At 37.6% G+C, this 125,080-nt stretch overlaps 5 protein-coding genes across 8 annotated transcripts; 3 read left to right on the top strand and 2 right to left on the bottom strand.

Moving 5' to 3' along the window:
• Positions 1 to 3,422: 3,422 nt before the first annotated feature.
• Positions 3,423 to 7,113, bottom strand: LOC125280204 (C2 calcium-dependent domain-containing protein 4C). The gene is made up of 2 exons (XM_048210562.1): positions 6,842 to 7,113; positions 3,423 to 4,903 (listed from the first exon to the last, which is right to left on the bottom strand). The coding sequence occupies exon 2, from the start codon at positions 4,887 to 4,889 to the stop codon at positions 3,723 to 3,725; it is 1,167 nt and encodes a 388-aa protein (XP_048066519.1). The 5' UTR covers positions 4,890 to 4,903; positions 6,842 to 7,113; the 3' UTR covers positions 3,423 to 3,722.
• A 4,055-nt stretch (positions 7,114 to 11,168) lies between these two features.
• Positions 11,169 to 47,929, top strand: LOC125279485 (glycerol-3-phosphate acyltransferase 4-like). 4 transcript variants are annotated; one of them, XM_048209216.1, is made up of 13 exons: positions 11,169 to 11,187; positions 14,270 to 14,705; positions 21,171 to 21,243; positions 24,105 to 24,435; positions 28,318 to 28,392; positions 28,586 to 28,675; positions 31,852 to 31,945; positions 32,020 to 32,135; positions 32,298 to 32,353; positions 33,083 to 33,168; positions 41,128 to 41,256; positions 43,753 to 43,832; positions 47,358 to 47,929. In XM_048209216.1, exons 2-13 carry the CDS (start codon positions 14,538 to 14,540, stop codon positions 47,464 to 47,466), a joined length of 1,407 nt encoding a protein of 468 aa, XP_048065173.1. In that variant the 5' UTR covers positions 11,169 to 11,187; positions 14,270 to 14,537; the 3' UTR covers positions 47,467 to 47,929. The 4 variants fall into 4 exon arrangements, with proteins under 4 accessions (XP_048065173.1, XP_048065170.1, XP_048065171.1 ...); XM_048209213.1 differs by lacking the exon at positions 11,169 to 11,187 and adding an exon at positions 11,629 to 11,787; XM_048209214.1 differs by lacking the exon at positions 11,169 to 11,187 and adding an exon at positions 11,804 to 12,001.
• Positions 47,930 to 56,391: 8,462 nt separating this feature from the next.
• Positions 56,392 to 93,442, top strand: inpp5l (inositol polyphosphate-5-phosphatase L). The gene is given in 17 exon segments (XM_048209217.1): positions 56,392 to 56,857; positions 74,502 to 74,543; positions 76,274 to 76,374; positions 76,704 to 76,791; positions 81,064 to 81,127; positions 82,550 to 82,653; positions 83,426 to 83,478; positions 83,787 to 83,824; positions 83,827 to 83,905; positions 84,199 to 84,283; positions 84,372 to 84,467; positions 85,941 to 86,015; positions 86,117 to 86,190; positions 87,449 to 87,560; positions 87,780 to 87,848; positions 87,964 to 88,023; positions 91,478 to 93,442. Coding segments are annotated over 16 exon segments (1,182 nt in total). The 5' UTR covers positions 56,392 to 56,797; the 3' UTR covers positions 88,006 to 88,023; positions 91,478 to 93,442.
• Positions 93,443 to 95,591: 2,149 nt separating this feature from the next.
• nkx6.3 (NK6 homeobox 3) lies at positions 95,592 to 98,827 on the bottom strand. Its single transcript, XM_048210306.1, has 3 exons — positions 98,410 to 98,827; positions 97,342 to 97,511; positions 95,592 to 97,071 (listed from the first exon to the last, which is right to left on the bottom strand). Exons 1-3 carry the CDS (start codon positions 98,825 to 98,827, stop codon positions 96,841 to 96,843), a joined length of 819 nt encoding a protein of 272 aa, XP_048066263.1. The 3' UTR covers positions 95,592 to 96,840.
• A 76-nt stretch (positions 98,828 to 98,903) lies between these two features.
• On the top strand, positions 98,904 to 109,745 carry LOC125280008 (G2/M phase-specific E3 ubiquitin-protein ligase-like). The gene is made up of 12 exons (XM_048210305.1): positions 98,904 to 99,042; positions 105,320 to 105,468; positions 105,560 to 106,057; positions 106,158 to 106,274; positions 106,381 to 106,503; positions 106,618 to 106,856; positions 107,042 to 107,185; positions 107,993 to 108,207; positions 108,357 to 108,624; positions 108,714 to 108,874; positions 109,103 to 109,341; positions 109,441 to 109,745. The coding sequence occupies exons 2-12, from the start codon at positions 105,465 to 105,467 to the stop codon at positions 109,704 to 109,706; spliced, it is 2,274 nt and encodes a 757-aa protein (XP_048066262.1). The 5' UTR covers positions 98,904 to 99,042; positions 105,320 to 105,464; the 3' UTR covers positions 109,707 to 109,745.
• The last annotated feature ends 15,335 nt before the right edge of the window (positions 109,746 to 125,080 follow it).

Here is a 125,080-nt window from a genome sequence, read left to right on the forward strand (position 1 = left end):
TACATGTACACAATAAGAGCATTGTATCAAATGATTAATTTAAATGTTAGTACATAGTAGTTAAAGGTCCAGTGTGTAATATTTAGGAGGATCTATTGAGGGAAAGGTAACATAATATAATATACATAACTATGTTTTCAGTGGTGTATAAAGACCTTACATAATAAACCATTATGTTTTTATTACCTTAGAATGAGCCATTTCTATCTCCATAGGAGTCCATACACCGCAGGTCCCCTTACATGGAAGTCGAAATTTTGCACCACCATGTTTCTACAGTAGCCCTAAATGGACAAACTGCTCTACAGAGCTTGTTTGATTGACTGGTTACTTTCTTCTGTCTCAGACAACAACATCTTTGTCCGAAAGGGAGGGGTGGACTAAGCCGTTGGTTGCAGTTTGCAACCTAGCTGCTAGATGCCATTAAAATGTATACACTGAAGCTTTAACAACAAAGTCCCACTTTATATAATGTTCACTGTGTAAATTTTAGCAGCATCTATAGCGCTGAGGTTGCCATTTTAAATTGTAAATATTTTTAAATTTTGCCTTTGGGATTTTACATTATTTCTGTACTTTTATTGATCTTTCTCTCTTTTTCTCTTTAATCCACATCCAGAGATATTTGACTATTATAATATGTTTATTTAAAAGTTTCATCAATGTCAGACACTGACTCACAACACAATAAAAACAACACAAGCTTCACAATGCTTAATTCTCAGTGATCAGCACATCTTTGGCTAAATATTTTGATTCTGATACATCAGTACTTTAATTTGAGAAAGTAAGATCTTATAAAATTTGATTACTGGCAAACACACAACAAACATGTAATTACTTAGCATGGTAAAAACAAAGATTGAGGCCCTAAGGGCACATGGTTTCCTCCCATTGCATATTTATGGAGCCCTATAAAGGGACATCAGATACCCCCTTTCCACCAGGACGAACCGGGTGCTAGTTCAGAGCTAGTGCTAGTGCCAGTTCGGAGTTGGTTCAACTGACGAGCCTTCTAAGAACCAGTTTTTCTTTCCACAGGCTAGAGAGCCACCACAGAGCCAGGTCTTGCGTCACTGTATACGTCTCATATTTCACAGCAAAGCTAGCGCCGCAGTGCCAAACACAAACACACCAAGCTTGTTCGAGATGCATCGGATTCTCGCATAGCGATCGGCGCATGACATCAAAGCTCCGCGAGAACGATCCAAAAGCACAAGGAGTCGTATGCTCTACAAACGCTCCCGCGGATCCGCGGCACCCGCCGAATCGGTCCGCACTGCTCCGATGCATCTCGAACAAGCCTCCTATCAACAATCGCGGATGCTCATAGCTTTGCGAACCTACATCGGCATCCAAACACGACTCGCCGTAATTACAATCGAGCTGCTATTAGCTCGATTAGCTGCAATTTCAAAAATGGCGGTCACAAGTTTCTTGTTGGTCACGGTAACCCCGCCCCCAGCCCCTGACGCAAGCGGTTCTTACTTCTAGCCCAGCAACGTTTTGGTGCTACTTACGAACCACTTTTCCTGGTTCGGAGCTGGTGCTTTGTGTGTCGAAAGACAAAGAACTGATTTGAAACTAGGCTCTGGCTCCGAACCAGCACTCAAACTGCCTTGGTGGAAAAGGGGTAAGAGGGTCACCGTGATTTTGCCAAGTAAGACATCTTTGTTGATCGTGGAACAACATTCCAATCAACCAATCAGATTTGAGGGACAAGTTTACCATTTATGTCAAGTTTAGGCTTGCAACCAGGGTTAGGTGCTTCTACATCAATGTTATTCACCTCTCTTTCCCCTCTGATTTTAGGGATAAGTTATGGGTAGGATTAGGTTTAGGGGTAGGAATAGGGTTAAGACTAAATTTTCAGACTGGAATATGTTGAAAATATGTTGATCCAGGAACATGTCTTACTTGGCAAAATCACGGTGACCGAAACCAGATATAGTCTTATTAGTAGGAGATATGAGGGTCTGTGGCTCTAGCATTGGAAAAAGTGTAACGACTAACTTGGATCATATGCCTTTTAAACCAATCACATTACAGTGTTGACACCATTGAATGTCATTCAGAATGGTACGATCAGTCAATCACTGTTTGCGGAGACCATAGAAATGAATAAGAAATGCTGTTAACTGAATCATACCTGTTGCGCAATTGTCTGTGACTTTTCTTATAAAACAGCATTTTTTTGGTGTGAACTCAATCCAAAACGACTGTTTAAGAGAAAACATGTTGAAGATTGGTAAGCCATTTTCACAAAAAAACAGTTTGTTTAGTGTAGTAAAGCCTCTCCTCCATTGACATCCATTAAAAAAAAGGCCTCTGGTCTCCTTCCCTGCATACCGCAGCATTAACAGGTGTTACACTTTTTTTGCTACTCTTGTAGGCTTGCCTTCAAGTGGCTTTGGGGATATGGTGATGGAAGGAAAAAATCTGTTTCAATGCTTTTGCGTTGTCTTGCAGAACGAGAGGGTAACGCCTAAGTCCCTTTCAAGGAAAGTCTGTTCACTCGGTGGCCATATTTGCAACGCCTCCGGGCAGCTATTTCGGGCATCCAAGACCAAGTCCTATCTATTTGAATGGGGGAATCCTGAAATCTCAAAAACTGCTTGGAGAACTCGCAATTAAATAACGTATTTCAAACCAGCAACAAAATCTGACATGAACTGTCCCATAAAAGTTGTTTCTTATGCTCAAATAAGCGTTAAAAAAGTGTATTTTTCAGGCTAGACGAGCCAATGCGAATGTGCAGTCCTAAGCGTGAGTCTCAGGTTTTTATGGGAACCGGAGCTTCTAACGGCAGCTGCAGTGACGCAATGACTTCATCAATCAGCGACTGGCTCTTTTACTTAGAAGGCCGGGACGTATTCCGCCATATTGTGCGTTGCAGTTTTTCCCATTCATAACAAGGAGTGAACAGTCTTTCTATATCTATAGTCTTTGGTAACGCAAACACTTTGTGAGTGAATGCAAAGTTTCTTGGGGAAATGCAAAACATTTGCAAGAGAACGCAAAAATGTTGACATATAATTTTTGCCCCTATCTCATATTTTATTTCATCACCATGTCCCTTTAGGGGTTCCATACATATTCCTTTCTATCACCATGTCCTTATAAGCCTGGAACACACCAAGCCCTACGGTCGGCCGTCGGGCGGTTTTTGTTCGTCGGCCGACTAAGTTTTCTCAGTGTGTTCTGTCGGCTGAAGTTGGTCCTTGTCTGCTTTTTTTCGTCCGATTCGTCATGTTAAATCAGCGTCGGAGCTTGTCGGTCAGTCGGGCCATCTGATCATTCTGATTGGCTGTTCAGCTACTGCCACCTGCTGGTACGGAAAGGCATTTCTTCTCACGCAGGTGCAGAACGGACATGCTACTTGGCCGTCGGCTGTCGAGCGTTGGTTTGGTGTGTCAGGGCAACTTTGGACCCAGTCGCTGCCGACTTGAGCCAACCCCGCAGTCTGCTTTCTTCGCCACTAGTTCGTCGGCGTCGGCTTGGTGTGTTTCGGGTTTTAGGGGCTTCACGCTGAACAACCATTTTTACCAAATCAGTTTTTTAAACATGTTTGCGATGTCAATAAACCAGATCATTTTTGATCATGATGTCAGCACAGCATAGAATCCTTCATGGCTCGAAAGCACTAATTCTTGCTAATTTAGAACTAGGGCTCTATTATAGCCACTACAAATCTGGAGCATGTTTCCTTGTGTGTTTGTGTCTCACAGTGGCAGTAGCTGACAGAGAGGTTTGATGACAATTCCCAGCGCCACCCCTCTCCCCAGTCCTGACGCCTTATCCAGAACCTTCAGTCTGAGGGCCAGATCTCCCAGACTGCCCTGCTGCTCCTCTGGCTCCTGGAAGAAGAAGTCTTCATTGAACACAGGGTTACGGCAGTTCCTGATGATGGCACTGTGTTGCCTCTGCAGCTTGCCTGGGGTGAGGCTCAGGGTCAAGCTGCAGGTCAGAGGTCGAGGGTCACCAGGATCTCTCAAGCCTTCCACAGAGACTACACGGATTCGAATTGTCGTAGAGCACCTGGCTGCACTGGACCTGAAAGCAGATATGCGCACACGGCCTCTCTGAGGAAGAGGAAGCACATGCTCCTGATGGAAGCGTTCCTGGCAGTGCAGCATGTCCAGTGGGAACTGGATGGGCGGGGCTAGTTTGGTGCAACGGGACATTTGAATAACTTTAGCTCGGGGATACACTTTTGACTTTTTGTCTGGAGTGGAGTGAAATTTATTTTTTTCATATTTAGAGGCACAAATATCTTGCTGAACTGGATCTTCAGAGAATGACTGTTCACTGGTGAAATCCTCTCTTCTAATTGGTGGAGGAGTGGAATAAGGGGAGGAGTCAGCAGAGGGAGTGTCACTGTCTGTGCTGGCCATATTCAGAACTGCTCTACAGGAAAATTTGGGTGTTTTGATGGTCATTCGCTCCAGTGTGTAACCGGTAAGTGCTGAATGGAACAAAGACTCTTTGCGACGTGTGTTCGGACTCTCGAATAAACCAGACTCGTAGCATTTCAGTGAATATGGGATGGGCTTGAGTTTGTTCAAGGCTGCTGTAGATTTGTTTAGACTCGCTCTCAGTGACTGGGCAGTACCATGTCTTGACAATGATGTTTTTGCTGAACTGATGAAAACTTTTTTTTCTTCATTCAGACATTGGACGATTTTTTCTGTGTCTGCCATGAGGCAGCGCTTGGTCAGCTTGGGCGGCAGAAAAAATTCAGGAATTTTATCAGGTGTGAGGACGTTGCTATGCAGTTTATTGAAGATGCTGGTCTTGGCTGAAATCTCCTCTTTATTTTTGCTGATAAGGTGATTAATCTGCATTGGTAGGCTTTCTGCTCCCGCCTGTACTTTCTGAAGGATCCACATTGTGATGGATAATGCTGAACAACAACAAAGAAAGTTTTAGAAAGTTAATGCACGTTAAATACTATTTTAAGCAATTGTCAGACATAAGCCGCGTTTCCACAGCAGGAACTTTCCCCAGGAACTAGTGACTGCAGGGACCAGGGTCTAAATGAAGGTCTGGGTAAAAATTTCCCCCTCAGAAAGTACCTGCTCGCTAGGTAGTACTTTTCCAATGTTCCGGAACTTTCGAAGGTGGGACATGGGCGCTGAACATGCTGATTGGTTGAGTTTACACAGCATTTTGATCCAGCTGGACTTAATCTTCACGGTACTTTAGATCGCAATGGAAACAAGTGCCCTTCAAGGGTGCAAAAATGCCATTTGGAATTTGCCCAAAGACAGCTGGGGGGAAAAAGTTCCTGGGACAAATTGTTCCGGGTAATTTCGGTGGAAAATCAGCTATAAGTTGTGACCCAAATACTGCACTATACACTATACACTTATACTATGCACTATGTTCTCTACTATCTAGTGTATGAAGTTTAAAAGGTTATTTTGTCATCCAGCATCCACTTAAGCTGCAACTGTTGAGTGGATGAAGTGTCCACCATTCCACACTTTGTTTAATTGGGTTAAATAAGTGTATAATCCAGGTATTTGAAGTGCACCTTTTCTTGTTGGAATTTTCATTTTTAAAATAGTGCATAAAAACATGAATAAAGATGTACCTATGATAAAAAAAATATGAATACAAAATATTGTCATGACATTCTACACCAACATGACCTTTTCTATAATCCTCATTTGAACAAATATCTTTCATCTTGTGCAAATTATTATAACCAGCTTAATTTATAACTTTTTTTTGCATTTTCCTTCCTTTAGAAAGACCAGATCATTATATTGCGTTTAACAAGAAGTATAATACATATTATTTTTACTGAATGGTGCCAATTCTTTTTGATCGTTGGAATAATATTAAAGCAAACTAAGCGTTATTTGAATAATATATTTTCACTAATATATCCATCAACTGATAAGTGAACAACAATCTTCAACTAGACACTTTAATGAAATAATGTTCATCACATAATTTAAAGAAACAAAAGTAATACAATTCTTATTATATAATATAATCATAATTTACTGTTGCAGTTCCCCCAAACTCACAGTCAATATAAAATCTTGAATTGCAGTGACAGTTATTGTCTGTTATTCTCACATTTTATAAACTTTTAACCAACAACGTATAACAATAAAATAAAATACAATAAAATATTAATAGTAGAAGTACAAATATAAACCTGTTACAGTACTTATTAATCTACACTACCATTCAAAGTTGTTTATTTGTTTGTTTGTTTTTAAATGAAAGACATTTATGTTACTACTTCAAATAAATGCTGTTGAATTTATATTCATTAAAGGATCCTGAAAAAATGTATCATGGTTTCCACAAAAAATATTAAAACATACAACACTGATAATAATCAGAAATGTTTATTGAGCAGCAAATCAGCATATTAAAATGATTTCTGAAGGATCATGTGACACTGAAGACTGGAGTAATGATGCTGAAAATTCAGCTTTGCATCACAGGAATAAATTACATTTTTAAATATATTTAAATAGAAAACAGTTATTTCAAACTGTAATAATATTTGAGCCTTGGTGAGCATAAGAGACTTTAAAAAAATAAAATAAAAATACCTACCCCAAACTTTTGGACATTAATGTTATTAATAATATATAATTGTTAATTGTTAATTCATATTTGTTCATAATACAGTCATGTTAATTTAACTGTGTATTACAAGTACATATTAAGAAATACATATCGACCTTCCTTAATAAAAGCTGTGAAAGTATTGTTCATTGGTAGTTTATGATGTCTAATGCATTAATTAATGTTAACAAATTATAGTGAACTGTTTCCAAATTGTGAACTATATTGTGATGATTTCTGTCCTTACCTGTTTGGATGATCTGTAGTGGAGTTGCTCTTCTGTGGTGAATGTGTAAGTTTAGTGTTCAGTTTGGTCTGTTCATCATTTCTTTTAATGCACAGTGGCCAATCATTTTCTGTCCTATAGGCTGCCTCTCTCTCCTCTGTGTGTAGCCTGATACAAATGGTTTCCTTTTGATATAAAATCCTCACAACTGGTTTCAGACAAGCTCTCACAGCCACTAACCTATACCAAAACAGTTATATCACAGAGAGCCACACTGTTCTCAGATCAGATGGATGTGGATATATATTTTTTTATTTTTCTCACATTTAAAGGTCAACAGTGACATCATTTGTGTCACTTCAAAGATTAACCTTTCCTTAGAAAACAGTCTGGTCAGGCTGTGTTCTCCGGTTTCGCCTTCATGTAGAGGTCAGAAGTCCCGCTTCCCAGCTGATCTGAGACTAGTTTCCTGATTAAAGGTTGACGTCAGGATTTGGGTGGGTGATTTATCCACAAAATTTGCTCTCTTGTATGTCAGTCTGTCTGTAACAATCAAAGTTTTAAAGGAAATTAATACCTTTATTTAGCAAGGACACATGAAAATTTCCTGAAAAAGAAATGTATCTCAGATTCCACAAAAACTTTAAACAGCAAAACTGTTTTCAACATTGATAATAATAAGAAATGTTTCTTGAGCACCAAACCAGCATTTCAGAATGATTTCTGAAGGATCATGTGACACTGAAGACTGGAGTAATGATGCTGAAAATTCAACTTTGCCATCACAGGAATACATTATATTTTAAGTTATATTAAAATTGAAAAAGGTTATTTTAGATTGTAATAATATTTCACAATATCACAGTTTTTACTGTATTTTTTAATCAAATAAATGCAGCAATGGTGAGCATCAGATATTTTTTTAAAAAACATTAAAAAATGAATGGTAGTTCATTTTGAGCAGAACAAAGTTCTGTCATGAAACTCTAGATGGCGCAGGCTGGTCCTTAAAGGGTTAGTTCAGCCAAAAATGAAAATTCTGTCATCAATTACTCACCCTCATGTCCTTCCATACCTGTAACACTGTCATTCATATTCAGAACAGATTTCATCAAAAAGATCTTTATTTGTGTTCAGAAGATGAACAAACATCTTAAGGGTTTGGAATGACACAAGTGTGAGTAATTAATGACAGAATTTTCATTTTTGGGTGAACTATCCCTTTAAATCAATCTGCTTTGCAATCACATCATTCTTTATAAGGCACAGCTGATTGGTTCCTGCTGTATCAGTAGCCAATGAGTTTGCTGCTTAACCTTCAAATAGTTGGTCATCGTCTGCTGTAGCAGTTGCAGTCAGTGTTTGCCAAGTCTGCGGTTTTCCCGCGGAATTGGGCTACTTTTCCACTGTTGCCGCTAGTTGCTTTTCATGTCCGCAGGTTGAATCGACCCAAAATAAAGCAACATTTAGTCACTGGAATACGAATTTTATCAGGGAGCCTCGCCAAAAAAGTGAATGTTACCCCCCGTAATGCGATTTTTACCGTGGGACCCCCCTGAAATGCGATTGGGCTAGTTTTGAGGTGCAATTGGGTGGGTTTTGTTGTGAAAACTGAACAACCCTGGTTTCAATGTACTTTCAGAAACCCCAGGGGTGCGGGAAGACATTTTAGGTTGGGGGTGCTGTGTGGTTTTTTTTTTTGGTTGGGAATATTCCTTAATCGAAAGCTCAGCCAAATAGCTGAGCATAGCTGTACAGGGTTGGGTTTTATTTCTCATCTCCATGAATATATCTAGTAGTAAAGCTAATGCAAGAGCTAGAAATCAATTATTCCTTTGCTAATACTTCCTTGTCATCGTGGAGAGCACAGTTCAGTTCAACGACATACGTCACAGGAGCGCAAGTGCTTGTGGAAAGGAGAGAAAGCCGGCGGCCACGCTTTCCACACGTTTTTAGATGTGACTTGTGAACAGCCCCTAAAACACGTCAAACACTAGCAATAGTTTGCCTAGTCAAACACGAACACTAGTTTAAACAGCAGACACACCGGGGCATTTGACTTTTATCACATCATCATTGCTTGCAATCGTAATGCAATGGTCCGGTCTATGGGACATAGATTAAGCCTTTATAAGCGTTATTAAGCTTTTCTGTCATATACAATACAAGATCCTGCACAGCGACAAGAAATAAAAATGAGCACAAAAAGCCTGCCTACCTTACACAACACCGAAAGTGGACTTGCGCTGAGGAGTAGAATTCTTTCTATGCACACTGCAACGGTCACAAAATGATGTCACACTCTGCATGTATGTTTTAAAAAACATAATTTAACATAACTCGTTTTAATAGCCCAGTTTAAGTGTTTATTACAAATAAATTACTACATGCTGAAAATTAATAAATGTAAATGAACAGAAATTTGCATTGCATTTACAATCCTGTGAAAACTGCAGCACCCCCACTTCCCACTCCCCTGAGAAACCCTCCTTCTTCCCCAGCTCCACCTGTATAGAGTTGCTATGGGTAATTCATGTATGCTATATTGTACAGCAGAAGCATGTCTTACTTGCTCACAGCAGCGTGTTGTGTATGTATTGGCAGTAGCAAATCCCGTACTTGCTCAGCAGCAGCAGCATAGCAGATCTATTCCTCCAGAGCTGGCACCAGCACACACGAAGGCGACCGTTTTAAGGTGACCCTTAATGGCAACGCATCATGCAGCCACACTATGACAGGTGTGTATTGCGTTTATTTTGTTTTTCCTTTATTATTCAAAATATTCACAAACTTGTTAACTATATCATGAATTCTATGATATCAACAAAACACTGAGCGCATCTGTCTCTGGCTCAGCACCAGCAGCGCGAAAGCATGCTTGAATTTAGCAGTGATGACCAAACATATCAACACTGTCAAATCCATTACCATGCCAAGCACTCCAAAAGTTGTCATGACAGAAATTATGTTTATAATTAGTGTTTTTCACTGATTCATATATGGCACATTTGTTTACATACCTCACACATATGTATATTGATTATCGCATGCATAATTGTAATTCATTAAGAGGTTGTTTTGTTTCTACTCTGATCATTGTGAAACTGGTTATGATTTCACAATAAACTACTGAAAACATCAAGTCAATATAGCATATATATAACATATCAGTTTCACACAACAATTTGAGTATTAATTTTTTTATTGATGAGTTGAAAAATTTCAGTGAATTGTGGATTATACCAAAGGTATTATGGTATTTAACATCATTATGGCTTTTTAGGGCAATTACAATGGCAATTGTACTCCAATTGATATTATCATCGAATACAGTCCTGCAGCACCACCTGGTGGATTCTTAGTGTTCTTATGCTTTTTGATCTGTTTTTGTTAATAGGCCTGCTGCACTGTAGTGTTTTTTTTTTTTTGCTTTTTAAAGATATTTAGACATTTAAAGGGTTAGTTCACCCAAAAATGAAAATTCTGTCATTTATTACTCACCCTCATGCCATTCCACACCCGCAAGACCTTCGTTAAACTTTGGAACACAAATTAAGATATTTTTGTTGAAATCCGATGGCTCAGTGAGGCCTCCATAGCCAGCAATGACACTTCCTCTCTCAAGATCCATTGATGTACTAAAAACACATCTAAATCAGTTCATGTGAGTACAGTGGTTCAATATTAATATTATAAAGCGATGAGAATATTTTTGGTGCACCAAAAAAACAAAATAACGACTTATATAGTGATGGCCGATTTCAAAACACTGCTTCAGGAAGCTTCGGAGCGTTATGAATCAGCGTGTCGAATCAGTGGTTCGAAGCACCAAAGTCACGTGATTTCAGCAGTTTGGCGGTTTGACATGCGATCCGAATCATGATTTGACACAGAAGAATCATAACACTTCGAAGCTTCCTGATGCAGTGTTTTGAAATCAGCCATCACTAAATAAGTCGTTATTTATTTTTTATTTATTTTATTTTTGCGCATCAAAAATATTCTCGTCTCTTTATAATATTAATATTGAACCACTGTACTCACATGAACTGATTTAAATATGTTTTTAGTACCTTTATGGATCTTGAGAGAGGAAATGTCATTGCTGGCTATAGGCCTCACTGAGCCATTGAATTTCAATTAAAATATCTCAATTTGTGTTCCGAAGATGAACGAAGGTCTTACGGGTGTGGAATAAATTTCATTATTTTCATTTTTTGGGTGAACTAACCCTTTAAGATTCAAAAGTTGTTTTTGAGAAACGGGGTCACTAGAGGGCACTTTTAACTCGGGCTACCCTAGAAATAGTAAATGATAGAGGCAAATCTCTGGTAGGGGATAGAAGCTCGAAATTTGCCTGTAAATTGGTAAGAAACGAATACATAATAATTATTCTATTTAATTTCTTCAATGTCTATTTTACACGAAATACTACTGGAATTTCTCAGTTTTATTGTTAAAATGAATTATTTTCCAACCTGTAGCGGAAGCAGCAGAGAGAGCGTGATCACATACAACCTATTACATTTATCAGCGCTTCTCAGGATTAACCAATCATATTTGTTTGTGATTACTAGCTAGATGTTTTGAAAACAATTTAACGACTTCTAGGGAGAATTTAAATGACATAGACCAATCCTTGGAATTATATGGTAAAAGTAATGATTAGATTTAAAGTACAAACTTCTCCAATGAGACAAAAAACGTCCTGGAATTTGAATGCGACTCAATGGGCGATTGAGTGTTTTGAGCCTCGATGCGCCCCCTGGTGGACGGATTCCGTCATGTAAATCCGTTACTCCCTTACTGGTGTGGTCACAGTCACAGACACGCGTCAGTTTGTACGTCACTCACGACATGCGGATCTTCGGTTTTGCATCCTTTCCGTGACAGTTCTGCCGGTGTCGGGTGAGCACGATAAGGACGCGCCTTCAGCTTGAGAACGAAGCTGCTCCATAAAGCGCCGAGTAAGTGTTTCTATAGATAACAGAACACGTGATGCGTGGATGAGCGGCGTGTCTGTGTAAAATGATAGGTAAAAAATCATCCGATCCGCTGCTCTGTCTGTTCATCAACCAACTAGCCGAAAGCTTTAGCTGGCAAAGATTACCTACTCATAAAGTCATCTAGTGGATTAAGTATTTTAATTTTTTAACAGCGACACAACAGATAACCTGAGGCGTAAGTACTTGAGTAATTGTACTTCATTGCTACTTAAATATATTGGATAACACTAGTCGAGAACTATTGAAACTGATTAGTTGTATTCTACATTTCTAAGAATCTTTTAAGTCGTTAAAATGTGATTTAAACATCAAATTGATATTTTAGGTTTATAATATTGATAGTTTCTTATGTCATATTTAGCTGACATGTCAAATAATTTCCCTATGAATTTTATTTGAGTTTTATGTAAAACAGCCAATGAAATGAATTTTAATAAAAATATGTCATTCACACATCTCTTTTAACCTAAAGCAATGCACAAAAAATAATTGCATGCCTTTTCTTTTCATGACTTCTGTGAAAATCTTCATTGTATCTAGATTTTCTTCAGTCAGTTTCAGACAGTATTATTTAGCCTATATACTATTATAGTGTTCATTTTATTTATTAGTATACTATTTAGAAGTAGCTTTTATATTTTTCTATTTTAATTTTAGTTTTAATTTTGCTAAGTGCTTTTGTTGTTATATAGTTTTAATTAATTTTATTAAGTCATTTAAATAATTTATTTCAGTCAACATTTCTAAGTTTTGTTCAAGTTTTAAGCAGCAGTTCTAATTTTGTTTAAGTTTTTAATCTGATATTTCCTCTATCTATAAATTTAATTAAATATTTTATTTCAGCTTTGTTTCAGTTACCAAAAAAAAAAAAAAAAGTTTGAGCTACATTTACACGACAACGGTGTACTAAAAGCGGAAAAGTTTTTGCTTTGCGTTTTTCACATACAGATGACAACTTTTGTCAAAACGATCCTATTCAAAGATAATTTACTCACCCCCATGTCATCCAAGATGTTCATGTCTTTCTTTCTTCAGTCAAAAATAAATTAAGGTTTTTGATGAAAATATTCCAGGATTTTTCTTCATATAGTGGACTTCAATGGAGCCCAAATGGTTGAAGGTCAAAACTACAGTTTCAATGCAGCTTCAAAACGTTCTACACGATCCCAGACGAGAAATAAGGGTCTTATCTAGAGAAACTATCGCTCATTTTCAAAAAAAAAAAAAAAATTAAAAAAATGATATAAGTTTTAAGAATAAATGCTCATCTTGAACTAGCTCTCTTCTTCTCTATTTGAATTCCAGCAGTGTAGACACTGCTAAGTTTGAACTAATTGTTATATACTTGCACTAGCATATTGTATATGACAATTTAGTTCAAACTTTGACCTCTGGAGGGCAGTAATACACTTAGCAGTGTCTACACTGCCGGAATTCTAATAGAGAAGAAGAAGAGAGCTAGTTCAAGATGAGCATTTATTGTTAAAACGTATAAAATTAAAAAAACTTTTTTTTTTAGAAAATGAGCGATGTTTTCTCTAGATAAGACCCTTATTTCTCGTCTGGGATAGCTGTAAACTGTAATTTTGACCTTCAACCATTTGGTGCCCATTGAAGTCCACTATAAGGAGAAAAATCCTGGAATGATTTCATCAAAAACCTTAATTTCTTTTCGACTGAAGAAAGAAAGACATGAACATCTTGGATGACATGGGGGTGAGTAAATTATCAGGAAATTTTAATTTGAAAGTGAACTAATCCTTTCAACTAAAAACAACTAAAAACGATATATTTTGCTGCCAGGCCAGTAGTTGGTGATGTCACTTTGTAAAGAAACACTATAGACTGAACACGTGCACATGACGTCACCGTTTTCAAAAATTTGCATTTTTGGTAGTTTACAAGAAGACAATAATGGTATCGTTTAAAAAAAAAAAAAGTACTTTGAAACCAGTTTTTAGGCCCCCAAAATGCTGTAGTTGTGTAAATCAACGGCCAAAACACTTCCAAAACGTTTTCCATTTTTAGTTGAAAATGGTGTCGTGTAAACAGCCCCTTAGCTAACAATAACAAAACTGGTTTCAGATTATTTGTATATATTTGTCAGGATAATTTAACCTGTTAGAGTAAAATTTTGACATTAGTCTTCTCTTCTCTTCTCTTCTCTTCTCTTCTCTTCTCTTCTCTTCTCTTCTCTTCTCTTCTCTGTTATGTACGTGTGTCTCCCACCACTTTACTCGTGGGAGCTCTACGAGCTCAAATATCTCCTTGTTCAAGATCCCAGTGTAGCTCATGCTGAATGCAGGATACTTTGTTTGACTTTGTGATCAACCTGTTGCGTGTACTTTGGTGGGTGCAGTTGCTATCTGTTTGATTTGAATAAAGCCGTACTTGAGTGAACTGTAATCCTTTACCTGTACCTGTATGTGTTTCTTCATTTCAGAGCTCTGAGGCGAGAGCTGTCATGTTCTGTGAGTCTCCAAGGATCTGAAGTTGGAATGTTGCCAATTAAAAGTGAAGTAAATCGCCTCTGGGCAGTGCCACACACAGAATGATGTGTTTGCTTCATTCAGTTGTACACAAATGGAAATGAAAGACTTTATAACGTCACCAGTCTTCTTTACGGACTCCTTCCACATCATGCTCTGGAGACTTAGTACTTGAGAAAGTTGCCTTCTTATTTTTCTTCCTGAAAGAAAACCACTTAAAAAATGGGCCCTTTTATTTCGCCTTTCAATAATCTGCTATGCATGTTGTTGGGCATCTCTTTCACTGTGTGGGTCACACTGCTTTTGGTCTTCATCATCGTTCCTGCCATTTTTGGTCTGTCCTTTGGCATACGTGGACTCTACATGAAGATGTTGCTCAAGGTGTTTAAGGTGAGTTGGAAGATCATTTTGTTCCATTTCAAGATGGTTAAGAAAATTGTTCTTCAGACTGATTTGTTTGTGGGCTTTTTGTTTACCGGATACTATAGAGTTGATAGTAAAGTTGGGGTGAGAGAGATGAATAAACAATCATTCTATCAAATAAAATCAGTTTGTTTTAAAAACTATAAATGAATTTAGGCATCTCAACATTATAATGTACAATAGGAAAAATGTATATTCATTTGTGATATTTGCTGAGGATTACATATGACAGTGTTTATTTGAATTTTTAAATATTAACTTGCGTCTAATAACTGATATGATATATCCATTCAAGTACCATGTTATTTCTATGGTAGTCTTAAAGGATTAGTTCACTTTCAAATGAAAATTACCCCAAGCTTTACTCACCCTCAATCCATCCTAGATGTATATGACTTTCTTCTTTCTGATGAACACATCACAGAAATATTAATAAATATGCTTTATAATGGCAGTAAGCGTTACCAAACGAGTATGAGCTGAAGAAAGTGTCTCAATCCACATCCATCCATCATAAACATACTCCACATAGCTTCGGGGGATTAATAAAGGCCTTCTGAAGCGAAGCAATGCATTTGTGGAAAAAAAAAAAAATAAAAAAATCCATATATAGCCAGGCCGCCTTCCGTATTCAAGTTACGAACAAAGTGTAAACTGGCGTCGCGTCAGTTATACTTTTTTCATAACTTGAATAGGGAAGGCGTAGGATGTGGCGTAAGCTTTTTGAACTACTAGAGTTTTACCCTTTCTTCGTAAGTAGAATTTGGAAGGTCTGGCGGAAGCTAGATATTTCACTTGCTATATATGGATTTTTTTAATTTTTTATTTACACAAATGCATCGTTTCTCTTCAGAAGGCCTTTATTAACCCCCCAGAGCCGTTTGAAATATGTTTATGATGGATGGATGTGGATGGAGACACTTTCTTCAGCTCATACTCGTTTGGTAATGCTTACTGCCATTATAAAGCTTGGATTCGTCAGGATATTTATTAATATTTATGCAACTGTGTTCATCAGAAAGAAGAAAGTCATATACACCTAGGATGGCTTGATGGTGAGTAAAGCTTGGGCTAATTTTCATTTGAAAGTGAACTAATACTTTAGGAGTGGTTACTAAAAAGGGGGGTTAGCAGATTGTTGTGCAAAAGAAACCTTTTCAGGGTGACACAAGACCCCACTGCGAAATTATCCCACTTATAATGCGGCTGCTTTCCACATAAGTAAATAATTGAACACAAAATATTAATTTGACATATTTTATTATCTCAAGATGACTCGCCGTACCCGTCTGTTATCAGTTGTAGAGGTTGTTGTCATGCAAAAACAGACCAAAAGTTGAGTATTGCGGAGAACTGTGTAAAAAAAAAAAAAATGAATAATGCATGGTTCTGCACCTAGCATGACCATTTTTTGAAAGGACTGCCAGTGCCATGTAAATGTAAGCTGACGATGCATGAAACTACCAAAACAACTTGTCTACACTAGACGTGAGCGGCGGGACGCAACAAAAGCAAAAAGAATCCATTATAATTAGTGATGCTGTCTACACTAGATGAATCCCCGACAGTAAACTGTTGCACTGTTCTATTTCTGACATATTTTAAAGGTGCCCTCGAATGAAAAATTGAATTTATCTTGGCATAGTCAAATAACAAGAGTTCAGTACATGGAAATGACATACAGTGAGTCTCAAACTCCATTGTTTCCTCCTTCTTATATAAATCTCATTTGTTTAAAAGACCTCCGAAGAACAGGCGAATCTCAACATAACACCGACTGTTACGTAACAGTCGGGGTGTACGCCCCCAATATTTGCATATGCCAGCCCATGTTCCCAACATTATGAAAGGCATTAGAGAAGGGCAGCCAGTATTAACGTCTGGATGTGTACAGCCAAATCATCAGACTAGGTAAGCAAGCAAGAACAATAGCGAAAAATGGCAGATGGAGCAATAATAACTGACATGATCATTGATATCATGATATTTTTAGTGATATTTGTAAATTGTCTTTCTAAATGTTTCGTTAGCATGTTGCTAATGTACTGTTAAATGTGGTTAGTTACCATTGTTTCTTACTGTATTCACGGAGACAAGAGAGCTGTCGCTATTTTCATTTTTAAACACTTGCAGTCTGTATAATTCATAAACACAACTTCATTCTTTATAAAACTCTCCAACAGTGTAGCATTAGCCGTTAGCCACGGAGCACAGCCTCAAATTCATTCAGAATCAAATGTAAACAATATAACAGTACAATACTCACATAATCCGACGCATGCATGACGAACACTTTGTAAAGATCCATTTGAGGGTTATATTAGCTGTGTAAGCTTTGTTTATGCACTGTTCAAGGCAAGCGCAAGCTCCGTGTGCGTGGAGCACGAGAATTAAAGGGCCAGTAGCCCTGAATCGGCTCATTTATAATGATGCCCCAAAATAGGCAGTTAAAAAATCTATGGGGTATTTTGAGCTGAAACTTCACAGACACATTCAGGGGACACCTTAGACTTACATCTTTTTAAAAAAAAGTTCTAGGGCACCTTTAACACTCTAACACAAAGGACAAATGGATTTGCAACATTCGCTTTGTCACGTCTAGTGTAGACACAGTGAAAAAACAGAAAATATGACGAGGCATATCTTGCCCTCAGACTACACAGTGTTGTGTGCCTCAAAATATTAGCTTTTTATCTAAATATTAGTTCTGACAGTATGAAGCCGAACAAGTTATGATGCCACTTATAGAATTCACATCACAAACACAAAAAATTGTTTTCTCAAAAATATGAAGCTGTTTTCAACATTGATAATAATCAGAAATGAGCAGCACATCAGCGTATTAGAATGATCATGTGACACTGAAGGCTGGAGTAATGATGCTGAAAATTCAGCTTTGCCATCAGAGGAATATATTAAAAATATTTAAATTATATGTTTAAACATATTCAAATAGAAAAAAAAGTTAATACATTTAAATATTTCACAATATTACTGTGTTCAATGTATTTTTAATAAATGCAGTGGTGAGATTGAAAATATTTTTCTCGACAAAAGGGGGCCTGACAGAAAACGTTTGGGAACCACAGCTGTGAGGTTTATCCAATAATTTAATTATGCTACTACTATGATACATATCCAAAAAACTATGGTACTAGCATGATACCTTTTGATACTCTTTCATTTATGGAGTGCACTTGGTAGTGAAAACATTTTAATTGTGCTTCCAGATCACATTGACATGTTTTGCATATTCATAGTCTTATTCTGTTGTGGCCATCTGATGTAGATGGAGTTGGGAGTTTTTATTTTATCGCCATTTTTTATCGTTTCTGTGCAAGTAAGAGGCCATATACAAGAAATGAGATCTGGATGATGAGGACATGTTGCTCAAGTGCACATCTGGTTAATGTTTCTAAAAAATGTCTGATTTGTTTTCTTCTGCTTACTCTTTTTTCCCCCCCTAAATTATAATCATAAAAAAAGAGAGTTTAGAGGCAGGCGTTGAGGGGGAGTGAAGAGCTGAGGGGCTGCTCCACTCCAGCTGTGATTGATTTAATTCAACATTACATCACATCCGTCTGAAGCTCTTATGTAACTGGTCGTGCAGTCTCACTGCGTGTGGCTTTTTCTTGTCTGACACTGTGGCTCTCCTGCAAACTAGTGACATCCTACAGTCCTACAATAAGCAGGTTCATTGAAGCAGAGAATGCTTGAAATGAAGTCAAATTTCATGTTGTTTGTGTATTAAACAACATTCAGTTATTAAAAGACAGTGATTACATGTCAGTGATGCAACTTGGCCAACCTAGCAATGGTAAAGTCCTACATAGATACTATTTCTGAACATCAGAAAAAACTAATGATAAGAATGAAATGTAAGTTAAAGGCTAAAAAGTTATACTCCTGGCTGGCTGTGTGTGTATCACCTACAGCTCTGCAGGACCTGAAGGATCCCACCTTTGGAAACAAACATCTAAACAGTTTAAAGGGATAGTTCACCCAAAAATGAAAATTTGATGTTTATCTGCTTACCCCCAGGGCATCCAAGATGTAGGTGACTTTGTTTCTTCAGTAGAACACAAATGATGATTTTTAACTTCAACCGTTGCGGTCTGTCAGCCGAATAATGGGAGTGAATGGGAACTTGGATCAATAAGAGTTGAAAAACCTTGCATAGACAAATCCAAATTAAACCCTGCGGCTCGTGATGACACATTGATGTCCTAAGACACTAAACGATTGGTTTGTGCGAGAAACCGAACAGTATTTATATAATTTTTTACCTCTAAAACACCACTATGTCCAACTGCGTTCAGCACTCGCTTAGTGAGGTCTGATTGCGCTCTGACAAGGGCAGTGATGTCTAGCACTCATTAAAGTATATGCGCGAGACATCACCAGAGATTGTATATGGGGAGATAAGAGGGTCTGTATCTCTTACCATTGGAGAAAGCGTAACGGCTAACTTAATCACGTGTGGCACCTCTCAGCCTATCGTGTAATGGCAGTGACGTCTTGGACGTCTAGTCTGCCTTCTCTTAAAAAAATAAATTTTTATCAAGCTAAAATCTACATATAGTTCCCAACGAAGGTATTGTTTAGTGTAAAACATGCTGAAGATTAGCAAACAGGCTGTGGATTAATTAAATGATTAGCTATTTCTCCACAAAAGCTGTTTAATCAGCAAAGTGAAGCCTCTCGTCCATTGACTTCCATTCAAAAAACAGCCTCCGGTCTCATTCCCTGCGTACCGCGAGGGGCGGAGCGTTAGCTTTAGCCGTTACGTTTTTTTGGCTAAAGGTTGCAGGCTTGCCTTCCAGTGACTTTGACATTACTGCCGTTGTCAGAGCGCAATCAGACCTCACTAAGCGAGTGCTGAACGCAGTTGGACATAGTGGTGTTTTAGAGGTAAAAAATTATATAAATACTGTTCGGTTTCTCGCACAAACCAATCGTTTAGTGTCTTAGGACATCAATGTGTCATCACGAGCCGCAGGGTTTAATTTGGATTTGTCTATGCAAGGTTTTTCGACTCTTATTGATCCAAGTTCCCATTCACTCCCATTATTTGACTGACAGACGGCAACGGTTGGAGTTAAAAATCATAATTTGTGTTCTACTGAAGAAACAAAGTCACCTACATCTTGGATGCGCTGGGGGTAAGCAGATAAACATCACGTTTTCATTTTTGGGTGAACTATCCCTTTAACAGAGCTGCACATTTAGGAGCCATTTACACAATGCAGTTTTGATCTAAAAACAGAAAACTTTGTATGGGTTTTTGCCGTTCATTTACATGACAACAGTGTTTTGGGGACCTGAAAATGCAAACATTTAAAAACCGGTTTCAAGTGCAAGTTTTTGAAAACAGTACCGTTATTGTCTCTGTGTAAACTACAAAAATGTGAAAATGTTGATGTCATGCGAATGCGTATTATGTGCTCAGTCTATAGGTGTGTAGTGTTTCTTTACAAAGTGACATCACCAACTACTGGTATTGTATACATAAAGCGTTTTTAGTCATTTTTGCGAATCTATGAAAATGGCGTTGTTTTGACAACATTGTCGTCTGTATGCGGAAAATTCAAAGGAAAAACTTTTCAGTTTTTACTACATCGTAGTGTAAACTTAGCCTTTGGATTGCAAAGTTTTACTATCCCATGAGCACCAGGAACAACATTATGACAATTGTAATGTCTATATTCTGTCCTTAATGCCAAAGTGCTCAATCTTATTACAGAGAATCCCTGGTTTAAAATAAGACAAATTAATAGGTTAACATTGAGGCATTGAAGTTAAAGAAAAACCTGTGGTAAATTTCGAAAGATATCAATACCAGCCCTTCAGTGTTTTCTGATTCTCAGTGCAGTAAGTCAGTTGTGTGCATTGAGTTCTCCACATGCCTGAATTAACAAACTGACATTATTCCTCCTCCTACAGCTTTCCAATAAAGTGCTTCTTGTTCCTTGGGGGAACATTCAGTTTGTGTGTGTGTGTGTGTGTGTTTGTGCTGTAGTCCACCTCGATGTGATTTCAGATCATGAAGTTTTATTTTAAGAACCATTATGATATAATCCACAGAGGAAATATAACTGATTTATTTTGTGATAATGACTGGCTGACTGTACATTATCTGCTGTATTACATACATATTTTCCCCCATGATTTAATTTTTCATGCATGATCAAAGAATTTAATATGAATATAAATATTTTAAATAATATAATCATCCGATCCGCTGCTCTGTCTGTTCATCAACCAACTTGCTGAAAGCTTTAGCTTATAACATTTAAATATAGTATAAGCTAAAGTTTAGATCACTCCTAATTATTTGCTAATTAAGATAATTCTTAACTAAATTTGTAAATACAATAGTGTGTTGCAGTGATAACATTAAATTGAGTTTGGTTTTCTTTCTTTGTTTTCCAGTGGGCCACAGTGAGGATGGAAAGAGGAGCCAAGGAGAAAAACCATCTTCTGTACAAGCCTTACAGTCTTAATAGTAAGTACTGCAGTGGTTGTGTAAACACTGAGCACTGTTACACCTATGGGAAAATTAGCTGTTACTCCTGCTGTGTGCTCATCTGCTTGTTAATCTGAGTGACATTGCTTGTTTTGGTGTGTCCCCAGTGCTCGGTTGATCTCACAGGACTTGTGACAACCGTTGTTGTTTTTGTCAGTTGACCTATCCACAGAAAGATTAGGCCGTTTGGCGTTCACACATTTATGTCCCATTCACCTCCATTCAAGCTCCATTGCTTGTGGTGTTGCAGGTTATTGTAGTATATAGGGATGTCAAACGATTAATCACGATTAATTGCATAAAAAATAAAAGTTTGAGTTTGCCTAATATATGTGGGTGTAGTGTGTAATTGATATGTATATATAAATACAAACACATTCATATTTATATGAGAAATATTTACAAGTATATGTATTTATGTATATTTTTATATAATTTATATTATATATAAATAAAAATATTTTGTACATAAATAAAATATTTCTCTTAAATATATGCATTAATTTGTCTGTATTTATATATACATATTAATTACACAGTACTCACACATATATTATTGCAAACTCAAACTTTTATTTTATATGCGATTAATCACGATTAATTGTTTGACAGCCCTAGTAGTATATATGGTAGCACTTTATTATGGGGAACAGTTCTCACTTTTAACTAGCTGCTTATTAACTTACTGTTTATTAGTAAAAAAGTCATAGTTAACAGTGAATATGCAGTATAGATTTCTCGATTTTAATCGATTCTCATTTCTACGAACCGATATCGATTCTTAAATCCCAAGAATCGATTAGTCTAGTCTGTTTTCAGTTGATGAACGAACAGAACATGTAGCACGCCTCCCATCCAATAAATCGCAATAATCTTTGTGCTTTGTTACTTTTGATATGAAGCAACGTCTCAGATTTCAAATGATGTCGATCTTATTATGAGATTCAAAAAATAAATGCCGTTTTGGCGCTGTTTATTTTGACGCGACAGATCGCTTTAGCGCCTCAATTAAATAGAAGCGGCAGAACGGAGCGCATGTGAACATCCTCTCCTCCGCTTTAATACCAGTTACAGCACGAAATAAACATGAATAAACATCTGAAGGTATGTTAAAATATACAGTACAACCTACTGAAATCCGTATCATGTCTCGTGTAATAGCTCAATCAGTGTTTCAACCTCGGAAAGACGTCAATAAAATAGATTGTAAACAATGTCACACAACGTCACATTTACCTCAGATAAACATATTCAGTGACTGTAAACTCATTAGTGAGCTAGAAAAGTGAACTCTAGAGAGCAGCATTCTGATAAATATAGCTGTGCACCGTTACATATTCATTATAATGTTCTTCAATATTTAATGCATGTTTGAATAAATCAGTTATGACAGCCACGATTTAAATGTTTATATTTAAAAAAACCGAATTGGAGTAGAAATATGATTATGTAATTCTAAACGGTATTTATTATAAAAAGAAAACATAATTGAGTGTAATTTAAATGTTCGTATATAATTTAATTTTAACCTTCAATATTATTATAGTAGTACCAACTGACTTACATGTAGTTTACAGCATTAGTTGAGAGATTTTTTTCCTCTAGAAAATTTGCCATGTACTGTAACTGATATACTACATCCAAAATAATCAATATCGAATCGAAATCGTGATTGAATCGAATCTCAAGCATGTGAATAGAAATTGAATCAAATCGTGAAAACTGTGTCAATACCCAGCCCTAATATATATATACACTACCATTCAAAAGTTTGGACACATTACTATTTTTAATGTTTTCGAAAGAAGTCTCTTCTACTCATCAAGCCTGCATTTATTTGATCAAAAATACAGAAATAAATGATAATATTGTAAAATATTATTACAATTTAAAATAATCGTTTTCTATTATAATATACTTTAAAATATAATTTATGCCTGTGATGCAAAGCTGAATTTTCAGCATCATTATATCCAGTCTTCAGTGTCACATGACCCTTCAGATATCATTCTAATATGCTGATCATTACAAATGTTGTGATACTTTTTTCAGGATTCTTTGATGAATAAAAAGTTCAAAAAGAGCAGCATTTATTTAAATTAAATCTTTTGTAACAATATATACTACTGTTCAAAAGTTTGGGGTCAGTATTTTTTTCTTTCTTTCTTTTTTTTTGGAAGAAATTAATACTTTTTTTCAGCAAGGATGTGTTAAAAGTGATAGTAAAGATTTATATTGTTAGAAAATATTTCTATTTTGAATAAATGCTGTTCTTTTTGACTATTTATTCATCAAAGAATCCTGAAAAAAGTATCAGTTTCCAAAGAATATTAAGCAACACAACCGTTTCAAACTTTGATAATAACTGAGTATCAAATCAGCATATTAGAATGATTTCTGAAGGATTATTTGACACAAAAGACTGGAGTAATGGCTGATGAAAATTTAGCTTTGCATTACAGAAAAAAATTATGTTTTAAAGTATATTAAAATAGAAAACCATTATTTTAAATTGTAATATTTCACAATATTACTGTTTTTTTTCTGTATTTTTGATCAAATAAATGCAGGCTTGATGAGCATAAGAGACTTCTTTCAAAAACATTAAAAATAGTAATGTCTCCAAACTTTTGAATGGTAGTGTATATATATTTTGTTTTTTTTTTATTTTTCATTTAGTTACGCCCTAACGTGTGACATGCTGTTATATAATTTCCCTTCTTTCTTGGAGAGTTGTTAATTCAGTTGCAAATTATAATATAAAAAATATAATTTATTTTATTTCCTAGATTTTGCTCTTCACAAAGACACTGTATGTTTGCATTATCATTTTATCTCAGGCATTATTGCTAAAGAGCCTACGTCACTGGAAGAGGAGCTCAAAGAGATTCGGCGAAACGGCAGCAGTCGAGAGTTGGATGGTTCCGCCTCCACCTCCACAGGCCCCTCCCCTTCTTCAGAGTTTGAAATGTCAGACACCTTCTACTTTTGCCGCCGTGGCATTGAAAGCATCGTAGATGATGAGGTTACCAAATGTTTCTCGGCAGAGGAGCTTGAGTCGTGGAACTTGTTGACCAGGAGCAACTATAACTTCCAGCACATTAGCACCAGACTGACAGTGCTGTGGGGTCTTGGCGTTATCATCCGTTATGGGTTCCTGCTGCCCCTCAGGTGAGGAAGAATGAAAATGGTGTTTGAAATTAAACGTCAGTGATATTAAAATTCTGGCTGATGCTAATCACCCATAAATGTCTGATTTTAAAATTCTATACTGTTTTGTCTAAATAAATTAAAACTAAAATCAGTTGTTTCAAATGCTACATGCGAATTTTAATTTACAGTTAAAAAATGAATATTCACTTTGAGGCTTGCCAAAGATTACATTTAACAATGTTATGAAATAACATTTAGTGAGTGTTAGACAGTAATCTAACCTTAAAATATGTATTGAGCATCACAATTACAGTAAATGTCCATTGTTGTCAGGCATATATCCAATATCAACTGATACCAAAAAATAATGGTTGTGATACCAAATTATTGTGCATCCCTAGTAAAATAAACCCTTATTTATGGCATAAGCGAATGTGAAGATTAGAGAGAAGTATGTTAAAATTAAAAAGAAGCTAAGAGGCTAATGCTAACAACAAACAAGTACTAAAATGCTTGAGGTACTTTGGTATTGCCGTGTTTTTTTTTGACATTTACCATGCTAATTTTATATCTTTTTGGACTTGTACCATGGTAGTGCCTTGGTTACCTTTAAAGTACCTTGGCCTGGAAAGTAATACCATGGTATGCAACACATTATTAAGGTATTGCCACAGTATGTTTACACAGTATGAATACAAAAAATATTCAAATTAGAAACTGCTGCTTCATGAAGAATGGAGCAGAGGGCACTGCTGTTACTCTCATTTACATGTCTGTGATAAATCTGTCATAGCTAGCAAAGATACATGTACATTGTTGGGTACATTTTGAGGGCCACTGTATGTCATATAACAAGAAAAAAGTTTTCTGCAGCATTTGTAACCTTTCAATGGCTTTGTATAGTGCAGTCAGAATAAATATTAAATATTAGTTTTGGTTGGCTGATGTTATAATTTGACATCGTTCTAACTGGTCCATTCGGAGACACTTGCTCTGCTCTGGCACACAAGTCTGAATTTAGTGTCTTAAAATACAGGCTAATTCTGCCACCCCTCAGGGCCATATGGAGCTTCTGTAGGATTAATGTCAGTCAGGGCAATGGCCTTAACCCACATTCCTTAATAGAAACACTTTACCATCCCATGTGCACATTTGAGATGAGGAAGAGTGCCTGATATCTGAGCACTGTTTAATCAGATGTGCTCACCCGGGTATTGTGTGATTAACTGAACAGAAGCATCCATTGGGTTCGAGTTATGGTGCAGTGGGTAGTGCATGTGCTTCTGGAGTTGAGATCATGTGGCTGATGTAGGTTTGAATTTCACCTGTGACATATTCCAGTAGGGATGGATATCATTTGAATTTTATCGATTCTGATTCTGCTTATCGATTCCAATTCTTATATGTTTTAAGGTAAAAACATTTAGTCAAACATTTATATCATATATCATAATACATTTATAACATATTTATTGTGTCTTTTGGCAAAATGTTTTGTTGTAGCTGTATGTAAAAAAAAAAAAAAAAAAAAAAAAAATGTAATAAAAAGTAAAATACCACAACATAGTTTACTTTTTATGCATAAAATATAGATTAATCCTTATTAAAGTTACAAAAGTTATTCATTCAAGATCAGTGAGTGATTTTCTTTTTCTTTTGTTCTTTAATTAAAGGGTTAGTTCACCCAAAAATGATTAAGATATTTTAGATTTAGTCCGAGAGCTTTCTGTCCCTCCATTGAAAATGTATGTACGGTATACTGTCCATTACCAGAAAGGTAATAAAAACATCATCAAAGTAGTCCATGTGACATCAGTGGGTTAGTTAGAATTTGTTGAAGCATCGAAAATACATTTTGATTTATTCAAAAATAACAAAAACTACAACTTTATTCAGCATTGCATTCTCTTCCGGGTCTGTTGTCAATCCGCGTTCACGACTCCGCAGTGACGCTGCTGACGTAAGACACTGCTGACGTGTTATCTGGTGCGCCCGAGCTTCGTTTACAGTCTGAGGGAGACGCACGCTGTAAACAAAACAACCTTCGTAAACATGTCTAAGGATTTCGACACAGAGGAAGACTTGCATTTTTTTGCTCAGCCATATTTATTTGAACCCGAATACACGGACGAAGAACTAAAAGCGATGGAAGAAGCTCCTACACAGCAGCAACCGCTGTCACAAGCAGCGTCACTGCGGAGTCGTGAATGCAGATTGACAACAGACCCGGAAGAGAAGACAATGCTGAATAAAGTCGTAGTTTTTGTTATTTTTGGACCAAAATGTATTTTCGATGCTTCAAAAAATTATAACTAACCCACTGATGTCACATGGACTACTTTGATGATGTTTTTATTACCTTTCTGGACATGGACAGTATACCGTACATAACGTTAATGACCAACTGCAGTAGGATTATTAGGCTGCTGTCACTTTAAGATGGATCCAATATGTCTTCTTGTGCTTGAACACACAAATACACAAAAATGTGTCTAAATATACTCGTAAACACAGTCTGTTTTGTCTTAAGTGACCGTAAATGCATGAGTATCAGTATATTGGATCCAGTGTGAGGTCTTAAAGTGACAGCAGCCTAATAATCCTGCTGCAAAACCGACTGTTTACAAGGATATTTTATATTTTTGTGTGTATTTTTACGTTCAAGCGCAAGAAGACACGTACGAGAACTCCATTCAGTATCGCACGCTATATGAAAGACTTTGGATGTGTGCACAAAAAAAAACAGCAGTGACTTCTCTTTTGCGTCTTCTTGAGCTTGAAAATGGTTTGAAATCACATTAAAATGCACGCACAGGAATCGATAAGCGGAATCGAATTTTTATTTATTACAAGTATCCGATTCCTGACCTTAAAGGATTAGTCCACTTTCAAATAAAATTTTCCTGATAATTTACTCACCCCCATGTCATCCAAGATGTTCATGTCTTTCTTTCGTTAGTCGAAAAGAAATTAAGGTTTTTGATGAAACATTCCAGGATTATTCTCCTTATAGTGGACTTCAATGGCCTCCAAATGGTTGAAGGTCAAAATTACAGTTTCAGTGAAGCTTCACAGGGCTTTAAACAATACCAGATGAGGAATAGGGGTCTTACCTAGCGATTCAACTTACAGAACGAACGTGGCGCCAGTTTAGTTTTTTTCCGTAAGTAGTATAGGGAAGGTGTAGGACATACAGCGTAAGCTTTTTGAAGAATACTGAAAGCGGAAGCACATGCAAGGCGATCATCTGTTTATATAAAGCATATACAATTAATTTTTTTTCAAAAATGACCGATCGTTTCACTAGATAAGACCCTTATTCCTCGTCTGGTATCGTTTAAAGCCCTTTGAAGCTGCACTGAAACTGTAATTTTGACCTTCAACCGTTTGGGCTCCATTGAAGTCCACTATATAGAGAAAAATCCTGGAATGTTTTCATCAAAAACCTTAATTTCTTTTCGACTGAAGAAAGAAAGACATGAACAACTTAGATGACATGGGGGTGAGTAAATTATCAGGAAAATTTTATTTGAAAGTGGTTTTCGATTCCAAACCTAATATTCGAGTGATTCTCTTTCATGCCATTTATTCTTTGTATCTCCAATGAAAATCAAATGGCAGAAAGTAAAAACTTGATTTCAATATTAAAAGTGCACACAGTAATTTGTTGCGAATTAAACAGGTTCTACACATAAAAAAAAAAGAAAAATTAATTAAAATGATAAAATATTAAAGTGATGTACACTGATGATGAAGACTCCAGTCTTAGAGAGAAAAATGTTTCATTCTACATGAAGCGTGTCAATCAAAACTTAGGGTTTAAAGGGTGCATTTTGTAAAAATGTTCCGATGTCCGAGCTGAAATGTCTTTTTTTTTTTCTTTTTTTTTTGGTTTATCAGGCTAACATTAGCAATCACAGGAGTAAGCCTATTGGTTGTCTTCACCACCATTATTGGTTTTCTGCCCAATGGGAGGTAAGAAACTTGATTGAATAAATAATAATAAAAAAAAAAACATTTGTTGTGCTGTCTTGTACTAGTGCTGGACCAACATATCTGTGAGACCAATAAATTGTCTGATATTTGGATATTTTGAAGTTGGTAGCAAGTTTATATTCTATATTGTGATTTGATATGTATGTTAACATGTCCCTGTGTGTGTTTGCAGGGTGAAAAATTTTCTCAGTGAGAATGTGCACCTGATGTGTTACCGTATCTGTGTGAGAGCGCTGACTGCTATCATCACATATCATCACAGGTAAAACGCCACAGATGTGTGGAAAAACATACGCATACTTCCTGGAAATCTCCAACCATCTGGAGCCTTGGCATTATGGATCAATGTGCAATCTGACAGTCACATGTTTGCAATCACACACAATCCTGTACAATCAAACAAACATGAACAATGACACTCTCACATCAGACACTGATATTCAAACAAACACGCACATGTAATCCCACAATCACACAAACACTCACATACATGCTCAAAATTAGACCATAATAGTCAAACAAACACTCGCATGCATGGTTAAAATCACATACATGCTCACAATCACTCTCACAATCAAACACATACGCGCTCACAATCAATCTCGCACCGTTGGGCCAAACCATTCTGATTGCTTAAAGGTGCTCTCGAATGAAAAATTGAATTTACCTCAGCATAGTTAAATAACAAGAGTTCAGTATATGGAAAAGACATACAGTGAGTCTCAAACTCCATTGTTTCCTCCTTCTTATATAAATCTAATTTGTTTAAAAGACCTCCGAAGAACAGGCGAATCTCAACATAACACTGACTGTTACGTATCAGTCGGGGTGTACGCCCCAATATTTGCATATGCCAGCCCATGTTCCCAACATTATGAAAGGCATTAGACAAGGGCAGCCAGTATTAACGTCTGGATGTGCACAGCTGAATCATCAGACTAGGTAAACAAGCAAGAACAATAGCGAAAAATGGCAGATGGAGCAATAATAACTGACATGATCCATGATAACATGATATTTTTAGTGATATTTGTAAATTGTCTTTCTAAATGTTTTGTTAGCATGTTGCTAATGTACTGTTAAATGTGGTTAAAGTTACCATCGTTTCTTACTGTATTCACAGAGACAAGAGCCGTCACTATTTTCATTTTTAAACACTTGCAGTCTGTATAATTCATAAACACAACTTCATTCTTTATAAATCTCTCCAACAGTGTAGCATTAGCCGTTAGCCACGGAGCACAGCCTCAAATTCATTCAGAATCAAATGTAAACAATATAACAGTATACAATACTCATATAATCCAATGCATGCATGCCGAACACTTTGTAAAGATCCATTTGAGGGTTATATTAGCTGTGTAAACTTTGTTTAGCCACTGTTCAAGGCAAGCGCGAGCTCCGTGGGCGGAGAGCACGAGATTTAAAGGGGCCGCACAGCATAAATCGGCTCATATTTAAATGGATAGTTCACCCAAAAATGAAAATTTGATGTTTATCTGCTTACCCCCAGAGCATCCAAGATGTAGGTGTCTTTGTTTCTTCAGTAGAACACAAATGATGATTTTTAACTCCAACCGCTGCCGTCTGTCAGTGGTATAATGCAAGTCAGCGGGAACTTGGACTATAAGAGTAAATAAAACACGACAGACAAATCCAAATTAAAACACGAAACGATCGGTTTGTGCGAGAAACCGAACAGTATTTATATTCAGTAGACAGTATCATCACTGCCGTTGTCAGAGCGCGATCAGACCTCACGAATCGAGTGATGAATGCCGTTGGACATAGTGGTGTATTAGAGGTAAAAAATGATATAAATACTGTTTGGTTTCTCGCACAAACCGATCGTTTTGTGTCTTAAGACATCAATGTGTCGTCACGAGCCGCAGGGTTTAATTTGGATTTGTCTGTCGTGTTTTATTTACTCTTATAGTCCAAGTTCCCGCTGACTTGCATTATACCACTGACAGACGGCAGCGGTTGGAGTTAAAAATCATCAATTGTGTTCTACTGAAGAAACAAAGACACCTACAGCTTGAATGCGCTGGGGGTAAGCAGATAAACATCAAATTTTCATTTTTGGGTGAACTATCCCTTTAATGATGCCCCAAAATAGGCAGTTAAAAAAATTAATAAAAAAAAAATCTATGGGGTATTTTGAGCTTAAACTTCACAGACACATTCAGGGGACACCTTAGACTTATATTACATCTTGTAAAAAAACGTTCGATGGCACCTTTAACCATTCCATTCCGTGCCAACCCTGTCCTAGCCTGTATGAATATGGTTTCATTTTCCACTGTGGGGCTGATAACAGAACTCTCTGGAATGTACCGTAATACAAATGCGTCAGTCATCGCCTTGGTAACGCAAGAGTTTACAGATGTGTGATATGTAAATAGCAACTGCATTAAGGAGGATGATCAGATATTTCTTTTAATTTTATTATTAACTTGTTTAATTCACTGTAGTAGTGCACTTGGCCAGCTACAGAGAAACTGGTAGCCAGGCAACAGACAAGTTACCAATCCTGCGTGGTGGCGTCACTACACGCACTCTATCAGCACGGTTGAATTCCGGGCCGAGAACGGTTTGTAATCGTGCCGTACTGAACCAAGCTAAAATGTAAATAGAGTTCACAATCACACACATACACACCGTCGGGTTGCTCACAATCAAAAACCCTTGCACACACTGTCACAATCACACACAATCAGGTGGTCACTATCACGCTCACAGTCACTTCTTCACAGTCAGACACTAAAAATCAATCACATACATACTCTCTCTTAACCAGGCACTCACAATCACACAATCGAACTTGGGTTCGGACCAGGCAATCGTACCAAGTATGAAAGCACCCTAAATCACATGCTCACAGTTCTCTCTGATGCTCTTCAAACCTGTCTGACTATCCTCCTTGGGACACAAAAAGAAGAATGTTCTTAGTCACTCTTCTCCATGCAATTACAGTAAATCACAACTGGTTCTTGAGAATGTTAACTCTTCTAGCGTGTTCTGTATAGATGGTACAGACATGTTTAGATTTTTATGTTATCTGACACACAAACAGAGTGGGGTTAGAGTTCATGACACCGGAATGTAACAGAGTTAACGGGGCTTTGTGTCTTAGTTACAGGTCAGGTAAACTGGATTCATCTTCTCCAGTACTCTCTTTGTCATTATCTCAGCTGAGCCTGTCATTCCTATGTCTCCTAAATGCGATAATGCGTATTTCAGGTCACTGACCTCCTGCGCATTCTCTTTCTCTCTGTAAAATGTGATAAGAATAAAGAGTATTCTTTCTATCAGGTCCTCTCCTATGACCAGTCAAACTGGTTCCTGTAGCAGGGACGACAGTGCTCTCCATGTTTTTCCTGTAACTATTTACACTCTCTGCTCACAATCTCCTCTCTGTGTCTTTCTCTGGAACAGTGAAAATAAACCCAAGAATGGAGGCATCTGTGTTGCCAACCATACGTCACCCATTGATGTCATTATACTGGCCAGTGACGGATGTTATGCAATGGTAAGTGTGTGTATTTGTGTGTATTTGTGATAGAAGGTCAGAAGGTAAATTGTGTCTGTGTGTGTATGTTAAAGGTGGGCCAGATCCATGGTGGGCTGATGGGGATCATTCAGAGATCTATGGTGAAAGCTTGTCCACACATTTGGTTTGAGCGCTTAGAAGTCAAAGACCGCCATCTAGTGGCTAAAAGGTAACAAAACATCAACACTTGTCTGGGTTCTTTGGCTTTTGAACAAAAGTGCTGGATTCTTCTAAAAAAAATGGAAAAAACATTATTATCTCACTGGATCTTGTTATTTTATAACACCCTCACTTATCATTGTTATTGTTGTTATAAATTAAATGATTTCAGGTTGAGTGATCATGTAAAAGACAAAAGCAAACTGCCTATCCTCATATTCCCTGAAGGTAAGCTGAACTCATTCTCAGAAATGATTATTGATATGAAAGGGAAACTAGGGAAGAATAGTACTTTTTTTCCTATGTACACTACCATTCAAAACTTTGGGGTTTTTAAGATTTTAATGTAAAATATTATTGCAATTCAGAATAGCTGTTTTCTTTCTGAATATATTTTAAAATGTAATTTATTCCTGTGATGTCAAAGCTGAATTTTCAGCATCATTACTCCAGTCTTCAGTGTCACATGATCCTTTAGAAATCATTCTAATATGATGATTTGCTGCTCAAGAAATATTTCTTATTATTATTAATGTTGAAAACCATTTCAATTGATGATCAATTTTTTTTAACTTACTACGCCCAAACTTTTGAACGGTAGTATATATAATGTTAAATTCAAAGGCATTATAACTTGACAGCAGGAAACAAATACTGGACATCCAAACATCCAAATCTCAAAATCAGTGTTTGTTGAATTTTTCTCACAAAATCAGCTGATCACTCTTGATTTTTTTCAGGCAGAGAATAAGAATGTGATGGAAAAACAGTGTTACTTGTTTGTGATTGAAGGCATTTAGTGCATTACAATTGCCCTGTTACATTTTCTCTTCTAATGAGTGTTATGCGTTATACGTAAGCTTATAGTGACTACCAATGAACAGGTGTTATGATCTGGTTGTTATATTAATATGTTAATATTCTGTTTCATGGGTTCATCATATTATTTGTGTCCAGGTACCTGCATTAATAACACATCAGTAATGATGTTCAAGAAAGGAAGCTTTGAAATTGGCTCGACTGTCTACCCCGTCGCCATAAAGGTCAGAAAATTTCACTTCCCTAATGAAGATACCGAGTTAGGGATGTAAACACCCAAAAATGAAAATTCTGTCATCATTTACTCATCCTTATGTTGTTCCAAACTTATATGAGTTTCTTTCTTCTGCTGAACACAAAAGAAGATTTTTTTGAAGAATGTTGAACATTCTTCAAAAAATCTTCTTTTGTGTTCAACAGAAGAAAGAAATTCATTCAGGTTAGGTACAACATAAGGATGAGTAAATGATGATGGAATTTTGGGTGAACTATTCCTTTAAGCATTAAACTTTGGTGTATAATCCTGTATCGTTTGTGCAGGGTTTGTCCTGCATTGAAAATATTTTGGCGGCCACCAAAATGAGATTTTTTTGATCATTTAATGTGATGATATCTGCTGTTCATTTTGAAAATGCTTTGTAAAGAGTGTCAAAGGTTTCTATTTACAACATGTTTTTGCAGCATTGAGCTTTGTTATCCAATCACAGACATATCTGTTGAGTGTGTGAATGCAATGGCCAATAAGAAGTTAGTTATAATCCACACAACACTGCTTATTTTTTGTTCAGTGTGAGTTCTGCATGCTCTTGAATTCTTTCATTATAACCAACAAATTATAAACACAATGTCAATAAGAGATACATTGCACAGCATAGAGAGCTTCATTGATTATAACGTGAGTTTTCGCAAGAGTGCAGCTTTGTGTACCTCAGTTGTAATTGACCGCTTCTGTGATTATATTGCTTGCGATCTTTGCTCGCTTTCTGTATAAAATATATATATGTCATGCTGCTAACTACACATTGCAAAGTTTTTGTATTGGCAACCATATTTATTTGAACTGAAAAATTATCACTCATTTTGGTATCACTTTACAATAAGGTTTCATTAGTTAACATTAGTTAACTACTTTAGTTAACATAAACTAAGAATGAACAATACGTCTACAGCATTTATTAATCTGAGTTAATGCTAATTTCATTATTTACTGATACATTATTAAAATGAAAAGTTGTATTTGTTAACATTAGTTAATGCACTGTGAACTAACATGAACAAACAATGCATTTTATTAACTAACATTAACAGATTAATAAAGATAACAAAAATATTGCTCATTGTTACTAAATTTTAGTTAAAAGTTATCAAATGATACCTTATTGTAAAGTGTTGAATTTTTGGCAGCGGCAGTCGAGCTGCGTAAATTTCACAAGTTTGTGTCAAACCTGATGATCATGTTTGAGAATGAACTAAAGAACATCTTGTGGAAATGTGACCTTTTGAATAAAGAAGTTCCATGATTCATGTTACTAATTTGCTTATCAAATCTATGACCTAGAAATACTGCATAATCTTATTTCTGCTCAAAATCTTAAAAAGAAGAAATATTCAATATTTTTAAAGTTTTTTTTTTTTTCTTTATTTTTTTTTTCTTTCACTGATCATTTACATACAGTATGCAAATGTGCCCATTCACATTCCTTTTACATTTAAAACATACTGGACATATTTATTATTCCAAACTTAAAGACTGTTTTCAATTATCAGTAATGTTCTACAGAAATGCATGAACTGGCCAGAATGAATACTTCATTTGTGTTTTTAATGCTGCAGCTGGTAGACTGTATGATTTCAATCTTGTTTTGAGCTGTAAAGCTGCTTTCAGAGTTTCTTCCTTGTTTACATCCTCTTACTTTATCGGCTTTTATGGTAAGAAAAAGGATGAAAAGCAGATGATTAGGGATGTTGATGTCCTAATCAGTATTTGTTAGTAATATCTTTCCTGAAAACAAGATAATTTTCTTGAGAAGAAAAACTGTGTAAGATATTAAGTACATTTGAAATATGCTGCATACTTTTTATTTACAATATATTGTTTAGTTTTTTCTTATCTCATTGGCAGATTTTGTTGTTTTAGGCATAAACATCACTTTATTTTCCTTTTTAAAATTCCCTGTAGCCAACCAATATTGCATGGTGCTAGCCACAGCAAGGGTGTGAGTTTTTTCATATATATATATATATATATATATATATATATATAAACAACCAAAAACAATTCACAATGAATGAAAACAAAAGTGTTATTGTGTACAGTTTGTTTTTAAAAAATGCATTTTATCTAGTTTTAAGAATGTTTACTGAAAAACAACAACAAAAGAACATTAAAGGTGCTAAAGAGAATGTTTTGTTTTATACATTTTTGCAAAATATTACTTGAAACTGTCTTTACTAACTGATAAAAGACTATTTATTAGGTGCACTGAAAGGAATAATATTAATATACATCATCTGTGCACGAGGTAGGGCCTTAAAAACATCAGCCAATCTGTAATAGAAGTTCTTGTATCGAAGGAAGGAAGAGGACAGGGATCGGCTTTGGGCTGCTGACAGTCTTTATTCTCACCAGAGAAAAATATCAAACACATAAACAAAAAGACGGTGCAACGCACACTCAATAATTCCACATCCAAGGACGGGCTTCACTCCACGAAACGAGCACAGCTCACTCAGTCCGACTGTCAGCAGTCCCTCTCTCTCTCACACGCTCCTGCTTCTCCTGGCGTTTTATCCTGTCTCCACGCCAATTACTGGAACGAGAAACAGGTGTTCGTGATTTACATTCAACCCGTTCAATCACCGCACATCCCCAGACACTCCCTCCTGTTGCAGACCCCGCTAAACCACGCCCCCCTCGCCACATACCCCCACCGCCCGACTCAGGCCGGGGAGCCGTCCGGCCTGCAGCCCCCCCCCCCCCCCCATTTCTGGAGAGGAAGTCGGCCACAGCCATCTGAACACCCGGCCTGTGGATCACTTTGAATTTAAAAGGCTGTAAAGCAAGATACCAACGAGTGATCCGCGCGTTGGTGTCTTTCATGCGGTGGAGCCACTGCAGAGGGGCATGGTCCGAACAGAGGGTGAATTCCCGCCCCAGGAGATAATAGCGGAGGGTGAGGACGGCCCACCTGATGGCTAAACACTCTTTCTCCACGGTGCTGTACTTAGCCTCTCTCTTAGAGAGCTTGCGGCTAATGTACAGCACCGGCCGCTCCTCACCCTCTATCTCCTGGGACAGGACCGCACCCAGCCCTCTGTCCGACGCGTCTGTCTGCAACAAAAAGGGGAGAGAGTCAGGGGAATGAAGTAACGGCCCGCCACATAAAGCAGCCTTCACCTGGGTGAAGGCCTGCTGGCACAGCTCCGTCCACTGGACCGTATCTGGTGCATCCTTTTTAGTCAGATCAGTCAACGGGCTGGTGAGGTCCGAATAATTAGGAACAAACCTTCTGTAATATCCCGCCAGCCCGAGGAACTGTCTTACCTCCTTTTTGGTCTTGGGACGCGGACAGGTTGCAACCGCTGCTGTCTTATCAATTTGGGGACGCACCTGTCCATATCCCAAGTGGAAGCCCAGATACCTTACTTCCACGTGCCCAATTGCGCACTTCTTCGGGTTGGCCGTGAGCCCAGCCCCTCTCAGCGATCTCAGGACAGCCCTCAAATGCTGCATATGCCGCTGCCAATCATTACTAAAAATAATAATGTCATCCAGATAGGCAGCCGCATACGCAGCATGGGGCCGTAAGATCTTGTCCATGAGTCGCTGAAAGGTCGCCGGTGCCCCGAACAGCCCGAACGGAAGGGTCACGAATTGGTGTAATCCAAACGGCGTCGTGAAAGCGGTCTTTTCTTTGGATAATGGAGACAAGGGGATCTGCCAATACCCTTTTGTTAAGTCCAGTGTCGAATAAAAGCGAGCTGTACCGAGCCGGTCAAGCAATTCGTCCACACGCGGCATTGGATACGCGTCGAATTTCGACACTGCATTCACCTTGCGATAATCCACACAGAACCGCACTGAGCCGTCTGTTTTGGGGACCAAAACTATCGGGCTCGCCCAGTTACTGCTGGATTCCTCTATTACCCCCATTTCAAGCATTGCCTCTAATTCTGCCTGAACTACTTTTTTTTTGTGTTCAGGTAACCTATACGGCCGGCTGCGAATCACCACGCCCGGCTCTGTCTCGATGTGGTGCTGAATGAGGTCAGTACGGCCCGGTAGGGGAGAGAACACGTCGGCAAATTCAGCCTGCAATTTGGAAACATCAGTGAGCTGTGAGGGCGAAAGGTGATCTCCCCCCGGGGCCAGAGCGAGGGATTGTTTTTTTACATTCGCCTCTGGCCCGAGATCATCCTCCCCGCTAATCACCGTCGCCAGCATCACTGATTCCGCCTCACTCCACTTTTTCAGGAGTTGAGGTGATAAATTTGACGTGCCCCTCTCCTATCGGACCGTATTACTTCATAATCGAGATCACCAACTCGCCGTGTGACCTCAAATGGTCCTTGCCACTTCGCCAGTAATTTTGAGCTTGATGTGGGGAGTAATACGAGCACTTTCTCTCCCGGTGCAAATTTACGCAGATTAGTTCCCCTGTTATACAACCGGCACTGTCTGTCCTGGGCTTGTAACAAATTCTCCATAGATAGCCGCCCCAAAGTGTGGAGTTTTGTTCTCAAGTCCAGCACATACTGAATTTCATTTTTCGATTGAGACGGTCCGTCCTCCCAAGACTCTCTTAGGACATCCAACACCCGCGGGGGTGGCGCCCAAAGAGAAGCTCAAAGGGGGAAAACCCCGTGGAGGCTTGCGGGACCTCTCGCACAGCGAACAACAGGGGTTCCAACCATTTATCCCAATTTTTGGCGTCTTCTTGAACGAACTTACGAATCATGGATTTAAGCGTGCGATTAAAACGTTCGACCAGCCCGTCCGTTTGTGGGTGAAAGACGCTGGTTCGAATCGATTTAATGCCCAACAATTCGTACAGTTCGCGTAGCGTACGTGACATAAACGCCGTGCCTTGATCAGTGAGGATTTCTTTCGGAATCCCCACTCGGGAGATTAAACTGAAGAGGGCGTCCGCAACACTCTTAGCGGAAATGTTGCGGAGAGCCACTGCTTCTGGATATCGTGTTGCATAATCCACAATGACCAATGCAAAACGATGCCCTCTCGCTGATCGCTCTAATGGCCCGATGAGGTCCATGCCAATTCGTTCGAAGGGGACCTGCATTAATGGAAGGGGGCGCAAAGGCGCTTTTGGAGTGGCCGGAGGATTTACCAGCTGACATTCACGACAAGACGGGCACCACCTGCGCACGTTCTCGTGAATGCCCGGCCAAAAGAATCGGGTCCTGAGGCGATTTAGTGTCGCTGTTTGTCCTAGGTGTCCAGCCATTGGGTTAGAGTGAGCCGCATGGAAAAGCATTTCCCTGCGGCTCTTTGGTACTAACAACTGGGTTGTATCTTCTTTTGATTGAGTGTCTTGGGTCACTCGATACAACCTATCTTTAATAATCGCAAAATAGGGATAAGTTAGTGGTCGTCCAGGCTGGAGAGGCTGACCGTCAATCGTACTGACCCTCTCAAACGCATTTTTCAGCGTGTCATCGTGAGACTGCTCCAGGGGAAAATCATCACGGTCCGAGAGAATCAGTCTCCCGATCCCGCTCTGTTCCCCTGAGGCAGTCACCACTGGTCCCCGGTCAGTCTCCCCCGCCTGCACTCGCACTTCCCTTCCCCGCGTACATTTACTCCAAGAGGCACCCGAGCATAAATGTCCCAATAATTTATTAAATGCGGGCCAATTCGTCCCCAAAATTATCGGGTGCCGGAGGTGCGGATTAACTGCCACCTCCACACTATGCTTTTGACCCCTAAATAGAATCCCGACTGACACCAACGGATAACTCGCGATATCCCCGTGCACACACCGTACCTTAACCACGCGGCCTGTATCCAATGCCCCGGATGAAATCAGGCTTTGATGCACGGAGGTTTGGTTACAACCCGAGTCCACCAAAGCCTGATATGTACCCCCCTTGATACTCACTGGTATCTGGTACTGACCAGCTTGACCGGGGGCGACCTGCAGATCGTCCGGGACCCGGATCAATGTCCCCACCTCCATCACTGGACACCGGTCTATGAAATGATCCGGGTCCCCGCAACGCCAACAGGCCGGCCCAGACCTGCCCGCCGCTCCAGTGGTGGAGAACGGGCCGAATGATTGGCGTGGAGAGAGGGGAGAAGCAGGCGCGGGGTCCAGCCCGGCGGTGGCCAGTCCCGCCCCCCTGGGCGGGCCTCTCGGCGCCACGAACGGCCGATGATCCGTTCCACCCCGCCCCCGGGGCGGAACACGAGGCGGGCCGGGCGGACGGGACCTAGGTAGAGGTACAGGTCTGGAGAGAGAGAGGGGAGGAAGAGAGGGAGAGAGAGAGACAGATGGCAGGGGTTCGCCGACCCCTGGGCACGCACCAGGTGGTCCTCCGCCAATTGGATGGCCGAATCCAGCGACGTGGGCCGGTGGCACTGGACCCACTCGGCGGTCTTCTTCGGGAGCCGAGTGGTGAACTGTTCCAGCACCACACGATCGATCATCTGCTCCACGTCGCCTCCGTCGGCCATCAGCCATTTGCGGCACGAGTCCCGGAGCTGTTGGGCCAACACGAAGGGCCGGCCCGCCTCCCCCAGCTCCAGAGACCGGAAACGCTGACGATGCTGCTCGGGGGAGCGGCCGACCCGCTGTAGGATGGCCCTCTTGAGGTCGTTGAAGACCAGGAGGTTCTGGATGGGCAGCTGCTGTGCTGCCACCTGCGACTCGCCCGAAAGCAGCGGGACGAGCCGCATGGGCCACTGGTCCCGGGGCCAACCTGACACCTCAGCCGACTTCTCAAACAGGTCCAGGAAGGCCTCCGGGTCGTCTTGCGGGCCCATCTTCTGTAGTGGCAGCTGGAAGGATCCAGCAGCTGCCACGCTGGTCTCCGCGGGAACCTCCCGGTCTATCCAGCTCCGGAACCTCTCGCGGTCCTCCTGTTGGCCCTGTACGATCGCCTCGAAGCGGCGCTCCTGATCGTTCCTGAGATCTAGCAGGGCCCGATGTTGTTCTTGATGAAGGGCCGCGAGGGATGAGATGATGTCCGCAAACGGCGTTCCCGCGGCGGAGGTTGCCTGCATGGCGGCGGCTTCCGTCTTCCTTCCCGGGTTTCGGCACCAGTGTAATAGAAGTTCTTGTATCGAAGGAAGGAAGAGGACAGGGATCGGCTTTGGGCTGCTGACAGTCTTTATTCTCACCAGAGAAAAATATCAAACACATAAACAAAAAGACGGTGCAACGCACACTCAATAATTCCACATCCAAGGACGGGCTTCACTCCACGAAACGAGCACAGCTCACTCAGTCCGACTGTCAGCAGTCCCTCTCTCTCTCACACGCTCCTGCTTCTCCTGGCGTTTTATCCTGTCTCCACGCCAATTACTGGAACGAGAAACAGGTGTTCGTGATTTACATTCAACCCGTTCAATCACCGCACATCCCCAGACACTCCCTCCTGTTGCAGACCCCGCTAAACCACGCCCCCCTCGCCACACAATCGTTTACGCAATCATCGCGTAAACGATTGGCCATCTGGCTTTTCAATCACTGCCATGACGTTCCTTGTGAGAGACGTTCGCGGATTGGCCCTCTGGCTTGTCAATCACTGCCATGACGTTCCTTGTGAGAGACGAGCGCGGCTGCGCGCTCCAGTAACTTTCCACACTCCACAGGCGCCGCATGCAATGTTTTTGTCAGGAGACAAGAATAACAACTGCAGATTATGAGTTACCTGCGGTGAGTCCGACATAATGAATCCACTAACACGACACAGCGAATGCCGGTGGTAAACACTCGTGTTCCAATACTCGTGCACGAGTTTTGGGAGGCGTTCCCTCGAATTGAGCTGTGAAGGAGGGGGGTTGTTCTTACGCATGCGCTCATTTCAAAAACTCACTAACAGTCTTTGGTTTCTCAGTCGACGGAAAGATCCTCTTTAGCACCTTTAAGAAAATAAAGTTTTTCATCAGCATTATGATGGGGATTGGACTGTATTTTATTTGTGTTTTTGTGTTTTTCTAGTATGACCCTCGGTTTGGGGATGCCTTCTGGAACAGCAGTAAGTTTGGGATGGTGAATTATCTGCTCCGAATGATGAGTAGCTGGGCCATCGTCTGCAGCGTGTGGTACCTGCCTCCGATGAGCCGTCAGGTAAGGCCGGCACGCACGCAAACTCATCATCTCTGTAAATGCAGTAAAATCTCTGTGGTATGAATGACTTGCATTGCCTTGCCCATTTTGCATTGGTACATTTAATACACAAATCAAGCACAAATGAGCCTGAGTGGGTTTGGACATCTGTCTGAAGTTTTGTCCACCCACCACAGATTGGAAATAGACATCTGTTTTTGCATGTGGGCATGCAAATAAACAAATAAACCATTGTTTTTAATGCGTGTAAGCTCTAAGCTCTCAAAAATACCAGAAATGGTCACCATAGGTAAATGATGTGTTTATTCGATCCGTCCCACCTTGAATGTTGCAGAAGTTCTCTGGAAAATCACTGGAATAATGTTAAAGCCCATCCTTGGTGTACTTATAGGTTGTTTTAAAGTGCTCGAATATTACCTTTCATATAGCTGTTTGTGAATGCAAATGGTCCATAAAGTTTTAAAGATCAAAGTACATGACAAATAAAGTTATCTCCTAAAAGAAAGAATCGATTTTGAACTGCTGAAACAAGTCATCAGCAATTCCAGTCTCACTTCCTGTTGCATGCCTACGTAACAATGTAGCAAATTTGCATAATGCTTACCAATGTTCTTCATTGGCTGCCTGTGAAGCATCTCCTTTGACCTCCTTTGAGGCCTGGAAGAGTTTGGTTTGTGTTGTTAAAATGTTGAGAAGATGCTGTTTTCAGTGCTGCGAATCCACTTTGCATGCACTTCAAAAGGATGAGGACTTGCGTTGTAATTGATACGGAAAAACCAACACCATTGTTACTGTTTGTATCACTGTGCATCAAGAGCTGAGGAAGCCTCCGGAGCCAAATTCAGATATGGTAGTAGGCGTTTTATTTCCGACACGCGCTCTCGGAAAGGAGGGGTTTAGAGAGACTGATTCTTCAAACAAACCATTTTCAAACTCTTTGAGAAATGTGGTTTTGTGCCGTGTATATTATGAGAAAATTAAAGTGTTTTTCGACCTCGGATGCATGTAAGCCTATTGTAGGAGACCTCCAAAACAAAATTAAGAAACTTTAAAGGGTTAGTTCACCCAAAAATGAAAATTCTGTCATTAATTGCTCACCCTCATGTCGTACCACACCCCTAAGACCTTTGTTCATCTTCAGAACACAAATTAAGATGTTTTTGATGAAATCCGAGAGGCATATGACTCGTCCATAGACAGCAATATAATCAACACTTTTAAGGTCCAGAAAGGTACTAAAGTCATTGTTAAAACAGTCGACGTGACTGCAGTGGTTCAACCTTAATTTTATGAAGCGATAAGAATACTTTTTGTGCGCAATAACAAAACAAAAATAACAACTTTATTCAAAAATCTCTTCCCTGTCATAATCCTTATGCTGGTGACGTAGTAAGCTCAGTATGAAAATGAAACAGAAGATATTGTTGAATAAAGTCGTTATTATTGTTTTGTTTTTTGCGCACAAAAAGTATTCTCTACTAACCCTTTAATGCCTGATACAGACTGCGTATTTAATAAACTTGGGGATGACATGTATTTAGACTATACAATGATGACACCTATTGAATCATAGGCTATGACGGAAGTTAGTATAGAAGAATAAAACGTTATCACCATGCGCTCTTCTCTTTCTCTCTTTATTCCTTATATGAACTTATAAGCCAGGGGACTGGAGCCTATCCCAGTTTCCTAGGCCAGAGGCAGGGGAAAGCACCCTGGACAGATGGCCTGTCCATCACAGTCAGCATGTGCTAGTCGTAAACAAATAAAGCAAGATGAATCACACATTGGCAATTGTGGTTTTTACGTCCGCTGAAAAAAGAGAAGGAAGTGAAAGAGGAGAATATGTACGTGGTCATGGCTAGGGAAAAGACGCAAATTGGCATGCCAATTTTGTAAATGAAGCTTGTTGAGCTTTAGGTTTTAGCACCATGTTGTGTTGATCAATACCTCATTTCATGTTGCTTTTTTTATTGGCTATTCAGTAGATGTAGGTCATAGATGTAGATAGACACTTTCAGAAAATTATCGCAGGCTATCTACAACTTCCGTATTTGAACCTCTCTCACTTTATGACCACCGTTTAAGAGACTCGACCACAGTAATCGCCACGATTGGTCATCTTTCATCTGGGACAGCCCAAAATCGGTCAATGTGTAGAGGGCATAAAATAACATAATAGGGGCACTTTAATATTTAAGAAAATGTACTGTTCAGTTTTATGTAAACATGCTATTAAAGGGATAGTTCACCCAAAAATGAAAATTCACAATGCACTTACATTAGATTTTTGTTTGTGTTTGTTTGTGAAAGTCATACACAACTGGAATGACATGAGGGTGAGTAAATGATGAGAGAAGTTTGGGTGAACTGAATGTTTTGGTGAACTACCCCTTTAACTGAAAATGGTAAAAATAATTGAAACAATATGAAACATTTTAAACTCTTAAAGCACAAGATCAAGGTTTTTGTCAAGGTCTGTTTTGTCTCCCTCAGGAAGATGAGGATGCAGTGCAGTTTGCTAACAGAGTAAAGGCAGCCATTGCCAGACAGGGTGGTCTGGTGGACCTGCTGTGGTAAGTCTGACTCAGCTATGTTGAGGCTAAAGAGGAGCAATATAAAAATACTAATATAAGCTGTAGATGGAGAGATAAGTGACAACTGGCTGTCTTAAAACAGAAAATGTTTGGTCTTAGCTGGTTTAAGCTGGTCTCCTAGTAGTGTTGCTTTTGTCAACAAAAATCATGACTAAATATCGTTGTCAACGAATATTTATCACATGACGAAAACGAGACGAGACGCGACGTAAATGCTGGTCATGTGACGATGACTATAATTAAACGTATAATGCAATACTGTTGACGAATAAAAACGAGACTAAATGTGGTTTACAAAATAAAAACTATGCTAAAATGTCTCTTAATTTTCGTTGACCAAAACGAGACGAGACGAAATGTTATAACGTTATTTCGTCTCGTTTAGTTGTGTTATTATTATTATTTTGCAGTATTTCTGTTTCCTGTGTCTCACTTCAGACTCGCATCAGGTCACACTGCGCAGACGCAGGCGATGTCACTTTCTCAAGCCCCACTCGCGGCATTATTTAGAAGATGCAGCTGCAATGAGTTAGCGTAAATGACAACAAACAAAGTTAAGTCTAACACAGAGAAAGGGAAATATGTAGATTTCACGTGCTCATAACTTCATAAAAAAATGCACAGATCATAGAAAATGCATTATTTCATTCATATAAATCATTATTTAAAGCAGATTCTTACTAAATGAATCCAAAATCAACATAATATATTGCGTTGTTCACAAGATATTACACAGGAAATGATTTAACATACTTGGCTAAAAACGTGTCTCTTTCCGGGATGCAGTGTGTATCCAATGCATGTACCATCTATGTTTTCCAACGTGGAATAACACAAAATAGGTATCATCTTAATGCTTAGAAACAGCTTTTTAATGCATCTAACCATTTTGAAAAACTCCTAACGAGTCCTGAGAAGCGCCTCTAAACCGGAGTTTACCGCCCGTGGGCGCCATCTATCTGCGAAAAAACGAATAACACTTTAACTATACTTTATGCCACAAAATTTGAATCAGATGCAGCTCACATGTAGGAGAGCATCACCAAAAAATAATTTTTCTCTGATCTTATTGCCTTCCTGAGTTATTCCATGTCAAACAAAAAAACAAAACAAAACAATAATATAATAAGATAACCTTGTTTGAAATGGGTTTGGCTAAAAGAAAATTTTGGTTTCGTCTATACTACTAGGTACTTGTGTTAAATAGAATTGCATTACTAAAAAGAGACTAAAATACAATTTTCACTGACTAAAATTAGACTAAAATAGTCATGGATAATTCTGACTAAAATAAGACTAAAATGCTTAGACTTTTAGTCGACTGAAACTTGACTAGACTAAAAAGAGTATGAACGTGACTAAAACTAATAAAAACTAAAATTACCGCTTGACACAAAGACTAGACTAAAACTAAAATTATCTAATTACTAAACTAAAATCTCCTAGCCTGACAAGTGCCCAAAACCCTTCTAAAACCAGCTGACAGACTTGTCTAGCCCAAAGTATACTTCAGCCGTCCGCATTTTGCAGCGATTGTCCGCGTGAGGTAATTTTCATCACTTTTAGGGGGCTTTCACACTGGGCTCGTTTGCTACAGGCAAAGCCCGGGCGCGATTGGTCTGGTTTCACACTCAAATTGATTCTATCGAACCCTGGTGTGTTTGCATTCATCTCACGTCATCACAGACGTGCATGGTGCATGATAGAAAACAGAACGCGGATCAGTAAATTGTGTTTTTTTATTAATTTGGTGCTATTGTGTGCAGCAGAGTAAACGACACTTGAGTTTACTGTATGTGCGTCGCATGTGGATGGTTTTCCGCTGCTTGCAAACAGACTTTTTTGTGAAGACAGCTGATTACCATTCATTTGCCACTCTGATTGCACTCACAAAGCGCGAATACACTGCAGGCTCGAATCCAAGATAAATCATCAACACTATCATCTCTTACATGTGTATTATTGAAGTTAATACATTATAATCAGCTAAAATGCATGCGCAGGTTACTTCCTGAACAAATGCGCACCCGAGTCCGTGTTGCTTTCATATTCACGTGAACCGCAGCATAGTTCTAATGCAACCACCTCCTTCAGGTAGTCTCGGGTTTGGTACCTCAGTGTGCACCCGGGTTTGCATGACAGCTTTCACATTAGCGATTTTTTTTCATGTGAACCGTGCTCAGTTTCGAACTAAACTGCCATTGCGAAAGCCCCCTTAGTCATCAGGAGGGTTCACAGATGTTTGCACACATCGTCCGCTTACAGCCCAACTGCGCACGTGTGAGTAACTTAAAGGTGCCCTCAAATGAAAAATTGAATTTATCTTGGCATAGTTAAATAACAAGAGTTCAGTACATGGAAATGACATACAGTGAGTCTCAAACTCCATTGTTTCCTCCTTCTTATATAAATCTCATTTGTTTAAAAGACCTCCGAAGAATAGGCGAATCTCAACATAACACCAACTGTTACGTAACAGTCGGGGTGTACGCCCCCAATATTTGCATATGCCAGCCCATGTTCCCAACATTATGAAAGGCATTAGACAAGGGCAGCCAGTATTAACGTCTGGATCTGCACAGGTGAATCATCAGACTAGGTAAGCAAGCAAGAACAACAGTGAAAAATGGCAGATGGAGCAATAATAACTGACATGATCCATGATTACATGATATTTTTAGTGATATTTATAAATTGTCTTTCTAAATGTTTCGTTAGCATGTTGCTAATGTACTGTTAAATGTGGTTAAAGTTACCATCGTTTCTTACTGTATTCACAGAGACAAGAGCCGTCGCTATTTTCATTTTTAAACACTTGCAGTCTGTATAATTCATAAACACAACTTCATTCTTTATAAATCTCTCCAACAGTGTAGCATTAGCCGTTAGCCACGGAGAACAGTCTCAAACTCATTCAGAATAAGATGTAAACAATATAACAGTATACAATACCGACGCATGCATGTCGCATGCATGACGAACACTTTGTAAAGATCCATTTTGAGGGTTATATTAGCTGTGTAAACTTTGTTAAGGCACTGTTTAAGGCAAGCGCGAGCTCCGTGGGTGGAGAGCACGCGATTTAAAGGGGCCGCAGCATAAATCGGCGCGTTTATAATGATGCCCCAAAATAGGCAGTAAAAAAAATTAATAAAAAAAAATCTATGGGGTATTTTGAGCTGAAACTTCACAGACACATTCAGGGGACACCATAGACTTATATTACATCTTTTGTTCTAGGGCACCTTTAAACGCTTGAAAACAAAGTCCATTTGAAGGTGTGCACACATCAAACGCGTCTTTCCATGCTCAAGGCCAAAGGAGCATACATCGAAATGCTTACGCTCTCAACTTTGCGTGAGACAGAGCAGAATTTCTGGGCCTTGAGAGACCAGCAAACCAGCTTAGCCATATTAAAGCTGGTTTCCTCAGATAAATGTCTTTTTATTTTTATTTTTTTAGAGGTAAATAAGAATTTAGTTGAAACTTTGTTTTTCTCTTTAGGGATGGTGGGTTGAAAAGAGGGAAAGTGAAAGATACTTTCAAAGAGGAGCAACAAAAAATCTACAGCAACATTTTGGTTGGAACTCAAGCAGACCGCAGTCGTTCTTGAGGAGAGGAAGATGATTCAGGTGAGGACCTGGAGGGCAAGAGACGGTTCAGAGACCTGGACAACGACGCTATGGATTTGTTTTGCATCAAATCACAAGAGCTGTCCTTGTTTAATTATCCCTCTTTGTGAAAAAGGATCAAAGCTTGTCCAGTGTTAGGTCAGGTCGTGATCAAAGCACACCACGAGACGTGTTTTGATGTTCCTTTGACCGAAGCCAGTGTAGCGTGTTTCAGTCTGTAGTGGCCGGGTGGCTCATGAGGAGTCATAAAGATGCAATGTGATAGTTTAATGGTTTCTTTCTCTTTTTTTGTTTATTACTTGGTTAGTTTTTTAAAAAATTTTAATTTAATGTTTTCTTTCTTTTTCTCTTATTATCATTTACTCTTAACGTATCATTAGGATGCAATAAACTATTAAAATTGATGGCCATGAATGGTTCAAGGAAACGCCTCATCAGGCTGCACGTAGGTGTCCATGAGTTTTCTGTTATTCACTTCCATCTCTCTGCTATACTTCTGCTGCATGAGTCACTTTAATCCTGGATTTTAACAGGAGAAAACAGCAGAAATATGCATGGCAAACCGGCGATTTAATTTAAAGATATCAAGGTTATACTTACCTTTGCAGACAAATAATCTGCATTAATCTTTCAAAATACCTCTATGTAAACAATCAAGCCTGTGTGAAGGGTTTGAGAAGAATTTGTTATATATTGTTAGATTTTTTTTCATCATTGTGTGACAGATCCAGAACTCCTTGCCATTTCCATTCACATCTGGAAGTCAAATCTTAAGAGTCTTAATGATATTGGCCAATTGAAGCCAATTGAAAACTCAATGAACTTTTCATGTTCTTCAGGTACTGCATACATTCAGATTAAAACCATTATTTGTGATGTTTAAACAATGCAGTATGTACTGTATATGTTTCCTAAAGGATTTATTTTTATTTTCACATCAACCAACCCTAAAATTGGGACAACTTGTTAAGCAATAACAAGACTATTTAAACATATTATTTAAAAAAAATACTTTTTATTACAACAAAATTTGCATCTTTAACATTGCTTTCAAAGAGTTATTGGTTCTCAACTCATTTTGAATAATCTGATCTGATTCAGACAATGACTCCTGTGTTCGTCTGTTAATTAAAAACAATCATTTTGTTAGTGAATTTGACATGTTGTGCTATAAAGTCCTGTTCACACCACAATTTAATAGATTTTCCTGTTTGATTTTTTTATTTTATTTTTTTTTATATATATATATTTTTTCTGTTTAGACCAATGTGTAAAAAAAGGCAGACAGGCTAAATGAACATTAAGTCACGGAGAAGGAAGGAACTGTATTTTATGTTTTTTTTTAAACAGCTGTTCAGAACACCAAATACACGAGTACAGAGACAAGCGACCCATGCTGCGTCCCAATTCGCCTACTTATACTACGCCCTAAAAGTACTCTTTTTGTGAAGAAAAAGTACATACTTTTGAGTGTGTAACAGAAGAGTAGACAAGCTTTGGGACATACTATCACCTCATAATATAGTGTCTTTAACAGATGCTCTGTCGCTTAGTTATGTGCATCCTGTCACCGTAAACTGGCCTGTCTTGTCACAGTTAACACTCCACATTTCATTTCATTTCATTTCATTTCCCACCATATTGGAGAGAAAAGAAGTAGCATATTCATATTTAAAAGTTAATGGCCAAATGGATCTTTATAAAAGTTTACATTGTTGTTGCAGATGAAATATAACATGGATAACATTAACATATTATTCACTTTATCTAAACCTCTGTACTTAACCGTCGCACATCTGCCATTTTTGTAGTTTTTTAACACTTTTTATTCGTGTTTGTAGTTCTGAACCTAATCCTCCTCCAAACCGAAATGTGTTGTGGGCAATATTAGTGTTAGTGTGCATGGATCTACACTTCGAAAATCTACAGAAAATTGTAGACCATCTGGGGACTTTTGGTATACTCTTTCAATATACTATGCTTTGGGACGGATTCTTCCGGATTCTTTCTCTGCTATTATCTGTCTCTTAGCAAAAGTGTCTGTTTGTGAATGCCACCAAGTCATAGTTTTATGTAATAGCAGCAGCTCTGGGCATGTTGGCCAATTTATTTTCAGTGCGATGGAAGAGAGATAAGAAAAGTGTTGGCTTGACGGCATGCTAATGTTTGTGTTGTTCAAATTTAAATGTTTATCGCAATGAATTTTCGCACAGGACGTTAGTCTTGAACATGCCTTAACTCAGCTAAGAAATTGCCATGTTGTTGTTAAAGGGATAGATCACCCAAAAATGAAAATTTGATGTTAATCTGCTTACCCCCAGCGCATCCAAGATGTAGGTGACTTTGTTTATTCAGTAGAACACAAATGATGATTTTTAACTCCAACTGTTGTGGTCTGTCAGTCATATAATGCATGGCAATGGGAACTCCATCTATAAGAGTAAAAAAAAACATGCACAGACAAATCCAAATTAAACCCTGCGGCTCGTGACGACACATTGATGTCCTAAGACATGAAACGATCGGTTTGTGCGAGAAACCAAACAGTATTTATATCATTTTTTACCTCTAATACTGAATGCACTCTGACGCTGGAAGTGATCTCTTGCACTCATTGACATACGCGCGAGACATCACTTCCGTCATCAGAGCGCGTTTTCAGACCTCACACACTGGATGCTCAAGGCAGTTGGACATAGTGGTGTATTAGAGGCAAAAAATATGAAAAAAATGTTAAAAAAAATTAATATAAATACTGTTCAGTTTCTCGCACAAACCAATCATTTCGTGTCTTAGGACATCAATATGTCGTCACGAGCCGCAGGGTTTAATTTGGATTTGTCTATGCAAGGTTTTTCGACTCTTATTGATAAAAGTTCCCTTTAACACGCATTATACGGCTGACAGACCGCAACAGTTGGAGTTAAAAATCATCATTTGTGTTCTACTGAAGAAACAAAGTCACCTACATCTTGGATGCCCTGGGGGTAAGCAGATAAACATCAAATTTTCAGTTTTGGGTGAACTATCCCTTTAAAAAAAGAAGAAAAAAACATTGGCATAAAAAGCCTCCTAAATACCAGTGCAGCAAACACTGTATGCAACTACTGTAACTAGCTCTAAAACTATAACACTAAAGGGCTCATAATGCAAGATAGTATTTTCACAACGTGAACACTTTTTGCTCTGTGTCTTTCCTTTCAGGACTATGTTTGATTACAACCACTGACAAACAAGATTTTGCTTGTTTAGCTTATTGTGTGAAAGCTTGACTGGCATGAGCCACATGTATAAAGCCGTTTCTTAGTCACTTTAGCTTTTTGGCTTCTAATGAATAAGATTAATTTGTATTGGATGATATCTCATTCTCAAATAACACTCAAGCTGCAAAGTTCTATATATTAAAGGATTAGTTCACTTTCAAATGAAAATTACCCCAAGCTTTACTCACCCTCAAGCCATCCTAGGTGTATATGACTTTCTTCTTTCTGATGAACACAATCAGAGATATTTTAATAAATATCCTGACGCATCTGAGCTTTAAAATGGCAGAGAACGGGACCAACGAGTTTGAGCTGAAGAAAGTTCCTTTAATTCACATCCATCCATCATAAATGTGTATGTGTACTCCACATGGCTCCGGGTCTGTTTTCTCACAGTTTCTCTCGCAGTTCCGTTTTTTTTCGTAAGTTGAATAAGTCGGAAGCTATATATTTTACTTCATAACTTGTTAAATATATATTTTTTTACACAAACATATTGTCCCCCCCACCCCCCGGAGCCATGTGGAGTACGTTTATGATAGATGGATGTGGATTGAAGGAACTTTTTTTTTCAGCTCATACTCGTTCACTCGGTCCCGTTCACTGCCATTATAAAGCTCGGATGCGTCAGGATATTTATTAATATATCTCCAAATGTGTTCATCAGAAAGAAGAAAGTCATATACATTTAGGATGGCTTGAGGGCGAGTAAAGCTTAGGGTAATTTTCATTTGAAAGTGAACTAATCCTTTAACCTTTATAAGGGTGTGTGTAGCCATCTTGCACCAACCAAGATTAGGATTTCTCATTCAACCATCATCATAGTCATTCCATTTGTCCTTTGTAAGAGCAGCATCTCTCACAGAGCCTGGACATTAGCTCAAGGAGGCATGTACACACTACGATCGAGTTTTGATTCAAGAAAGTGTGACATGTATTTAAATATAATTATACCTCATCTACATGCTTGAAAGTGGAATTAAATTGGCCCCATATTGTGTAGTCTCTATTAATTAAATCTTTAAAGACATATGCCTGTAGTAAACAGTTCAAGTATAATTAAAGCTTTAGAGCTCAACCGTGATCTGAAATAGTACAACCACATACCAGCATGTGAAACCATTCGGCTGCTGGGCTCAATATGTGGGAACGACTCTGTTCTTTACACTTTTAAACCAGTTACTGAACGCATATAAATGGCTCTGTGGAAATGTAGTGAGAGTTTGTTAAAACATGTCAACTTGTTTTCAAGGACGCTTATGTAGTTCTCAGCTTTATGTTGGAGGTTCAACTGGAGATTCTATTGAAGCTATAGGTGTAGAGGGAGCCATTATTAATGTACGACTTATTCCAATTCACTGACATTGTGCCCTTTTCTCTAATATTTTTGCAATTCATCATCAGTTCAGTATCCTTCTGGGATCCAGCAATTTGATCTACTCTTTAAAACTTAAAACTCACAGGCTTTTCTGAGATACAAAATGTTGGCCGTTTTGGCATGACAACTTCCTCTCATTGTTTTAAGACATCTCTGACATCACAAAAACATCTACTTCTGCAAAATAATTATTGTATTGCATAAAAAGTAGCAGTAATACAGTATTGTTTTATTTTGTAATTCCACTACCATTAAATGTTTTTTGAAAGTCTGTTATGCTCGCTTATTTGATAAAGATACAGTAAAAACAGTAATATTGTGAAATGTAATGACAAACCTATTTTATTGTATTTTTAAAAGTTAATTTATTCAGAATTATTCAAAGCTGAATTTTTAGCAGCCATTAGTCCAGTCTCCAGTGTCACATGTTTCTTGAGGACCAAATCAGCATATTACTTAGCTGATTTATTACTTAAAAATTAGCATATTATATTATATTAATGATTTCTGATTATTATCAATGTTGAAAATGGTTGTGCTGCTAAATATATTTATGAAAAACATGTTTTTCAGGATTTTTGAATAGAAAGTTAAAAAGAACAGCATTTATTTGAAATAGACATCATTTAATGCATCCTCAATTTCTTAAAAAAACAAATCTTACTAAGCCCAAACTTTTGAGCGATAATGTATGTGTACATTATTATTTATAGTTTAATGATTTATTTATTTTGTAAGTTGTCAAATGTAGTGTATGATTTACTTCTCACCTGTGGGGAGACATTACAGGTCAATACGGTAAAAAAAAATCCTATGAAATGTTACAAAACTGGTCAAATTTTCATTAGCTGTCATTGACAATTTTTTTGTATTGAAAGTTGGAGAACATCTGTTAATATAAACTTATAAACTTGCCTTGTCATGGGAGGATTTAAAACATGACAAAAATCTTACATCTAAAAAAAAAACTATTTTGCTGGCTCTCATGAGGATAAGTAACATTTACCATGTCTATGACATTTTCTTTAATATTGTAGTAAACAGTGCTACTATTATGCACAGTAGATACTACAAAAATCCTTTAGATTAATCCAGCCTTGAAGGAGAAGGTGTGAGATTTGTACATTGTCATTAAATTGGATTAGGTCACCGTCCACGTTGAGTTGAGTGGGTGTATGTGTTGACGGAACGCAGTTTATCTGTCATAACAATGTCGCCAGTGATTTGACTGCTGCCACGCTCTAAAACAGCACCTTGCCAATACATCCACCTGTTTGTCATTGTTAGTAAAAAATGTTCCAATGTGATAAAGTCATGTACAACTATTTAAATATGTCATATATGTAAATAAAAGAACTTCAACACAACATTCTCTCAGTTTCAATTTTATGATGGGAGGCGTTTCTATTATCCTTTGCTTTTTCTCAAAGGAAATGAAGAATACACTTCAAGGCCTAGTACAGCAGCTGAAGTGGCTCACCCACAAAAAGCCTGTCCTAGGCCTGCTGAGTAGTGATGATTCGGTCATAAATGATTAATTCATTTTGAACAAGTCTCAGAGAGTGATTCATTCATTTTGTGTTGACCGCGCATGCGCAACATCCCATAGGTTCTGTACAGGAAACAGAAATTATTAGTTCGCCTCCCGAGTCTTCGGGTCTGCTTTACATGCTGTAAAAAACAAATGGAGAACTGGACATTGGTTTTAGGCTCTACATTGATGTATGTCTGGAGAACTGTGTCAAGCACTGAAGCAGAGGGACAAGTTGTTCTGCCAGAGTCCTTTCACTTAACATGAATTATAAACATTCATTCAGCCTGCCGCTGCTGGGCTGGAGTCTGACCTGAGAAACAGAGATTTTCCTTCATGGTGACATTTCACTTGAAGAGTGCCAATTGTTAGGTAACAGCCTGTAGACCAAGAGGGGATACAATGACTTCACCCGGTCAAAGAGCTGATGGATAGAGCACAACACAAAAAACTGAATGCTGAATACACGATTAAGCCTCATGCTTATTGTTTTCACATGTTTAGTACAGGGGATTCAATTTAGATATTAACAGATCTTTAAAATAGCCAATGGTTTACATCTGGTGAATATCACTCTTGCATTATTACGGGATGAGTTCCAAATCTCCAAATCAGTTTTGGTGGAACATTCAAAATGACAAACTGACTCCAATTAAGTGTCTTCCAGTGCACACTGGGCATGTGATCTTGTGCGTCAGTTTCTGCACAATTACCTTACCTTTACCAGCTCTGAATCCATCAAACTAACTAGATTATGAACTGCCATGTTCATTTATCTAATTTGTGGTACTGCAACAGCACAGATGCAGAACAGAAACTACATTCATCTGTTTTTGTTTGTTTTGTTTTTGTATATTCTTTGTTAAATATTGCCAGTGGGATTCTCATTACATGAGATATCAGTAAATACCATGTATATTGCATATGACATTTTCATTAAACAATAACACATTGTAAGCTAAACCTGAGGCCTAGAAATTTGCCTTCAATTGCTTTCTGTTGTTTGCACTCCACATAAGTTTGTGTAAAACCTGATTACCATGTTCCCCAGCATCATTTGAGAAAGATCCAAAGAGCATCTTGTGCTTCAGTGTAAGGAAATCTGACCTTTTGAACAAAAGAGTTCACATGATCCATGTTACAAAATTACTTATTGGATTAGTGACCTAAAATACCCGAACTCCAAAAACAGATTTCAATGTGGTTGCAGACATTTAAACACATTCAACTTTTGTAAATCAAAATAAGTGTTACTGAACAAAATAGCCCCAGTCTGCTCGCTCATATATAATATATGTTGATGTGTTAGAAGTAGGAAAAATGGGCAAGCATAAGGATTTGAGTGAGTTTGACAAGAGCCAAATTGTGATGGCTAGACGACTGGGTCAGAGCATCTCCAAAACTGCAGCTCTTGTGGGGTGTTCCCGGTCTGCAGTGGTCAGTATCAAAAGTGGTCCAAGGAAAGAGCAGTGGTGAACTGGCTACAGAGTCACGGGCGGCCAAGGCTCACTGATGCACAGGGGGGGAAAGCTGGCCCGTGTGGTCCGATCCAACAGACGGGCTAATGTAGCTCAAATTACTCAAGTTAATACTGGTTCTGACAGAAAGGTGTCAGAATACACAGTGCATCGCAGTTTGTTGCGTATGGGGCTGCATAGCTGCAGACCAGTCAGAGTGTCCATGCTGACCCCTGTCCACCGCTGAAAGAGCCAACAGTGGGCACTTGAATCAGAACTGGACCATGGAGCAATGGAAGAAGGTGGCCTGGTCTGATGAATCACGTTTTCTTTTACATCACGTGGATGGCCGGGTGCGTGTGTGTCACTTACCTGGGGAACACATGGCACCAGGATGCACTATGAGAAGAAGGCAGGAGGAGGCAGTGTGATGCTTTGGGCAATGCTCTGCTGGGAAACCTTGGGTCCTGCCAACCATGTGGATGTTACTTTGACACGTACCACCTACCTAAGCATTGTTGCAAACCATGTTCACCCTTTCATGGAAACGGTATTCCCTGGTGGCTCTGGCCTCTTTCAGCAGGATAATTAATGTGCCCTGCCACAAAGCAAAAATAGTTATGGTTTAAGAGGTTTAAGAGGGGCACAACATTGAGTTTGAGTTGTTCACTTGGCCTCCAAATTCCCCATATCTCAATCCAATCGAGCATCTGTGGGATGTGCTGAACAAACAAGTCCGATCCATGGAGGCCCCACCTCGCAACTTACAGGACTTAAAAGATATGCTGCTAGCATCTTGGTGCCAGATACCACAGCACACCTTCAGGGGTCTAATGGAGTCCATGCCTTGACGGATCAGGGCTGTTTTGGCAGCAAAAGAGGGACCAACACAATATTATAAAGGTGGTCATAATGTTATGCCTGATCGGTGTATATACATTACATACATATGTGTGTGTGTGTGTATATATATATATATATATATATATATATATATATATATATATATATATATATATATATGTGTGTGTGTGTGTGTGTGTATATATATATATATATATATATATATATACACACACACACACACACATATATATATATATATATATATATATAGCCTATGTGTGTGTGTTGTGTATATATATGTATATGCATCGCTTTTGTGTGTGTGTGTGTATACGTAACCACAAATTCAGTAAGTACAGAAGGCCTAGATACCTCGCTTCAGTCGGGTCTGACTGACACACGGAAACTTTGACGCTTCGCATTTGTACAGTAGCTCACAGTACTACATGTGCAGGGCGGAGCTTCACATGCAACATAACATTGACAGCGCAACTAGTTTGGTTTAGTCTGGCAAGGTAGGAACTCAGAGACTACAGATGCTTCGACGTTGGGTTAATTCAGCTTAAGAACCTAGTCCAATTACCATGAAGACAGGAGGAGAAATCCCTCCGTGTCCACCGCTGAGCAACTGAAGAAGAGAAACACCGTGAATGTTAATGTTTCCTCATGACAGCAGGACTGGAGATGCGAGCGTCGCTCTCGTGGGCTCTGTATTCAGGGCAAGATAGCTAGACTTTTCTAATCTTATCTGTAAGCCGTTTGTTATTCCTCCACTAAAGAGCTGCGAGTGGGATTTCCTTCGTAAGATTCGACTTTTTTTCCAGCTCGCTTCTTATCATGGAGATGTTCACGGACGTCTTACTAGTCACTGCAAACGTTGGATCACTGTTTGACAATGTAAGTAGCCTCTGTTTAAATTCCTTATTATTTTCCAGGTGGAATATTACTCAATATCATAAATGAGTAACGCAACGAATTATTTCGACTTTTGTTATTTTAACTGGTTCCTTTTCAACTGCACGCAGACTAGTAACCTGCTGTTCAACGCTATCTGTGCTTTCTTAAGTAATCTCAAAAATAGTCGTTAACCTTATATGAATATAGGTAGGCCAAATCACCCACATGAATAGCTGCGTTTTAAACGGCTCCGAAATGCGCTATATTTCAGTCTATATAAATTTATAATTCAACCGTTGTTATATTGTAAGGGGCCGTTCACAAGGGACGCCTTCTTGCGTCATTCTGCGCTTTTTAAAAAAAATAATATTTTAATGTAAACACTTTGTAAACACTCTTTTCTTTTTCAGCTTTGTGCGTCTCGTTTTAAGTCGCCGTATCAAGTTAAAAGAAGTTCAACTTTTAAAACACATCTCGAGACGCCAGCGTTCCGTAGCGCTGCGTCTCGCTATTTTTGAACGCAAGAACGCGTCCTGCGCGAGTGGCTCCGACGCCTCTCTCTCATCAATGATACAGCTGGACGTTCTCATGCGGCTCCTCCATATTGCAGGTACTGCTGTGAACCCACTTCACGTTTCTTTCGCTCCACTGGGCCTTTCTAGCACACGAGTCCCCAGTCTAGAGTGATATCCTCTCCCATTCACGGTGTGCTGTCTGACAGCACCTCCCCACAGGTCTAACGACCTATCACACACCGCGCGACCGGCCTGTGTGTATTCAAATAAAACAGGAAACTGACAACCAGTTGTGAGATATTTCAAAGCGTTACCGCGAAAATGGGGAGTTGAGCTCCTGTAGCACGACATAGGCTACTACAAACTCTGGTCTGCAATTATGCACATCTTGAATAAGTCAGGAGAATGTTAGTCTATACTGAAGAAAGAAACAATTATACACGGGCTTTCAGAAGTGTGAATAGTAATGTTGGCATTACTGCATGTGAATAGTAAAGTTGGCAGTTTATGGCAAGTTGTTTTTACATTTTTTAAGACTGGAAGACCCAATTTTGTTATGTTATTAGTTTCGTTTTAGTATTGTTTTCAGTTTCATTAGTACTTGTTTATTATACTAGTCATCATTAAAGTGGTAAGTGATGATTTAGAAATTATGAGAAATCAAAATTTGCAAATCTTATTTTTTTATAGAATTTTGCAGTATTTATTAAATGGTTTATCTGTGTGCATAATTATTGTTTTTAAATTCACGTGCCCTCGTAATCTTTAATCAAAGTAACTTTCCCTCCATCTTCCAAGACATCTTTTCTCTGATGTTTTTAAGTGCTAGGACAGACAACCTGTCATTCACATGAGATCAGAGCTGTAGTAAACAATCCAGTCAATTCCCGATAGAAAAAAGAAGTCCCAACCATTTTATCTTGTTGCAAAAGCCATTTCACTTGGATAAATATCACAATAGGGAAGAAAAGTCTGTGACAACTTCTGTATCATTCCGATTTCTCTCCTCTCCCCAATCAGTGTCTCGCCTCAACTATCCTCTGAAATAAAGGCAAAAAAGTCCAAAAATGATGATAACTTGATAATATTAGTACCTGTAACATAAAAATAGATTCTAGATAGTTTTAAAGAATAAAGGTTGAAAACAGCCTCTCAAAATCAACTTTTAGGGAAACCATGATACCTTAAAGGGTTAGTTCACCCAAAAATGAAAATAATGTCATTTATTACTCACCCTCATGTCGTTCTACACCCGTAAGACCTTCGTTTATCTTCGGAACACAAATTAAGATATTTTTGTTGAAATCTGATGGCTCAGTAAGACCTGCATAGCCAGCAATGACATTTCCTCTCTCAAGATCCATTAATATACTAAAAACATATTTAAATCAGTTCATGTGAGTATAGTGGTTCAATATTAATATTATAAAGTGACGAGAATACTTTTTGTGTGGCAAAAATAACAAAATAAAGACTTTTCAACAATATAGTGATGGGCCGATTTCAAAACACTGCTTCGGAGCTTTACGAATTGAATCAGTGATTCGGAGCGCCAAAGTCACGTGATTTCAGCAATTTAGGCGTTTGATAGGAGATCCGAATCACTGATTCGATTCGTAAAGCTCCGAAGCAGTGTTTTTAAATCGGCCCATCACTATATTGTTGAAAAGTCGTTTTGTTTTTTTGCTGCGCAAAAAGTATTCTCATCGCCTAATAATAATAAGATAGAACCACTGAATTCACATGAACTGTTTTAAATGTGTTTTTTAGTACCTTTATGAATCTTGAGAGTTACAATGGCATTGCTGTCTATAGAGGCCTCAGATTGAGCCATCGGATTTAATCAAAATATCTTAATTTGTGTTCCGAAGATGAACGAAGGTGTTACGGGTGTAGAACGACATGAGGGTGAGTAATAAATGACATTATTTTCATTTTTATTCTAGCTTCATGTATTAATTTTTATCAACACTTGAATGTATGTTTCATTAAAAAAAGCAACATTTTGAACAAAAACTTGAGAAAATCATGTTTTTGTCGAAGACCGTGTCCGGATTAGGCCTGTCGCAATAATCAATATATCGACTTATTGCACAATATATATACATGACCTCAATAATTTTTGGTGACTCAATATATCACTCATTATGTTTAGATAATAATGAATGTCACCAACATTTTGCCAATCATACTGTCATCTGCAGTTCCTACACAGAGCAGTCAGCGACAGGTGAAACAAGGCATTACTATTTGAGACATTATAGTGTTTTCCTGACAACTACAGACAGTTCAGAACAATGCTCTCAATTTAGATTCTTTGATCTAAAGAATTAAATGGTTGTTGTCATTTGAAAGTGTGTAGGTCTACTTGCATTACTATGCTGTTATTTTATGATTATATATTCAGTGGCATGAAATGGTCTTAAAATGACAATAATATCGTTTGTCGCAATTATTTCTGGAACAATAAGTAGTTATCTAAAAAGTAGACAGGCCTAGTCCGGATCTGATTCAGAATGATAATCAAAACATATAGACCGAGTAGATTGAGTCCATCAACACCCCCAAAACTTGTACAGCCCTATACCTCTTCCTGGGTTGACATTTATTTCAGTAACGTTTGGCAGTTTTGATTTATATGCTGTTAATGTTTGATGATTGCATTACATTGTTTCTGCTACTTTGCTTATTTTTGGATCCGGAGATTCTGTACTCTTTAAGGCTGGAACACACCAAGTCGACGGTTGGTCGTCGGGCAGTTTTTGTTCGTCGGCCGATTAAGTTTTCTCAGTGTGTTCCGCACCGTCGGCTGAAGTTGGTCCTCATCTGCTTTTTTCCGCCCGATTCGACATGTTGAATCGGTGTTGGAGCTCGCCGGTCCATCGGGCCATCTGATCATTCTGATTGGCTGTTCAGCTACTGCCACCTTCTGGTACGGTGTAGGGAAAAACAGGAAGTAAAATTAGCTCAAATGGAATAATTAATTTATAGGGAATTATAAAGAGTCATTTAGTTTACGACCGAGCAATGGAATCGTCCAGCGTTCGTCTGCTCGAGCCGTAATAAGCTCTGTAGCGGATATGAATATCCACTATCGTGAAAACACTGATTAGAGCACGGTAACTTTAAGATCAACAGTTTAAGACATTAAATTTTAGAAGCACATAATACAAGACACTTTCTTTTAAAAATCTACAAGGGACTTTATTTATTCTAACACAAACTAATCTAACACAAACACACACATACACACATTCATACGCGTTGCAGTAAGAAAAGAAATGAGAGAGGAAGAGTTTTAAGAGAGAGAGTGATATGATGAACAGAATTCCTAGCGAAATATGCACTTCAAAGACCTGAACGAACCATGAATCATTAATTTAAATGCACCAGTTTCAGCTTTTAGAATCTGGAGGTACTTGCTTGAGTTGACTTTAAATGTGAATTTTATCTGTCGCTGGGTCTTAAAAGTCCGGATTGTGTTAGGTAAAAATCACGTTTGAGCTTGCTGGAAAAATGAAAGGAAGTCTCTTTTGTCGTGGCTGGAGTTAAAGTTGAAGCGGCAAAAGTTGTTGGTTGAACTTTGCGGCAAAACTTAAAACATGAGACTCTCACGGTAAAGAAAATTACATTAAAGAAAAGAAAAGTGAGTGAAGGTTGGATGGCTTGAATGAAGTCTTGTCTTTTGTAAGCTTGGTCATGTCTTACTCCATGGTTGTTCTGCTTACTAGTTCTTTCACTTCGTTCTGCTCCTTTTCTTGCGATATGACTATTTAAACTTAGGTGTTTGTCCCACCTCTGAGAGGAGTTTTGGCCAATTAGATATCGTCCTGTTTCAAAAGGTGGCTTTTCTCTGCCCCAATCATACATAGGTGTTACCTCCGGTCTCTGCTTTGGCAGAGAGTACCGTTTTAGACATAATTTCTATTAAATGGAATATGATACACTTTTACACAGATTTCATTCAAGCCATGATTAAGAAGAGAGAAAGAGAATCAAATTAATTTCAAATAAGGCATACTTCCAATCAGTCATTCAAGAGTTATCACATTTACATGAATTGTGGGCGTTCTAAAGCAGATACTCTAAAGCAAATACTAAAGGTAGTATTTGTGTACATGATGTAAAATGTATGCAGTTAAAAGATGTTTGATAAGTCCATTTAAAATTGTTTGGAACAATTTTGATGCAGTTTTAGTTGTAGAACAGTCTTTATTGGTTTTTCTGTAAAGTTAGAGAGAAACAAAAGGGGCCTGCATTGTCTCTCTGTCTATTTTGATCTGGTGATCAAAGACTCTTTAGCTTCTTGGTGACCATTTGGTGTCACAAATAGCTGAGTTTGTCACTTCTCCTTCTGTCAGGAAGCATGGGGGGGGTCATAAAAGTTATTAACATGGGTTTTCTCTGTAGACGGACTGGAGCCGGAACTTAGATTCAGAATTAGAATTATGTTTTGAAAGAATCATCTGAATGATATATTTTTCTGGTTCGTCCACGGTTCCTACAACGGAAAGGCATTTCATCGTACGCAGGCACAGAAAGGATGTGCTACTTGGCAGTCGGGTGTTGAGCGTTGGTTTGGTGTGTCAGGGCAACTTTGGACCCAGACGCTGCCGATATGAGCCAGCCCCGCAGTCTGCTTTCATCGCCACTAGTTCGTTGACGTCGGCTTGGTGTGTTCCTGCATCGGAACACACCAAGCCGAAGGTCGGCCATCGGCCAATTTTTGTGTGTCGGTCGACTAAGTTTCCTCAGTGTGTTCCACACCGTCGGCTGAAGTTGGTCCTCGTCGGCTTTTTTTCGTCCGATTCGACATGTTGAATCCTCGTCGGGCCATCTGCAAGAGAGAGAACTCTGATTGGCTGTTTAGTATAGCAAACCAGAGTTGGTGTGTCCCAGCCTTTAGGAGATGTGCCCCCTACCGTATAACAGTGAAAATTCCGTCAATGGTGGGGAATAAGTTAAATTGTATAGAACTTTTATCTCAATTTGTTCAACAGTTTTTTTTAATGTAAGTAGTTTGTCCTCTTCTTACGCTAAAGGAATGACTGATGCCATGTCAAATTGTGAGACTTGATGAGGTAGAGGATTCTTCTACATTTCTAAATAATCATGATTTCCAGATAGAAAACTACACACTTACACTGAAGGATGACCCAAGGCAATCTCCCACAACACCCTATAACATTGGTGCTGCAGGTTTTTTTTTTTTTTGCAAAAGCAAAACCACTCACATTTTATTTAGACAATATAATTGCATAACTGGCCCCCCGACTGAGCCTGAGGCCAGATTCACAAAAATCTTCTTAAGAAAGAAGGTAAGAATATTCTTAAAATAAATTCTAAGATGTTCCTAAGAATGTTCCTAAGTGCAATTCTTGAAAAATTCTTAGGAAGTTCTCTTAAGAACATCTTAATTTTTTCCTTAAGAAGAAAGTGAAAGACTTTGTGGTGTTATTTGATTGAAAGGTGTGTATTGCTTAAGACGCGTTGAATGGAAAAACACCTCAAAGCTCGTCTTTTTGCACTGGCTGAAGATTTCCGTAGATATCATAATAAGCATGCAGACTATTTTCGTTCTGACTGGTTTGAGGGGAGTTAATCACTCAGTGCTGTGTCAAGTTAAAATAGTTATTTTAAAAAAGCTTGTCTCAAGATTTAGATCAAAGAGCGGTCTTTCCCATTCATTTGTGCTCGGTCTTTCTTGCGCTTTCTCGAGAGTGAATGCGTCCTGTATCTGTGTGTGCAGCCCATGCTGCCTCGCTAGTTCTAGCTAGAATAGTGATCACTGTTTTGTACGATTGATCACTTAAGAGTACTCGTCCACATTCCTGGTGGTAATTTGTATTATATGTAGCTAGTGTTATGTTGTAATGCTTAATATTTAAAACAACCCAATAAATTCATTAAACATCTTATATTTAGGGATATAAGGCAGGTTGGAGGTTATCCTAACTTTAAGAAGTTATTTACAATGATTTTTAAGAACATTCTTTTAGGGAAAATGAATACTTAAGAAAAAAAGATAACCGCATTCTTCAAGAAAAGTTTTTCAGAACACAAAATATTCTTATCTTTTTTCTTAAGATAGAAAATAAGAAATTGCCAGTTAAGAAGAATTTTATTCTTAAGAATGTTTCATGAATCCGGCACTTGGTTTCTCCTAAGGTTTTTTTTCTCAATTCTGTCACCTTTTGGAGTTTGGGTTCCTAGCCATGGTTGCCTCTGGCTTATTTAGTTAGGGACACTTAATATTCAATAATATTATTGATATGATTGTATTGTCTGATGCTGTTGTATGAGAAATGAACAGAGCTGGACCATGACATTACTGTTTTCTACAGAACTGCTTATAGATTAAATAAATTAATTTAATAATTGATGATCTTTACAACAGAACTGAATCAACACTGAACTAACTTCAGCTGAACAGCAGCTGAAATGCATCATTTTCCTGTTATCGCTTCTTTGAAACAATCTCTGTTGTATAAAGCGCTTTATAAATAAAGGTGACTTGACCTGAAGGTGATTCTAGTTATAGTCTTGCTATGGAGATAATTTTGCCTCATACTATGTATGTTCAGCCCAGTTCCGGAGTTGTGTTTTAGTTGAATTTGTTAGAGCATTGGCTTCATTGTGTGTATAGAGGACTAAGGCTACAAGTGGAAATTTGGCCCCGTACCCAGTTTCCTCCGGCCGTTTTTGGCTGAGAAAAAGCACATGTCACAGTCCATTGTGACTGTAAACAGATGAATATCTTTTCCCAAAGGACTTCAACCTTTCATCACTTCTTTTTTGAACAGGTCAGTTTAAATGTTTTAGCAGACTTCCAAAAATGGTTACATTTTTCTTATCCTCTAGAAGGGTTTACCAGACCTTTCAAGTTTTGCAAGATCCTTGAGTTTAGTATATTTAGCTGTGATTCATCACGTCTAATGAGTTGATAACATTTAGTGAAAGGGCAAATCTCACTGAAAATGCTTAATGTCTGCATTTCCTAAAAGCATAGTGAACCTAAGTAGAGAAAATTGGTGCTAATGGTTTCTAAGATCCACTTAGGCTTACCTTGCCTTTGAGAAAGCAGCGCTTAAAGTATAAATAAATACAAAAATATAAAAAATTAAGTTATTGAGGGCATTTTCAGACCAGTATTTCGTTTGCTTTGTTCTAAAACAGGGACTTAATTTGTTATAATGTTGCATTTTCTTCTTAGTTTGGTTCGCTTTCACAAGGCAACATTTCATAGCGTTCCAAAATGTGTTTATGCAAGTCACATGTGAGTAAAACTGTCCCCTTATTGGTCAGAGTTCACCTGTTTACGTTCCTCTGCTTTGACAAGTTTGCTTATTGTGGCTTTATCTGTAGCTGTTGTGACACATCCAAACACTTCTACGAATCAAGGCTTCGTCGGGACAGCATTCTTGCAAAGCATGGAGAAGAGCAATTACACAACATTTTAAGATGAAGAGGAGCTCTTTGGTTCTCAACCACAAAAACTCACAGAATCAGACACTGCTGCTTTTTATATAACAATTTTCCCGTTATGAATTATGATAGCACTTGGTTTGTTGGTCCATTGGGTCAGATTGCTTTCTTACCTCAACCAAACCATTCCAGAATCCAGAGTTCATTTTCAATCGGGCCGAGACCGCCTCGTTCAGTCGACCTCGGAGCGATTGTTTTGGTGCAGATTAATAGAGAAAATGCATCAGGTTCAGAAACAAATGCCAGGTCTGAAAACGCTCAAAAATTTTCATGACAACAACAGCACATTTTGGAAACTTTTTTCCAAAATTTTGGTCAGCAAATATCACCATGATGTCTACTTAAAATTGTACTTTACTAATGTAATTTTATAATATATCAAAATATTGAAATATTAAATCATTATTTTATTAGCATTACCGTAAAATTGTTACAGTGCTGAACAAACCCTTCATGTTCCTAAAAATAAACCTTGTGTTGTTTATGCAGAATGTAAATCTAAACATTTCTTGATGCTTTATTGTAAAATTTACACAAAAAATAGCCTATTGTTTGTTCCAATACATATCAGATCTCAAATTTGGTCAAAAATGTATCAGGAAATGTATGACTGCAATTCATAGCGCACATCAAAGACTCTATAGCATGTTTCCATAAACTATATTCTTGTATTATCTTGTCCTGTCATTGCGGAGCAACAGTTTGCTGAGAATCTTGCTAAACAAGTCAATACATTTATGGCATCTTGCCCTGTTTAACAACAATTTTGTTTTTGCATACTTGCGTGAAGTATGTTTCTGGCTGAAGGCTCTTTTGTCAACATCTTTTGTTATGCAATGAGTGTTTCAGCAATGAGTGATCATTTTTTGAAAACTGATGACTTCTTTTAGAGAGTTGAATGAGTATGTCAGATCAAATCATACAGTCATGCAGTCAGTGATGGAATAACCGAATGCCTAGGTGCAACCATATCTGATGAACTCTTTATCAGCACTTCATCAGAGCTGGTTAAAGCGTTCTTTCTCTCTGATAGTGTCCCCTGAAGACCCTGTAGTGTTTACCTGCCATTTAAAAGTACTCTAATTCAGTGAACTTAGTTCTATGCTATTTTAAGTCGACTGTAAGCGCCTCTGGAGCAGGCAACAGGAAATGATGCATTGCAAATTTGGGAAATCCTCTTGAGAGATAAAATGAAGGAAGTTTCCATTGGCCTCCCCACCCTTCAAATTCAGTGGAACTTAGAAAAGAAAAACGGTGAACGACAGTCCATAAAAGGTCTTTATAAGATCAAAGTAACATTGTAAATTGCATCAGATGCAATTCTATTTCTAGGCCCTGTCAAATTCACTACAATCAATGAGGGTGTGCTGTTCCGTCCGTTCTTTCGCCGGCTGTGCAGTTAAATTCTCTTGACCTGGTTTCACTGCATGCTTGACAGGCTGTGGAAGGGAGTGGTCTGTGTTTTCACTTTTTTAGTGATAATTGCATGAAAGAGACACAAAAACAAAACTGCAATACATATAGAGTATGAATACAGTATGATTTAGACAACCTGCAGATAGACTGGCAGTGGTCTGCCCTCTTTCACAATTCTCAAATTTATTTTGAAAAGTCCTGTACCTTACCATTCTTTGTTAAATTGACAGGAGGACTGAAGTGAATTTCACGCTTGTGGTTATAATATAGCAGACCACAGGGGCACATATCTGTGACACTGATAAAACTAGTCTGTTTTGTAGCAACCAGTGTTATTAGGAAGTAGATACAGATATCTTTGAAAATGTTGTGCAACATTGTCATTCTGTGGCTGTTTTTTAAAAAAAAAAAACTATTTATTTTACTAAATCCCTGAGCAGAGCTGTAAAGTAACGAATTACAAATGCTCATGTTACTGTAATTAAGTTAATTTTAATCAATATTGTACTTTTTTGAGTAGTTTAAAAAATGTGTTCACTCCTAGGCAAAAAAAAAAAAAAAAAAGAAAAGAAAAAAAAGAGAAAGAAAAATGGGCCAAGCCCCAAAATGGCTGAACACTAAACTTTTAATAGTCTTAACCACAAATTACAGGTCAGGAAATTAGCTAAGTTTAAGCAAATGCACTAGTTAAAAAGCTGTTGCTGTCTCAGAAAAACATTAAAGACAGAATTAAGATTTTGGTAGTAAAGTAATGCATTACAATATTGCGTTGCTCAGTTACTTTGTATGAAATGTAATGCGTTACATTACTTTTGCGTTACTTTTTCTAACCTAGGCTGGGCTTGCTTATTTGTTTTTTAATAACAACACAAAAAATTCTGTGTTTGGCAAATGTTAAGGCCCTTTCACACCAAAAGTGAAATGAATAAGCCTCAGGCTGAAGGAAATGCATATTTACGCCTGTATAGTATAGGGCGCAGCTCAGACAAACCTTTCAGCTGTGCTGCCATTCTGGATTGATGAAAAGGATTTTGGCAGAATATGGGAAGTTTGATTCAGAGTGGTTCAGCAGAATTGTGTGTGGTGTGATGAATCACAATGAAACACGATGCTCCAGAGTGGCGTGTCATTGAAAATCTGCTGAGAAATATAATAATAAATGTATCTCTACCACAATGAAGGATGGAGGAAGAGGTTTAATTTTGTAGGGAGCCTTTTTACCTGCTGGGATTGGTGAGCTGCTTCACTGTGAAAAGTCATTAAATACTTTGGAGTACAGGAGAATATTGCAGAATGGCTTGCTTGCTTCCCACAATTGAAAAGTTATCTAAAGACGAATGAAATGTTATTTTTCAACAAGACATGCTCCTGCCCAAATTGCAAAGACAACCAAGAAAGAAGTGGTTTGAGAACAAGTCCATCAGGCTCATGTTTTGGATTATTTGTAGCGTAACCTTAGTATTTGAAATGATTTGTTTCAGTCTTTTTGAGTGGAAGTTCCCCAAACTGGAAGTGCCTCCCATATTTCAAAACGCAGTAGGCTTGTCAGGAAAAGGTGGCTAGAGAGACGAGTGATCTGCACTGGCATGTCTCTCCCACAGCTCGTTGACTCTTGATGAATTTTGCATGGGCATGCGATGGCGATGCTTGTGAAAGTGTGTTGGGGACATTCTAAAACACTTAGTGTGGGAAAAACTGCTTACCATAGCTTAGAGTACCGAAATTGGAGGACCAAATTCAGTATGCAGCTTTATTGATGACCCATGGTGTTATACTGCATCTCTGTAAAGCTACAGCTTGGCAATAAAGTTTTTTTTTTTTTTCACTAAAACATTTTTCAAGTTCAGAATTTTTGGGTCGTCAGTTGTGGAAGCTGCCGATAGAGCAGCTCATTCGCCGAGATCGCCGCAGCCCTGCAAAGAGACGTGTGTTTGTGTGTGTGTTTTGTTTAGTTTGAAAAAGTCCATATTTAATGCAAAATTTTCATTACAAATTATATTATCAGTATAATAATTTGAGTAAATGTAGGGGATGATGCTCCCTTTTACATAGATGTAAACTCCTCACCTTTCAGTGACAACTCACTTTTTGAGATCAAAATAGGTCACTTATGGGATTTGCATAGATCCAATGAGAAAGTGTTTTTATGGGGTGGGGTCTGAGATGTGGGAACTTTTGAGGTCGGTGAAGAGAGAGAGGGCAAATAGTTTGCGTTTTGCTCAGTATTGCCATCTAATCAGCCAATGTTGTCGTAAATAGCCATAGCACTTCATCTTTTTATAACATGAGGTTTTGACCAAATGTAGCCTATTCAATCTTGATTTTGGTGAAATGTTGCAACAATTTTTTTTTTCATTTTTTTGTGAAAAATTACAGTTTTGGACATACAAGGTAATAACAAATAAATTTAAATAATCCCTTAAAGTAATTACAAATGAGCATGTAAAGCAAATATCTTTAAAAAAATTCTGTTCGGAGCATGCCCCTTTCCCACGCAATGTTCTCACCTTTTTCCCCCCTTACCTGTTTGCATCCCTGCTTTTAGAACAGTGAACATTTACATTTAATTGTAAAATATTCAGTGGAATGGAATTACAATATAGTTTTTGTTAGGTCACTGTCTTTCAGTGATTTAGGTGAGGTAAACTTTTAGTGAATTAGGTGAGGTAAACTCTGATAATATTCATGATTTTAATTTCTTTATCACAAAACGCTAAAACTGGCATTGTTTTGGAGAGAAATTGGCTTTTTAAACCCATCTCTGGCGTGTAATGCTGAGCTCTCATATGAGTTTCTAAAGGTTCTGAACATTGATATTTTATGCAACAATAGATCGCTCAGTGTTTATTAAGGCCATACAACTGATTTTAAATCTATTTTAAAAACAACCAAAGCAGTGTTGGGGAAAGTTATTTTAAAAGTAATGCATTACAATATTGCGTTGCTCAGTTACTTTGTATGAAATGTAATGCGTTACATTACTTTTGCGTTACTTTTTCTTACCTGGGCTGGGCTTGCTTATTTGTTTTTTAACAACACAAAAAATTCTGTGTTTGGCAAATGTTAAGGCCCTTTCACACCAAAAGTGAAATGAATAAGCCTCAGGCTGAAGGAAATGCATATTTACAGCTGTACAGTATAGGGCGCAGCTCTGACAAACCTTTCAGCTGTGCTGCCATTCTGGATTGATGAAAAGGATACAGGAGAAGGAAGTTCAACTCTTTTATTTCTAAATCTAATCTAAAGTAATTTTTGCTTATTAGTATGGTTGAATTAGATCATTGGAGGACAGCAGCAAAGACATTGCTTAATAAAGTGAGATTAAATACATAAAGTATATTTGTGTAATTTAATAAAGTTAATTATTACAAGGTTTGCGTAAAATTCTGAGATCACATTTCACTGTTTTAATTCATTTTGAGGAAAAATTAATGTTTTCATGCAAGTAAAGTGAGTAGTCTAGAACTACAATAACAATCATGTTTACAACACTTTATTTCTTTCAACATGGGGACAGGAGAGCTGTCAGTCAATAACTGTGAAAAAAGTAACTTGCATTACTTGTTTGAAAAAGTAACTTACATATTTTGTTCTAAATTGAAAAAGTAATGCATTACTTTACTAGTTACTTGAAAAAGTAATCTTATTACGTAACTCAAGTGTTACCCCAACACTGGTCATAAGTGTACTGAACTAACATTTTAATCTTTTCATCTTTTCATCATGTAACAGTTTTTCTGTGTTGTTTTGATGTATTTTAAAAAGTTGGTAGTCAAAATTAAAACTGTTGGATGATAGATATTCATTCATTCATTCATTCATTCTTTCTGACAAACAACAACATGTGAATTACAGTATACACTTTTTTCTACATTTTTAAACTGCGGTGTGCAGTGTTTATCAAAAGGGGGTAGAATCCACAGCTAAGTACTCAATACTACTAAGTACTTTTAAATAAGCTACACATTTACTCTTAAAGGAACACTCCACTTTTTTTGAAAATAGGCTCATTTTCCAACTCTCCTAGAGTTAAACAGTTGAGTTTTACCGTTTTCGAATCCATTCAGCCGATCTCCGGGTCTGGCGGTACCACTTTTAGCATAGCTTAGCATAGTTCATTGAATCTGATTAGACCGTTAGCATCTCGCTCAAAAATGACCAAAGAGTTTTGATATTTTTCCCATTTAAAACTTGACCCTTCTGTAGTTACATTGTGTACTAAGACCGACGGAAAATGAAAAGTTTCGATTTTCTAGGCCGATATGGCTAGGAACTATATTCTCATTCCGGTGTAATAATCAAGGAACTTTGCTGCCGTACCATGGGTGCAGCAGGTGCAATGATATTACGCAGCAAACATACTGAAGTGTATATATCTCATTTATTTAGGTGTGTATAGCCGCCGTTGTACTCGCCCAGGTTCAGGAAGCTTTCCTCTGTAAAATGTGCTGTACACAAGCTAACTTTGGGCTGTGCTGTGGTGCAGTAACACCATTAAAAATACATTTTAATAAGCAATTTCTAATTTCATCCATTTCAGAAGGCCAAACAAAGGGATTTCACTTTCGCATCGAAACGCACGTTTGGACGGGCATTATGCTAATATTTCACTTTGTGACGTAGAATATCAGTTGAGGCATTTTAGGCAGGTCTGAATCAGTGTTCTCTGTTAGATAGAATAAAACCCTTTGTGGGAGACTATGAGTTTTGTAACTATGCAGATGTTACACATGCACAAACAGATACATTATGCACTGAAGGAAAAGGAAAACATTAAAGGCTAGGATTAAAGGCTACCAAGGCTAGCGATATTATGTTTGGCGATATTTATTTACATCCATGATTTGTTGCTTTGTGTTCGTTTAAATCACAGACTGTACACTGATGGCAGTGTTATTTCAGAACGTAAACTGACGCGGAGCCGGAGAAGAGCAAGGTGAAGGTGCATGCATTGCTAGTGTTAGCGTTAGCAAACCCAGCTCACAAGATGATAGAATTATTCCACTCCCTCGATATACAGAGCTGAAGTTCAGCTATAAAGAAGCCACTAAGGAAATTGACAAGAGTCATTTTGTTAGCAAAATAGGCCATGTTAAAATCCAAATACTCAGGAAGCGCATTTAATCTGAGAGCCTGCTTAACATCCCAACGCCATCCGTGCTCCTGAGAAGCTTTTCGATAGAATATGTGATATGTACTGTACGTTTTCCTCTCAGTAACAAAATAAACACACAACAAAATCGACAGCGGTGGCAGCAGAAAGAAAGCATCTGATCATAGTGATGTGGATATGGTTGCACCAGCTCTGCAGTTCAGTACTTTAAATATCACTTTATACAATAGACTGCTTTAAAGCAAACTTTACAGTATTAAATATATAACAAACAGTCATTCAGTCATGGAATAGACTATGCACTTTCTGTTGTTAAATAGTTTAGAAATTAAAAACTGCTATACTGTGAACCTTTAAAACATAAATAATCCTGCAGTCACTTTACTATTTTCCCTTTGCTTAGATTGCACAAAATAGTGATTAGTGATATAAATGCAAATGAGTGTGTTCTTTATGACTGTTTTTTCTAAAATTAGATCTTTCTAAAAAAAAAAAAAAAAAACCCCAAGAAATACCGCAATATATCGCCTTTCTTACAATATCGCAATATATCACTATATATTGTAGCGTAACCCCTGTATCGTGATACATATTGTATCGCCAGCAATACACCGCCCTATTAAAGGCTTAGTTCACCCAAAAATGAAAATTATGTCATTAATTACTCACCCTCATGTCATTCCACACCCGTAAGACCTTCGTTCATCTTCGGAACACAAATTAAGATAAGAGTGTCAGAAAACATTACATTACCAGTTTTTAAAAGGGGAGTGCTTGAAATACCTGTAAAAGTAGTAAAAGATATTAGAAGTCTGAAATATGTCATAGAACCTAGTTCTCATTGTCAACCTTCATAAATGAAATATCTAAGCTCCTTCCTGAACCCATATCATGTTTAAGAGCTACATGGCTGGTGGCTTTGTCAAGTTAATCTTAATTCCTTTGCATACTCGCCCAAATTCAAGGCATTTCTGCTATGCATGACCTGCAGTGGCAGGTCACAGATCTTCAGATACAAGTATACACATACTGTATGCACTGTTTGGAGACTGCTTCAAACTATAGTCTTGCACAATCAGACTTTTGGCTATCAGCAGAACGTTTGGTCCAGTTTTAATTTCAGTCTGGCCAAGAACCACCCTTTTAAATGTCTTTATGAAAACGCATTTCTCTCATTTCTTCTAAAAGACATTATCTAATAGTTATTTTGAAATAGACCACAGTCTGAATGAATAAAATAAAATGAGTAAAAGCACAACTAATTATTTTAAGTATAGTTAACGCTAAAGTGTTTAATTTTTTTGTATACTTTCTCCTGTCTCAAGACCATTCGTATAGGTTAATTTCCCTGAAAAAACACTGTGCCTTATCAAAACATTTGCTCTGTTTGTTTGAGCATCTCAAACAGGTCGATATGTTTTTATAATTCAAGCTAATCTCTTCCACTTTATAATTACATGCTAAATTATTATGCAAGTGACATATCAGTAAGATTTCAGTGGAATAAACATTCAGATTTTAGTTTTTCTAAGAAAATGTTTGTTTATTTATCCATGTCTTTTTAGATAACTGGTATCAATCTCAGACAAAATAATTTGCCAGGTCTATGGAAACCCTACTTTGGAGGTTGTTCCACATTATTAAGCAAGTCACAGTTCTCATGCAATATGAAGAGGAAGAAAGATCTTTCTGAAGATGAAAAGCATGAAATGGTTGTGCAAAAGGCATGAAAACAACTAATATTGTGTGAAAACTCAATGGAGACTATCGAATTATCATAAAATTTGTGAGTGATTTAGAGCACAGCAGAACTCGGTCAGATAAAGGCTTATTAATGAGAGTTCCTGTCAAAAAAATTAATTGTATTAAAAGGGCAGCTATAAAAAAAGCCAGTGTTGAGCAGCAAACAGGTACACTCTTAGCCCGGATTTTATATTTACTTAAACATAAAATTACAATATACTTAAAATATTTAAGTTTGATTGCATTACTTATAAAATAAAAGTATATTCTACAAATTTGTGGATGTAATTTGAATGTGTTAATAAATTTAAGTTAAATGCACTTAAATTATGAAGTTTTTCTCCTGACCACGCCTCTACCAGTTATCTAAAAAGACATGGATAAATAAACAAACAAACATTTTCTTAGAAAAAAACTAAAATCTGAATGTTTATTCTACTGAAATCTTACTGATATGTCACTTGCATAATAATTTGAAACGCAGTGTAGTGTGCGACATATTATGATATTGTTTCAGAAACAGTACCTTTACTTTTCATAGATTGATATCTAAAGTATCAGACTTAAGCATGTATGAAACCTGCTTCTCAAAGCCAGTGTTTCATATAACCGTTTAACAAACATTTGAACATTTTCCACAATGCACACGCTCACTTTTAAATGGTTTTTGTCCTCAGTTATTAAATTATTCATGCAGTTTTTTAATGTTAATGTTTTACTTTGTTCATAATCTTTGTGTTTGCTTTCTAAAACACACAATAGTTTCATTCTTTGAGTTTTAGGATGGAGTTAGACATCTGTTCTGTCGGCAGCATATGTTGACTGCATATACAATCATCTTTGTAATATATTTGTTATTGTATGCATTTATTCTTGTCCAGTTTGGTAAAGGAGTAAAAGTGACTTGATAATCTAATGGGAGAGATGTAATGTACTTTCACCCCATGTATGGGTGACAACATTCAGACTCTTTATGATATATATTGCTATACAGCTGCTTTATTGTTTTATTATCAATTAAAAATCAGCTGCAAAATACAAAGTAAATGTGCAAAGTGCAAAACACACCTCTAGTCTATCTCTTTGTCTGTTTGTCTAGAGAACTAAAATAGCATTTGTTATTACTGGACATATTCAAAATGCCTCTAAATGGTTTGATAAAGACCTTCAGTGGCAGAATTGCCTTTAATGACACAATCAAAGCACTCAAACAATCTCAGCTATTTAAATGCTCTGAATTGAAATGAGATCCATTACCCAGTAAATGTAATCCACAATGAAATTCAAAACTTAAAGCAGAGGTTATTACCTGACCATGTTATTACAGTATTATAAAAGTGCTCTAACAGGGAAATCTGGTTGTTTTCCTCAGGTGGGTGAGATTGAAGGAGACTGGCTGCGAGAGTTCTTCACGGTGAGTTTGACGCCTTTCACGTGTCTCATTCAAACACACACATCTGATGCTGCTCAATGTAGCGTAGTAGAAAAACTAAACACAAGCTTTTTTAACATGCTCTTTACTGTTCTAATAGTCACACTGACATTTCTTTGTCAGAGCTCTCCATCTGTTCAAACCTGCTATAAACACACGCACACCTTTGCAGAGTGAACTTTACTCTGTTAAACGGGCACTGTAAACCTAAAGGTGTTTGTCTCATTTATACAACCTGTCTTTGGTACACCATAAAATGTTATGTTATCGGCTGTTGTCATGTTGTGAGCAAAAGGAAGCTGAATCACAGATTTAATGATTTTCCTGCTTGAAAATCTCTGCATCTAATGCATACAAAATCTGTTACCTTACACTTGAATTGTTTGCATCTGCTTTTTGCCTGGTAACATTATTTGTACAGCATAATTATCAAAGAATTGCAATCAAGTTTTTTTGGAAGTTGCATTTAAAATACACTTGGCTCAAAACAATATATTTATATACAGTACAGTCCAAAAGTTTGGAACCACTAAGATTTTTAATGTTTTTAAAAGAAGTTTCGTCTGCTCACCAAGGCTACATTTATTTAATTAAAAATACAGTAAAAAACAGTAATATTGTGAAATATTATTACAATTTAAAATAACTGTGTACTATTTAAATATATTTGACAAAGTAATTTATTCCTGTGATGTAAAGCTGAATTTTCAGCATCGTTACTCCAGTCTTCAGTGTCACATGATCCTTCAGAAATCATTCTAATATGCTGATTTGCTGCTCAATAAACATTTATGATTATTTTCAATGTTGAAAACAGTTGTGTACTTTTTTTTTCAGGATTCCTTGATGAATAGAAAGTTCAAAAGAACAGCATTTATCTGAAATACAAAGCTTCTGTAGCATTATACACTACTGTTCAAAAGTTTGGGGTCAGTAAGAATTTTTATTTTTATTTTTTTGAAAAGAAATTAAAGAAATGAATACTTTTATTCAGCAAGGATGCATTAAATCAATCAAAAGTGGCAGTAAAGACATTTATAATGTTACAAAAGATTAGATTTCAGATAAACACTGTTCTTTTGAACTTTCTATTCATCAAATAATCCTGAAAAAAAATATTGTACGCAAATATTTTGTACAATTGTACACATTAAATGTTTATTGAGCAGCAGATCAGCATATTAGAATGATTTCTGAAGGATCATGTGACACTGAAGACTGGAGTAATGATGCTGAAAATTCAGCTTTGCCATCACAGGAATAAATTACTTTGTCAAATATATTTAAATTGTTATTTTAAATTGTAATAATATTTCACAATATTACTGTTTTTTACTGTATTTTTAATTAAATAAATGTAGCCTTGGTGAGCAGACGAAACTTCTTTTAAAAACATTAAAAATCTTAGTGGTTCCAAACTTTTGAACTGTACTGTATATGTTTCTTTAAAAATGTGCCACACAAACCAAGATTAGACTGACATGAACAGCATAATGTTGTTACACAATGGTTAGTCCTTCTGGGGTTAGGAGTTGATCTAGCCTACATGATCGGAGAAGATAGAGTACAGTAGCTACAGTATGTTTTTTTTTTTATTTAAAAAAAAATCCATGTTATTATATTAATCTCATGATTTGATCCCTTTAATGAATTCAGTGATGCAACACACTAGTGAATGAATTGTATGTCTAATGCAAATGTTATCATCTTAGACGGTCCACATGTACAAGCCACGCTTCGTCGCCCTGCACTTTCAGGAAGTTGGTGGAAAGGACTATATGGTGAATATGGGCCATGCAGAGAACTTTTTCTGGTGAGAATGTGGCAAATTGTGTAAATTAGTCACCTTATTAAAAAGTACTGTGGCAGTATAATTGTACAGTGTCAGTATCAGATTGTACCAGACCACTGATTACCATGTTTATATACCATGGTATTTATTACATGGTACTCTGATGTATTTAAAAAATATATATATATATATGACTGCAATGTTGCATGTCCAGAAATATCCAAATAATGTGATAGTAGCATTATTTTTCAGTACTTTTTACAAAGTAAATTACAAAGGATTTATTGTTTCTGTTTTTGATATATATGCAAAAATTATTGTTTTTATTCTTTCTTTCCTTCTGATTATAGGACCATAGAGTCCAGCTCTGAGATGGCAGACTTTGACAGAGTCTGTGTCTATGTAGACAGTCATTTCAAGGCTGTGGACAGTTTCACGGTGAGTGATACAGTTGTTGCAATATCTGTCATTTTCACTTGTTTCCTTAGTGATTTAGTTCAAGGGAAACACATTTAACTGTCATGCAATTACTTAATGTGCTATCTCTTGCAACATCAGTGCTGTGGTTGGTTTGTATGTCCACTAGATGGAGCTCTATAACCATTTTAAGATTGGTCTTCCAGCACTGACCTTTTTCACCTTCTTGTTATTCTTGTGCTATTCTTATCTATACTCACAACACTGCTTCACATTTAAAGTGATTGTCCACTTAAAATTTAAATTTTGTCATCATTTACTCGTTTACTATTTTCCCTGTAATGTAAGTGAATGAGGACTTTCAATGTGCAAAAGGGGGAAAAGCACAATAGTAGTAGTCTATCCACCTCATTTTTAATGTAACAGCGGGTTTGGCCTTTGTAACTTGAATGTGCGAGGCTTCCGTTGTCATTTGCTTCTTGTTATTTTAGCTGTACAAAAACAGTTCATTATACTGCTAGATATTGCAAAATGGTATTTTTTGTTATGATATCATTTTAATTTATTATCGTAAACATAAACACTGTAGTTTTACAGTTTACTGCACTTTGTTTTTCTTACCTATAGCGGCTAATGAATTGGGAGTCTTGCTCATTCACAGAAAATAGCTTACTTATACTTTGCAAAATAAGGTGGATATGATTTATGCACTATATCACAAGTATCCTGAAGCCATCCAATAGTTTTTGTGAGGAACAGACAGTTTTTAACTGATTGTTCCCTGCAGTAAGCTGTTAGCTGACCAGATCATTCAGTCAGTTGAACTCAAGAGCTGGATCGGTCTGTTTTCTGAAAAAAAACGAACTCATAATTTCAACACCCTTGAATTGATTTTAACTGCTTAAAGTGCTACAGCAAATTTTTAAATTTTAAGTTATTTAAAATAGAACATACATAGTGGAGTCCAAAAGTCTGAGACCGTATTGAAAACGAAAATTCAAAGTCAAACTTAAACCTGCAAACAAGCAGAAAATGTTTGAATTTTGAAAAAAAGTTACACATAGCATCTTTAAACAAAATTACAAAGCCCTCTTATAAGTAAGTAATTATTGGTCAGTTGCTGTCTAACAATAGTGACGGACCCAAGACAGAGCCCAGGGGCACCCCTTTCATTTCTCGAAGTAACGTAGTAAAATCTGTGAAAAGAGAGAAGTTGCTGGTGTTTGTCAGGGTATTAACCCTCAGCCCACCCAGGTGAGAGGTGCTGTCTGTGTGTTTGTACACAATGTGTTTGGTCTGTACCTTGATGGACTGGGTTAATGTGCGGGAGTGGCCAGGCAGCAGACCGAGTCAATACGTTTAACTCCAGATTAAAACTATTGATTAGGCCCCTCTCATCTGAACATGATAAATAAACTGAATGTGTACGTGTGTGAGTGAGTGAGTGTGTATTTGTATTGTTGATGCAGGTGAGTTTTTCTGTACGTGGACCCTTTGCTACAACTGCTTCAGTTTTTGTTCTCAAATTATAAATGTATGTCAAATATAGAAAATGTCATAGATGCACACAAATCAAAAAATTTGGCTCATCACATGAGCCTGTTTCAACGAGAACCTCCATCCCCACACACACACACACACACACACTTAAAGAGAGATCAGCACACTTGCAGCTTTACACCTATCTTCATCAATCAGGCCAGTGCAGCGTTTAATAAAAATTTATTGACTTAAAAGTGATTTTTTTATCTAAACACCATTTGTACGATGAGTGTGCCAGACGCTCTCTGCATTTACACACACACTCTCTTCCCAGTCAAGCGATGATTCACAACCCTCCGAAAACTAATTACAAATCAATACAGATGATGTGAGACAAATGAGAATGAAGGTGGGTGTTAACACAGCTGATGGCTGTGTGTGTGTATGTGAGAGAGTGTGTCTAAGAGTTCATGCACTGCACTGAGAACCTTCATTATAAAAAGCTGCAAAATTTTAGCAAGATTTGATTATTTTATGCCATCACAGAGTTATTTGTTTATCCAACAGACCCATTTTTTCCCCATGCCCCAGTGGTATTTAAAATACAGTCAATCTTTGTCAACAGTATGATACTTTACAGCAATACAATATATTGGCTTTTAGTTCTTTAGCCTCGAAGTGCTAAAGAATTGAAATCTGGTAGTATGTAATTTGAAGTTTGTGGTCTTTGCTCATGGCTTACAAAATAAATACACTACTGATCAAAAGTTTGGGTTGGTAAGATTTTTAATGTTTTCCAAAGAAGCCTTTTGCTCACCAAGGCTGCATTTATTTGTTCAAAATACAGTAAAACAGTAATATTGTGAAATATTATTACTATGTAAAATAACTGTTTTCTCTTTTAATATTTTTTAAAATGTAATTTATGCCTGTGATGGCAAAGCTGAATTTCCAGCAGTCATTACTGCAGTCTTCCGTGTCACATGATCCTTCAGAAATTATTCTAATATGCTGATTTGGTGCTTAGGAAACATTTCTTATTATTATCAATGCTGAAAACAGTTGTGCTGGTTAATATTTTGTGGAAAACGTGATACAGGATGCTTTAAAGGATTAGTCCACTTTCAAACAAAATTTTCCTGATAATTTACTCACCCTCATCTCATCCAAGATGTTCATGTCGTTCTTTCTTCAGTCGAAAAGAAATGAAGGTTTTTGATGAAAACATTCCAGGATTATTCTCCATATAGTGGATTTCAATGGAGCCCAAACAGTTGAAGGTCAAAATTACAGTTTCAGTGCAGCTTCAAAGGGCTTTAAACGATACCAGACGAGGAATAAGGGTCTTATCTAGCTAAACATTTAAAAAAAAAAATGTAAATGTATATGCTTTATATAATCAAATGATCGCCTTCCAAGTGGTTAGCCAAAACCGTACTTATGAAAAAAATAGAACTGGCTCTGCGTTCGTTCCGTAAGTTGAATAGGGAAAGGTGTAGGACATACAGCGTACGCATTTTGAAGAATTCGAAAGTGCGGTTTTGGTGGAACCACTTGGAAGGCGATCATTTGTTTATATAAAGTATATAAATTTACATTGTTTCGCTAGATAAGACCCTTATTCCTCGTCTGGTATCGTTTAAAGCCCTGTGAAGCTGCACTGAAACTAATTTTGACCTTCAACCGTTTGGTGCCCATTGAAGTCCACTATAAGGAGAAAAATCCTGGAATGTTTTAATCAAAAACCTTAATTTCTTTTCGACTGAAGAAAGAAAGACATGAACATCTTGGATGACATGGGGGTGAGTAAATTATCAGGAAAATTTTATTTGAAAGTGAACTAATCCTTTAATAGAAGGTTCAAAAGAACCGCGTTTGTTTGAAATCTTTTGTAACATAAATTACTGTAAATTTTGATGAAGTAAATGATGAAATAAAAGTTTTAATTTCTTTTAAAAAATTAAAATGAAAAGAACAAATAAAATTCTAAACAGGCAAACTCAAAAAAAGGTTAATCTAGTCTGTGTCATTTCCCAGTCCAATTTCCCATATCTCTCCCCTACTTCTTGTACCCGCCGGAGCTGTTGTACTAGGGTAGCAGCACATGTGCCTGTTGTAATGTCCAGTCTCTCAAGACTGGTCATTTAGAAAGCACTGTCATATTAAAAAAGCATAATTTCTCTCACAAGATTTATTTCTTTCTCCTGGGATGGATATTTTGAAGAAAACATGACTGTGTGTGTGTTTATGGTGTGGCTTGCTTCATGTCAAAACATCTCTCAACGGCAGGTCATTTTTCTCTGCCATCCGTGGGGCTTGTGTTGGGCCAACAGCAGGGCCCTGTGTTTAATCCCTGTGTGATTGTTTTAATTTTCTGTCCGTATTGATCTCTGAGGGACTGGATTGATGTGCGCTCGCTGGAGCAAGCAGCTAGTACATTAAATTCATTCAGCGTGCTGTCAGAAAAGACGTGGGAAGTGTGTGCGTGTGTGAGGTTTGTGAGTAGAGAATTGCATGGGCATATCTACGTGTTTTATTGGTGCCAAAACTATGGGCAAGTCAGATCGACTGTAACAGAGTCTTAAAAGTCAGGGTTTAATGATTATAAGGTGAGTACATCATCAACATCATCTAAAATCAAAGCAGCTCTTCAGACATTGGAGATCTCCATTAACCCCTGCTTGTGCATGACTTAAAGCTGTCAGGTCATTAGCCCAGTATCCACTCAGGATATTGTTAGGGTTTCCATCAGAAGATCACCTGAAATCATGTATGATTGTTTGCTTGACTGATTGACTTATTTGATTTTAGGCTCTGGGAAGCATGTATTTCATCCACAAGTCACTGAAAAATATCCAACAATATGACTTCAATGGTAAGAGCTTTATTTTGATAAACGTACTATAAAGTATTTATTGCTACTATAAAATATTATGGTTGAATTTCATGAAACCTGTCAAGAACAGGTCCAGGTCATTGCATAATCCTGATCACCATGTTTTATTGGTGGGTTTATTTTGCGATAATGACTAGCTGATTGTGCATCATCCTGCTTATTACATGACTTTTTAGTAAATAAATCAATAAATGGACAGGAAATATTTGAGTAAAAATATTTTAGCAGTCATGGAGTGGTCAGTTGGTCATACATTATTACCTGTGGATGAGCTGCGATTTATTCAGAAATATTTGAACACTGAATGCCACGCATTAACAGAATTCAGTATTTAGGAGAGCTGTGTAATAGGAAATTATTATTATTATTATTATTATTATTATTTTTTAGGGCTATTAAGATTTTTGCATTGTGACAGTATTTTTATGACATCCCAAAAATGTAAATTTTAGTACTTTAAAATAAATGTATTATATTATTTAATATTATATATATATATATATATATATATAAAATATGGTATAATACCATAAATATATATATATATATATATATATATATATATATAAAATATGGTATATACCATAAAATATGGTATAATATGACGAACAAAAAGTATATTTTCTAATTTATTTATTTAAGTATTTTCAGAACTGCCTTTAATTTATGCTTATAAAAATCATTGTATTAACTGACAGAAAATGACAGAGCTACAGTCATGCAAAACTAATGAGAATCACCCTTGAAAATAACGTAAATGAATAACGTGAAGAAAAAACGTTCAAAATTTAGGTGAATTCATAGTATTCAGTTGAGGAACAGTGTTGCTTCTCAAAATGGTTTGTTCGCATATACTGTATATTATTAGTATCTCTGTAAATGTTTAATAAAATGTTTGTTTGATGAAATATTTCCAGGAAATTATGTAATGAAGTGGGTTAAATGGTTCAAAATGTGAAATATGTATTCACAATTTTTTACAAATTTTTAATAGATTTCAGTGAAATTCACACATAATCTTACTGGTCAAAAAAACAAAACAAGACATTTAATGCTATTAGAGAGATAAATTTCCAACCAACACAACAGAAATAAATGTTCTCCTTTGACTCATTTGGTTAGTGTCTCTGACAGAACAGGATTTAACCTCATAAGCTTTTTTCACTAGCCTTCATCTGTTCTAGTCACAGCATCTCATGAATAAGCCCTCAAGAAGAGGACTAATAGAAGAGCCATTAAGATGAGCGGACCAATGAATTTGGTGCCCTATCAAATCAGTGTCTCATAGATCCTGCTCTCACAGCCTACAGCGGCACGACAACTCCAACATTAGTATATTGATTTTGCATTTGCATGCTTTTCTTACAATATGTCTTGTTTGTTTATTCCTCCTCCTTGTAGTGAAGGAGTTTAAAGCTGTCTCAGGCCATAACAAGTACGTGGGCTCCCTGGAAGGAGTGGCTACCATGGAAAAAGAGAAATTCCCCAAGAACTTCTGGCCTGATGTAAGAGTGTGTAGTGGGATTTTTTTTTTTTTTTTGTAAAATTTTAGTGAATTTCTCTTCACTTCAGAGTCCCAATGACTACATTTTAGGGATGCACCAGTTTAATTTACACTTTTGTACTGGTTAAATGTTTTCATACAGTGCATAGAGCATTTGTTATATAAACCTTGAAATACAAAGAAATGCTGGAAGCAGAACAAATTATCACCAATATTTTAAGATTAACATATTCATGCCATGTAATAATGTGAAATAAGATTTTTTACTCATCTTCCCATCATGCTGTAAAAATGGTCCAAATTATGTTATTTTTTAGTTGTCACAATTTGCTACATATTTTATAATGAGGGGAAAATCATACAGTAGCAAGGTTGTATGCAAAATGTACATTTCTGGTAATTGAAATTAAAGTTAAATAATAAACATAACAGTTTTGTATGACATATTGTTCATCTTTGTGTGCGGTGTGACTCTAAATGGACATCAAAGACCAAAAATGTGATTTTGTTATACATAAAATTTACAAAAAATTTAACTTAATGATTTAACTTAAAATATTTTATTAATGTTTCATTAAAATAATAATTTTTCTGCTTGAAAATTACAGCATTACTATAAATATATTTATTGGCAAGTACAAAAAAGTACTGGGACTCATACTCTGTCTATAAATATATGAATATATAAAATCTGTAAAAGAGAATATATCTGTCTATAAAATATATAAATGCCTTTAATATGCATGCATATGTGTGTGTAAATTTTATTACAGTTCAAGTGGTCCAGAAAAGGCTACATGAGGACACGATGGATCATTCACAACCAGTATGTTATCATACACACTCTTCTTCACATTTCGAGATGTCCCTCATAATTTTCTTTATAGTCTAGTGTGTGTGTGTGTTTTTTGGCTTCATCTCAAAGCAAACACGTTGTGTTAGCTGTGTGTTAGTGGAATAGTGTGTCATCAGAAGCACATTAATAGCAGACGCATGGCAGCAGTATAATAGAGGAGTACAGGAACCTGAAGACTGAGTGATAAATGAAGGGAGCCTGTGAACTCCATCCTATCAGCTAATGTCCCACATCAGTCACATATAATATATCTTGTGTTTATCTGTGTGTGTGCACAGGGGTTTGGACCTGGTGAACGTTCACCTGTTTCACGATGCCTCAACCTCATAGCCTGCAACGCTAGTCCGTCAGTGTATTCCGCGAACCGCAAGAAAGCTCTCAGATACGTCATAAACAGGTTTGTGCTTCGGAAATATTCACTTGAATTATTCACATGAGTTCGTTAATAAATTCAAATTATAAAAATGACAATGGATGCAATGACAACATGAAATTGGTGGGGAGAAATAATAGTAACCTATATCATCATAATTTACTCATCACACTATTTCAAGCTCAATTTTCTCTTACACACAGAAATGCATCTCAGTTAAATGCTGTGTCACGTTGTCTTTCAGCAGAAAAGGTTTGAGAAGTCTGAGTGTAATGTGGTTTATGGTCCCGTATCAAACTCTTTTTCTTGTCTTGCAGGGTAGCAGATAACAGCTACAGTCCTCTTCCCTTCTTCCTGTTTGGGGATTTCAATTTCCGCCTTGACACACTCAGTCTAGTACAGGTAGATCTGACTGATATATTAAACACAGAACACATACACACATATATAAATTATATAAAGATTAATATGTGTATTTGTTTGTGTACAGAACCTCTCCATGTCGGCTGATATCCAGACGGTAAAAAAAGACAGTAGCAACGAGGTAGAAAAAATCATTTGTGAAGAGAAAGACAATGACCACAAGGTGATTATTTATTTTTAAAGCTGTTTTGATGAAAACAGATATTGAATTAGGTGTATGATATGCTGATTATTTAATCAAATTAACCACAAACATTTGCATATATCAATATTTTCTGAAAAAAAACCTACAAATGAAGATTCAGTCATTCAGTAGATATTACAAAAGTGGTTTTACAAAAGTCTGTCTGAGGTAAATTTATGGGCCATTTACACATTTCATTAATTGTTGGTTTTCAACAATGATAATATTAAGAAACGATTCTTTAGCACCAAATCAGCATATTAGAATGATTTCCGAAGGAGCATGTGACACTGAAGACTGGAGTAACGGCTGCTGAAAATTCAGTTATATTAAATTGTAATAATATTTCACAATATTACAGTTTTTGGACCCACTTTATATTAAGTGGCCTTAACTACTATGTACTTACATTTAAATTAATCATTTGATACAATGCACTTATTGTGTACATACATGTTTTTACATTGTAATTATATTTTTAAAAACACCTGCATGTATTTACATCTGTAATTACATTTATAATTACACTGTTGACCCATCCCTTACACCTTAACACATCCTTAAACCTACCCATACCACCAAAGCTTTTCCTAACCTTACCCGTACCCCACCTCAATAGCAGCAAATGTGTTTTTCAATTCAATATGAACCCAATAAGTACATTGTACATTTTTGATGCAAGTACATAGTAGTTAAAGCCACTTAATATAAAGTGGGACCCAGTTTTTACTATATTTTTAGATACATGAGGATATAAAAATCTTACCGACCATAAACATTTGAATGGTAGTGTAGTGTATGAGCCAGACTGATGTCTTTTATTAATTGACTTATGACCATTATTAGTTCTTAATATTTTTAATATATATATATATATATATATATATATATATATATATATATATATATACAATTAATAGCACTAAATTAATGTGATAAATTGACAGCCTTATTTTTATTATAATTTTTTATGCTTTGATTTTGTTCTGAATTCACAAGTATGCAGAATTACAGAGCCACAGCAAATCTGCAGTGACACTTGCTTTATTGAGGTTTTGTAAACATGTTAAAGGCTCTGACTTTGCATCCAGGAGATGATTAATTTTTTCTTTTTGTGTGCGCTCAGACATATCCAGTACACTGTCCAGCCAGATTTATGGTTTTTGGAGGGTTGATATTGACTTCTTGCCAGTCCTGAAAATGCGAGCTTGCATTTAGATCACTCCTGCAGACCCGTGCTTCATTTTTTGTGCCAGCAAAGTTGGAGTTACTCTCCGTTCTTTGCTAGTTTTTTATGCCCTGCATTAACCTCTGTCCTTCTCTTTTCACCTTTGTCTTTACTCTTTGTCTTTCCTGGTGTTTATTTTTTATTTACTCATGTTTTGTTCCTTTGCTTTCTTTTCAATATTTCATTCTTTCTTTCTGTCCTTCTTTTTACCACTCCATCACTAGGTCCTCCTTCATATAGAGACCAAGTTATTTGCTTACTTGCACCAGGCTGTGTTCAGAGAAAACAACGGAAAAGAGGTCTGAACTTTGTTTTAAGAAATAAAACATTGACTATAATTTAATCAAAAGAGTATATCACTAGGAATAAGTCTGAACTTATGTATTTTTCTGTCTTTCAGCTGCTGAAGTACGATAAGGAGATCGCTGCGTTCCACGACGTCATCACAGAGGAGGATATCCGGTTTCCTCCTAGGTGAGCAGCTTTAAAAGTATTGTAAAACACCTGAAAATGTAAAGTGCACAATGTTCCAAAGGTAAAAATCAAAGCATAATATCGGACTCTGCTTTGCTTCTGAAAGACATTTCTTTTCTGCAAGGCCAAAATATTAACCAATAATATATATATTTTCATTATTAATTTTTATTTTTTGTTTTTTACACAAATACATTACTTTTGAATACTATCATTCAAAAGTTTCGGTTGCCAAGATTTTTTTTTTTTTTTTTTTTTTGGAAGAAATTAATAATTTTAATTTAATAGGGCAAGAAAAGATTTACATTTCAAATGGAGTTCAAATTTTCTTATTCATCAAATAATCCATAAAAAAGTTAAGCTTGTTTCTTGAGCACTAAATCAGCATATTAGAATAATTTATGAAGGATCATGTGACACTAAAAAACAATATTGTGGAAAGTTACTTTTAAAAGTAATTTGTTACAATATTGCATTACTCACCAAAAAAGTAGCTGATTGCATTACTTAGTTAATTTTCTATGGAAAATAATGCATTACATTAATTTTGCGTTACTTTTTCTCACCTGGCTTTTTCTCTCCTGGGCTGGACTTGATTGTTGAACCATCATGAACCATCATTACACAGCGCACACAACGCCTCTGCACTTACTCTCGATTTCTTTCAATATGGAGGCAGGGGAACTGTCAATCAATAAATGGGAAAACAAAGTAACTTTACTTGAAAAAGTAACTCGGTAATGTGGTGTAGATTTAAAAGCAATGCTCTACTTGTTACTTGAAATCTGATTACGTAACCCATGTTACTTGTAATGCGTTACCCCAACACTGCTGAAGGCTGGAGTAATGGCTGCTGAAAATTCAGCTTTGCTATCCCAGGAATTAATTATTTTTTAAAAATATATTTTGATCGAATGAATGCAGCCTTGGTTAACAACACATAAAAAAGAAGCTCTTTCACACTATTTTCAATACTGAAAAATAACTTCTGAGACACAGATGGTAAAAATGAGCTATCATTTCTTTCTTTATTCAAGCTATCTGAAATACCTAATCTTTTTCTTTAGCTCTAACCCTTTCTTTAGTTTAGCTCTAACCAAACACACTCAAATAAGCTAATCAAGGTGTTCAGAATTAATTACAAAATATAGACAGATAAGTTAAATTGGGGTTAGTACTAAAGTCTGCAGAACACTGACAGTTCAAAACCGTGTAATTTTCTTGTCTGAGTTCTGCATGTATGTTTTTAATGTTTCAGTTACCCATACAGTGAAGACTACACTAAACCTACACAGTACATGAACACACGATGCCCGGCATGGTGTGACCGCATCCTAATGTCCCACAACGCGAGAGACATCATTCACCAGGTAGGTTTACGTTTGTATAACTTTTAATCTTAGTGAATTTTTTTAAAAACATATTTTGAACTTATTTTATTTACACCATAATTGAATATGTTATTATACACATCCATATGATTAAATCAATAATCATTTGGTTATTGGATAGAATATGCAATATGCATGTTTGAGTTGAAAGAACAGCGACTTGTATTGCTTAATTTGTTCATTTATTGTTGTCTGCAGAGGGAAGAGGGTGAGAGTGCTGTTGTTTATAACACACTGGGCTCCAACATCTGCATGGGAGACCACAAGGTGATCAGATCTCTTAAACATCCCATCTTCATCAAAATGTTTTAACGAATACTGATGGATGAATATATGATAACAATTGACCTTATTATTGGTTATGTTTTTGTCTTGTCTCCAGCCTGTTTTCCTGTTTTTTCCACTGAAGACAATTTCACATTGACACTAGGAGAGTCAAAGGGTGAGACATTTCATTAGTTTGTTTGTGTTGTGTTTGCTGCTTTTGTAGCTTGAACTGAAACAACAAAGATTTTGCTTCTAATCATAAAATCTGATTTTCAGGTTGTTGTTTTTTTTCCAATATTTTCAGATAATATGGACAATACAATATACCAGTATTGTGTAAATAAATACAATAAAACTATATTGGCATTTCATGCAATTCTATTTTTGATATATATATATATATATATATATATATATATATATATATATATATATACTTCAGGAATTACCTCAAAATGTAAACGAACAAAAAATGGGCACCAATAGAATTAACTTTATTTGTTATGTTAAGGATTAAATGCAGTGTGACATGAACTTCAATTTAAACTATATTAAACAGCATAGTTGTAATTTTTGGAATAAGTATCATGCATCTCATTTTATATTATGCATGTCTTAATATTCTTTGAGTAAACATGGAATGTTTGTACTTTTACACATATATTCATCATACCGCACAACTATATGTGTAAAAAAGTAAAAAAAGTAAAAAAAAAAAAAGATTAAAATGATTTTGATAGGTAACAAAAGCTCAAATATTTCTCATTTAAATAATTCCCGCCCAAGGCATATACGAAAAAAGGGGGCAAGGACTGGTTGAGTCAGTAGTTTGTTGAAACTCACGGTTATGGTAAGGTGCGTGACATTTCCAAAACACGCTCAAAGCGGTTGACCAATCACAACACACTGCTCCAGCCGACCAATCAGAGCACATTGCGCTTTTTAGAGACCGGAACTAAACAAAGCATTGCTGACAGTTTGGGAAAAGAGGTGCGGCAACAATGTAAAATATGTCACAAAATAATGTTTTTGAATATTCAAGCATGAAAACCTACTAGACCCCAAAAACAAAGAGGGCATAACATCTTGATGATGAAAAAAGGTTAATGCCCACGTTATTTGTCAACCACCCAAGTACACATCTCCCATTTCCGTATTTAGCAGAATGTCCGTCAGTCCACTCAAGAGTTCTGTTCTGATATTCCCTGAGAAGCCATTAGCAGCCCCTCGACCCTCGTTTACTGTGACGCTGAGCCGAGATTAAGCACCTCAGTGCTGCATGATGGAAGACGGGTCCCGCTGCTCGTCTCCTGATCTATGTCTGTTGGATTCTCTGTCTCTTAAGCCTATGCAAGCAATTCCTCGCACTGAACCATAAAAGGACCAGTGTTCATTAATTACAGATACACAGAACACAATCTATTCTGCATTGTTGTCCCATATTGGCATTTTTAGGGCAGTTATTTTGTTTTGCTGCCAGTTTTATGTGTGTTCTATAGGTTACGCTTGTCTAGTGTTTAGATGGGTTTACCACTGCAGCTGTATCATATCATTTAGTCTGCAAATAGACTTAAATTATGAATTTAAGTATTGGTTCTTAAATCAAAGAATTGGGGTCTAAAGCAGATTATGCACTTTTTTAATATTATTATTATTTTACTGTTTAATATTATGTGTAAGACAATACAATATACATTGTAAAATATTTCAGTCTGCGAAAACTTTAAATGTTTATTTGCTGCCAAATAGTTACACTATTTGGACCACTTTGAATGTAGAAATGACAGATACTAAGTTAAATGGGCAGAAACAAAGATATTGCTATAAACATTTGGTCACACTTTAGATTAGGGTCCAATTCTCACTTGTTAACTAACTTTTAACTATGACTTTTGCCTCAATAAACTCCTAATTACTGCTTATTAATAATTAGTACGGTGGTTGTTAAGTTTAGGTATAGGCAGTATTAAAGGGTTAGTTCACCCAAAAATGAAAATTCTGTCATTTATTACTCACCCTCATGCCGTTCCACACCCGTAAGACCTTCGTTAATCTTCAGAACACAAATTAAGATATTTTAGTTGAAATCTGATGGCTTCTTGAGGCCTGCATAGGGAGCAATGACACTTCTTCTGTCAAGATCCATAAAGGTACTAAAAACACACCTAAATCAGTTCATGTGAGTACAGTGGTTCAATATTAATATTATAAAGCGAGGAGAATATTTTTGGTGCGCCAAAAAAAGCAAAATAACAACTTATATGGTGATGGCCGATTTCAAAACACTGCTTCAGGAAAAATCGGAGCATAATGAATCAGCGTGTTGAATCAGCGGTTCGGAGCGCCAAAGTCATGTGATTTCAGCTGTTTGGCTGTTTGACACGCAATCGGAATCATGAATCATTCGATACGTTGATTCATAACGCTCCGAAGCTTCCTGAAGCAGTGTTTTGAAATCGGCCATCACAATATAAGTCGTTATTATTATTTTTTTTTTTTTGGCACACCAAAAATATTATCGTCGCTTTAAAATATAAATATTGAACCAATGTACTCACATGAACTGATTTAAAGGAAATGAAATTGCTCCCTATGCAGGCCTCACGGAGCCATCGGATTTTAACAAAAATATCTTAATTTGTGTTTCGAAGATTAACGAAGGTCTTACGGGTGTGGAACGACATGAGGGTGAGTAATAAATGACAGAATTTTCATTTTTGGGTGAACTAACCCTTTAAGGGATAGAATAATGTCATGCAGAATAAGGCATTAATATATGCTTTATAAGTACTAATAAAAAGCCATATCCTAGTAATATGCATGCTAATAAGCAACTAGTTAATAGTGAGAATTGGATCCTAAACTTAAGTGTTACCAAACATTTTTGCATATTCAGTACAGTACTGTACACAAGTCAATGTCAATACCAGCCAATACCAAGCAATACAAAACTGTGCACAAATTGTGATACCATATATTTCATACTCACTGATTATTCAAAGTGCTTTACATTGGCATAATAAGGAGAGAGAATTAAAAAAAGTACAAACATTATAAAAGGCCATTTTAAATGATTTAAGAACAAATGAATAAGTTAAAAGAACAGTTTTATTTAAAATGGATCAAAATAAAATGGAATTAAATACAGTATAATACAATGTTTAAAAAGACAAAATGACATCCCCTTTAAAACTAACTTCTCAGCAATATTATACATTTCAATATACAACATTTTTTGTTTAATTATTATACATTCATAAACCCATTTCAACCCATTCATAAACCCAATTTCATTCCTTCTATTTGCACTGTTTACACTTTTCCTACACTAATAACATGTTTCCATTAAATGAACCAAAAATATAGAGTGGTTTTATCAATATAAAGATTGGAGGTTAAAAATAATTTCAATATATAATGGTAAATGTATGTCTTAGGACAAGAAAATGGTCACCATTTATTTTTTCATGATTTTTTAAAATCCTTTTACTTTAGTAATTCCAAAAATATTTCATGTCAAATACCCATAAACCAAAAAAATAAGTCACAAAGTTGTCATGTGCAAGATTAATATGTTTTCATAAGTAATTTTGTCTAGTTGATAAACACTCTTTCTCTCTCTTTATCAGGACTTCCTGTGTTGTTGACGTGTACCTAGAGGTTAATCTGTGGTCATCTCTTCTGATCATGCCAGGGCTCTACAACAAGTACACACTCACTCTCACACACCAAGACAATGAGAAACCCCTACAGGACCTCTGAAATCTCCTGGCAAACTCAAGTGGGCACACAATGTAAAGGACAGGAACTGTTCATTTTCTGAAAGCTATGTTCTCTTAGTTTTACTTTCATCATGATGCACATTTAACAAAGACTTCAGGTATGTTCAGCGTGACTTCAGAAATGTCTGAACAAAGAAAAATAGGACGAAATCAAGACGGACCAAGAGAAAGAACACAAAGGCAGTTCTCAAAGCTATCAACTCCTGACTTTTTACAAACAACTAAGCTTAAGACTTTGCATAGAGTATGTAAACTCATGCGAATTACAATGGCATGTTTTTAAAATTACAACTCCATTTGTTTGCTTTTACTCTTTGTAAGGATGTGAATACAAGTACAAGTATGCTGAAAATATCACACCCAAACGCAAGCTGCTGCGACGCACAAGCTTTGGTTGCCGTTTCACTCCGGAATCTCTTTGCATTGACATTCATCATCTGTGTGCATGTGCGTCGAGTAAGCGTGGGCTGACACTGTAGCTTTCAGCTAGTTGCTTTTCAGTTCTTATACTTCTGCATGTGCGAGTATGGATTCATAATCTTCTATTTTTGCATTTACACTCACCTCAGCATTTACGGCCGTCAGCGTGTCTTCAGCTTCAGTCATTGTCTCTGCGGGGTTGTTAGTCAGACTTGCGGATCAATAGAATATGTACAGGACAGCAAGGGACGAGTTATAAAGCCATTAGCACTTGTGAATTATGGAAATCCCAACCAGAGTGCCCTGGCCTGGAAGCCCCCAGACTTTTAATTAGAGCACTAGTGCAATGCTGAATGCTAATGTGGAGCGTAGCATTCGGAGATCTGTTTGTTCTTTAATTGCGTTGGATCTTGGGTATTATTTCATAAAGTTTTAACAGCTCTTCATAGTTTTTATTGGTGTTGGTCCAGCGTTAAATCTGTTTAAAGCTTGTCGTAATGACCACGTTTTATATAGTAAGATTCTGTGTGGCAAATTACTTTATGCGTTGTTTTATGTAATGACTTTAAATTGTAAATACGTAGGGCTACGTAACTGATGCTCAGAAATGTATTAATAATCAAAAACCGACAATATGCAAGATTGAAGTTGACACACTTTTATAGTAAAATATCCCTTTAAATGTCCCAGCAACATGTTCCTCATTTCAAAAATCAAACAAACAATCTCTACACGCGATTATATCCAGATATGACAGAACCAAATCTGAATTTATTGATTAAATCAATTTAATTTGAACACCCCCACGCATAATTTACGTGTGAGGGTTAAATCGTACAGCCCACCTGTCAATAATGGACTTGTTGAAGTTGATTCATGGTATGGTCAACATAATTTACTGTTCTCGGGGGCATCGCTTCAAACCGTGGTTCAATAGGAGGCCACGGAGTCGCTGTAGGTACGGCATCGATGTCGTTTAGCATTTGAGATTTTACAGATAAATACAAACACTACAGTCTCTTGAGATTTATGTGCACTGTTATTAGCATGCTAAGTTACACGTGTATGTAGCCATTCATGTTTGCACTCGTTTTGGGGAAGTATTTTACTTTGCAGTGATGTGAGCATTCATAGTCAGTAATAAAAGGGATTTTTCTTTCGTAGCAATTGTGAAATCAGTCACATTGCTTATTTTATGTTAACCTTTAAGTTATTTCTACTTTTTGTGTCACTTTCACTTTTCTTCTTCCTTTTTTATTAAAAAATAGACTTTGTCATGGATTCACCCCAGAACCATTGAAAAATATATTGTATATTATTATATAGTGTCTATCCAGAAGATGGATAGTGGTATGGTGAAAAGTTTAAGATAAATGGTGACTGCTGGGCCAGGGGGAAACTTGTCGATAGGAACATTTGCCATTAGGAAATTATAGGTTGTTCAGAGTAAACACATGCATAAATCTTACTTAAATGGAAAGTTAACCAAAAAATAAAAAATTCTGTTATTTACTCACCCTTAAATTGTATGAGTTTCTTTCTTCTGCTGAACACAAAAGAAGATATTTTGAAAAATGTTGTTAAATTGTCCCCATTGACTTCCATAGTATTTTTTTTTCATACTATGGAAGTCAATGGGGACCAACAACTGTTTGTTTGGCTACCAACATTCTTCAAAGTATCTTCTTTTGTGTTCAACAGAACAAAGAAAATCATACAGGTTTAGAACCACTTAAAAGTAAATGATGACAGCATTTTATTTCTGGGTGAACTATCCTTTTAAACAGTCTAAACATTGCATGAGGAGAAAACTCTCTTAAGTGATTGAAGATGTACACGATGCTTGATACCGTGCCAAATATTATGTTATTTCCTCATATTGTTTTTTCCTTTTTTTCTCCTTTCCATTTTATGACTTTTGACAGACCTTGTGTTTGGTAGATCTGTTGTAACAGATGTAAAATGCAGTAAAATAGTTGCAGTGCATTTACTCTAGTCGTACCTAATGTGCTGCCGAATGTTGGACTGGCCTGAAACGGTCTAAAGACCCTCTTACTGTACTATATCTTCTGCAGCACCAATGAATGTTTTTCTTAAATATGTTATGTCTTATTTCCTAATAAAATGTATACTCATCAACTGATAAGTTGTATTGGGTTTTTTTAGCCTATAGATGCATGTAACAGAATATTTAAATTGGGTAAAGAAATAGTAACATCTGTTCCAACTAAAATATTGAAATTATTCTATTAATTGCAATGTAGATTATAGAAAACAAATGTAAATTACTATTGTATTTATTTCTGTAATATTTTATGAACACATACTACCGTTCAAAAGTTTTCGTCTGTAAGATTAATGGTTTTGAAAGTCTCTTATGCTAAAAAACAGTAATATTGTGAAATATTATTGCCATTAAAATAACAGTTTTCTATTTCAATATATTTCAAAGTATGATGTATTTGGCTGATGGCAAAGCTGCATTTTCAGCAGCCAGTCTTTCTTTAATAAACATTCATTTCTTTTCCTTTTTTTTAAACAAAAACAAAAAAAACCTTACCTACTAGGGTCAGGCAAATGTAATGCATTATAAGCTACTAAGCAAATAGTTAATTACTACAGTAATAATTTCTTGAATGACATCCAAAGTGGAAAACATTGGTCAAAAACGTACATTTACACAGAAACTGACCACCAACTGCAACTTTAAGATGCCATCCTTATTTTTTAGCGCAATTCTCACAGAATGGAAAGCACAGGATTGTGGGATATCAAAGGCAGCTAAGGATACATCTATGCTTCTTTCAAAAATCAAGCAGATGAAGGTATCTCAGGAGAGGTACCATTGGAATCGGACCTGCCTGATGCCTTCCTAACTTGGAATGCATCCTCCGAAGGCAGCATTTTTAAGCTTTTGGACGCAGCCAATGAGTTTCTCGATATTTTAAATATTGCAACAGGTGCTAAAATTAGCATCACTGAGAAGATCCATTGATCACTGTTAGGTCAATTGTTTCACATTGACTCAGTTCACATTAATTGATCAATCCAAAGTCATTATCATTATAAGACCCTTTAATTGAGGTGTGCAGTTAAGACGTCCACAACAACAAGCAGATGCTCAACAAGACACACTCACCCTCCCACCATCTGCTCTTTAGATTTAGATTAAAGGATCTGAGATCTGACTAATGTCTCCCTGTAGACAACTGATCTCAAAGGAGCCATTAGTTAAATGAGATTCATCAAACTGACAATGACTACTATAACCAATGCCTGTTGATTTGCTGTAGAATTATCAGATTAAGTTTTACATTTATTGACAGTTCAAACAGCCTTTTTTTTTTTTTTTTTTTACAACAGGTTAAGCTCAGGCATTTCCTTAAAACGTAAGTTAACATTCTTAAGATTTCATTCCTTTCATAATGTGCATCATATAGTATGCTGAAAAGTTATTTTTAACCTCTTTAAAAGATTATTCACTAAACATAGCTTTATGGTTTTGAAAAGAGATTGTGATTTTCAAAATAACAAGACAAACTCAACATTCAAAACAGCAATTTATTGTGCATTTTCTTCATAATTAATTTACAGATCATATACATTAGATTATATGCATTTTAGATGTTAACATTTGACTGTTATTTATTTATTTATTTTTGAGGGAATATTAATCTACCCTGTCTTCAAGCGTTTTTAAAAATCACTAAATAATAGTATCTCTGTACAGTGCTTGTATGGCATTATGGAAAACATGCTGTGTCTTATTACTAAACACCTCCGTATGAACTTGACCTGATTTATGGACTGAGAGAGTTGCAGGTTAGTTAAACTTCACTGACACAACATGAAATGCTTGTAACTTTTGGAAAAAAGGAAGGATGTATATCTACAATGACATGTAATGACATAATGAGAGTGAGAATACAGTTCATTCAGTATTGATTTATGTATCTGATTGCATTTCACCATATCTGCCTGTTATCCCTGCAGTTTGATGAGCATTTATAATGCATTTTACCTCTGAATAAGTTTGAGCAATATTCAGTACAGAATTCAAAGACAACTGGGCAATACTTTCTTTGAAACTTTTAATAATGCAACATAACTATATTCTTAATGCCTTAAAATTGATACCTAACACCTGCCTTGTGATAAAACCTACTGTCAGTTGTGTTCTCGTTAAAGTAGCCTTAAATAAATTATTACGGTTTATTCCTGGCTATATATTTAGATAATACATTGTATTATAACACAATAATCAATAAAAATTTTATGTATTAAATGTTACAATGCATAATCAAATAAATAACCATGAATAGTTCAATATTAAAATAATTTCTTAGAGTATTAAATAGGCCTAGTTGTCGCACAAGATATCCCAGTAACTATAATCCTTTGGTTCAAAATTCTAGTTCACAAATGTGCGTTTTCTTTTTTGAAGGGATAATTTGTAATACATTTAGCCTATACAATGTACTAATTACAATACACACTGCCCAAAACAATTTGCAATCTTTTAATTGTTTTGTATATCATAATTGTTTTACTGTTGACATTTGTAGGCGCTGAAAAAAAGCCTAATAGGCTGTTTCTGTAGCCTATCTTTGGCAAAAAAACAAAAACGTGTAAATGTTCATAGAAAGTGTTACCGAGAACGGTTATATATTACTGTGTTTTTGTATAATTTGAGACACCTTATTTTTATATAACTGTATATGATATGAATATGCGTGTTTTGTTGGCACAAGGTAGGCCTACTATAGCCTATTGAACGTGCACGTTCGCCCTCAGAGATGATGCGGTCCCAGGCGCAGCACTGAGAAAGCTCTGCGGTGTTTTCGCAGCAGCTGTCGAATCTTCTCATCGTCCGTGTCGGGGTCCAGCGGTTTGTTGTACTCCTCGTCCTCCACCTCGTTCTCTGACCCGTCTCCTCCGCTCTCCCCCCGCGAGGCCTGTGTGGAGCTGGGCTCCGTCGCGCTCTTCTTCCGCCATTTAGTGCGCCGGTTCTGGAACCACACCTGAGGAATTATATTATCGTGTCAAGATTCACGCAGGTGCCGTTAAAACCCATTACAAATAATTAAATATAAATAAATTCTCACACAACTTTCTCACATCTTTGAGAATGTCAGTTATGTAGACACAACCTAACCTACTTAGCTAATAGCTGTTAGCTTCCCAACAACCGTGATCCCCAAACAATTTATAACAACTTTCCCCGGTTTATTTTATATATTTTATATTGAATAACGCACAAATGCAGAACTAATTAAACACTATTATCTTACTTTAACTTGTGACTCGGTCATGCCTAGTGAGTATGCCAGTCTGGCTCTCTCTGGTCCTGCCAGGTACTTGGTCTGCTCGAAGGTTTTCTCCAGAGCGAAGATCTGGTGCCCGCTGAAAGTGGGTCTTGTGTGCTTCTTTTTCCCCGCAGTCTCAGTGTGATGCCCACCATCTACAGAGAAAACACAAGATTTTGTATCACAACTAAACCTACATGTGCTGACACATTTAATTGGACTTAATCCTTTGTTTAATTTAACCTTGAATGTGACACGAATTGAAAAATGGAAACAATTTTACATCTACAATTTTTACATTTATTTTATGTTAGACACATTCATATAGGGGTCTTTGAATAAATAGAATAATCTTAATAGAAACATCTGGGATTATAGAAGTTTTACTTTTCATAGTCAACAAATGTCAAATGTTTAATAGTATTATGTTATAATGTTTGTTATATTTTATACACAAATCATTATTTTAATAAATTTCATAATATTTTAATATTAATTTCTATTTCAATAATTTTTAACATTTACTTAAAGCTTAAAATAATTGTTAAAAGGAAACAGTTATTTAAAAAAAAAAAATTTACTGATAGAAAGAAAAAAGTAATTTGAAATAATTGTCCACAACATTTCCTTTGAATTTAATTTACATCATAACCAGTCAATTTTATATACACTTATAATATCACACTGATTTGTTAAATCTTGTAACATTTCCACTGAAATCTTAAAATAATGAACTGTTTAATAAGTTTTATATATATTTTTGCTGAAAAATAGTCTGCCCACATCCTTATATTTAAATTTAATTTACATCATATAAAGACAGCTTTATATACGCTAATAAAATCGCACTAACTGGACTAATATTCAATCTGATCTCATCAAGTCCTTAAATACAGTCTAATTTTATTCTTCTGTATGATATTCAAACAATTTACATATATTTACTATATAGTAAAAAAGGTAAATTAGTATTAGTAAATGTCACATTGTTGGAATCACAGCACACATAATACTCTTTCAAATGAACTCGAAGTACATCTTGCTCAGACTTACTGTTGGCACACTGCTGTCTCGCTCCTCTCCACTCGTACCCTCCGTCCACCCAGCAGCTGCTGCCTTTGCCCTTCATACCTGAACATTCAACGCCGGGTTTAGGGAAAGCGGTCAGTCCCGATGGGGCGTATTCCCGATTATAATACACCCCTGGACTAGGCATAGCTGTCCCAAAGCCACCCATGGAGGGGTACCCGGACAATAGCGCGGGGGTTCCCGGGCCGCCCACCATGGATCGACTCAGGATGTCACTGATGCCATGCGGAGTGCCAGCCTGGAGCTGAGTGTTGATATTGGCAGGACTGAGCTTGTAGAAGGAGTTGGGAATGGAGTACTGGCACACCGGGGCCTTGATGTCTGAGGGGAACTGGTTCAAGCTGTTGTTGAAGAGGAAAGACCCTGAAATATTGGACTCCATGGAAACCAGTGTGCGTACTTCTTCTGTTTCCAATGATGATTATGATGATTCCAGACTGATTTCTTACCAAGGTCCTGACATCAAGTCCTCCGAAGGGTCCAGTTCGAGTCTAAATTCAACACAACCTGACAACTTTCTGTGTGATAATCTGGAGTACTTCCAGGGCTCAGTGTGGTCCTCACATCACCCCAGGTTGAAAATGTCTCAAAGGTCAGGTAAGAGTCTGTTTTCACTTCCTCTTCTCCACTCTTTTAACTAGTCCATAATGGATGCCGGAACTCCAATGTGAACACCCAGCGCCACTCTCACTTTCACAGACAAATGTCCCACTGGCTCTCTGGTTGCAGGTCATAAATAAGATGTACCTTACACTGCTTCATAATGATGGACAGAATTAGAATGCCCTGTCTTGATTGGTTGAGCGCTCAACGTGCCTGATCTCCTCATTGGTCTGTTTGCAGTGGGACAGCCTTTGATTGGTTGTGAACAGATTAATAGTTTTTTAAAAAGTCTGGGTGAGAATAAGTTGCTTTTTAATGGGGCGTCTGCCGTGGCTGTGGAGGAGCAGTTAAGAAGCGTAACACGAGGAAATGGGATTTTTGTCATGTTGAACCGTCGGGAATGTATTTACATTGTCCTTTCCTTCATTATGATTGTGGCATTGTGGAAGATGAATAAGATGTTTGGTGACTATGTCTGACAGATATTTTTTTCTTTACATTTACTAATATATAAGCTGCAAAATCTTCCCCTCTCTACTTGCATAATTCCTCAAAATATATGCATATTCATTAAAAAATGATATTTCTGGGATTGTAGAGTAATTGAAAGTTTTGATCAAAAGAACTTTTGATTAATATCTAGTCGACAAATATCTGGAAAAAAGTCAAATGTTTAATTTAAAGATGCAGTAGAGGTGGTTTGTGTAGGCATTAAGTGTCACAAGCACACAAAGGTAATGTAATGGCGCAACTATGTAATGTAATAAGTGTAAAGAATCTACAGCAATGAAAAAACATTTTCTGAGAGCAAAAGTTAAACTATCAGACCTTTAAAGGATTAGTCCACTTTCAAATAAAATTTTCCTGATAATTTACTCACCCCCATGTCATCCAAGATGTTCATGTCTTTCTTTCTTCAGTCGAAAAGAAATTAAGGTTTTTGATGAAAACATTCCAGGATTATTCTCCTTATAGTGGACTTCAATGGCCTCCAGACGGAAAAAAACTAAACTGGCATAGGACATACAAGGCGTAGGACATACAGCGGAAGCGTTTTGAAGAATACGGATAGCGGAAACGCGTACAAGGCGATCATTTGTGTTTATAAAGCATATACAGTTGTATTTTTTTTTCTGAAAATGACAGATCGTTTCGCTAGATAAGACCCTTATTCCTCGTCTGGTATCGTTTAAATCCCTTTGAATCTGCATTGAAACTGTAATTTTGACCTTCAACCATTTGGAAGCCATTGAAGTCCACTATATGGAGAATAACCCTGGAATGCTTTCATCAAAAACCTTAATTTCTTTTCGACTGAAGAAAGAAAGACATGAACATCTTGGATGACATGGGGGTGAGTAAATTATCAGGAAAATTTTATTCGAAAGTGGACTAATCCTTTAACTAGGCATTGTCCTTGACTTTCTTGTCTTAGACTGTTTGATATTCTGTCCATCACAAGAAGGGTTTTACAATTACAGTTTGTACTGAGCTATTGATTATGTCTAGGTTCATGCATAAATTCTTAAATTTCTTGACAAAGCATTCACCAGTAGTGTAGGGTCAGTTGGTTTTTTTTTTTTTTTTCTCATTTTTTTAAGGTATAGAAAAAAAGATTATACCTTAAAGAAAATAATAAATACCTTAAAGAATATAATAATAATAATAATAATAATAAAAGAATAAAAAAAGAAAGGTAAAATCTTAGTTTTAATGAAAATAAATCCCTTGGACATAAACATTTTATTTTATTTTATTTTTTTATTATTTTATTTTAATTCAGGGATTCCCAAACATGTATTTAAAAACCTCTTCCACTGACTTTTAGGATTTATAATGGAAAATTCCCTAGCTGGATTTTATTGTTTGTGCTGCTAACCTGTAGATGGCGATAGATAGTCATAATGTCTGAAATCAACAATCTCTCTAGAGACCTATGACAATCCCTCACTCAGTTCATGAAGACAATAGGAACCAGCAAAAGTACTGAAAGCGTATAATAAATGAATCATTACATTTGTTATAAAGTAATGTGTCCTAATACAAATATAGCCAATATGTGCATACTATGTACTTTAATCACTGGCAAAATACATAAAAAGCTGAATCTATTCTAACATATTGTCAATGCTTTAAAAACATCTGCCAATCTGTGATCAGAAGAAAAAAATAAGCTGCTGAACTTGTCTCAGCTTGAACTTGGCTTTGTATTAAGACATTTAGAAGAAAGAGAATCAGCCCGTCCGTTCACTTTGAGGCTTCATGTTAAAATTATGTTGTATTATATTAACTTAAGAGAAAAGTGATGTTTATAGTACAAACAATTACATGGGATTCTTGTTTACACGTGACACCATATCTTGTTTTATCTGATCAGTGCGTCTGTTCATCTAGGCTCTCTAAGGTTATTTATAGTTTTGGAAAGTTCTGGGCTTTTTTTTTTTTTTTTGCAGAAAGCTGTTGCAAGTTTTTCAGAAGGCATATTTATCTGAATGGTGGAAGGTAACGTACCAGTAAAATCTGGACTTGCACAGTGTGTGAAAATTCCCATTATTCTGCAGAATGGATTGAAATAAATGTGTTAAATGGAGCTGATAATTATACACCTTGTGACAACTGATAGCATTAGTAAATTGAGGATGTGAAGAACTTTGTAAAGGAAAGAATTCAAAATCTGTGAAGTTCTGTTTTCTGCATCCAGTCACTGTGACAAGTGACTACTGCATACTGTGCAATAGTGCAAAAAAATAAAATAAAATAAATAAATAAAATAAAAACATTTTTTGTTAAAGATTGTAACTGATGACGTGAGGTCTGGTTCATTTGTCAAGCTAGAAATGGAAGGTCAGAAGCTCACTGCACATGTAGTTGTGTGTATACCACACTTTAGCAAATATAGTAGGTCATCTATGTATGTATAGCAGCAATTATTTATATTATAAATATCATATACTGTGTTTACAGCAGGTAGTTCCACCCAAATATCAGGCATGTTTCATCATTATTTACTTATGTTCAGTTTCCGCATGTTTCATCAGACCTGTTGCACTAAACTTTCACAGAATGATGAAAGATAAAAATGAGATGATGAAAAAAGAAGTGATGTGATTATGAAAATATTCTACAGAATTTATGCTACAGAATGTAAATTATTTATTTTCTTATTTCAGATTTTATTTTATTTATTAATAATTTGATTTGAGTTTTTATTGTTTCTATTTTCGTTATTGTTTCTGGCGATTTGTATTGTTGTGTTAGGTGTTTGATTCATAAATGTTAATGTTTGAAGTTTATAAACCAAACAGATAAAAAAAAAAATTTATAGAGGTGTCATGTGCGATCATATGGAGTCATACTTTTGCTTTCGTTATGACAGTATTCTTGCCACATACCTGTTTGTGTAGAAATGGAAAGTGGGATGGGCCCTGGATCTCAGATGATCCCGATCCCAGGTTTTTCCAGAAATGTTATGATTTCAGAAAAAAGTACAGCAGTAAAATGGAAACTCAGGTATTGCAGCATGACATTTTGGTAATTATATATACTAATAATTGATATAACATCAATATTCAAACCCACCTGAACTACTTACTGTATGATTCATGAATATAAATAGTTGTCATACGTAAAAAGTCCATATTTTTACAGTATTCTACATTAAAATTAAATGCAGGTCCCCCTCACTTTGGTGATTCTGATTGATCCCTGCATGAATCTCAGCATCAGATCCATACTGCTTTCTTGAAACCCTTAAACATCATTAAGGACAATACAGTGTGTTAGCTGTTTTCTTAAAAAACAATCATGAAACTATTCAACACATGTCTTGTTTCACCAGTATTTCAATGAGACAAAGTTATCACTTTCTGTAAGCATTCTATTGTGGCGAGAAAACTTGTTTGCCTCTTTTCCTGGCATCAAAGCCTTCAAAAGAAAAATCATCTCGCTGGTTAATCACAAGTTGACGATCAACATTGTTGTTGGAAAGCACATGTCATGTTATTTACCAGCAAGTTACCAACAGTCATCTGAAATATTTGTGATTCCATATGTAAAAGTTTAAATGGTAACTAAAGCATATGTTAATAAAGCATTTATTAATCTTAGTGTTAATTTCAACAGTTACTAATACATTATTAGATCAATTTTTAGAATATTAAATCAAAAGTTGTCTCTATTATTTAATGGACCTGAGCTAATATAAACTAACAATGAACACACTGTAAAACTCGATAAGTTCAGAATACTCAAAACATTTGAGGAAAATTATTACCTCAAAACATTTAAGTTAACTAACTTTTTTCTTTTTTTTTTCTTTTTTTTTGACAATTGGGGCGGGGCCGAGAGCCGTGGAAGTGGAGTGGTTCACTCTCATTAACAATCACGTCTCCGGCATTCCTTCGCTCCCACAGATCTCAGCCTCACCCAACTCATCAAATGAACTAAGTTACACACAGTTCATTTGCATAAACATCACATTCAGGTCTTGGTTTAATGTTAGATAGCAAATAACACATGCTATTATAACTATTAAAGAGATTGTCATTATATAGACCCCTTAAAAGTTTGTAAACATTGCAACGTTTCCTGGTGGGCGGGGCTTAGCTGGAGGCAAAAAGAGACGCTGGACTCAATGTTGACAAGCGTAAGCTAGCATGTTTTAGGAGGGATTTATTAAACATAGATGCAGAAGAAGGTTCAGAACTGTCCGAATATGTTCAGTAACTGACTCTGCGGGACTGTGACAGCTATTTTTGTAAATTAACTTAAGTTTTGGATATTTCCTAGACAACATATGAATTACTTTCGGGTGATTCGGGGAATTTTGTCAAGGCTTATTGTCTAATGTAACCTAACGCTGGGCTAACTATGATTATGGCTAGCAATGTGGATTATTTTAAGAGACCATTCAAAGGATGGCACACACATCTATCGCTGTATGTTTGTTTAACATTTAAGCTAGCTAGTGCGCTGAAAGTTGGCGACTTTTCACCTATAAAACAGAAACTTGCTGATTTGTACTAGATAAAACCAACACACCATTACATATGCATCGATTATTTTACCTGATATGAAGTGTGCACTGCAAACACGAGCATTATTTATGATCGTCTCCATCCAGTCTGTACGCCGTATTGCATTCAACCACAATTATCTTTTTGATTTCTGTGAAGGAATGTCTGCCGGGATCTGGTAAAACTTTAGTTTTGAACCAAAAGTCCTGTTCCTTCTATTCTGGCAGCCAAAAACACAACAAGACGACATTTTAAAGTCAAAACCTCAAACTTTTAGCGCGCCCGCTATGAGTTCTTATTTATGTTTTGCCTCCAGCTAGAGCGGTGACGCCACAGTGACGTAGGCGATTAAGGGGTCTATACTTGCATGTATATAATCGAACAACATACAGTATATATGGTCTTAAAAGTTTTGCAGCCCATCCTCAACTTAACCACAAGCTCTATAACTCTACACTAGAATGGTAACCCTACAAAACTAACACAACAGAACCCCCTGTAAATCCCTACATAACACAACATTAAACACTAAGTTATGTCTCCCTATGTTAATATTATTCAAAAACATACAAAATAACATAATTTCAACATTTATTTATACAGTCTGATGCAAAATATGCTGGGAATTAGAAATCTGATGAAACTCAACTCAATCATATTAAGTTCAGCTTGCTACAATGAAATTTTGAGTTTACACAACTTTTTTCTATTAAGTACAATGAACTTTGATTATGATTTGAGTGAAACAAACTTATTTCATTTAATTAATTTCACTGTTCAGTTTTACAGAGCAGTTGTTTTTTTATTAACTAATGTCAACAAAGAATAATAAATACAACTGTAACAAATATATTGCTTATTGTTAGCTTATGTTAGTTAATGGATTAACTTGAGAAAAAATAAGATTGCTGCCCTAACCTAACCATAACCTAAACCTACCCTTAACACAGTTACTTTATATTACCCAGTACTTTCTTAAGTACACAAGTGCATGTACTGTAAAATAAAGGGCAACTGCATGTCTTTATGAGATTCACCTTTCAACACCTATAAAACATTTCTAGGGAAATGAAACTACATTGCAAAATGAAATACTGTTTTTGAGTCATGAGAGGCCTAACATCCACTTAAAAAAATAAATTCTTGTAATGTAATTCGTTGTGTGGAAACCCCAGAAAGTTAATCAGCCAGTAATTCCCCTTTCTTCTTCACCTGCATCTTAGCCCTTCCCCTTTTTGTCTTTTTTTTTCATTCAGCCAGTGCAACTAGTCAAACAGGCTTTTGTTCTCTGAGGTGCTCAGAGCTACTTGGACAATAAAAGCGACAGTCGCAAATCATTTTTTGGTTGCATTTACCATCGTAAACATCAGGACCTTTTTATGAAGCAAAGACAAACCAACAATGAGTGAGTATAACTGGTCAAAATACATAAAGTGGTACTATATAGGTTCATTGGTTTGTCAGTCTGACTTTAAGATTCATTTGTATTGTATTAGAGCACGATCGCATGTGTGGAAGTCGATGCCTGGGCCCGATGACTTTCAGCGTGGACCTGACAGGACAATATGTGACCCTCAGCCAAGGAGGGCGACTCGCGTCCAGAGACACCTCAAACTTTATGAATGGTTTGGTGTTTCTTAGCCGAACAGTAAAGGTGGACGAAAAGCTGTGTATATGTATTGAGAACTGCACCTCGTCATGGGATGGAGCTCTCCGTGTGGGTTTCACCAACATCTGCCCACAAAGAAACAATATACCACCTGCCTCTATACCAAACCTCAGGGACACACAGGGATACTGTGTTGTGCCCGTGCCAGAGGACTTGTGTAGGCGTGGTGTAGAGCTTCAGTTTTGGATGAACTTTGCAGGCAATGTTATTGTTCAAGAGAAAGGTGGGGAGAAATATTACCTGAAAGCAAAAGGACTGAACCTGAATAATCCACTGTGGGTTTTCATTGATTTGTACGGAAACACAAGTGCTGTCCGCCTTCTGGGTAAGTACAGAGGGAGAAAAAGACTCTTTTTTCAGTCAGAATTGATACTTGAATCTGCTTATTAAATGTATAAAATCTTTTTGTAAAAAATGTGATGTAGGCTCAAGGAGGGGCAGTCGAACATCATGCCCGGTTTGTCCCATAGACGGTGGCATCAACTGGTTGACAAGACAGTTTGAGAGACAAATGTCAGAGGAAGAGAATAACCATAAAACAGGTGAAAGGGTTTTCTTAAAACGCCAAAATCAATAATAAACCATCCATCAAGCATCTTCTTTTAGTATCCAGTGTACTGATTCCATTGACCTTTTTATTATTCTTAGACACCAGAATGGTCAAGCAAACATCATCCTACTGGAAACCGAGTCTCTTCCTTGTACAGTATGCCAACCAGATGACCGTCCCAAGCTCCAAAGAATGTTCAGATCTCACAAGAGCTGGTTTAGGTACATTACCTGGCTACTTCCAGCTTAAAAACATCTCTATAGTTAGAGTTTTACAATTAACGCCAGTTTGAAAGATTACGAATCTTACAATGTGTTCTAATCTGATGATTTTAGGCATTCCTGTTCAGGAGTCAAGAGGTGTAGATCTAAACTGGACTTGGAGAGAGCTGAATCGCTTCATTTGCTCCAGATATCCCTTGGTCAATCTGGATTTCATTGGTTTCCTTTTTGCAAAGGCTGATAAACATGGAAGACTTTGCAGATTACATGCAGACACTCTGAAGAAAATAAAAAAGGAGCTTGGTGACAGCATACTGTATATAATTCCTGAGACAGACATTGTTTTAAATGAGGTATAGTAGAAAATTGTTCTTTATTTATTAATTTGATCAGTTCTTAAATAATGTGGAAGTGCCACTGAAAGAACTAAGGTGAATGTTTAAGCACTGGAGTTCTTTGAAGCCACTTTTTTAACCTGCTAGTGGACAATTACTTGACAATACTCTACAATTAAACTAGGCTACTACTTTTCCCACAGATGACTGTACACACACTATCATCAGTCATGAATGCAAATGCTTTCTCACCATCACGCTCTCCTCCACCTGTTCCTGCACAACAGAGGCACCGGCTGACTTCAACCAACAGTTATCTTTCAGATTCAAGCCGAAACTCTTCAATGGTAATTATCTTTATTATGGTATATATATCGTTTAAACAGCATAGCCTATACACCAGGTCATTTGACTGCACATTGGAGATACATTAAGCCTTTAAACATATAAAAAGTATAAAACAATTTTTTCAGTACATCCATGAAATAGTTTGTGTCGCCTATAGCCACAACCTACAGATCCTAGCATAAACACTGATAAATTATTTGTTATTAAAGTATTAACATTCACAAACCACTGTTACTTTAACATAAAAGCAAGCATAGGCAATGCTGCGTACATGATTTGGCATGGCAGAATGCGCGCAAAGAGAGCTCACTCTCAGTTAATCGTGATTTCACAAAGCTCCATTGACTGCACAGTGAATCTTTAATAATGTGTACACTTTGTTATAATCAGAGGATTCACAAGCTTGCAAAGCATTCAGCACTGAATAAACACTCTGATGTTTTGAGCAGTGAGTGGATTCTAGCATCTGATTGGCCAGTGCATTCAAGAAATCAGCAGATATGTCTGATTGATTGACTACATTGCTCAACGCTGCAAAAACGTTATTAGAAACTCATCCTATGCTTGCGCCTGTAAAGCTTTTTTTATTTTATCTTTAAAAAAAAAAAAAAAAAATCAACACATAACACTTTTTATAGTCAAGTTTTTATTACAAACAATTATGAAATGATAAAAAATGAATAAATGTAAATAAACATTGCATTTACTGTCCTGTAAAAGCAGGGGGTGCTGCAGCACCCACATGCACCTTAGACATTGACATTGCAGAAAGGCAGCATAAGGCAGTATTTACATCTCTTCAACAGGAGGACATGGACGTTAGCTCTTTGCTCAGAGAGTTTCAACACATGCATCTCAGTGCCAGTAAGCACGTTTCAGTATTGGTTTCTCGTAACAAGTTGCTGCAGAGTGCTAAAGATGCTCTTTCCAACTGCAATTTCCCTTGGACAAAAATACCTCTCGTGACATTTGTTGGTGAGCAAGCACTCGACTGTGGAGGTCCACGAAGAGAGTTTTTTAGGTATGGCACTTACACTGAAGAATTTGGATTTAGATTTGGATTCATTGAAGAGTAGAAAACTTGTTCTTAAACATGAAACATGCACTAGTGGTGAGGTTACAGCTTTGTTTGACTTTGACACGATTGGCATCTCATTACCCTTGCCTCAGAATCCTGATGATGGAGGTGCAAAGATCTCTGGGGATCTTTGAGGGGCAGTCTGGACACTTGTTCTTCACCTATGACCAGATGGCCTTGGAGGAACACAAGTATGAGTTGGCAGGGAAGCTGATTGCGTGGTCTGTGGCTCATGGCGGGCCAGGACTCAAAGCTCTTGACCCTTGCCTGTACCAGCTGATGTGCACCCAAGAATGTCGACTGGTAGACTTCAACTGGCAACTAATACCAGATGCTGACATTCAGGACAAACTGAAAAAGGTTTCTATACATTTCTCCATCAATCAGTTTTAGCTACAAGATCTCTTAGCTACAAGATGCTTTAGCTGATCATTTTATCTTGCGTTCAGATTTTGTCATGCAAAACGATGGACGACCTCCATAGTCTGCAGAGAGAGCATGGTGACTGGATCTGTGACTGTGGATTCCCTGGAATATACAAACCTGAAGTTTCCATCCAAGATGTACCAAAGATTTACTCCTATGCAGTTCGACATTACATATATCTTAGGTATGTATCTTTTAAAATTTAATTACTCATTTAATAAGAAAGAGTAATAAAAGTTATCAAATTAACACTCATTTATACAACAGTTAGTTCCAGTCCTCTAATTTGACTAGTCCTTTCAAGAACATAATTTAGTATATTTGTAAAAAATAATTATCTATTTAGTAATATGTTGTGTGATATTGCTTAAATATCAGAATAGTCATTTACAGCCTGTGCTAATTTTCACAGAACATCAAATATGATTCATCAGTTCACAAAGGGACTGAATGCTTATGGACAGTTCTGGGATATGGTAAGAACTCACTGGGTTGAGTTTCTGCCCATCTTTACCCACATGCATGAGCCCCTTTCCAGAAGCACATTCACAGCCCTGTTCCAAATCCACTGGAGTAAAACAGGGACCAAGAAGAGGGCAGCTGAAGAGGAGACTATACATTACTGGGAAATGGTGCTTAAGATGATCGAGGGTGAGTTTCCTAGTTAACTGTGAGATAAACTGTGTAATAACTGTGCATGTAATTGACAATTTGTTAAGACTTGAGCTTGTAATGTTTTTCCCTCAACAGATAATAAACCAAAAGCTCCACAAAACGAGTTGCATTTTGAGGAGATTTTGGCATTTACAACTGGAGCAGATGAAGTCCCACCGCTTGGGTTCTCCCAAAAGCCCAGCATTAACTTCTACCAGCCAGAGGAGCGTGGATGCCGTCTACCATATGCTAACACATGCATGATGGGACTGTTCCTGCCCAGGGTTGTAAAAGATGAGGTGGAACTTTACAAAATGCTCCTGAGAGCAATCCGAGACTCAGCTGAATTTGGGAGAACATAAATGTATTCAATATCATAATGAAAACTTTCACATCCATAATATGTAATCACATGCTATTTTTTCATTATTTCAAAAAGAAAGCACTTATGTACAGTTGTTTGTATATGTTGTATGTTTTTGACATGTTTTGCACACTATGCCACATACATTTTGTATATTTGTAAAAAAAAAAAAATAATATATATATATATATATATATATTTATTTTCATACAAATGCCAGTCATGCCTCTAATAAACTGTTAAAAAAAGAAACAGATTGAGTGTTTATTTCTCTGGTTTGGTTGGGGAGGAGCGATTAACAACAGCAATTCAGCAAATCAACAGTGATTTCATATGTTAACTAGGAACTATAAAAATATTTCAAGTAGAGTAAAACAATGTCTTGACAAACTGCAGAATAGGCTGTAAAAATCAAAACACTTCCTTCTGTAATAAAGTTTCTTTATCTTCTAACTTTATTTTAGTTCACTTGCTTACTAACCAGTGTTACATGTAGGACTGTTTGCAGATTAAGGAGAATACGACCTGTCAATCATCATTCTGTAAACCAGTTTTAACTGACAGATCTATGCAGTAAAACATAATCTACCATGAGTGCATTTTCCAAAAGAATCGTTATCCAACTTTGGTCGCAAGGTGTGTTGGTAGCCTCCCATACTTTGATAAGGAAAAAAGCGAAACCACCGCTCAAAAACGACATGGGGTGCGTTTCCCGACGCCAACTATGGTCGCAAGTTTTTGAACGGAGGTTTCGTTTTTTCCTTATCAAAGTAGGAGAGGCTTCAGTACGCTCGCTGAATCAGAGGCAGGTCTACTGGGGTGGCAACTGCCTAAGAAAAAGCACTGCCACGTGCCACCCCAGAATTATTATAAAATATAAATGTATGCAGTGTTTACGCTTTAATGTGAGGGCTTTAAAAGCATAATGGCAAATACCGCGGAATTTCGCATGCGAAATATCCCTCAGATAACATGATCTCCAGTTGATCCATAACGACGGCACTACTGTGGTATCCGCAAACAGTGATTTCTTTTTTTACAGTCTATGAGTGATTTACTGTCAAGACTATCATGTGATTAGTTACAATAGGGTTGGAACCAGCTGGAGTGGTCGTGGCCAAGAGAGCATGCTGTAGGAAAAATACTGGTTACGAAGACCGTTTGCGCTCTTTCAACTTCCTTACGTGATAAAAGTAAAACTTGTGATAAGCTGTCATGTGACTTCCTCGAAATGCCTAGAGAGTGACATCTTTTCCGGTCGTTAGAAACTTGTACATCCATGGAAATAAACCGGATTTATGGTCCCAAAAGAATCTTCAGCCAACTAGTTAGTTGGCTTCAGAAAACGCACCCACTAGTGTTTTAGTAAATTTCCAACAGGATGAAACCTGAGCCATTTCTGATCTGCATCCTGTGAAATTCCCACAATACAGGTTACTCATTTTTGAATCCCTCACTCACATGGACTGCATAGTCTTTCATGATTTTTGATTATGGACAGTCATAGTTGAAGTACAAAAAGCTTGAAAAATATAAAAATATTCTGATATTTTATAAGCAGGGTATAGCTACTGATAACTTGCATATGCCCAATAAAATAAGGTCATAAATGAAACAAATTGCAAGACTTAAAAGTCTATTGGCTTTCAACATGAGAAGATTGAGTAAGGTCATGTAAGAAAGAAAGATGATTTGTTCTTTTCAACCTGTACATTTTATTCCAGGTTGAACTTTATCAAAAACGGTTATTGCAGGAAATGAAACACATTTAATAGGAATAAACAAACAACTGGAAGGATGTTGGACATATGCAGACCATATTTAACAGGTGGGATAAACAATAGAGTACCTCAGGGATGACGTGTTTTTTTTGGCCAACCCGGAAGTTAGCTTCGCATGGGTTCCCACGATCGAAAGCCTATGCATTTTTCCCATAGACTTTTGGAAAATCGAAAAAAATAAGCTCTGTGTTTAACAAAGGGTTATGACACGTTTTGTCTATCAAGATAATCTTTACAAGTTAACACAACATTTACACATTTTCAAGCCTAAATAAAGGTGATCCGCATGGTTGCAGATCAACGTCACCACCATCAATCTTCCTCAAACTTTATTTAAAAAACATGCTCGCTGATTATGATCTGCGTTGTGTATGAATACTGATCCACTTTTTCATGAGAAATGCTATACAAATGTCCTGTTTGTCATGATGACATCTAAAGTTCCCGCCAAAGGAAGTAGTCCCTTTTAGCAACTTGTTAGCAACCGCCATTTTTAAGACACAATAAAAGTTTTAAAAAATCACAAGTGGGTTATAACTGGTGCGTTTTATGTCATAGATCAAAATGTGAAAATATTTAGAGGCTTTGTTAACCACAGACCTTATTTCAGGTGATTTAGCAAAAACCCATTAAAAAAACCCGTAGACTTTAGGGCGATGGAACCGGAAGTCTTAAAATGCTAACTCGCTTCCGGGTTTTGCCTACAAAAACACGTCATCCCTGAGGTACTCTATAGCTTTTTTTTCTGGCAACATAAAGTCCCGCCCCTTTCAGCGCTGCGCTCGTTGTCTTTTTTTGTCTTCTGGTTTGTATTTCCACAGCGATCTTACGTATTTATGAATGAACTGCTCGTTTTAAATTCTTCCCGATCTACTGACATTTAAGACATCTGCTTTAAACATTACAATGCTCATAATAACTTTCATTAACTCTACAACAAGTAAATCCACCACACCAGATAGTTATTCTTTGACAGCGATGCCATAGAAATATACAGAGCTACCGCAAAATGGAAGCTCAAAGACAATGTTACAAAGATGGCGGCGCGCTTGTTTCTCGGGCGCAAGGTCTTCTAGACAGGCCTATAGATCTAGACTGTTTGAGAACAGGGTCAATCATATTAAAAATGAAATTATTTCAGTTACTGCACATAGCTACTATATGACAATTAGTTTGTAAATTAAAACAATGTCCTGGTTAACTGCAGTAATACTCAAACAAAATACATTTAATATGCTCTTTATCTATGAAGCTTATCTATGAAGATAAGCTTTACACCAGATGAAGAAATGATTTATGTATTTATGGACATCAATAAATTTGTTAGGTTATTTTCACATCACTCACTTCTTCTACGTTGTGAAATGAAAACATTATTGCATTATAATGATAAACTTATCAACAAGTACGCACCCGTTCTGTCGGCTCACACCTTCACACAGTTTTATTGAGCTTTGCTCTTTACCTGAAGTAAACTCTAAATCAATTCAGTTCACAATGCACTAAATCGGAAAAGTTTTTAGGAATATAGATGTGGCCAAAAGTAACATTTTTAACATTTAATTTTAAAACTTAATTAATTACACAGAAATACAGCACTTCCACTTATAGAAAATGAAGAACAAAGAATGTGCATCTGGTGTGTTTAGCTTTTTTAAGAAGCCACTGTAAACTTTATCGTTATATATTATATTGTTATATTATAATGTTATCATATTTTGTGCAGGGAGTTAGCTTACTTCATTGTAAATATAAAAAGCCTGGCAATGTAACCGCTAAATACCATATTTCTCACTGACAAGCCCCCAGCTCATACAGATTGGGGCTTAAAGAAAATCCCGAACTTCCCATTGGTATTTACGACATTGAGATGCCGTTCATGTGCGTTCAACTCGCAAATATGATCTTTCAGATATGACTTGAACGCACCATAAGTGTTAATTAGGATTTGGTATATACACATTTGGCCATGCAATTTATGTGTGGTGGCTTAAATGTGCCTTCCTGAGGAAACTGACTCCTCATGATTCAGAAGGTACATTAACAAAGACTGGAGAATGGTAATCATAGAGCTTAAAAACACTAAAGCAGAATGGTGTGACATTAACCCTTTAAAAGGTAAAGAGGGACTGAGAACAGGGTTTTTGTTATGATACAGACGGCACGGAGGCAGAGGTAAAAGCAAGTATGGTGGTTTATTTGAGAAACAGCAATGAGCAGGTGAGTAAATGGAAGATGGAGAATTCAAATGAGATGATAGAGGTTTGATACTGTCCTTGTGATTGCAGATGGAGGTAGAAGTCGAGGAGATGGAGAATGGCTGACGAGGAACACTCACACGGAAGGAGGAACACAGGAGGGGAACTGGAGACAACGGAGCGATAGGGATCGCTGGTAGCAGGTAAGTAGCAGGTTGAGTCCTTGAGGTTCGCATACATGAGTCTGTACTACAAACGAGACCGGACAACTGGTGTGTGTGTGAGTGTGGGTTATATAGTGCTGGTGATTAAGTGGCTGATGATGTGCAGGTGGCGATGATTAGAATTCCGGTGATTGGGTGTGTGGGTATTGACGGGAGGTGGAGCCTGACGTGTCTGTGACAGTACCCCCCTCCCAGGGCCCGCTCCTGAGGGCCGAGGACCCCGACGTCGTGGTGGCCGACCTCGAGGGCGTGGGGCAGGTCTGTCCGGGTGGCTGGAGTGGAAGGCTTGTAGCAGGTTGGGATCAAGGATGTCGTTCCGCGGGACCCACGACCGCTCCTCTGGCCCGTAGCCCTCCCAGTCGACGAGGTATTCCAGGAGACCACCACGGCGCCGGGAGTCCAGAATTTCCCGAACCTCGTAAGCAGTCCCATCCTCCAGAAGAAGTGGAAGGGGGGGCTCGGCAGCTGTCATGTCAGGCTCTGTGGAAGGAGAGAGAGAAGGGTGGTGAGGTTTGAGTAGAGACACGTGGAAAGTGGGATGAAGCTTATATTCAGAAGGAAGCTGAAGACGATACGTGACGGGGTTGATCTGTTGAAGGATGGTGAACGGGCCAATGAAGCGGGGACTCAGCTTCTTGCATGGCAGACGCAGTCTGATGTCCCTTGTCGACAGCCAGACCTTCTGCCCAGGTTGGTAGTTGGGAGCATTGGAGCGACGAAGGTCGGCTGTCATCCTGCGTCTGCGCAGGGCCCTCTACAACTGATGGTGGGCTGAGTCCCACACCTTCTCGCTCTCCCGGAACCAGTAGTCGACGGCAGGAACGTTGGAGGGTTCCCCGTCCCAGGGGAACAATGGGGTTGGTAGCCGAGTACGCATTGAAAAGGTGTTAATCCGGTGGAAGGTTGACGGAGAGAGTTCTGGGCGTACTCGGCCCAACCCAGGTACTGGTTCCAGGAGTCCTGGTGGCCGTGACAGAAGGTACGCAGGAAGTGGCCGATCTCTTGGATTTTCCATTCCGTCTGCCTGTTCGTCTGAGGGTGGTATCCCGACGATAGGCTGACGGTCACACCCAGGAGCGACAAAAAGGCCTTCCAGACTCGGGAGATGAACTGGGGGCCCCTGTCAGATACAATGTCCTCGGGGATTCCATAGTAGCGGAAGATGTGGTTGAACATTAATTCAACAGTAGTGAGAGCGGTAGGTAGACCTTGGAGAGGGATCAGCCGGCAGGCCTTGGAGAATCTATCCACTACCACGAGTATGCAGGTATGACCATCAGAAGGTGGGAGATCTGTCACAAAGTCAACTCCCAGGTGTGACCATGGTCGCTCAGGAACGGGCAGAGGATGGAGCTTGCCGGCCGGCAGATGACGAGAGCTCTTCGAGATGGCGCACTCCCTGCAGCCCTGCACGTACCTTCTGACATCCCTGCCAAGTTGGGCCACCAGAAGCATGCTTTAAGCAGCGAGAGGGTTCCATTGACCCCCGGGTGACCAGTGCCAAGTGATGAGTGAGCTGCGTGGATGAGTTGAGTGCGTCGTGCTCTGGTGATGTACTGGAGACCTTGAGGGCAACCCGGCGGAGTTTTGGAGGAGGCATTGGAGGAGGGCAGAGTCTCTTCAGACCATTGGATGGGACTCACAAAGATGGTTTCTGGGAGGACGGTTTCAGGAGTTTCAGACTTCTCATCAGGAGCATGGAGACGGGATAAGGCGTCAGCCTTGAGGTTCTTGGAGCCGGGACGATAGGAGATGGTGAAATCGGATCTTGAAAAGAACATGGCCCAGCGGGCTTGTCGGGGGTTTAATCTTTTAGCAGCTTTAAGATACTCCAGGTTTTTATGGTCGGTTAGAACTTGGAAGGGGTGTTTGGCTCCCTCCAGCCAATGCCTCCATTCCTCCAACGCGAGCTTGACGGCCAGGAGTTTGCGGTCACCGATGTCATAGTTGACCTGATGGATGGAGTCTACTTGGTTGCCCCTGCTGCTGTGAAAGTACCGCTCCCACTCCTGTGGTAGATGCGTCTACCTCTACGATGAATGGCCGGTTGGGATCAGGGTGGACGAGGAGGGGAGCGGTGGTGAAGGCTTCCTTAAGGGCTTCAAAGGCTTGTGTGGCTTCTTCGGACCAGGACAGAGACTTGGGCTGATGGCGTAGAAGGTTGGTGAGTGGATAGACGATGGAACTGTAGCCCTTGATGAAACGGCTGTAGAAATTGGAGAAGCCTAAGAAGCGTTGGAGTTCTTTTATGGTAGTCGGAGTGGGCCAGGACCGGATGGCGTCCACCTTCCCCTCGTCCATCCGGATGCCACTGTGGTCAATGTAGTATCCAAGGAAATGGACGGACGACTGGTGGAAGGAGCATTTTTCCGCCTTGAGGAACAGCTGGAACTGCCGTAAGCGTTTGAGGACCTCCGCAACGTGGTGGCGATGTTCGGCCAGGCTCTGGGAGTAGATGAGGATATCATCGATGTACACCAGCACAAACTTATGGAGAAACTCCCGGAACACCTCATGAATGAAATCCTGGAATACGGAGGGGGCGTTGACTAGTCCATAGGGCATGACCAGGTATTCATAACTCCACTCGTCCCCCTCGCGTATCCGGATGAGGTTGTACGCGCTGCGGAGGTCCAGCTTAGTGAACACAGTGGCACCACGGAGATGTTCCAGGGCCGCTGGGACGAGGGGAAGTGGGTAACGGAACTTTATGGTGATCTTGTTGAGTGAACGGTAATCAATACAGGGCCGCAAGCCTCCGTCCTTTTTGGCCACGAAGAAGAAGCTGGAAGCAGCAGGGGAAGTAGACGGACGGATGTATCCTTGCTTGAGGGCCTCGTCGATGTAGTCCTCCATGGCCTTCTCCTCCGGCACAGATAGGGGGTAGATCCTTCCCCGTGGCACTGGTTCACCCGGTAGCAGATCTATGGCGCAGTCCCATGGCCGGTGTGGAGGTAACTTGGAGGCTCGTTGTGGGCAAAAGACATCGCTGAAGGGGGCGTAACAGGCTGGGATGTCGATGGATCGTTTCTCGATGGGGCTTTCAATGGAAGTGGCACAGATGGAGATTTCTTTGGAACGTGGAGATGGAGGAACAGGAAACCCGGAGAGGCAGGTCGAGAAACAGTGTTCGCCCCACTTCAGGATCTCGCCCGTGCGCCAGGAGATGGTTGGGCTGTGGAGTTCGAGCCACGGGCGCCCTAGAACCACGTCAGCGGTGGATTCCTCCAGAACCAGCAGATGGATATCCTCGACATGAAGGAGTTGCAGAGGACCAGCACATCGGGTGATCTTTTTGCGGCCTAAGGGTTTTCCGGTAATGGAGTGGGCTTGATAGATACTAGGCGAAGGCGAGGTTTTGAACTTGAGTTGACGGCAGAGGGACCCGGAGATGAAGTTCCCGGCTGACCCTGAATCGAGGAGCGCAACAACTGGAACAGACATATTGGCAGCAGTAAGGGTTACAACGGTGGTGAGTGGTTTCATCTGGATTAAAGAGGGAAGGATGGCACTCACCAGAGGTCTTGGAGGGCGTGTTGGGCATGCGGAGAGTACATGCCCGGGAGAGGCGCAGTAGAGGCATAAGTTCAGGGTCAGCCGGCGTTGTCGTTCTGCAGGGGTGAGTCGGGAGTTTTCAACTTGCATAGGTTCGCTGGCTGGTTCTGGGGAGCTGACGGGTTCGGACCGACGGAGGAGAGGTTGAAGAGGTGGCTGGCCCTGGTGCTCTTCAAGACACGACTGCATACGAGTGCCCACACGGATGGCGAGTTGGATGAAGCGTTCGAGGCCGATGTTGTCCTCGTATGCAGCGAGATGCAGTCGCAACTTTGGTTCTAACCCCTGGCGGAAGGAAGTGATGAGGGCTTGTTCATTCCATCCGCTACTGGAAGCCAGGGTACGGAACTGCAAAGCATAGTCACTCACAGCGTTAGATCCTTGCTTTAATTTATAGAGTTTCTCACCGACAGATGAATCCGAAAGGGGTTTTCCAAAGACTTCGCGGAAGTGAGAGACGAAGGCTGAATAGGATTTCACCACAGGGTTCTTTTGAATCCAGAGTGCGTCTGCCCAACGGAGAGCTTTACCTTGTAGCTGCGAGATGATAAATGCGACTTTAGAGGTGTCAGTGGGGTAAAGTTGCGATTGCATCTCCAGGACCAGCTCACATTGCAGGAGGAATCCGCTGCAATCCTCCGCCGATCCTGAGTAGGGCGCCGGCCTGGCCATGGGACTGGCATGCTGGGTTGGAAAGTGCAATGAAGAAGTGACTGGGGAAGCGGCGGCAGGTGCTGGTGACGGTGGTTGTGGTGGAGTGAGTGCTCGGCGCAGCGCGCTCACGAGCTCCTGGAACAGGTCTTGTTGGCTCATGCTGATCTCTAGCTGTGTTTTACTGGTCCGGTCTTCTGTTATGATACAGACGGCACGGAGGCAGAGGTAAAAGCAAGTATGGTGGTTTATTTGAGAAACAGCAATGAGCAGGTGAGTAAATGGAAGATGGAGAATTCAAATGAGATGATAGAGGTTTGATACTGTCCTTGTGATTGCAGATGGAGGTAGAAGTCGAGGAGATGGAGAATGGCTGACGAGGAACACTCACACACACGGAAGGAGGAACACAGGAGGGGAACTGGAGACAACGGAGCGATAGGGATCGCTGGTAGCAGGTAAGTAGCAGGTTGAGTCCTTGAGGTTCGCATACATGAGTCTGTATTACAAACGAGACCGGACAACTGGTGTGTGTGTGAGTGTGGGTTATATAGTGCTGGTGATTAAGTGGCTGATGATGTGCAGGTGGCGATGATTAGAATTCCGGTGATTGGGTGCGTGGGTATTGATGGGAGGTGGAGCCTGACGTGTCTGTGACAGTTTTTCACCCTTTAACCTTTTTTCTTACCCTAATCTGGCAATGTATCTCAGGAGATACAAACTTTTCAAAATGTGGTAAATAACAGCATGAACAACATGAATAATTATGGCCTGTAAATGTTCTTAAGTCACTGGCCATTGGCAGGTGCAGCAAAAAGTTACTTTTAGGCCGAATATGTACAGTCAAACCAAAATTTATTCAGACACCTTGAACATTTAATTCATTTATTCAGTTTATTCACTATAGTTTAAAAAATGGAACTAAAATGTGATAAGAGTTTAAACTGTGCCAGAAAACATGTAATCTTAATCATGTCAGATAACACTTAAAGCAAAACATGGTCAGGTCAAAGTGTCTGAATAATTTTTGGTTTAAAATTTGTATCAATTTTACTGGTCCAATGTATGAAGAATTTTTGGGTATAATACAGTTGCAAGAAAAAGTATGTGAACCACTTGCAGAATCCTTCTGGAGCATCAGTGAATGTTTGAACCTTTTTTAATAGTTGAGTTTGAGTCCCTCAATTATCCTCAGTGTGAAAAGATGGATCTCACAATCATACAGTCACTGCTGGAAAGGGTTCAGATATACAGAAGATGCTGGAAAACTGAAGAATCTGCAGGAGATAGAGGATTTTTCTGAAGAACAGAGCTCAGTTTAACTGCTCAGAACAAAGAAGGGACTCATGAACAACCATCACAAAACAAAAAACAGTCGTGGATCATCAGGTAACCACACACAGTATTAAGAATCAAGGGTTTACATACTTTTGAGCGGTGTTATTTTAATAAATTCAGCTATTTTTTGTCTTATGGATTATATGTAAACATCTTTTATGTAAAATATCTTACTCAAGACAGTACTAAATAAAAAATAACATGCATTTTGTATGATCTCTCTTATTTTGTTAAAATTATTCACATTTTCACAATTTCTGCAAGTGGTTCACATACTTTTTCTTGCAACTGTATGTCACAGTTTATTTTGCTATCCTCACTTACGTAACTGAACTAGTGTAAACATATATCAAAAATATAAATAAATGTCTGAATAATTTTTGATTTTGACTATGCTTGATATATGCTTGGTATATGCTTGAACAGTTGAAAATACATTTATGTAATTAATTTCCACATTAATAGTATGTTACTATAAACATACTATATATGTTTATAGTAGTTTCTTTGAAACTACTATAAACATAATAAATGGTTGTTATCATGAGATGAGTGTATGATTGAATGAGTTAATGATATCATAAATATAATAACCTTGACTAAAATACTCAAAGTGAAAGTGAAATAATACTGTGCTGCTTTATGAATATGTTGTTGACTGCTTTGCAAACCACTTTAGTCGAGAGCTTTAAACTCACCAAAGAGCAAAACACAAAACTACCTTTGATCCAGGAAATATTAAAAAAAACAAAACAAAACAAAACAAAAAAACCCCAGCTTGAATTATACACAAATGGCTCATTGTAATGGCTGAATGACAAAAGTGAATAATTTACACTAAATTTATTGAGTTATACACATTGCTTTTCCAGTATATTTTGTTAATTTGTAAATATTTTGAATTTCAAGAAATTACAGCATTTATGCAATCACAGTCAAGAAATGACAAGATTTTCTTGAATGACAAAAATAGACAAGGATAAAACACAAAAACATACAAGTAAAAGTAAACTGGTGCAACAGTAGTCAGCAACACATCGATCTATTACCATTTCAGTTGTATCTGACTCTTGGTGATTCTATGGCCATCTCTTGCCATACGCGAGAGATTGTCCATGAATTTTCTTGGCAATGATTTTTCTCTGGTAGGTTGTGAGGTCTTTCCCCACCCTTTACTGCATGTTTTTGGATTGTGGGGGAAACCGGAGAACCCGGAAGAAACTCACGCAGACACAGGGAGAACATGCAAACTCCACACAGAAAGGCCTACTGGCTCAACCAGGACTCGAACTAGGGACCTTCTTGCTGTGAGGCGACAGTTTAGAAAATTACATGCACAAATCATAAAGTAAATAGATTCTTCAGCTTAAAGCATTTATATGTCCCAGGTGTGTTTTTTATTAACATAAATGTCAACATGTTGTTATTTATATAAGAGATCTGTCTATCTAAACAAAGGTTTAAATGTGCCTGCCTGAGGAAACTAACTCCCCATGATGATTCCTAAGGTGCATTAACAAAGACACTAAAGTAGAAAGGTGTGTCATATAAGCAATAAGGTACGAGAGGCTGTGCTGTATCATCACATTAGGCACAACGTGAAGCGGAGTGCCTGCAACCCCTTCAGCCATGACTTATTCACAAAACAGCACTAGCCTCAAGTACCTTATTGCTTTTATAAAACGGTTACCGCACAATACAAATATTAAAGCCAAAAATATGTATCAATGCAACTTTCATGAAGTAAACTTTCACTAAAGCCTTCCTTCCACCGGAAAAAATAGTCCCTGACCGTGAACAGCAACAGAAGTTACATTATTACGGCATTAGATGGCGGCAAAGACTGTCTTTATGAGTGTGTCAGTCATAGGGAAGACTTTTACATTGAAAAGACTGAATTGTTGTGAACACGGAAAAAGACGCAATTGACAAATGCTTTGACCAGCGCCGTCAGTCATGGGAAAACCCCTTAACTGTTAAAAGGACACGATAATACATCAGACATTTAAACTGATTCTTTTTTAATTATTAATTAAGACACCCCCCCCCCCCACACACACACACACACACATATATATATATATATATATATATATATATATATATTGTCAATATTGTGGATTAGCCTTTTTTCTGGCAACAGACTTTTCAAAATGTAATACGTAACTAGCTCCATGTGACTGACAAAATGACCACAAAACATTTGAAGTCATGTGACCCACATACTCAAAACAGACTCAACTATGATAATGATGACAGTATTGGGTGAAAAATTATTTCTCATGCCTCCTACAAGGGACTAAAGAGTATATATCTTGTGGTGCATGTTGCCTGTTTAATAACTCAGCTATGTCACTGTTAATGATTACACTAATAAATAATAATGCTTTTAATGAGTGTGCAAAGGACGTGTCTATTCATTCTCACCACAATATTTAGGTTTCTTTTTGACAGTTCAAGTAAAGTCTGGCTTCTTAAACATCCATTTAATACATAATTTTCAGAATTAACTTACTGTGCATACACAATGAAGTAACACACACTTTTTGATGTGAAAAAGACAGGAATGGAATTTTGAGCTAAGCTTTATACACACACACTGCCTAAAAAGTTGCTGTTTGGATTTAAATAGGCAAATACTTAAGAGTCTGTGACTGGATCATTATTGCTGTGATTATTATCTAATCATAGTGTTTCTAGCATGTTATATGTTTGGCAACAGTTCTTCAAACCCTAATTGATGGAGTGTGTAGCTTTTCATTTGAGAAATTTGTCTCAGAATGACAAGCAAGATTCATCAGGCTCAAATTGTGAAAGAATGGTTGAGAAGTATAGGGGACCTTAAATTCATGATATTGACCAAATACTGATGCACATCTTGATGGAAATAAATGATGTGATGTTCTTTCCATGCTAGAAACATAATAATAACTGCAATAATGAAAATGAAAATTCTGTCATTAATTAGGCCTACTCACCCTCATGTCGTTCCATACCCATAAGACCCTTGTTCATATTTTTGATGAAATCCGATGGCTCAGTGAGGCCTGCATCGACAGCAAATTAATTTACTTTCAAACGGAAGAAAGGTACTAAGACATATTTAAAACAGTTCATGTGACTACAGTGGTTCAACCTTAAAGGTGCCCAAGAATGCTTTTTCACAAGATGTAATATAAGTCTAAGGGTGTTTTCACACCTATGGATCGCTTGTTTTGGTCCGAAACAGGGACTAAATTTGTTACAATGTTGCATTTTCTTCTTGGTTCGGTTCGCTTTCACATGGCAACATTTCAAAGCGTACCAAAATGCGTTTAGGCAAGTCACATGCGAGTAAAACTGCCCTCTTATTGGTCAGAGTTTTCTTTGCGTCATCCATCAAAATAATGATTGACAAGTTCGCTCCATGAGATTATTGTGGCTTTATTTGAAACTGTCGAGACACACGCAAACACTTTATAAATGTAGCCGTCTTTCCCGCTGTTAAATTATATACTACATTCATATTAATACTGCGGCAAATTCAAACGCGCGCTCTTTCTCTCTCTCGGTCTGTCTCTGGTTTCCCAGCGCTGTGTAGTAGGCGACCTGTCAGCGTGTCGAGAGAGACTATATAGGCTACATTTTATAATGAAGCAGAGCAGGAAAAAGGCTTTGTCGGGACAGCATTCTCACACGGAGAAGTGCAATTACACAACAGCGGCGCTCATTGGTTTACATCTGTGGTAAATAATGTGCTCACTCACAGAATCAGACACTACCGCTTTTTATGTCGCATTTTCCGTTATGAATTATGATGTCATTTGGTTCGTTGGTCCGTTAACTGGGTCGGATTGCTTTCACATCTCAAGCGAACCGCTCCAGAGTTCGTTTGAAAGCGTACCGAGACCACCTCTTCAAGCAGGTCTCGGTACGCTTGTTTGGTCCGCTTTTAGTGCGCACCCGAGTGCGATTGCTGCTTTCACACCTGCCCAAACGAACCGCACCAAAGGGGGAAACGAACTCTGGTACGATTCAACCGAACTAAATGAGGCAGGTGTGAAAGCACCCTAAGGTGTCTCCTGAATGTGTCTGTGAAGTTTCAGCTCAAAATACCCCATAGATTTTTTTTAATTAATTTTTTTTAACTGCCTAAGAAGCGATGGTAACTTTAACCACATTTAACAGTACATTAGCAACATGCTAACGAAACATTTAGAAAGACAATTTACAAATATCACTAAAAATATCATGTTATCATGGATCATGTCAGTTATTATTGCTCCATCTGCCATTTTTTGCTATTGTTCTTGCTTGCTTACCTAGTCTGTTGATTCACCTGTGCACAGATCCAGACGTTAACTGGCTGCCCTTGTCTAATGCCTTTTATAATGTTGGGAACATGGGCTGGCATTATGCAAATATTGGGGGCGTACACCCCGACTGTTACGTAACAGTCGGTGTTATGTTGAGATTCGCCTGTTCTTCGGAGGTCGTTTAAACAAATGAGATTTATATAAGAAGGAGGAAACAATGGAGTTTGAGACTCACTGCATGTCATTTCCATGTACTGAACTCTTGTTATTTAACTATGCTGAGGTAAATTCAATTTTTGAATCTAGGGCACCTTTAATGTTATGAAGTGACTAGAATACTTTTTGTGCACCAAAAAAACAAAATAACTTTTTTCAACAATATCTAGTTATGGCCGATTTCAAAACACTGCTTCATGAAGCTTCGAAGCTTTACGAATCTTTTGTGGTACAGAGTGTGTATCAACTTGCCAAAGTCACATGAACCATTGAAATTTCGAAACACTTATGACGTAACAAAGCCTCGTTTACTGAAATCACGTGACTTTGGCACTCCAAAGCACTGATTCGAAACAAAAGATTCGTAAAGCTTCGAAGCTTCATAAAGCGGTGTTTCTGTAGTCACATGAACTACTTTCAATATAACTTTAGTGCCTTTTTTGGGCGTTTGAAAGTGTAAATTAACTTGCTGTCAATGCAGGCCTCACTGAGCCATCAGATTTTATCAAAAATATCTTAATTTGTGTTCCGAAGATGAATGAAGATCTTATGGGTGTGGAATGACATGAGGGTGAGTAATTAATGACAGAAATTTCATTTTTGGGTGAACTAACTCTTTAAGTATTTGCCTATTTAAATCCAAACAGTGATTTTTTTTTGGGCCAGGCAGTGTGTGTGTGTGTATAACACACACATTGTGTATGTACATGCTTAAACAGAAAATACATAATTCATTTCCACATTTATCCCTTATAAACATAACAAGTGGTTGTTATCATGAGATGAGTGAATGATTGAATGAGTTAATGATATCATAAATATGGTAACCTTGACTGAAACACTTAATGTGAAAGTGAAATAATAATGCATTTTTTGAATAAGTTGTTGACTGCTTTGCAAAGCACTTTAATGGAAAGCTTTAAAACACCAAAGAGCACACAATGTCCTTGATCCAGGAAATATTCCTACTTTTAGAAAACATCTAGAATTATACATAAATGGCTCGCTGAAATGGCTGCATGGCAAAAGTGAATAATTGACAGTGAATTTATCGAGTTACCATTTAAATATAAAATTAATAAAATGTGAGACACGATGTGTGGAGAAAACAGAC

The sequence above is a fragment of the Megalobrama amblycephala genome, linkage group LG12 (assembly GCF_018812025.1).
Source record: "Megalobrama amblycephala isolate DHTTF-2021 linkage group LG12, ASM1881202v1, whole genome shotgun sequence".
Taxonomy (NCBI): domain Eukaryota; kingdom Metazoa; phylum Chordata; class Actinopteri; order Cypriniformes; family Xenocyprididae; genus Megalobrama; species Megalobrama amblycephala.

Excerpts from the sequence above, each read along its gene's own strand:
- LOC125280008 (XM_048210305.1), top strand. Across the intron at positions 108,625-108,713 it reads TTCAGGACAAACTGAAAAAG|ATTTTGTCATGCAAAACGAT; the intron begins GTTTCTATACAT and ends TCTTGCGTTCAG. Across the intron at positions 109,342-109,440 it reads GGTGCTTAAGATGATCGAGG|ATAATAAACCAAAAGCTCCA; the intron begins GTGAGTTTCCTA and ends TTCCCTCAACAG.
- LOC125279485 (XM_048209216.1), top strand. The coding sequence starts at position 14,538 with ATGGGCCCTTTTATTTCGCCTTTCAATAATCTGCTATGCATGTTGTTG. Across the intron at positions 32,136-32,297 it reads CGCCATCTAGTGGCTAAAAG|GTTGAGTGATCATGTAAAAG; the intron begins GTAACAAAACAT and ends AAATGATTTCAG. Across the intron at positions 33,169-41,127 it reads TCTACCCCGTCGCCATAAAG|TATGACCCTCGGTTTGGGGA; the intron begins GTCAGAAAATTT and ends GTGTTTTTCTAG.
- LOC125280204 (XM_048210562.1), bottom strand. The coding sequence starts at position 4,889 with ATGTGGATCCTTCAGAAAGTACAGGCGGGAGCAGAAAGCCTACCAATG.
- nkx6.3 (XM_048210306.1), bottom strand. The coding sequence starts at position 98,827 with ATGGAGTCCAATATTTCAGGGTCTTTCCTCTTCAACAACAGCTTGAAC. Across the intron at positions 97,512-98,409 it reads GAGACAGCAGTGTGCCAACA|ATGGTGGGCATCACACTGAG; the intron begins GTAAGTCTGAGC and ends TTTTCTCTGTAG. Across the intron at positions 97,072-97,341 it reads TGACCGAGTCACAAGTTAAA|GTGTGGTTCCAGAACCGGCG; the intron begins GTAAGATAATAG and ends ATAATTCCTCAG.